Raw genomic sequence first — 143,285 nt, 5'->3', positions numbered from 1 at the left:
ATCTTATTCTCTCTCTCTCTCACACACACACACAGACACACACATGTATTTACATAAAATCCTGTAATGATTCTAAGAACTTAGAATAAGTTAGAATAAGAACCGTCAAATAATTGTGTGTAGGCATGTATTATTATTATTATTAATATTATTATTATTATTATTATTATTATTATTAATATTATTATTATTATTATTATTATTATTATTATTATTATTTCCCTGATGTTAGATTATGCCTGTAAAGTTTTCACTGTAGTGTTGAATGAGATTTATTATATTTTCCTTTAGGTAACAGATGCTGAGTCAGCACATTAGGGGGTCACTGGGGTTCTGAACAGAAACCAGATTAAACATTAAAAGTGCAACATTATAAAATCAGACTAAACATTAAAATGTAATCGCTCCCCTGAGCTTTTCAAAGAATTTCGACTTATCAGCTGAACCTCAGTCAGCGTCTGGACTTTGGATTTGTTGACCACTAAGAGCCTGTGGATCAAACTCTGAGTTACTGCAGTATAAACACACTGTAATAATCACATCACAGGTTTATTCATAATCAATGCGCTCGTTCTAATGCGTTATTGTTTCTATAGTAACTAATAAACAGCGTGTAATCCTTGTGAGGTTTTCTGTAAGGAGACGTTTATGTAACGTTTATGGAAGGAGTCTCCAGTGTCAGCGCTTTGTAACAGTCAGTGGGAAAGCTGTAACTTGAAGTTTTTCGACATCTTCAGGACAGAGGAGTTTTATTGAAAAGCTGCGTTTTGAAAAATGCGGACCATACGCGTGAAATTTTCTCAACATGACGAGCCAAAATATGGCTCCATTTTTTAAAAATCTTTCTTGTGTTGTAGCTCTGCCCTACGCCACCACCATTCCTGATCGTGTGACTGCTCGTCGAGGCGACTCTATGCGTGTGCAGTGCATCGCCCATGGCTCTCACCCAATCACCTACCGCTGGACACGTGTGGGCGGGGCTGCGATGTCTTCAGGGGCAAAGATCACCAAGGAAGGCGTGCTGACGATCGCTCAGCTCAAAGTGACTGACAGCGGGACGTACAAATGCATGGCCACCAATCACGTGGGCAACAGCGAGACGTTCGTCACCGTCACCGTCAGAGGTGAGGCAGGGGTACGTGCTGCGTTATTCAAGAACTGGGAATGCAAAAAAGTCCTCAAAATGTGTCTGAGATACATGTGGCGTTGATAAGAAAAAGGGAAAAAGGTGACAGGAACAGGTTTCTGGAACTTTCCTAGTGACTGTCACACTTTCTCCATGGCCACTTTCCACTCCTGTCTTTCAGTACACACCTGGAGCATAACTTTCTTTGTGAGCTGGTACGGCTTTATTTTCTAAACTACTGAAAAATGGAAGTTGAAGCTGTTTCTACAAAAAAAAACAAACCTAAAACTGTTTCCTTTAACATTTATTACTCGATCTTCTCCAATGTGAGTGTCGTCTAGGTAGCAAATTGGCTAGTTTTCAGGCTAATTAGTTGCTAACTGGTTAGCAAGCTGAGTTTTAATACTAGTTGTTGTAATAGTTGTCTGTAAGCCGCATCTTACTTGGAACACCACCCTCAGCTTCAGAGCAATAATACCTTTAAAGTTACAGGTTAGAAGGCCAGAAGCATGAACGATGGTAACAACCAGAGCCTCACTGTTTCTTCTCACCAAAATAGATGAAAATCCTGACTGCTTATAGCACTTACAGCTGTTAACTGCCCTGGTTCTAAAGAAACTGGATGTAAAAAAAAATACAAAGGAAATGGATTCATCAAGCATGTTCCTGTTGAGGGAAAAAAGTTTCCTGGTAAACACTTCCCAGCTCACGTGTTACACTCCCACGCCCTGAGGGAACATCCACGACATCGTGTTGCTTCTTGTTAGAATATTTTAATTAATTTGAACCATTTATAATAACCAAAACAATCATTTTTTTGGTTGGAAATTCGCCTACAGCCACTGTACGTGATGTTTGGGATCTTCTGTGAGACTTAACCCCTAAAGAAACACCACCGTTTCAGTTCCACTCCCTCCATCCAGCCCCTCACACATTAGGAAATGTAGCATGACTAAGCAGATTAAATGTGGTACATTATCACTGTGCAGCTGCTCAATTGGATTTAAAAAACTTTCAGCTTTCCCAAAACACCATGCTAATGCTAGCTCTGTCTCTGTCTCTGCTGAGGTCAGCGATTTGCTTCTAGCAGATTTAAAATCTGATGATCATTGGAAATGTACCATGTCGCTGGTGTAGTGAAGCTCAGGCTACGCTGAAGTGCAACAATGCTAAAGCAGTGAGGTTGTGTTGCTAGCATGCTAAAAACATTGCTAAGCGTTATATAGATGGCGCTGATCCGATTCTCAGGATCAGTATCGGGCCCGTTCCTGCAAAAACGGTGGATCAGACATGGGAGAAAATTATTTTCTCTGAAATTTGATCCAATCCAGTAACAAATATAACATTAACATGTTCTGTATTAGGATTATTTTATTATAGCTATATTTTATACTTTAATATTTTATATACTTTTAATATTTTATATTTATTTATATTTGTAATGTAAGTGATTTTTGTATGAAAGAGTTTAACTGAAGAAAACAACCTGCTGTTTTGTATGTAATGTTTTTAATCTACTTTTACTCTTGTATTTTTGTGATGTTGCAGTTAAAATATTATTTTAAAGTAGTTTTTAAAGAAAACTTGACTAAATATACTGTTCTGTGCAAAAGTCTTAGGCACATGTAAAGAAATGCTGTAGAGTAAAGACGCCTTCAAAAATAATGAAATTAAATGTTTCTACATTAAAAAATCCTATAAAGAGCAGTAAACAGTAATAAATGAATCTTGTATTAATATTATTATACAGTACTGTGCAAATGGCTTAGGCACATGCAAAGAAACAAAAGACTGAATATTGATAAAATAATGAAATTTCTACATAATAATGTATTTCTACATTTTAAAAAATCCTATAAAGAGCAGTAAACAGTAATAAATGAAACAAAGTCAGTGTTTAATGTGACGATCCTTCACTTTAAATAAATAAAGCAGTATCTGAGGTGCAGTGTGTGCAGTTTTATAAGGAAATGAGCTGGAAGTGTTACTGAGCATCTTGCAGAAGCAGCCACAGTTCTTCTGGAGACTTTGACTGTCGACTCGCTTCTTATTTCTGCAGCGAAACCCAGCAGCCTTCATTATGTTTTTATCTGAAAAGTGTCTCTTATGGAATCTGCTGCTTTCTTTACTGACATACAAACATTTTTCTGTAACATTGTTTGGAATCTAAAATGTTTTTTTACTGAATCAATAATGTAGAAGTCAGAAAATAAACATCAGTAACAAAGTTTGTACTAAAAAAAAAAAGGGGGGGGGGGGGGGGGGGGGGGGGGGGGGTGCCAAGACTTTTGCACAGTACTGTACATTGTTATCAAGTGTTTTAAGAGTTACAAGTTGTAATTACAGTAACAGTAATTCACTTTGTCTCTCTCTTTCTGTCCTAAAGCGTAAATGACTGATCTCCTCTGACGTCGATGACGTGAGCGCACGAGGACAGCAATAATCTCTGGATACAAATACAACAACACAGCGCACCAGCCTTTATAAATGACAGCATGTAATAACTTTTCTACTTTTACGATTTAATCCAAACAGCTTGTTCGTAACACGCATCAAACACGTCACAGAGTATTGGCTCGCTGTGTGTTTACGATCCGAGTTACACTTTAACATAGTAAACTGGCCAAACTGTAGAACATTCCGGCACTTTACACTCTTTAGTGTTTAATAAACACATAATAAATTTATCATATGGCCACATACTGACCTCACTGTGTGTTTATATTTCATTTTAAAACTCTCCTGGTTGTAACTTTAGCTGGTGTTTGCCATGCGCTGGAATGTAATCAACTCGAGTCTTATCTCACACCATTATAAACATTTCTGAACATTTCTGAACAATTTTCCAGCCAGTTCTTCATGAAGTAGCTACATGACCTAGCGCCTGAGTCTCTCCTTGTAGAAAGACGATGTTGAGTTATAATGAATCGGACCATTTCAGTATAAACTGCTGAGCTGTGATTTATGGTAGCTGCAGTTCAGATTGCTACCACTTGGGGGCGACAGGTGATCTTTCCCCCATAGTCTCTCAGTGAACATTACAGCATTAAACTCCTTAAAGTCTAACATGGTCAGTAATAATATAAACAATATCTAAAGTTACAATTTCACATTTCATTTTTGTCCAGAAATTTCTTTTAAATATATTATAAAGGATTTTGAATACTGTTATAATTGTATTTTATTAATTTATAGCTTCCAGTGTGTATTGACTCTGAGCTCTTTAGCGGGCTTTTATTTGACCTTAATGCGCATGTGTTAAAGGTGTGTAATGAACATCGCTGCTCTTTTTGAATACTTTAAACATTTCACTTTGAGTTTTGCAGGTTTTTAATGTGCAGTGAATCAAATTCATTACTGAATATCACTTATTTCACACTATAGAGTACTCATGATACTTCAGCCTAGTGTTCTTGCGTCAACACCACTAATAGGAAATCTTCACTGATAAAAGAGGAATAAAACACTTGGGGACGTGCAGTTATAGGAAAATAATCAATCCTGGGTGGTGTGATGAAGCAAAGTTACTGTTACCACCCCAGAGTTGATTAGTTTCCTATAACAGCACACTCCCAAGTATTTTATTCCTCTAATACCACAGCAATTTGCCAACAATTATTATTATTATTTTTTATTAAAGGACTACATGCCATATTTTTTTTATCTGTTTATAGTTACATTTAATGGAACATGTGGACCATCTGTGAAACAAGTTAGTTCCTGTTGTCACTTATGTTATAGCAGCTATAAACAGTCGATCCCTCACCAGTTCACAAAAAATCGCAGCTTGTCATGTTAGTGAGAAACCGCAAAGAAGCGTAAACTCTTCTGTCCTGAAGATGTCGGAAAACTTGAAGTTACAGCTTTACCTCTACCTCAAGACAGCGGTGTGTTATGGATTTACTACTACACACAGTATTTTGAGGAAAAAAAGACAACACTGGGTTCTGGTGAGATTTCAACAACTTTATACGAGAAAAGCACGTACACAGCGCTTTACAGTCTTGACTGTGACTTGAATGTTTTTGTTTCTACTCTAATGACAATTTCCTAATTATAAAATCCGTAACTTTGATGTATAAGCACAATCCAGGGTTTATAATCGGATTAGAAGGCCTCAGTGCGGTGAGGACTGTGGGAAATAGGACACATGTTCAGAGCAGCTTTATTGAAAGCACATTCAATAAATCCTCTCACATAAGTCCTCTCACACCCCCCTCTCCTTAACAACAGATCAGGTGAGGTATGAACTCGGGAAGATAAAGGCAAGGAAGGCTGTGCTGACCAGCTATGTGGGGTGGTCAGGTACATGTTTAATCTGTTTAATCTGAGCCTCAGCCTGGAGAAGGTCCCAATCCTGTGGAAAACTTCCTGTGTGGTTCCAGTACCAAAGACTACATACCCCAGGGAGCTGAACCACTTCAGACCTGTTGCCTTAACCTCCCACCTGATGAAGACCATGGAGAGGATCATCCTCTGTCACCTCCGTTCCTTAGTGAGCACATTGCTCGACCCACTGCAGTTTGCATATCGGCCTGGCATCGGTGTGGACCACGCAGTGATCTACCTGCTCCACCAGGCACTGACTCACCTGGAGACCACCGGGAGCACTGCGAGAGTCATATTATTTGACTTCTCCAGTGCTTTCAACACGATACAGCCAGCACTGCTGCGTGGGAAACTGGAGCGGTCGGGGGTGGATGATCACCTGGCTGCATGGACAATCGACTACCTCACCAACAGGCCACAGTATGTAACTGTGTGTCTGAGGTGGTAGTCTGCAACACCGGGGCTCCACAGGGCACAGTGCTGTCCCCGTTCCTTTTCACACTGTACACCTCGGACTTCAGTTATAACACCAACACCTGCCACCTCCAAAAGTTCTCAGATGATACAGCCATTGTTGGACGTGTATCTGATGGGAATGAACAGGAATACAGGGACGTCATCAAGGACTTTGTTGACTGGTGTGAGTGTACCCACTTGCACTTGAACAGCAGTAAGACGAAGGAGATGGTGATTGACTTCTAGAGAAGGAGAACACAGCACCACATACCAGTGACCATCCAGGGCTTGGACATTGAGTTGGTGGATAGGTTCAAGTACCTAGGTGTCCACCTAAACAATAGACTGGACTGGCTGGATAACACTGATGCTCTGTACAAGAAGGGCCAGAGTTGCCTCCACCTGCTGAGGAGACTAGGGTCCTTTGGAGTGTGCAGGACATTATTTAGGACATTTTACGACACTGTGGTGGCCTCCGCAATTCTGTATGCTGTAGTCTGCTGGGTGGGAGGCAGTGCAGAGCGGGACAGGAAGAGACTGAACAAGCTGGTTAGGAGAGCCAGCTCTGTCCTGGGCTGCCCACTGGACTCTGTGGAGGTGGTGGGTGAGAGGAGGATGTTAGCCAAGCTGACATCTGTTATGAACAACACCTCTCACCCCCTGTATGGGACTGTGGAGACCCTGTGTAGCTCTATCAGCAGCAGACTGCTACACTCCCAGCGCTACCGCAGGTCATTCATACCAGTGACTGTCAGACTTTACAACACCGCATTACAGTGATGTGCAAATGTGCAATATTTTATAAGTTTATATAATTTTATTTCTTTTATTATTCCTAAGGTGTATATAATTACAGTTTTTTTTCCTTTCTTCCTATCGTTAGTCTTTAATACCTGCACTTTAACTGTCTGTGAGCTGCTGTGATAAGTGAATTTCTCCACTGTGGGATCAAGGAAGTTTATTTTATCTTATTCCAGGAAACAGTCCAAAGGTCAGGGCTCGGCTAACAGGCAACTGGAGGAGAGGCTAAACTCAGCAAACTGTATAAACATGCAAAGGTCGATTCCAAGCATAAATATAATGTAATGCAATATTGCAAACAATAATCTTATATATTGCTAGCTAGCCACTAAAGGCAAATAAATCTGGGTTGCTGTGATATATATATATACATATTGATACACACACACACACACACACACATATATATATATATATATTAACTGCTATTAAAGATAAAATAAAACAAATAGATTTCAAGAGCATGCTATACATTACCCAGAAGGCATTGAGGCATGGAGATCTGATACAGGTTTATTTTAACTAATGAAAAATGGAGAGCTATACAAAATTCTTAAGTGTTGCTTTTTAAGTTGGGTCCCATCCATCTGTATATACAGCAGCCTAGCTATAAGAGAGCTAGTTAGTTAGCAAATCAATTAGTTATCAGCCTACTATCAGCTACTTAACAATACATTTAGGTGGTAGCTGTTTATTTGTACACTTTGTTCTGCAAAGTGCTGCGTTTCTGAGTGAAATGGCAGGAATTTGGTTTTATCCATCAGGATTCAACTGGCTTGTGAAAACACAAATGGAGATGCTAGCCTGAAGTCGATTGTGGAAGACTAGCAGTGGATGAAATCCTGGTAATGCAGGAAATGGAGACTTGAAAATGAAAGGAATTTGTCCCAGGAGTACAGACATATTTTTTAGCCAGCCAGTAATGGAGGTGCTGACTCCACGGCTAAGGCCAGCGTCCAGGACACTGGGGATGCTTGGAGGAAGAAGGTGGAGTACCAGTAAAAGTTTAACATCATTAAGAGAAAGTGATAAAGAAGGTTGTTCAGCAGTGAACCTGCTAATTGAACCTGCAACAGCTAAATAAATGGATTTTGTGTAAACATGATTGTTGTTTCTGTGACACAGTGAGCACATCTTTGGCTCCTGCTGTCCATCATGCCACAGGTACAAACAGAAAACTAGACTTTTACCCACTCCAAGTTATGAGGGAGCAGGAACACTGTTCCAGATCATTCCGGCTTACTTTAAGCCCTAATTATAAGAGGGTTAAACTAATTTTAAGAGCATGTAAAATGCCCCATGATTGGAAAATGTGCATGTGCACCTAAAAAATGACTATTGTTTCTTCAAACTGTATTGAGAACTGAACTGAAACACTTTGTATTTACTGTGTAAATGCACACCATCATTCCTCATATTGTGTTACAGTGCAGCGCTATTTAACAGTTTAAATATCCTGAGACCTTTAAACTCAGACTAACGGACTGTAGTTTAGGAGAAGTTTATTGCACTATGACTCCATACTTCCTTCTTGTGCCAAGACTCAGATAACAGCGTGAATTGACAGAGGTCCAAGACATTCCTTCTCACCCTTTTATTGTTTGATAGACACGACATTGTCCTACAATAACGCTTCATAATCTGTACAAACCGTCTGAGGCAGCAAGCTCGATTTTCAGAAGCTGAATGGAAAAAAAGCGAGTGTGAGTCATGTAGTTTGGAGCTGTGTTTACTCCCAAGGGGTCTTGGGAACTTCCTGAGAAGTTGAGCATGAGCGACACAAAGGAATCTCCTCTGAGCGATTTCCCCCAGGGGTCAAACTAAATTTGCTGCCATTTATCTCCATCTTCATGGAAAAGGGAGTTTGACCGATCAGGGAAGATTCCCTTCTGAGGAACGTGACCCGCGCCCACACACTGGAGCAAGCGGAAATGAAGTAGATGGCAACACAAAAGAATGTTTATCTGCTTTATTGGGTCGATACCACAGCTCTGCTGAATGCTTGATTCTGATTGGTCAGAAGGTGTTCATTAATTTTCTATAACAGCAGCTCTGACAGTAGTGTAGCTGCAAATCACAGGTTTATATTAATGCACTCGTTCTAATACGCTATGGTTTCTATAGTAACAGCTCATTCACAGGAACTTGAACAGCGAACGCTCCACATAAACAGGTTAAAAACCGTGTAATCGCTGATATGCTGAAGTTTTCTGTTTTTTGGAAGGAGTCTCCAGTGTCAGCACGTTGTAACAGTCAGAGATGAAGCTGTAGCTTTAAGTTTACACTGAGTTTACATTTCTTTGCACTTTCTCGTTAACTTGACAAGCTGCGTTTTTCTTGTCTTATTAAATTCAAGATAGAGAGTAGATAGGTCTTCTTTAATTAAAAAAAAAATGTTGGTAAATTGTGGTGTAAAAGTTATTAAACACTTGGGATGCGCTTTTATAGAAAAAAATAATACAGGCTGAAGTGAAGCAGAGCTGCGGTTATTGCTTATTAATAGACGTTTCAAATTTATCCATAATTTTGTCTCGTCTAGAGAGCAAAATGTCCGACTGGTGAACTGTGGTCCGGATAAACAGATCTGATAAAATAAATTGTTCTTGATCGGGTACTGTATATTCTCTCTCTCTCTCTCTCTCTCTCTCTTTCACACACACACACACACACACGTATGGTAGTGCAAAAGTGACTTATTTCATTGTTTAGTCTCAGATCGCAGTTCTCTTCAGTATGGTGGGAATATGTACTGTATGTGTGTGTGAGTGTATGTGTGTGTGTGTGTGTGCTGAGATCAATGTAAATAAAGCTGTTTAGATTGAGGGGGGCCTTCACCATCTCTCTCTCCCTTTCTTCCTGACCCACACCACCTGTGTTTGGACGTGTGTGTATGAGTGTGTTGTAAGCATTAGCAAATGTTAGCAAATGTTTATGTTCAGCAATATATGAATACTGGCAAATAAGGAGAGAGAGAGAGAATGAGGGAGAGAGAGAACGAGGGAGACAGAGAGTTTGCAACAGTCTAAAATTCGCAACAGTCAGTGGTTTCACATTTCAAAGACTTGTGATGTGAATAAAAATGAAACTTTGCCTCGAGTTTGACTTGATGTTGACTGATAACACAACTTCAGCTTCAGCTATAACGCAAAAGATTGCAGAATGTCAGAGCACTAATTTGAAAGTTTCCTCTTTCTCACTGTAATATCTTTAGCCTCACTAACTAACTGCACCAACATGAAGGACTTTTTTTTTTAATTTAAAATATATATGTTAAGTACAAATTTCTTCAGACTTTGGTTTTAGAGACTAGCAGTAGTGTGTGTTTCCTCTCCTGTATGTGTTTGTGTGTGTGTGTGTGTATGTGTTTGTGTGTGTGTGTTGTACAACACTCACTTCTTTTCTGTTATCTCTGTGGTAAGTCTTTTGTTCTCTCCGTGAGACAGAGGTCTGATAAATCAGTCTAAACACTTCAGCTAGCCTGCGTATGATCTTATCACATTACTCTACTAAATCAGGCTCGACTAAACACAGAGTGTGTCTCGCCAGGGGAATGTTGAAAGAGACAGTAAAGAGACAGGAAGTGGTCTTAATGTAAAAAACTCAGCTTTAATCATCACTCGACTAAATACACTCGACCTGAGCTAACAGAGATTCACCTTCTAGTGCAATAAATTTGCTATGTTTTCTTTGTCCTGTATGCTTCCAGTCAAATATTTTAGCATTTTTGTTTAATGACTTAATTTTAAATCTTATAAAACTTTCAAAAATGAACCATAAATTAGCTGTAAATGAAGGGAGAAATATTAGAAATGACTTTGATTGATTGAAACAGTCTAGATTTAATCTAATTGGAAAAGGCGAAACTATTCATCACTCTAATTCAGAGCTTTAGTCAGTAAATATTTATGATTTACAGTTAATACCAAGACCGTCTTTTATCCATAAGCTTCACGGCTTTACACTCTGAGTGTGCCTGACTTTTCTTAAATCACCATACAGGCATTAGGATTTGAGCGAGTAATAAGTTCAACACAGATTCAGCTGTCTTTCACAATTCTTTTAATAGTGATAAGAAACTCCTGCGGTGCAAAAACTTTTGACTATATAAATAGTGAATAGTTACTACACTTTACTGTGAAGCACTTAAAATGTTAGTACACTGTCCAGAATTTTCCACATACTGCAAAGACCAGTAGATTCTCTATGTCGTGGGTTACTTACACTATTCATTTTAGTTTTTTATTTATTTATTTATTTTTACATTACAGTGTTTTGAATTTTGGATTCTGATTAGTCAGAAGATGTTGATTAAATTTCTATAACAGTATTGTGTGTGTGTAAAAATGTTTGTATTTTTGGTTTTACTATCAATTTACTATTGATCAGCCATAACATTAAAACCACCTGCCTAATATTGTATAGGTCCCCAATGTGCCACCAAAACAGCTCTGACCCATTAAGGCATGGACTCCACACGGCCTCTGAAGGTGTGTGTGGTATCTGGCACCAAGACGTTAGCAGCAGATCCTTTAAGTCCTGTAAGTTGTGAGATGGAGCCTCCATGGATCAGACTTGTTTGTCCAGCACGTCCCACAGATGCTCGATCAGATTGAGATCTGGGAAATTTGGAGGCGACATCAACTCCTTGAACTCTTTGTCATGTTCCTCAAACCATTCCTGAACAATTTTTGCAGTGTGGCAGGGAGCATCATCCTGCTGAAAGAGGCCACTGCCATTAGGGAACACCGTTGCCATGAAGGGCTGTACTTGTTCTGCAACAATGTTTGAGTAGGTGGTACGTGTCAAAGTAACATCCACATGAAGGCCAGGACCCGAGGTTTCCCAGCAGAACATTGCCCAGAGCATCACACTGCCTCCACCAGCTCGCCTTCTTCCCATAGTGCATTCTGGTGCCATCTCTTCCCCAGGTAAGTAATGCACATGCGCCCGGCCATTCACATGATGTAAAAGAAAACGTGATTCATCAGACCAGGCCACCTTCTTCTATTGACTAGTGGTCCAGTTCTGATGCCCATTGTAGGAGCTTTCGGCAGTGGACAGGGTCAGCATGGGCTCTCTGACCGCTCTGCAGCTATGCAGCTCCATAAACAGCAAACTGCGCTACACTGTGTGTTCTGACTCCTTTCTATCAGAGCCAGCATTAACTTTATCAGCAGTTTGTGCTACAGTAGCTCTTCTGTGGGATCAGACAGGCCTTCAGTCCCCACGCGCATCAGTGAGCCTTGGGAGCCCATGACCCTGTCGCTGGTTCACCGGTTGTCCTTCCTTGGACCACTTTTGGTAGGTACTAACCACTGCATACCAGGAACACCCCACAAGACCTGCTGCTTTAGAGACGCTCTGACTCAGTCGTCTAGTCATCACAATTTGGCCCTTGTCAAAGTCGCTCAGATCCTTATGCTTGCCCATTTTTCCTGCTTCCAACACATCAACTTCGAGAACTGACTGTTCACTTGCTGCCTAATATATCCCACCCCTTGATAAGTGCCATTCTAATGAGATAATCAACGTTATTCACTTCACTTGTCAATGGAGTTTATGTTATGGCTGATCGGTGTATAATGTACATTGCATTGTTTCTAAATAAATAAAAACTTCTACATGTTGGCATATTGCTGTGAGGTATAAGAGGAATAAAGACTGTAGAATTTCAAAAACACAGTAAATATGTGCAGATTTTTATTCTGGTTGTCATCAGGTCTAAATAAATTCAACAATAAATCACATTTCTTAACCATAAAGTATAGATAAAATAGTTTTACAAGAAAAGAAGTAATGTATGAACACAGCAGAAAAAAACGAATTAAATAAAATGATTGAAACTAGAGTTAGTGTGAGTTAAAGTAAATGATTTTTAATAATGATAAGGATGTTATTTATGAATTTTAGTTTTAGTTGAAATAAATAGTAACATTTAAACAGTCATATCCCATCAACCCTTCAGGCCAGGAAATGGGAACCAATGGAAAGAAATGAAAGAGTTTCCTAAAGGAAGTAAAAGGCGGAGTTTATCCCACTAACTTCCACCTGGACAAACAGATAAGCCCGACATCAAAGAGGCCAAAGTGGGAAAAAAAAAGGCTTAACTACAGAAACCCATTCAGTCTGATTAATCTCCAGATGTTTATTGGATTATAAATTATATAATATTATATAAATACATATTTATATCTATTATTACTGTTATGTCTGGGAATTATTTTGCTTTTCATTGTTTGAATGTATACTGACTTTTTTCTTATTTATTACACTTCATGTTCTATATACAAGTATTCATAACTGGAATACTTTCTTTTATTGCCCAGTCTTCTGTTTAAAGTAGTTTTCGAGCTGCATTCCATGCATATTATTATTATTATTATGAATACAGATGCAAAGCGTTCCCAGGATGCGGGAGGTTTCATGGAGAAATGGCTTTGTTTTGTTCCCAGAAGACTGTTTTCCTCTTCGTGGCTCCAGGAAGACATAACAGCCGACGGGAAAGTGTGAGTCTAAATCAACACACCTTTTTTTGAGTACAGTAAGGCTGAATGCACTACTGAGTACTGACTTTACATTTAATCATGTGAGGATTATATATATATATATATATATATATATATATATATATATATATATATATATATGTTTTCACTTTCTTATCACTAGGATGGATTATTTTCACTATTATTTTAACTGCTTTTACTGTTTTTTTTTACTTGCTGGGTGGTGGGAATTGGCAAGTCACCAAATTGGGGAGAAAATGGGATTATTTATTTATTTATTTATTTAGACTTTATTTCCTTCTTTGCTCATTATGTTTATTTGTCATTTTCGGTTTGTATGATCACTTTTTATCTTTTTTTTTTTTAATCAGCTATCAAAAATAATGTAATATACTCAGTTTTTCTAACAGGATTCCATCGTTCTTCATTAATACACATCCCCGTGTGTTTCTGTTGAGTTGGTGGTGGTGGGACAGATAACACAAAACACATCACAGGCCCCTACATGCGCACACAGACATACCATCAGGTAAACATACACAAACAGACACAACAACGTAAATAAACGAAATAGTCAAAACAGTGGGGGGATTTCCTGTGATTTAATAAACACTACAAGCAAAAAAAAATGAGACACATAAGTGCGTCAACTCTGACAATGAGTTACTGAGGTTGAGGTTAGAGTTACTGAGGTTGAGGTTAGAGTTACTGATGTTCAGGTTAGAGTTAGTGAGGTTGAGGTTAGAGTTACTGATGTTCAGGTTAGAGTTACTGAGGTTGAGGTTAGAGTTACTGAGGTTGAGGTTAGAGTTACTGAGGTTGAGGTTAGGGTTACTGATGTTCAGGTTAGAGTTACTGAGGTTGAGGTTAGAGTTACTGAGGTTGAAGTTAGAGTTACTGATGTTGAGGTTAGGGTTACTGAGGTTGAGGTTAGAGTTACTGAGGTTGAGGTTAGAGTTACTGAGGTTGAGGTTAGGGTTACTGAGGTTGAGGTTAGAGTTACTGAGGTTGAGGTTAGAGTTACTGAGGTTGAGGTTAGAGTTACTGAAGTTCAGGTTAGAGTTACTGAGGTTGAGGTTAGAGTTACTGATGTTGAGGTTAGGGTTACTGATGTTCAGGTTAGAGTTACTGAGGTTGAGGTTAGAGTTACTGAAGTTCAGGTTAGAGTTACTGAGGTTGAGGTTAGAGTTACTGATGTTGAGGTTAGGGTTACTGAGGTTGAGGTTAGAGTTACTGAGGTTGAGGTTAGGGTTACTGAAGTTCAGGTTAGAGTTACTGAGGTTGAGGTTAGGGTTACTGAAGTTCAGGTTAGAGTTACTGAGGTTGAGGTTAGAGTTACTGAGGTTGAGGTTAGGGTTACTGAAGTTCAGGTTAGAGTTACTGAGGTTGAGGTTAGGGTTACTGAAGTTCAGGTTAGAGTTACTGAGGTTGAGGTTAGGGTTACTGAAGTTCAGGTTAGAGTTACTGAGGTTGAGGTTAGAGTTACTGAGGTTGAGGTTAGGGTTACTGAGGTTGAGGTTAGAGTTACTGAGGTTGAGGTTAGGGTTACTGAGGTTGAGGTTAGAGTTACTGAGGTTGAGGTTAGAGTTACTGAAGTTCAGGTTAGGGTTACTGAGGTTGAGGTTAGGGTTACTGAAGTTCAGGTTAGAGTTACTGAGGTTGAGGTTAGAGTTACTGAGGTTGAAGTTAGAGTTACTGAGGTTGAGGTTAGGGTTACTGAGGTTGAGGTTAGGGTTACTGAGGTTGAGGTTAGGGTTACTGAGGTTGAGGTTAGGGTTACTGAAGTTCAGGTTAGAGTTACTGAGGTTGAGGTTAGGGTTACTGAAGTTCAGGTTAGAGTTACTGAGGTTGAAGTTAGAGTTACTGAGGTTGAGGTTAGGGTTACTGAGGTTGAGGTTAGGGTTACTGAGGTTGAGGTTAGGGTTACTGAAGTTCAGGTTAGAGTTACTGAGGTTGAGGTTGGAGTTACTGAGGTTGAGGATAAGGTTACTGAGGTTGAAATAAGGGTTAAGATTGCTGAGATTGAGGGTTAGTGTTAGGCTTGATATTGAGATTGCATAATTAAGTTTTGGGTTACTAATTATATAGGGAAACTTTTGAAAGCTCAAAGTAATTTTCCCTAAACAAAGCATAGCCGTGTAATTAGATATGATGGGATTTATGTGATCCAGCTCTCTAATTCTTATTTGATGATGGATGCAGTGATCCATTCAGATAGATAGTGCATTACAGTAATCTAATCTAGAGATTATAAATGCATGAATTAATTTGAACTGGATTTCAGCAGGAGGAAAGTAACATTCATTCGGTCTTTTATTCTTTATTTCTGAATGTTATCATCTAAAGGGAGCAAAAAATGCAGTAAGGGAACCAAGACAGATCCCAGTTCTACTGCATATTTGACTTGTTTTAGTTTAAGACTCACAATTTACAATTACAGTAGAGTCAAGTAAGATCTAAACCAGGCATATGTTTCTCTGTATGATTATTATAGTCCATAGAGTAAAAAGCTGCACTAAAGAGGGAGATAAATCCACTGTCAGAAGACACGTACTGAAGTCATTCATTAGTCTTTGCTTTGGTTAAATTCCACACTGAAAATTTTCCTACTCATCATTTATCTACAAGAAGAAACACAGGTGGTCAGGCCTAGCTCTTTCTAGATTTTTCTAGAATTTAGAAATTAGTACAAGGTTTGAATTGGGATTATAGACGGCTGTACGCATCATGATGAGGTTTCTTGAACAGTGGCCTTGTAACTGCAGCTTTAAATGTTCTGGCTATGCTTTTGGTTTCGGGATGAATTAAGGGTTACAGTTAGCATCACTGATGTTTCACAAACTTTCATTACACACACACACACACACACACAGGCATCAACTGAGTCTGAAACCACAAAAGATAAGCTGGTGCTGACTAAACTATGCGAGATGTCACATGCATGCATGCACACACATACACACACACTCACTCACTCACTCCCCAGACCCAAATTTATGCAGTATACTTATGCAATATCCTTTTTTCTCTTTATTTTTTTCTTGCGCACACACACACACACACACACACACACACTTCTCTCTGGATGGAAAACCCCTTTATAAGCGAAATATGATTCCAACAGCAACTGCATTTAGAAACCACAAATAACAAGGCATGCGTATGTGTGTGTGTGTGTGTGTGTGTGTGTGCGCGCCCATAAAGGAAAATTTTAAAGAAGGCTTTTAGTCCGGCTCCACTAATGTCTGGTAAACAAGGCCCAACAGAAGCGATGTTACTATAGACGTCTTTGCAGAAAGCACTTAAGTGATGAGAACAGCTCCACTGTGTGAGTCGCTGTAACGATCGGTGCTATAAATGGAAAAAGTACTTTGTTCATAATTGCAGCATTTTGTTTTTTTTTTCTTACATGTCTTTCACAATGTGGGCATTTCAGTAAGAGCATTTCCACTGACCTCTAACAGCTCCATACATACAGATAAAAAGTCTATAATGATGTCACTTCTTGCAGATTATTTTTAAATCACTCTTTTAAGTGAATCAGGTTTAAAGCACAGATTAGTTTTGATTATTTTTTATTAAATGTGTGAGCTGAAACTCATTTCCTGATGCTGTCTACATGTAAGCATTTGATCTTAATATTTTGTTTATCTAGCAGATGTTTCGGGTAAGTGAATCAAGTGAATTAGAACAAGTTTGACTCGGTTCCAAAGAACTGAATCACTAAAAGAAGTAATAATGCCTAGCAATCAATCATCCAAGAGTAGTACAGTCACGTTTCCCCAACAAAGATCTGACGTTCTTCACTTACACAAATAACACGGGAAATAATAATAATATTAGGTTAGTAATCATCATCATCATCATCATCATAATAATGTATTTTTGTTTGATAGGGTCAGTTTAGGTAAATGTTTGATGAAATAACTGATGAAATAAAAACAGGTCTTGTTAATGCTTTTGGACCTGGCTGTATTTTGAGTCCAGATCTCTGAGATCGTTATGTTTACAGAAGTTGTAGGTCCATATATGTGCTAAAAAAACACAACTTGGACACCTCCACCACCAATAAGCCTCGTCCTTCTTCTTACTAATTAAAATATACTTTAAAGAGGAAGGAAGCTATTGAAGCAAAACTATTTCAGACATTTTTAACTTGCTGTGACCTTGACTCTGTTTGGATCAATTCCAAAAGCTAATCAGTTCATCTGATCATTACGATGATAATTTCGTATAAATCCTACAAACCTTCTACCACTCGTTCTCAAGATATCAAACTAAAGTGAATCTCGGATGGACGCACACACAGACAACCCGAAAACCTAAAAAGCCTCCACCACCTAGTAACGGTGGCATAAAAACATCTCCGATATCAGTAAATCAGTTTACGGCCATCTTGTCTTTGATTCTATTATAATATCCAAATAATAGCTCCCAAAGGAAACAGCACGGGACCTAAGAGAGACCCTCGTAGTATCGGTTTTAGTTTCGAAAAGTTGGCAGTCTGACGAGTAAGATTTCAACCACACGCTTCTCTGCTAATGTGAGTTCTGAGCTGCACAAGGATCTAGCAGTAAACATGAAGTTAAAAATGTGTGTAATCATTGATATGGTGAAGTTTTCTGTAAGGAGAAATGTGTTTATGTAACATTTATGGAAGGAGTCTCCAGTGTCAGCGCTTTGTAACAGTCAGAGGTAAAGCTGTAACTAAGTTTACTGACATCTTCAGGACAGAGGAGTTTACGCTTCTTTGTGGTTTCTCAGTAACATGACAAGCTGGTGAGGGAACGACTGTTTATAGCTGCTATAATGTAAGTGACAACAGGGACTAACTTGTTTCACAGAACATTAAATGTAACTATAAATGGATAAAAAAGTATGACATCAGTCTTTAATTGTCAAATTAAATTTACTGTGAATAAAACACTTGTCAGGATGTTGAGGAGGCCTGGGAACCCCTTCGCTCTTCTGGGAAGCTTTCCACTAGATGTTGGAGCGTGGCTGTGGGGATTTGTGTTCATTCAGCTACAAGAGCATTAGTGAGGTCAGGCGCTGATGTTGGGATGTCGAGGAGGTCTGGGGTTCAGTCGGTGTTCCAGTTCATCCCAAAGGTGTTCAGTGGGGTTGAGGTCAGGGCTCTGTGCAGGACACTCGAGTTCTTCCACTCCAACCTTCACACACCATGTCTTCATGGAGCTCGCTTTGTGCACAGGGGCATTGTCATGCTGGAACAGGTTTGAGTCTCTTAGTTCCAGTGAAGGGAAACTGTAAAGCTACAGCACACAGATACGTTCTATACAACTGTGAGCTTCAGACTTTCCATCAACTGGTAACAGTTTTGGGGAAGAACCACATATAAGTGTGATAATCAGGGGTGCACATACTTTTGGCCTTATATTGCATATGGTAATATAGTATAGTATAGTATAGTGTAGTATGGTTTGATATAGTGTATATTAGGTATTATGGCCATGTAGTGTATGTTAGGTATTATTATTATTATTATTATTATTAATGTAATATTTATTACCAGTAAAACAATATTGCAATTTTTTTGCATTGTTGGAATTTCAAGTCAACAAAAAATGAACAACCCCAGTATTTCAGCGTTAAAGGTGTTACTTTCTCTTATTTTTGCCCCGAAATGGAAAATATTGAATTATGAAAACATGATACTGAGAGGTTGTCCACTACGTCAGCATGTCTTTTAATCGGCAGCAGCAATCTTATGCAATTCCTCTGTAATCTCTCAGTCTGTGAGTAAACAGTGACCTCAGTGTGCTGCGGTGTGCAGAGCTTTTCCCAGAAGAGAAATCCTGTGCATGGATGAAATATGAAAACGTCTGGCTTGCCTCATTAGTCGGAATTATTGCAGTAACACTGTCATTAATCAACACGCAGGAGTCGGTTTGGCGATGAAGGAGAACAAATCTATCAAAATGACGTAATGTTCACTTCAATCAAAATAGCATTTTCTCTTTTGCAGGAGAGACAAATGCCACGTGCAAACTGATGATTATCTTTGTCTTTTAACCATAAATGTATAAATGTACTCTGCGCTCAACTGAAGACTACATATCCCACAATTCCACAGCACAGGCAGGATGTCTGGAGAATCCATTAGCTTGGACAGGGGATGATGTGTGGTGTCTCAGCGACGTGCCGTCCAACGGGTCTGTTTTAAGTCCTGCTCACGTCACTTCCTGATCTTTTCCAGAGGAGGATGTGTTTCCCTTTTATGGCCCAGTGGTTTTTATTTTCCATCATTCATGCCCTTAATTAACACATTAAACTTGTTCAAGGTGTGGACTTGCTTATAAGTGTGAGGGTGTGACGTAGAAAAAAAAGCCTGAATAATAGCCTAAATAGCATTATAGATAAATCTATGCTACCCATAATGCACTGCTTTTCTGGAGAAAGGAAAGCACACTTGGCTCTGTGATGTTGCTGGTGATGATTTATGACTTTTTTTAATTTTTCAGCAAACATTAGGGACTGCTAAACCACCACAACCAGGCTTACTGCTGTTCACTGTGACTGACAGACACCGAGGCCACGCCCCCATCACTGAGATTTACACACACAGAGGCCACGCCCCCATCACTGAGATTTACTCACACAGAGGCCACGCCTCCTTCACTGAGATTTACACACACAGAGGCCACGCCCCCATCACTTAGATTTACACACACAGAGGCCACGCCCCATCACTGTGACTGACAGACACAGAGGCCACGCCTCCTTCACTGAGATTTACACACATGGAGAAGCCACGCCTCCTTCACTGAGATTTACACACACAGAGGCCACGCCTCCTTCACTGAGATTTACACACACAGAGGCCACGCCTCCTTCACTGAGATTTACACACACAGAGGCCACGCCCCATCACTGAGAGTTACATACACAGAGGCCACGTCTCCTTCACTGAGATTTACATACACAGAGGCCACGCCTCCTTCACTGAGATTTACATACACAGAGGCCACACCTCCTTCACTGAGATTTACACACACCGAGGCCACGCCCCATCACTGAGATTTACATACACAGAGGCCACGCCTCCTTCACTGAGATTTACACACACAGAGGCCACGCCCCCATCACTGAGATTTACACACACAGAGGCCACGCCCCATCACTGAGATTTACACACACAGAGGCCACGCCTCCTTCACTGAGATTTACACACACAGAGGCCACGCCTCCTTCACTGAGATTTACACACACCGAGGCCATGCCCCATCACTGAGATTTACATACACAGAAGCCACGCCTCCTTCACTGAGATTTACACACACCGAGGCCACGCCCCATCACTGAGATTTACACACACAGAGGCCACGCCTCCTTCACTGAGATTTACACACACCGAGGCCATGCCCCATCACTGAGATTTACATACACAGAAGCCACGCCTCCTTCACTGAGATTTACACACACCGAGGCCACGCCCCATCACTGAGATTTACACACACAGAGGCCACGCCCCCATCACTGAGATTTACATACACAGAGGCCACGCCCCATCACTGAGATTTACACACACAGAGGCCACGCCCCATCACTGAGATTTACACACACAGAGGCCACGCCCCATCACTGAGATTTACATACACAGAGGCCACGCCTCCTTCACTGAGATTGATAGACTGACATGTTAAATATTTATAACTAATTATTGTTTTATATTGTTTACTTTTACTTTTTAGAAAATATCCCAAATGTACTTTTTTCAAAAATATTTATATATATATATAATCACTTTTATTCCTAAAAACGTAAAATAGAAGAAATGCAACAGTTTCCACAGTGTAGTGTATATCTGGCTGCAGAGGAAGTGAAAATACCAGAATACACACACTCAAGCGTTTGCATGCAATGATGCACCTTCACCTGACACATTCAAGCAGAATGTCACACACACACACAGACACACACACACAGACACACACACAGACACACACACGATAATAAACTGCAATAATACTACTCAGAACTTTGAGACGCTTATTTAATACCTGCATATAAATCATGTTCACTTATACACAGTCTTTGTTCCTGAGTGACGGAAAATCACACTGCAGGTGCTAAATCGTTGTATTTGCATTGACTCCGCCCAGTATGTTTCACGTTTAGGTAGAAACAGCACAGATCCATTTGCTAAGTGAAAGACAGGCTTCTGTAGACGGTGTTAGTAAATGAGCATGCACAGCTCTGATCACGTTTGCATGTGTATTTAGTAAATTAGCATCCAGTCACTTGGTAATCCTATAATATAATGTTACCTCTGGTAGTCATTACATAACACAGACTGTTTCCTGGGATGAGTGTAAATTAACAGGGTTAAGTCGCCTCCTGGATAGATATCCTCCCTGTTTATGTAAAAAAAAGATGGTGGAAAATATTCAGCAAAACCAAACAGATGTGGTCAGAAAGTGAGCTTGTGGGATTAAATGATTAGTGAGTGGAGATTGAGTCTATAAATAGAACGGTATATAGTGTATCATGATATCCACCCACAGGGCAGTCATAAATTTAACCAACATTCTTAAATAAGATCCACTTCAGTCACCTCTTATTATTATTTATTACCCATAATCTACATAAGCTGGTCCCTATGAAGAGAGACTGGTTTCTGCTCCCTCCTGCAAAATCTTCCAGAAGCTTCCTTTGGAAGTTCGGAAAAGCATTGGGAAAACTCATGCGTTTAACAGAAACGTGCCTCCCAAACATGTAGAAATTGTCCAGTAGAATCGATTCTGTTAATCAGGATAGATAAACGAGTTTGAATGATGGTTCTCGACTGGCTTCAAGGTGAGTACAACGTTGGTAATAAGCCAAAATCAGCTGTGTACTGTTACAGCTACACTCCCAGAAATAAAGCTACTACACGCTACTTTCTTTTATCCTGTTATATACGACCTCTCTTTAAATGTGTATCGAGACAAAAATAAAGCTTAGAAGGAAGTAGCAGAGATCGTTGGTGAGTGTATGTAGCTAGTACACTTAGCACGTTTTGCTAATCTAACCCGAGAACAAAGCTAGCACAAAGCCGTGCATGTAACGTGTGTTGTGAAATGTGCCCTGTAGCTTTAAGAGGAGATATTATGGGATGTATATTGGTGGGTGTTACTTGTTTTTTCTCTTTGGATGTGACTTGTGTTGATGCTGGGGCAGGAGTTATGTCAAGTTAGTCATGACTCATGAGTTACTGTATGCTAGCTAACGAGAGAAGACGGTATTGTGTACACTGTGATGACGATGATGACTGCAATTTTCATATAAAGCATGTTACTTCGTTCTGACCAACACTGTGTGTGTCCTGACTCATATCTGTTATTATCAAGGAACTTTGTAAAAGCTGTTCTCAAGCCTAGTGAGCCAGATTCCCTCACTCACCAATTACAGTCAGGATCAAGAGAGGGAAGGTCACACATAGTGTCTAAGACGTCATTATAGAGTCCAAGGTGAAAATTTAGTTAGTGTTTAACTACTTAGAAATGTTGCTACTTCCTTTTTATTAACCCCACCCCTCCTTGTTTAATGGACATCCTCAAAAAAGCCAAGACGTTCCAATAAAAGTTCCAATGAGTATGAATCAGCATTTATGCTTACGGTCACAATCTCATCATCATGATCATGCCGTCATCATCACACAGGCGTCACATGATCCCAGAAGCAGAAATCATACCACATACAACATTTCACATGTTGAGTAAACGGTAGTGCAGCTGCAGCAGTGACCTCAGGCGTCATATGATGATTGCGGGTTGAGAACTGGAACTGCACTGTTTTGTGGAGAGGAGACATTGTTTACACCTGAAACCCACAAAACCCACAGCTTTTTTTATTTCTGTGTCACCCTTTTTCTCTTTATACACCACAGAGAACCTATAGCACACAATCGCTTAACAGTAACTATAGCAACAGCAACAGCTTTTGAATGGAAAAAAGAGAATATACATGTATTTTACAATTTATCTAAAAACGTTCAAAAAAAAGGTGGGTGTATCTTGCAGGATAATAAAAAGAAAATACATATGTATATAATCTACTATTATTATTGTTATTATTATTATTAGTACTAGTAGTAGTATTTAAAGTCTGTAAATATTAGAGAATATATTATATATGTCACATAGAGAAAGGGCAGTACTAATTTTTAAATTTTAAACTAATCTTTAAGCTTTTGTGTTTTTCTTCCAGTATTAATATCTATAACACACACCATTTGATCGTAACATGCTAAACAATTTGAAGTTACTTTTTAAACTAGTATTACTTACATTACAATTACACTACGTATTACATACACGTACACATCCTCTATATATTTATACCATAGCTGTGGAAAATACTCGTCTCTGATTGGCTCAGAGGCGTCAATTTTTTCCTATGTATATATATATATATATATATCGCTACATATAAGCTACATGATTTCAGAAAAAGGTTAAACTGACACACTGTAGTGACAGACAGTTTCCGTGGTAGCATGGATAGGCAACACACACACACACACACACACATATACACACACATATGCCCAGAATGTGTAATGGTGTCATTATAGAGTCCAAGGTCTAAATGGCCCAAAAGGTCCAAATCGGTTGCATACTGATAAAGAAGTTAATGACTGAAAAACTGAGTCAGAGTGAAAGAGAAAGAAATGTGGAAAACGTGTGTGTGTGTTTGTGTGTGTGTGTGTGTGTGTGTGTGTGTGTGTGGGTGTGGGTGTGTGTGTGTGGGGGGGTAACAGCCCTTAAAACAAACAATGTCACTATCAGACAAAAGCCAGATGTGATGTCATCATCTCTCCTGTACACATATGGTGTATACACACACACACACACACACACACACACATTAAAGATATATTATCTGACAGTCTCAGGTAGGATTTACACATGTTTGCCTTTTAGCAATGGTTTAATGGACAGTTTTATGGCCAGGGCTTGGTCCTAATGCTGGAGGAAGTCGTGTGTGTTCTCAGTGTATTTCCAAATGAACGTTATTGGAACCAGATCACAGTCACAGAGTTTTTTTTTTCTGTATTTTGTGACATTAAGGCTTCAGTTTGTGCGCTGTTGAATTCTAGATTGTGATTGGTCAGAAGGTGTTGATTAGTTCTCTATAACAGCAGCTCTGACAGTAGCGCAGGTTTATATTAATGCACTCGTTCTAATACATTATCGTTTCTATAGTAACAGCTCATTCACAGGGACGTGTACAGCAGACGCTCCACATAAACGGAATAAAAGTCACTGATATGGTGAAGTTTTCTGTAAGGAAGCATTTGTTTAACATTTAGGGAAGGAGTCTCCAGTATCAGCACTTTGTGACACTGTAGTTCTTGTATCAAAAAGTGAGTTAATGTCCATTATCCTCTTCTAATAAAGTTTCTAATTTAGCACATTGTGGCTATTAGTGGTGTTCTGTTCTCACACTGTACATAAAACATATTCAAGTAATTCAATTAATTTTAAACATGCCAAATGAAAAACTGCGTTTTGAGAAAGTCAATAAGAAGTAGCTTTTCTTCTTTCTCTGGTTGTTGAACCTTATTTCTGTCGAGCAACTGTGGAAAAAAAAAAAAGCCCTGAATATCCTGGCCATGAAATCCATTCCTTTATAAAGCTGGTAAAGGTTCCTGGTTGAGGCCCAACAAGAACATCATAAAAGATGAAAGCACACTTAAGCTGAAGTCAGGTTACTCCGTCTCGGCGTTCGACGTCTCTCAGTGACGTTCTCAGTAACTCTATCACAGACTTCTTTATTATGTAGAAATTCACAGAACTTTCACCACGGTGTTGTTTTACTCTTTATGAGCAGTGATAGTGCACACACAGTAAACACAGGTTCCTTATGGGCCTGATATTGACAATTACACAGGCCACGCCTCCTTCTCTGGACCTGTGGTGGTGGTTCCTCAGTGGTTAAGACGGTGGGCTGCCATGTAGAAGGTTGTGAGTTCAAATCCCAGCACCATCAAGCTTCCACTGCTGGACCTTCACCAAGTCCCTTAAACTTCACCTGCTCGGTTATAAATGAGAAATGGAAAAGGGTTTCAGCCAAATAATGTAGATTAACAGGTTCAGAGGCCACGCCTCCTTCACCTAGACTGATGGGCAGGAAAGGATATGGGAAGGTGAAAAGGTAACTTTTCTAGTAGTGGTTAATTTTCACTTCGTATCAAGAAATTCTAGATAAAGTCTCACGCTACAAAATTTATGAAGCTCGAAAATGTGAGCCAATGGAAAAAGACAGCAGAGATGTGTATATCTCTTTTATAAAAATGCCTCCTTGTTATTAGATCATGTCACTCACAGTTGCAAAAAAATCTAGCTAGCTGACGTTATTTCAGCATTTTTCTGCCAGAATCACCTTGGAAAAGAAAATAGTAAGCGATATGATAATTGTATGATAAATACTTTTCTGTCTCTTATGAAATGTTGGAAAGGGAAATGTCTGATTTTGTCCACACACCTGACTGAACGTGTCGTTAATTTAAAACTTCATGAGAAATTATTTGAGTTAGTATTTGTATGTACACTATCCTCCTGGCGACAGAGTTGCCGAAGCAGCGAGATCTGGAAAAAATGCAACTTCATGCTAATAGGACATTTAGGGAAGACTGTTAAAGCTTTTGTACACTATATTACATACTATATCATATTATACAATATTACATATTATATCAGAGCATCTGTTTATCTTGAGGTTGTTACTGATGACACAAGTTTCAAACTTCTTCACTCTGCACTCGTTCTTTTTTCTCAGTGCTTTTCAGAAAAGTTGTGTTTTATTTTTCAGTGTGTCAAACAATTTTCCACCAGAAATCATAGAGGAAATGAAAAGTGTGTGTGTGTGTGTGTGTGTGTGTGTGTGAAGTATTATTGGTATCAAAAGTAGTTGAGACCAATTTTCTCACTGGCTGAGCAGTGTGAACAGCAGCTGTTACCACCCTCCCTCCCTTTCTCTCTCTCTCTCTCTCTCTCTCTCCCCCTCCCTCTCTGAACCCTGGCCCTGTAGCATTCAGACACACAGACACATCACACACACATGCTGTGGCTTGGAGGGAAAAACTCAAGGGAATGACTGACACAGACAGACGAGTGGAAATTCTCATGGCTGGAAGATAAAGAGAAACCAAGGAGAACTTTTGTGGACAAAAACATAAAGACCTTCTAAAAGAAATAGAAAAGAAGAGGACTTTATGAAAAGGACAGCAGGAGGGAGGTGTAGCGTGGAACTGAGGAACCCTGTGAAAAGACAAGCTAAAAAAAGAGAGAGAGAAAGAGAAGTGGAGGGGGGAGAAAAGTAAGCACATTGAAAGCACTGAAGGCTTTTGGACGCACTGAGACAGAAAGTGAAAAAGAGGGGGATTTTCACACTCTGCGTTCTGGAAATAAGGACTTCAGATAAACGAAAGAGCGAAGGATCTTTAACACTCGTTTGATATGGAACTTAAATGTGCTTTCCTGCTTCTGGGTGAGTGAAGAACAGTAAAGTCCTAAATGAATTAAACGCGTGTGTGTGTGTGTGTGTGTGTGTGTGTGTGTGTGTGTGAGAGAGAGAGAGAGAGAGAGACTGAGGCAGTTTGTATTTATTGGTTTACGGGGACCTTGTTCTTTTCACAAGCCAGCATTGTGGGGACTAAAGACATCGTTCTGGGTTTCTAAAGACATTAACAAACACGTTAAACATATAGTGGAGATTAATATGTGACAGAGCTCTAATTCTTTCAAAGGTGCCAATAATTAGTGGTTTATTTATAGAGTCCTTAATAATAATATCCTAAAAATGTAAAATGTAAAAAATGTAATTTTTTTATATTTCTATTTCTGTCTTAGAAAAAAATCTGAAAGCGGTTCATCAGTTAAAAAAAATAAAAAGTTACGTCTATCAGCAAGGGTTTCAAACTAGGAATTTAACTACCCAAGAAACTCCGAAGAAAAAAGTGTAGGAGTTTATCCACCAGCACTGAACTTTCTGGAAGAGTATAATCATGAACTCTTTAAATCATTTATTCTACAGTGTTATCAAGATGACTAGCGAGGATGCAGCGCTGACTTTTGCGAGCAGGTTGTTGATAAATGAGCAGCCATCATAACGACACGACGCGCAGTTATAAAACGTGATAAAACGTGGAACAGACCTACTCTAGCGAGACAAGTTTGTTTGTGTTAGCAAATACAGTAGTGATAGAATGCTTTGGAATGATTACAGATAAAGTTAAAGTGAAGGATAAATCACAGCAGCACAAATTGAGGCTATTTCTGTAGGAAGACTGAAAAGGCGCTCGCACGACTGTCAGCAGGATGAGAGATAGCAGAGATATCATAGTGCTGAAGATTTAGCAGCAAAAAAGTCATGCTAGAAAGGGCAGGGCAGGGCAGGGCAGGGTGGGATGCGTTAGAGCAGAATGGAGTCTAGTTGTCGCCTGTTGATGTGATTTATCCGAGTGTCCTAGTGAACACCTGAATGAAGTTCAAAATCATTACAGTAAAAATTATTTACATTTCATTCTTCAAAATTAATGTACCAAAGCTCAATTCCAATCACTGTTCACATAAACCAAAGGGTCTGGAGTTCCATCTCTCACTGTAAGAGGAGAACAAGAGGACATTTGTTCCTACGTCTCTCTGTTTATGAGGACATCTGGTACTATATCTCTGTGTTTATGAGGACATTTGGTCCTACGTTGCTGTGTTTATGAGGACATTTGGTCCTACGTTGCTGTGTTTATGAGGACATTTGGTCCTACATTGCTGTGTTTATGAGGACATTTGGTCCTACGTTGCTGTGTTTATGAGGACATTTGGTCCTACGTTGCTGTGTTTATGAGGACATTTGGTCCTACGTTGCTGTGTTTATGAGGACATTTGGTACTATATCTCTGTGTTTATGAGGACATTTGGTCCTACGTTGCTGTGTTTATGAGGACATTTGGTACTATGTTACTGTGTTTATGAGGACATTTGGTACTATATCTCTGTGTTTATGAGGACATTTGGTACTATATCTCTGTGTTTATGAGGACATTTGGTACTATATCTCTGTGTTTCTGAGGACATTTGGTCCTACATTGCTGTGTTTCTGAGGACATTTGGTACTATGTTGCTGTGTTTATGAGGACATTTGGTACTATATCTCTGTGTTTCTGAGGACATTTGGTACTATATCTCTGTGTTTATGAGGACATTTGGTACTATATCTCTGTGTTTATGAGAACATTTGGTACTATATCTCTGTGTTTCTGAGGACATTTGGTCCTACATTGCTGTGTTTATGAGGACATTCGGTACCATGTTGCTGTGTTTATGAGGACATTCGGTACCATGTTGCTGTGTTTATGAGGACATTTGGTACTATATCTCTGTGTTTCTGAGGACATTTGGTCCTACATTGCTGTGTTTATGAGGACATTCGGGACCATGTTGCTGTGTTTATGAGGACATTCGGTACCATGTTGCTGTGTTTATGAGGACATTTGGTACTATGTTGCTGTATTTATGTGGATATTTGGTTCTACGTCACTGTGTTTATCAGGACATTTGGTTCTATGTCAGTGTGTTTATGGGGACAGTTAATCCTTGTTTCTGCTTCTGACTGACCTACAGATACAGCAGTTTAATCGTGTCTGTATGTAACAAGGACTCCATTGTTCATACTAACAAATACTGTCTAGGATTCCTCCGGGACATGTGTGTGTTTATAATCATCTCATTATGGGGACTGGTTTCTGTTCCAGCCTCATGGGGAGTAAAGACATTTTGGGGACAAAAATTAAAGGCACTAAAGTGTACAGGAAGATGGTAATTAGGCTTGTTACACACATGCACTGTAGCTTTGGTCCATGAGTAAAAGTCCTCAGAAATCACTATGTCATGAAACTGTGTTTACGAGGACACAGTACAAGTGTGTGTTTGAGTCTGTTTTTCTTTTTTTTCTTTTCTTTTCTTTTTTTTTTTCACAGTCACCTACCATATATGGACTGTTCATGTAGTGAGTAGACAGTGAGACCTCTGTGTGTGTGTGTGTGTGTGTGTGTGTGTGTGTGTGTGTGTGTAAAATAAAGACTTCAGTGGTGTTCATAGACTCCAAAAAGAAAGGCGTTGGACATCCGCTGTTCTCCATATCCCACTCACATATTCATACACACACACACACTCACACACACACCTCTCTTACTTCCTGTGAGGTGTTGCTGCCGATGAGTTCCTGCATGTTGAGGCCTGAGAGATAAGCTTTATAAACAAAGGAACATTTAAGCTTGTGTGTATGTGTATGTGTGTGTGTGTGTGTGTGTATGTGTGTGTGTGACAGTATGAATATAAAGAGTTTTGAACTTGTGGGGATATTTGTATGGTATATATACACACGTATGCTTGTTTGTTTATTAATGCACTTGTTATCTGAAAACTTGTTATCTGCTTCTGATATCTTTTTTTTTTCGCCACTTGGTTTCCGCCAGTGGAGAGAAAGCGCAGCAGAGTTTCTAGTGAAAGCTAGAAGTGGGGCTGAGGCAGATTAAGGTTCCTGTGGTTAAGACTAAGGTTAAGGTTTGGGTTAGGTGTCGGTGTTGATTTAGAGCGGATGTGTGCCAGGCAGATCTGTCTTTAATATAAATCTTATAGTAATATTATTATACAGTACTGTGCAAATGGCTTAGGCACATGCAAAGAAACAAAAGACTGAATATTGATAAAATAATGAAATTTCTACATAATAATGTATTTCTACATTTTAAAAAATCCTATAAAGAGCAGTAAACAGTAATAAATGAAACAAAGTCAGTATTTAATGTGATGATCCTTCACTTTAAATAAAATAAAGCAGTATCTGAGGTGCAGTGTGTGCAGTTTTATAAGGAAATGAGCTGGAAGTGTTACTGAGCATCTTGCAGAAGCAGCCACAGTTCTTCTGGAGACTTTGACTGTCGACTCGCTTCTTATTTCTGCAGCGAAACCCAGCAGCCTTCATTATGTTTTTATCTGAAAAGTGTCTCTTATGGAATCTGCTGCTTTCTTTACTGACATACAAACATTTTTCTGTAACGTTTCATTTTGTGCTGGAAAACTAATGTTTGGAATCTAAAATGTTTTTGTACTGAATCAATAATGTAGAAGTCAGAAAATAAGATTTTTATTTGTCACATACACAATTATATACAGTATATAAATTGCAGTGAAATGGAAACCTGGCCTTCTCCTCTCTAGACTGTGAGGACATTTGGTCCTGTGTTACTGTACAAAATAAGCAGTTTATTATGTGTAGTAATCACACTAAGTGCAAAGTGCAGTGTGCGGAGTGTCAGTGGAGTGCGGAGTGACTGTAGAGTCCTTGTGGAGTCTTAAAGGATCGGTATGGTGGACATGTCTGTGTTGAGGAGTCTGATGGCCTGAGGGAAGAAGCTGCTCCTGAGCCTCTCAGTTTTAGGAAGCGCCTGATTGCAGCAGGCTGAGCAGAGAATTACTGGGGCGGAGCTTCTGATGAGTTTAGCAGCTCTTGTACCGCATCGCCTGGTGTAGATGACGTGCAGAGAGGGGAGAGCAGACCCGAAGATGCGATCCGCTAGGCGCACCGCTCTCTGCAGGGCTTTGTGGTCCTGGGTTGAGCAGTTAATGTACCACGCTTTTGCTCTTTTGCCTAAATAAAAATCTATAGCAAAGTTTGTACTAAAAAAAAAAAACAGTGCCTAAGACTTTTGCACAGTGCTGTATATCTTCTATAACGTCTACAATGCAAACACATGATATCAGTGTTACGTTCATTTTAAACACTGGAGATTTTACTGTATGGCCTTGTTAATATCAAATTTTGCGTTATTCATATGTTTCTCAACTCACTTGGTCCAAAGAGACAGAAATTTACATTCCATTATTTATTCAGTCACATCATAAAGATCAACTATCCTTCTTTCAGTTTCTAATATTTCACTTCTAAATTCGATATCTTCTCTTGTGTTCAGTAAAATATCAGTTAGTCAACCATTAACTTTTCTTCACTTAAATCTCAATCTTATTAATGATGTTTACAAGGCAAACGTTTGGTGTTTTAAAGGAACAGTACATTTATTACAAAACTAAACATAACAACACACAGACATAACCAACTTATAAACCAACTTCTAAACGCAAACACGGACTGCAGCGTATTTCGATTATTACATGAAAGTGAAATGTACATCATTTAATTCGGATACAGATGTATAAATTATTAATGCAATGTTGATTAATGTTTCATTACAGAAATGATGATTAATGTTTATTCAACCTGAAAATGTATTTTATAAGTCAGGACTTTTTTCAGCAAGAAGTCAAACAGATAAAAACAATAAAAAAACTGACAAAGACAGAAATAAACATAAGAGCTTTGAGACCCTGTTATGAGTGACTGAGCATTACCTTTTTTTAACAGGTTTTTCAGGAAGAAAAGCTTTTTAACCCTCACACACTCACATGATTCGTAATGGATTTTTGACGTCTGTCACATGTTGACACCAGCTTAGCCTCAGCACTTAGCTTCTGTTGTTAAATATAATGATTATATTATTAAAAGGTTTAACATTCACTGAGAGGCTGTAAATATAAACTACACATCTATTCTGACCGGATTAAAGAGACAGCACAGGTACACGCAGATCGACAGAGAAATAGCTGCGTATGAATGGCGTAAAATTTCAAAGAAAAATAAAAATAAGAAGCAGCCTGAATAGAGTTTTGTTATTAGTATTTTTAAAGAACTGCAAAAAAATTATTTGCGATCTCCACAAGTCTGCTTTCTTCCTTTATCTTATGAAGAGGACTGTATACACACACACACACACACACACACACTCTCTCTCTCTATCTCTCTGTCTCTATCACACAAGGCAATGGAAATTGCAACGTGTGTGTGTGTGTGTGTGTGAGTGAGTGAGTGAGTGTGTGTGTGTGTGTGTGTGTGTGTGAGAGAGAGAGAGAGCAAGAGAGTGTGTTAGTGTTGGTGTGTGTGCGTGTGAGAGAGAAAATAAATAAATAAAATAAAATAAAATAAATAGAAAGTAAATTTGTGCGCACGTGTGTGTGTGTGTGTGTGTGTGTGTGTGTGTGTGTGTGCATGTGCGTGTGTGTGTGTGTGTGTTTACTGGCTAACACCACATCAGAATGTTTGCTTGCTTTGTGTTTTTTTCTGTTTCTGAAACTCAGAGAGGCCTTCAAACCTTCTCAAATGCTATTTTTATCTTACAAAGAGCTGTCTTTGTGTGTGTGTGTGTGTGTGTGTGTGTGTGAGAGAGAGAGATTTCATTTTTTGTTTCTTATAAATAAACTGATTTAAAAAAAACTGCAAGAGAATTGAATGATGTCTTGCTAACACTGATGCTAGCTACAACACTAGCTAGGTTTGAGCTAAATGATTAGCTGAAATGAATAAAATCCCACTTTACAAGGTTCCTGCCCTTTTTATCTTTCCTTTTTTTTATTATTTATAATGTTGTATAAATATTTTTGAAAGGTTACAGCCTAACCTTGTCACAACCTCCTGTCTATTTACATTCTGTTAACATTCTCTGTGATCTGAAGGCTTTAAAGGCTTCCATGTGGCAGGATTATCGTTTTCCGCAGTCTGGCACTGATCTGAGATCAGTTTCTACAGGCTACAGAAAGATAAACAGTCTTTACACACGTCTAAATCCGGTAATGAATCAGCTCGAAAGACCACAGAGGCAGAAACGAGTGCACTTCGCCATCGCTAAGCGACAAACCGTTCTTCAAATTAATTACGTTATGACGGTTGAACGCGGTCCAGAGACTCGTACGACGTCACTCGAATTTGTGTCTGTCAGTGACATCATCAGAATGCTCTCGTTTCCCCTATAAGGAACTGGAGAGGAAAAGGAAGTTGGGCTTCCCCGGACCTCAGGCACTCCCGATCTTTCTCCACACAAGACTTGTACAGAAAATAAGATATACAGCTGGATCTGTAGAGATTTCACAACATAGTAGTGATTCTTAACTTCCTCACTTATCTAAATATACTTAGCTAACAGTAGGTAATAAATACTCTGTGTGTGTGTGTGTGTGTGTGTGTGTGTGTTAGTTATAGTACACACTGAGTGATGAGATGGTGTGATGAAGCAGAGTTACATCACCCTGCCTGAAGTTGATTATTTTCCTCTAACAGCACGTCCCCAAGTGTTTTATTCCTCTTACACCACAGCAATTTATCAACGATTACAATTTTTTAGTTTATTAATTGGCTTTTTAGCTAATTAAAGTTACATTTAATGTCGTGGAACATCAAACGAACGAGGTAGTTCCTGTTGTCACTTACGTTATAGCAGCTATAAACAGTCTTTCCCTCACCAGTCTCTCTTTATTCTCTCTCTTGAAGTAAAGAAGACAAAAAAATGCAGCTTGTCTTCTTTTGTTACCGTGAAACTGCAAAGAAGCGTAAACTCCTCTGTCCTGAAGATGTCGGAAAACTTTACAGCTTCACCTCTGACTGTTACAAAGTGCTGACACTGGAGACTCCTTCCATAAATGTTACATAAACAGATAGAAACCTTCAGCGAATCAACAATTATAAATTTTTTGTTAAACAATATATATTTATATATATATTTAGATTTTTTATATGTTGCATCTGCCATCCAAGTCCCTGTGAATCAGCTGTTGCTATGGAAACCCTAACAGATAAGAACAAGCACATTAATACAAACATGTCATTTAGGTTACAGCCAGAACCGTGTGGTTATATAAAATTAATTCACACCTTCAGACCAATTAGTAGCAAAAGTAGCAACTTGGTCAACATTAGATATGTAAGGAATAAACTGTTATTGTAAAACATACACTATTTAGCAACATGTTAAATCTAAGACACATTTTAATTGTGTGAAGATGAATTTCTTTCTCTTTCACCTTTTTGTCTTAAGGGTGTGTGAACTTTTGCACTCGGCTCTGTATGCACACACGGAGCTGCTTAGGTGACTGTGGTGTTGAAATAAGGCTTTTAGTGTTCACTGTTTCTCACAACTCTTCTTTATCTGATTATATTTATGCACTAAATGAAACCAGATTAAAAGTGATTTAAAAAAAAAACTTTCAGTATGTCTGGAGTAATGAAACACTGGTGTGTTTAGCAGATCCACATAAAAGATATCACGTGTTTACATGAACCGATTATTCACTTACACCACAGTGCTGCTGAGTTCTGGACTGTGATTGGTCAGAAGGTGTTGATTAGTTTTCCGACATCTTCAGGACAGAGGAGTGTTTGTGTCTTTGTGTCTTTGCGGTTTCTCAGTAACATGACAAGCTGCTTTTTTTGTCTTCTTAACTTAAAGAGAGAGAGAATAAAGAGAGGCTGGTGAGGGAATGACTCTTTATAGCTGCTGTAACGTAAGCGACAACAGGAACTAACTCGTTTAAATGTAACTATAAATGGATAAAAAAAGTATGATGTTCTTTGATAAATAAAAAGTTGTATTTGTTGGAAAATTGTATATGTGTGTAGTAGAGAGATTAGGAGCAGGAGTAAGAAAAACTGATGAAACACACACACTCTCTAACACACACACACACACACACACACACACACTGCTCTAACATGCCCGTTTTAAACCTAACCCTATCATACAGTTATTCTGGGTGTGTGAGAGTCAGAGACGCAGTAAACAGAGCAGCAGTTTTGTTGCTACATCGGGGCATTTCACAAGACCAAGGCAGCTACCACACACACATTCACACACACACACACACTCACTCACACACACACATCACACCCATGCGCGCCCCAGAATATTTCACTTTTCATACTGTACTTTTTTTTTCTATTACAAACATATTTAAGTACTCGCCTTATAAACGTGACATTTATATGATTAAAATTGGAATTTTGGAGTGTGTGTGTGTGTTTCATGAGCAGGAAAATACACGACATCACAGTTTGTCTAGGTCACATGACCTGATACACACACTGTCTCACTGACCCTAAACACTAGCTGCTATAATGCTGGATTTTCCTTGATGAATTTTATAATGGATTGGGGTAAGGGGTTAAAGGTTAAAGGTCAATTTGGGATTATGGTACAATTAGGAATAATAGCCTTGTCCTGTAATCCATCATTTTATTAATGAAGGAAATGCATGATGGGAGTTTGGCTGCATCTCACCAGTGTGTACGTGTGTGTGTGTGTGTGTGTGTGTGTGTGAACAGCAGTCATGACCAGGTTAAAAAAACACACGTGGGAAGATGTCCAGCTACACCTGCAGAGGGAAATGAAAAGAATAGAAAGAGAAGAGAGGGGACAGAATGAGACATTTCCGTAAGAGGACGTTTAGACACCAGAACTGAAATCGGGAAGTGAATCAGCACAGTGGACACCAGCTATGAATCACAGTCTGCCTGAGGGTTTATAATAATCATAATCATAATCATAATAATAATAATAATAATAATAATAAAAAACCCTCAAGCAGACTGTGACTCATAGCTGGTGTCCACTGTGCTGATTCACTTCCTGATAATAATAATAATATCTATAAAACCCTGAAGGTCGCACCTACTTACTGATTCTAATTACCACAAGGTTGTGAGTTTAAATTCCAGCTAAAATAATTTCACTGTGTATAGATACATAAATGACCAGCACACGATGGCAGCTATAACCCTTCCATAAAAAAAGACAGAAAAACTACTTCAGTAAAAGAATGCAGCTACTCACATACTGTATTAACCACCTTATTCAAATGATTACTGCCACGTTTCCTGTTTATATTAGCACGAAAAAAAAAGCATCCGAAGATCAGAAGTTCGAATCCCGACGCTGCCACAGCTGTCTGAGTCTGGGAGAACAAACCAGGCTGTGTGTTCGGTTTGGGAGGGGTGTGAATCCTTCACTTTAAATAAATAAAGCAGTATCTGAGGTGCAGTGTGTGCAGTTTTATAAGGAAATGAGCTGTAAGTGTTACTGAGCATCTTGCAGAAGCAGCCACAGTTCTTCTGGAGACTTTGTAAAATCATAAGGCAACTTTTTAGCATCATACAGCTAGCAAATCTAAACTATCATGAGACCTAATACACATCACTGCTACGTACACTTTGTATTCATCACGACAGCTAGCTATTAGCATTCAGCTAGTGTGTATTGTGCTACCTAACATTTGATAGATTAGCTAAAGTTCTGTCATGTTCCTCAGCTCCTTGGTGAAAGAATAACAAATTTGTCATCAGGAACTAAAATCAGTGTGTGTTTTGCAATCGAGGCAGAAATCTTTTTTTTTTGTGAAACTTTCCTGCACTTTCACTTTCATACCTTCAAGTAAAATGAAGTTAAGAGTGTGGGTACTTTTAACACCCACATCAGTGACATGCATTGAAATTTCGTTTTCTGGAACATTCTGACCTGATGTTCACATCACGGAGTGTGAGTGTGTAACCGGCTCTATGCGACATTTAGGTCTCTTCCTCTCTCTGCTGCTTTGTTGTGAGGTGACATGCACACACACTGTTTGTATGTGTGTGTGAATGTATGTGTGTGTGAGTGTTGCCAGAGAGTTTGCAGAATATGTGTGAGTGCTAAATGAGAAGTGAGATGTGTGTGGAAAGTTCAGAAGAGAAGTGCTATGTGGTTTCAATCTGTTCTTAGAATTGCTGACATGGTATTAAGAACAGTGTGTGCATGTGTGTGTCTCACCTCGATGCAAAGACCACAAACACACAGCAACAGTCAACTGATCTTATGGTGATTAGCTTGACTGACTCCTCGGACAAGTCCTGTGGTGCATGTGGTCCGAAGTTTCTTCAGTTCCCTGCTCACAACTTTAGTTCCTACCTGCAGTTGGTTCCCATTTACTGTCTGATGCTCAAAAAAATGGAAGAAAAACTTATAACTGTGGTTTCATCTTCTCCTGTCATATATGACTTCTCATTAAATGTGTATAGAGGCAGTACAAAGAAAAATAAAGCTCAGAAGAAAGCAATGGAGATCATGTACGTAACTTGTACAGTTAGCTTGTTTTGCTAATCTAATCTGAGCATGCAGCTAGTACAAAACCAGCTCTCACGATCAACAGGACCCCGATGGAGAGTGTGAGTAGCTTCAGGTACCTCGGTATACTGAGGACCTGTCATGGATTCTTCACATTTCAGCTTCAATGCAGATGGTGAGACAGTACCTTGGAAGAAAGTTCAACTCAGCTATCCTAGAAGACCTCTTATTCTGCCACTAGACAGAGCATCCTCACTGCGAACATCACCACCTGGTACGGGAACTACAGTGCAGAGGCCCACAGAAGTCCTGCAGAGGGTGGCAAGGTCTGCTGAAGAGATCTCCAGATCAGCACTGCCCAGCCTGCAGGACATCTACACCAGGCGGTGCAGGATCAGAGCAGGACAGATCTTCAAGAATCCCACACACACACACACACACACACACACACAACATGGACTGTTCCGATGGCTGCAGTCAGGAAAGCACTTCTACAACCACATGGCCAGGACTGAGAGGCTAAAGAGGAGCTTTTTATACCCTAAGCCATTGGAACCCAAAACTCCTAATCACCACTCTAGCTCGACACACTGATTCACACACACACACACACAACCAGGACATAGCTCATACAAGTCGAATATGGCATATTTGCACACGCACTGGACACTTTAGTGCATATACATATGTACTTACTTACATACATACTTTTTCATATGTATATTTTTTGTATGCTCTTGTGTGTGTCATCGTGCACAACCCCTTACCTTATACACATCTCATTTTTCTGTACCTTTTGCCCAGCTATGAATGTACATGTGACAAATAAAGCTTTGAATCTTGAATCTTGAACCACATCCACAAGGGACAAACTACAAGAGACGAGAGAGACGTGTCCTTCTCTAGAGTTAACAGTGTGTGATCATGTTGTTCTCTCTTTTTTAAGGCCTCCTGCTGGTGGTGTTTCCTGAATCTGGAGCTGGATCGTGTGGTTATGGTTATCTGGAGTCACAGGGACAGTGTGTAGGTGAGACAGCTTAAATCAATGCTCTGATATATAAACTATAAACAAAAATGGACACTAGCGGTGTGTGTGTGTGGGACTGAGTTTTATTTTTCAGTCCCGCTCCTGTCCACTCCCGTAGTTATTATTTCTGTTTGCTCTCCAGCCATGTAGGAAGATGTTTAAATGTAAAAGTGTAAGATAATTGTTTTTATTTTATAGTATGTGTGTATGTAATGTATCAGCTATATGGATAACCTTAATGTTTGAGATATAGGGGGCACTGCACCCACATTAGCCCCTCCCTTCCTGTGACATTTCCTAATGAACTTATTCCACATTCCACGAAGTAGGAGGGAAACATGGACGCCTCCATGATTTGTTAGAACCAAATAGTTATCTAACAAATTACCATGAGTTTATGATGTATTTCCTTTCTCAAAACTGTAAACTGCAGGTCAGTGTTATAGATTTAAGCAGCTAACGTGTCTGTGTTGGTTGATCTAAAGTAATTACGGCTATAAACTCATTTAACGTGATGTTTTATCTACTGTTAACGGTGTGAGCGGCCGTGTTGGTATGACATCATGTGCTGAACTCGGGATTGAGGATGACTTTCTGACTTTCCAAGTAGGAATTCCAATCTGAGGGGGGAATTTTCTTTGACTTCTTCTAGTCAGAAGTTGGAAATATTGAGTTACAAGCTTTAGCTTTTACAAATTAGTACCACAAGGTAGGAGCCCATGAGTGTGAGATGGAACAAGCTTAGTGTGAGAAAGTAAGGCTGTTTCAGTCCCACACACACCCCTAGTGTCCAAACCTGAAAAATGGTAATGTAAGTAACACAGGTGACATTACATTGTCCCCAAGCTTCATATACCTCACCTCATTGTCAGTGCTCCTATTAGGCACCACCTTTCTAATGTCCACAAAGAAACAAAAAAACAATTCTTATCTTTCCATTCAGCTGACTGTTTCACTGTTCCTGCTGGTTATTTTCCTTCTTTCTTTCTTTCCTTTTCCCAGATGAGGACGAGTGTGAAGATAACCCATGTGGTGAGTACTCTGTCTGTTTTAACACAGTCGGGAGTTATTACTGCCAATGTGAGAACGGGTTCACATCCAGAACCACAAACTTCACCGCCACCACAGGACAATGTGAAGGTGAGACATTTCACCGTTCCTCCTACACTGATGTTTTATATCGGAAAACCATTTTCTTGCTGAATCACTTTTAATATTTACACCGTAGTGCCATTGAGTTCTGGATTGTGATTGGTCAGAAGGTGTAGATTAATTTTCTATAACAGCAGCTCTGACAGTAGTGCAGCTGCAAATCACAGCTTTATATTAGTTTATATTCTAGTACGTTATGTTTCTATAGTAACAGCTCATTCACAGGGACGTGTACAGCAGACGCACCACATAAAAAAAAAAGTTGATATGGTGAAGTTTTCTCCATGGTAAGGAGATGTTTACATTTATGGAAGGAGTCTCCAGTGTCAGTGCTTTGTAACAGTCAGAGGTAAAGCTGTAAGTTTAAGTTTTCTGTCGTCTTCAGGACAGAGGAGTCTACGCTTCTGCAGTTTGGTAAATCACTGTTGTATAAGAGGAATAAAACACTTGGTGTTAGAGGAAAATAATCAATGGTGGTAACAGTAACTCCGCCTCATCACACCACCCCGTCACTCAGTATTTTACTAGAACAGCACACACATTTGATCCAAAATATCAGAATGTTAAACCCTTACACTCCTCACCTTCATAACTACAAACCTTATATATATATCACTTTAGTTACAGAATAATATATAATAATATATAAGAATAATATATAATAATAATAAGTCATCATTGTGATGAGTTAGATTGTTACTGCACTGGAGTCTAAACTGTTTTTTCTCTCTTCTTTTATTCCTCAGATATAAACGAGTGCACAGTGAAAAATGTGAGCCCTTGTCCTGAGAATGCAGTGTGTAACAACACAATAGGTTCTTATCGTTGTGTGTGTTTACCTGGGTTTCAAGATAAAAAAGTAGGATCTACATACACCTGTGCAGGTGAGAAGCTGTTTTTTAAAACTTTCATGATTTTTAATAGCATGTTGGACCTGAGTGAATGTTAAAAATTATGTACTGTATATATATAAAAAAATCAAACATTCTTTAGCTTTTCTACTTTGTTGGCATTGACTTTACATGCTCATCGTTTGGGCTAACACAAACCACTGGTGCTTTTTTTGGGATGAGAGATGAAAAAAATGATAGAAACCTTAAACATCTGTAAAAGACCATAAAAGCCAATACTACAGTAAATGATGAAATATGTCATGATAGAATTGATTTATATCAAGATTTTTATGTTTATATTTTATGTATGCATGAATAAACATACAAATATAGACTCCAACAATACCTGACCTTTTCGCTCACAACAGCTTTTTGCCTTCAGTTGTAACATACAACTCTAACACAATAACCCAATAATCAACTAATAAACACCTACTGTATGTGTGTGTGTGTGTATGTGTGTGTGTGTGTGTGTCTGTGTTCACATGTGAGTTTTTTGGTTTGTGTGTGCATGTTCATGAACGTGTGTGAGTGTGCACAAGTGTGTGTTTATGCAGAGTGTCCATGTTTGTCTGTTGTGTGTTTTGTGTGTGTGTGTGTGTGCGTGTGTGTATTTGTATATTTCTGTGCGTGATTGTGTGCATATGCTTATGCTTCGTGTGTACATGCTCATGCTTATGTGTGTGTGTGTGTATGTCTCCACTGCAGACATTGATGAGTGTGTGTCAGTGCACACTGTGTGTGGACCGCATGGTGTGTGCAGAAACACACTCGGCTTATTCACCTGCTCGTGTCCTGCAGGGTTCCGTAACCAAGGCAACAGCCACACACCTTGTGAAGGTGAGGCCATTAGGATCACTCACTGTCAGACGGTGCTAAATTTGCTTTCATAATTAGCTATGCTAACCACTACACACTAACTGGCATCCTCCATCAGAGTCTTGGCCAGATCACTCAAAACCCTAGGCCACATGAAGGCTCTGAGCACTGAGATCCAGACCCAGAACAAGACCCTGAGTACTGGGACCCAAACAAAGACTGAGGACCAAGACCCAGACTAAAATCTAAGCACCAAGCTCCACACTCATGTGAGGAAACTTGGCAATTGAAACACCATCCTGGATCATGCTCTGAACACTGAGACCCATACCTAAACTCTGAACACCAAAACCCAGAACCAGACAAGAACCCATGAAATTAAAACCTAGATCAAGACCAAGACTTGGAGTACTGAGCCCCAGACCAAGCACTGAGATCCACCAAGCTCCACACTCCTTTCCTGAACCAAGGCTGTGTAGACCAAGACCCACACCAAGAAGTTAAGCATTGATATCCAGACCCAGATCAAGACATACTTTGAGTCCTGAGATCCGGAACAAGACTCTGAGTCCCAAGACACAGACCATTAACAACACATTTTAAAAGACTCTAAGCTCTGACATTCAGACCCAGAGGACTGAGTCCCAGATCAAGACCCAGATTTAAGCACTGAGATGAAGACCCTGAACACTGAAACTAATAAATGCAGGCAAAGATCAAAGACCAAGATCCAGACTCTAAGCACTCATATCCAGAAACCATCCCAGACAGACTTGGAACACCAGATCTAGTTCAAGACCTTGAGCACTAAGATCCAGAGCAATTATCTGAGTACTGAGATCCAGAAATAATAAATGCAACCTAGACCCAGGCTGTGAACACTGAAGGCAAGACCAAGATGGAGACAAGAAATAATGAGCCCCAGGCCAAGACACTAAATAATGAGCCCCAGGCCAAGACTACTGAGACCCAGATCAAGAGCCATACTCTGAGAATGAAACCCACACCAAGATCCTTAGCAATCAGCATGAAGACCAAGACCAAGCCACGCAGAACTGCCTGCAAAAAACACCATGCTGACCAATGAGATCCATAGAGTCACAAAGATCCACACTCTGAACACTAAACCCGCTACAAGAACAAGACTCTAAGCCCCAAGACCTAGACCAAGACTCCACAGACTGAGACCTAGACCACAAGTATTTGTTGTCTCCAGATTTCACACAAACCTTGGGCTCTTTTTATTGCACACATTCACCATGCAGAAATGCAGCAGCATGATCTCACATAGATTGTTTTGTGTCTTAGACATTGATGAATGCGATGGGGAAGAACATGTGTGTGGTGAAGTTGGCATTTGTTCCAACAGTGAAGGGAGTTACTCTTGCCAGTGTAAGCCTGGTTACAGTAACTACGGAAACAATCAGACTAAATGCACAGGTGAGAGAACGTGTAACTCATGACGAACCATTCACAGCTGTACCTCACTCTTATTTCATGAAGTAAAATCATCTAATACTGTGTTATTATGTGTGTGTGTGTGTGTGTGTAGAGTTGAAATGTAACAGACTCAACACCATGTCTGAAAAGGTAAACATATAAACCTGTCTACTAATTTCATATTAATCAATAAATAATAATAAGAAAATGTTAAAATTCATTGTAATTTGTCGTCTGTTTTCCGTGTGCAGGCTGTAGCGGCGATGGGCGATTTGTTGGATCTGTTCAAGACGAGTTGTGAGTCATTAAATGGTTCATTGAGGGAACAGCGCACAGGAGAAACATTACTGGAGGTATATATGCGCACACATGTATACAAACACCAGTTATGTTTATTTTATCCTAGTAATCCACTATTTTATTTATTATGATTCAAACATTAGATGTGTGTATGATTTCAGCAGAGGACCCATCCTTAGTGTGACATTTTAGAAGGTCATCATCACATCACATCTTCACAGAGTCCAATCTGCATATGAGAGTATTAGAGGGTCCAAACCTATCTGTATATAAGGTCATCTGTCAGTAGAGTGTTCGTTCTATGTGTGTTGTCACACTGTTAGTGTGACATCATTAGATGGTCCAAACTCTTGCAGGCAATTGTTAGAAAGCCCAAACCCAGCTGTAGTGTCACTAGAGGTCCTAAACTCACAAGTCACATTACCTCGTGGCCCAACCTCATTTGTGACATCATTAGAAGGTTCAAACCAACATGTGATATCAGTATCTGGTCTATCCATTGTGTTACATTTTAGAGGGTCCAAAGTCACACATGACAACATTAGAAGGTCCAGATGCTTGTGTGACATCATTAGAAGGTACAAACCCAGCTGTGATATCAACCAAGGGTTCACCCTTTTTTTGACATCATTAGAGGTCCTAATCCTGAAAGTCAGACTATCTGGTGGTCCAACCTCATTAGCAAAACATCATTAGAAGGTCCAAACTCACCTGTGATATGGCATCATCAGAGGGTCCAAACTTGCAGATGATGTCATTAGATGTCATTCCAAACTTACGTGATGTCATCAGATACCCAAAACTCATATGTGACATTAATAAATGGTCCAAACTAACAAGTTTTATTTGTATGTAATTTTTGTGTTACAATAGACTACATTCCCATCATGTGTACACACACACACACACACACACACACACACAGTTACACACATATGAACCAAACATCACCAGCAGTGTAATCCTGGTCCACGTGTGTTTCCTCAGAACCTGCTGAATGTGACAGGTGGTGTGTTATCAGGTGGGAACCTGAACTCCAGCTCCACTTTGAGTGTGTTTTTCGGAGCAGTGGAGAACACGATGAGGCTCATCGCACCTCAGCTCAACAAAGCCACAACCAGGATGGACAATGACGACACTGGTACACACACACACACACACACACACACACACACAACCCCACAATATAAATATGATGTTCTCAGACTCTAGCTTCTACTTGAACTCACTAACTTCACCAGCCAGAAAGTGTCAAACATGTGCTGCTGATGATTTTCAGAGGCGAGGCTTACAGTCAGGAAGGATCTAACTCCGCCCACTGGTCCTGTCACACTGGACATAGGCAATGTGCAACTTAATATGAGCTGGGAAACAGCAGTGGGAGCTAATTACCCAGGTACATACACACACACACACACACACACACACACATCATAAGCAACTCTTTTGCAATAATTATCTGGCATTGTTTTATTCAGGTTATGCCTTTGTGGCATTGGTCAGTTATAAAACTCTAAACTCCACCAGTGTGTCGTCTCCGGTGAACACGGACATTGAAACATCACACAAAAACACCACCTACCTACTCAACTCTCAAGTGGTGACGGCGCTCGTCAGTAACACGGACACACACTCTCTGCCCGAGCCTGTCACTCTCACCTTCAAACACAAGAATGTAAAGGAAAACACACCTTTACACAATACACTCCTTTAAAGGAATAATTTGTGAGATAGAATGTTAATTACTTTCCTCACAAATTAACAAATTTTCTCCACTCATACCCCTTTGCTTTAGGAGACAGAAGTGTCCAAAGGCCTGAACTACAGCTGTGTGTATTGGGATGAGGCCCAGGGTGGAGGGGCGTGGTCAGGGCATGGATGTGTGAAGGCCGTGTTTAACTCCACCCATGCCGTGTGCACCTGGAGTCACCTGAGCAGCTTCGCTGTTCTAATGGCCCTCTATCCCATTGAGGTAGGGACAGCTTTTACTGGATTGGGATCCAGAACTTATCATTCTGTGATAATGACACTAATTAATCTCTCTCTCTCTCTCTCTTTCTCTCTCTAGGATACATTTGAGTTGGTGTGGATCACGCGGGTTGGTCTCACCATCTCCATCATCTGTTTATTCATTTGTATCCTGACGTTCTGGTTCTGTCACTCCATTAAGGGAACTCGCACAACAATACACCTCCACCTGTGTATCTGCCTCTTCATCGCCAACATCATCTTTCTCTTTTTCATATCTAGCACACAGAACAAGGTTTGTGTATGTGTGTGAGGAAAATAGTATATAGCTAAACCTTCCAAGAAGGTTTTAAAGATTGTTTCTGTTTCTCTTTCTCTTGTGAAGGCTGGTTGTGCTTCAGTCGCAGCACTCCTCCACTTCTTCTACCTCTCTGCGTTCTCCTTCATGCTGCTGGAGGGAGTGCAGCTCTACCGCATGGTGGTTCTGGTTTTCCACACCACGCTCCGCCCACTCTACCTGTACGCTGTGGGATATGGAATTCCTCTCGCCATTGTCATCATCTCTGCCATTGCCTTCCCGTCTGGCTACGGCACCGAACGCCAGTAAGTGTGTGTGTGACAAAGAAAGAACATTTATGCCAGTGACTGGGGCACATGGTACAACTGTGTTTATGACAGCTGCAGTCAGATGGATATAAATATGAAGATTACAATATGAGAAGGAAAACAAACAAAAAAGTTTGTTTTGATTTCTCTAATTGTGTGTGTGTGTGTGTGTGCAGCTGCTGGCTTTCTCTTGACAAAGACTTCATCTGGAGTTTCTTTGCCCCAGTCTGCATCATAATCTTCCTCAACAGTTTCTTCTTTGTCATAACCGTCTGGAAACTGGTCGAAAAATTCTCCAGTCTCAATCCAGACCTCTCCAAACTAAAAAGACTCAGGTGTGTGTATGTGTGTGTTTACCAAATCAAAGAGGTTATATAGTAGATGATTCTTTCTCTCACTCCCCTCTCTGTTTTTTCTTCATAGGGTGTTCGTCCTGACGGCTGTAGCTCAGCTGTGTGTGTTGGGTGGGATGTGGATATTTGGTTGTTTCCTCTTTCAGGAGGAGGGGACGCTAGTGATGGCATACCTCTTCACTCTGTTTAACAGCCTGCAAGGGGCACTCATCTTCATCATGCACTGCCTCATGAGCAAACCGGTGAGGCACAACATTTACAGTGACTTGCATATTACTATTTTACTGTTTTACTGTTTTCGTATATTACTGTGTAATTTAATGTAGCTATATAATATGCCTACACCAACTTTAAATTTAACGTTAGTAATCTCAACCTCAGTAACCTCAACCTCAGTAACACTACTGTAATCTCAACCTCAGTATCCCTAAACTCAACCTCAGTAACGTCAACCTCAGTAACTTCAACCTCAACCTCAGTAACCCTAACCTCAGTAACCTCAACCTCAGTAACACTAACTGTAACCTCACAAACTGTAATCTCAAACTCAGTAACCCTAAACACAACTTCAGTAACTCTAACCTTAGGAATCTTAATCTCAGTAACCCATATCTCAACCTCAGTAACTTTACCTTCAGTAAATTTAATGTCAGTAACCAATTACCTCATCTTCAATAACTCTAACCTCCACCTTAGTACCCTAGTCTCAGTAACCCTAACCTCAACCTCAGTAACCTTAACTTCAGTAACCCTCACCAGAACCCTAACGTCCACCTTGGTAACCCTAATTGTAACCTTAGTTACTCTAACCTCAACCATAGTAACGCTAACCTCAACCTCAGTAACCCATATGTCAAACTTAGTAACCCATATCTCAACGTCAGTAACCTCAACCTTGGTAACCCTAACCTCAACCTCAGTAACACTAACTGTAACTTCACAAACTGTAACCTCCAACTCAGTAACCCTAACCTCAACTTTAGCAACTCTAACCTCAACCTCAGTAGCCCTCACCTGAACCTCAGTAACTCTAACCTCAACTTCAGTAACTCTAACCTCAGGAACCTTAATCTCAGTAACCCACATCTCAACCTCGGTAACTTTAACTTCAGATTTAATGTCAATAACCACTTACCTCATTCTCAGTAACTTTAACCTCCACCTTAGTAACACTAATTGTAATCTCAGGAACTCCACCCTCAGCCTCAATAACCCTAACCTCAACCTCAGTAAACTCAACATCACTAACTGTAACATCAACCTCAGTAACCTCAACCTCAATGGCTCTGACCTCAGTGACTCTCACCTCGTCCTCAGTAACTTCAACCTCAGTGACTCTCACCTCAACCTCAGTAACTTCAACCTCAGTAACTCTAACCTCATCCTCAGTAACCCAAACTTTAACCACAACCTCAGTAACCAGTTCTCTGTTGTTCCTGTCAGGTGAGAGAGGAATATAAGAAACTTTTTGGCAGAGTTTGCACATCACAGAAGAAGAGATATTCAGAATTCAGCACCAATCAGTCCAGCAGCCAGGTATGGCCTGCTGTGTGTGTGAAATATTTAGTGAACTTTTCAGTGTCAGTAATAGTGGCATTTTCCAAACAACTTTGCATTAAACTCAATATTGCAGCAATTTTCTACATGGCCACATTAATAATATTTGAACTTTGACCTTTTTCAGCGGCCTCTCAGGAGTGCTCCAAGCACAGGAGAATCACAGATATGAATCCAGAAACCATTTCAAGTTGCATTTGACTTTTCTACAACAGGAGGACTTACTGACATTAGAAAGATTCATAAGAGCCACGCACCTTTTCAGTCAGGCTAATGGGCACAGACACAGAACAACCCTCCTCGTCTATTCAGCCAGTGGGAACTGATCTACAAATGCTTATTTCTTCCATCTAGCCAATAGGAACTGACTGCAGAAATACTCAAATCTCTATCCAGCTAGTTGGAATAAAGCTAATTCTTACGCTAATTCTTCCATTCAAATGAAATGAAATGAAAGCCTTTATTGTCATTGTATATCTCTGTATACAATGAAATTAGGAGCACTGCTCAATACTTAGACAATAAATAAGACCATAAAGTGAGTACACCGTATGGTATAAAAGTATGTGTGTATGTACAGCAAGTATTCAGCGAATTGCAATGGCCACTAGCTTTACATGCAAGTGATAAAATGAGAGACTCTTTAGGGTTCTATTTTGGCCAATTGAGAAAAAAAAGAAATGCAAACCATGCTCATCGTGTCCATAGCTATAGCTAATAAGACAGACTTAAGCTGTGTAAGGATGGCCACTTCTGAGCCATTCAGAATGGAGGGAATGAACTATTTATATAAAATAATTCCTAACAAGTCTATCATATGATGATATATTCCTACCTGACACTTTATCTGTGATTAAAAAAACAAAAGGTACTTTAGAGTGACAAACAAAAATCCAACAGAGTCAAGCTTTTAAGTGCTTCAATAAATGTATATATTTATATATTATTTTAAAAAATCAAGTAAAAAAGTATTTCCAAGTTTTCAAATGTTGAAACCTTGTTTTGCTAGCTAGCTAAGCTCCAAAAGCACAATGAGGACTCGAGCCTGTGCTTTTCTACTCCATACACTGTTTGGGAAGTTTATATGTAACGTTATTATAAAACCTGCATCTTCCAATTTTTAAAATTGTTTTGCTTAAAAATTTGAAATATAAGTTCAAATTTTCCTGATTAGCACAACCTAGCCTCCGTTCCTGATTAGCACAACCTAGCCTTCGTTCCTGATTAGCACAATCCAGTTAAGATCTTCTTAAATGGTTCATTTTTCATAAACAGTATCTTTAACCAGTATCAAAGGTGCAGTAGGGTCCAACTGGAGTCAGCATCATGGGTTAGTTGTTGAGACGGCAGCAAACAACACTGTGCATTAGTAATGTCATATGCTGGAATTGAATATGGTGTTAAAACTCTTTGAATAAATGAACCAAACACCATGTGGGCAGGATATTGAATTTTTGCTCTTTTTAAATATTAAGCTAAATCAAATTTATTACTTTTTGATTCAATTCAATTAAATTAAATTTTATTTGTATAGCGCTTTTAGCAATGGACAAAGCAGCTTTACAGAAATAAATGGATTCAAAGTATATTGTAAATATGTGAATTTATCCCTAATTTGATAACGATTAAAATAAAAATGGTTCTTTATCGTGGACTCTTGACTTTTGGACCCTGCTTTATGCACAAAGAAACTGATTTGTATCAGTGAGCACTTTTATTCTTATGTCTTGAGCTTTTATTTTCACATCTTATGAATGTGTAATTTACTTTACATTTTTTAATTTTAAAAACTTTTGTATCTTTTGAAGGGATTTTTTTTATTTTCAGGTATTTTTGTACTTGTTTTCCTGCTTCGTTGCACCATTGTGTTAAAAGGTCTTTAGAGGTTGCACTCTTAAATAAGCTCAGGGTGAGACAAGCCCCTGATTTGGTACTGATGCTTTCTCCAGCCTTAATAAAACACACTTGAATGCACTTTGCATCGTTTCATTTTTGTTTTTCTCGTTAGGGTTGATGCATGTTGGTTAAAGTCGTACCACTTGTGAAAATGAAATGGTTGTTTTTGGGTGTGTTTGTGTATTTCAACCGCTTGAGGAGGATAAATTGGGTGAGTCAGTGCAGTAAAACATGGGAAACTGGATGGGAAACACACATAAACATTTATTAATCATATTACTCAAGAATATTTAGTTTAAAGTACTGAATGACTGCATCTTTTGTTTTTATTTCTGTTTCTAGTTACTGTTACCACCCTGAAGATGATTATTTTCTATAACAGCACACCTCCAAGTGTTTTATTCCTCTTATACCATCCAACAATTACAATTTTTTATTATTAGAGAATATCACATATCAACACATATCACAACAAGCTAATAACTATCAACTCAAACATAATTCAAACATTTATATTTGAGAGCCACTGCCTTGGCGTATGTATTCTTAGCTTTAAACTACAATATTTTTTGTTTAATTACCATTCAAATGTAGAACTTTTGTATGATTATAATCGTCTTTATCATCACCTGCAACTTCCTCTTCTTGAATGATCACTGAAACCCTGTTTTGTAACAGAATCATTGGCTTCTCGGAGCAGATGCTCTCAAAGTACGGCAGCAGTGGCTTGCTGAATGTTTGTGAGAAAGTGTATAGGTGTGTGTCACAGTCTGAGTCTGTAAAACACACACTACCGCTCTCCCAATCCACACACATGCCAATCCGTCGAGGTCTGAGCTCACCAAGGTCTAGACGCTCACATGGTGATGTCATGGCGTAATACTGGTCATCCCTTAAGCTGATGGTCCAAAGCCCCGCCTCTGGGCATGCCTCATAGGTCTCTTTTCGCTTGATTGACACCTCAGCCACGCCCAAAGTCCAGTTAGTGCTGTCAGTCACATCAACGATCCAAGAGCGTCGACCTGAGAGGATGAGCTCTGACCCCAAGACGCTGGAGTAGGGGTGAAAACGTTCAGGAACATTAGGGAGAGAAGGACACTGCATTGGTGAGTACAGGACCCGATTGAGACCAGGTGAGACAGTGAGGGAGGCAGAGGCAGTGTTACTGTCCAGCGTTACCGAGCCTAGACAGAATCATGGAGACAGTAAGAGGGAGAGATGGAGAGCTAGAGTGTATCTGTGACTAATCCCACAGATTAATCTACACAATCAATTTATCTTACTATACTTGTGATTATTAATTAATAATTAATTATTAATGCAGCTAATGAATGCTATGCTACACCTAAATGCTATTGACCCATAACCCTAACTTTGAACTTTTTAATAAAAGCTGCAGTTTGTGTAAACTCTCAGATATTCATATTTCTACCTTTAGTCCCCACCAAGTTATAAAAACCTGCCCACACACATTCACTCACTGTGTGATGCTTCCTCCAGCATCTTCTCCCACACTTTAAACCTCAGGTTCCCCACATGTTCAGGTAGATCGATCAGAGATCCTAAGAACTTCTCTGGCTTTGTTTGGCACTTCCATATTCTGAAAATAACAGCAAATATGAAGAATATGAAACAAAAGAAAAACAGACTAAAAGACCGGAGAGGAATGAAGAAAACTAAAATTAGGGGTTAGGGATGTCATACACATCCTATTCAACACATTAAACACACACACACTCTTTAAAATATACTTAGTACTTTGTTTGCTTTCCACTAGGAGACTCATTTCGTGGATGATCTACAACATTAAATGGAGCTATAACAAACACAAGTCATACTACGAGTGAATTACGTATAGAAACCTACAGACCAACACATGAAATAAGTTTAATCTACAAAACACAATAAATACCTTTTGACTGTGTCTTGATACATCTAAAGGAAAAAATGAAATTTCAAATTTAATTTCTCAAACAAACATGTTCTCCTTAAAAAAAAAAAAAAAAAAAAACGCTATAAAGACTCCACACCTCCTGAAAGTCCACATCATCCAGCTCTAGTCCTCTCTCTATCTGTGTCATGGTGTCTGAAATAAACTCCATCATTTCCTCCACTTCTCTACACTTCTCCTTCATCCTCTCTCTTTTCTCCTCCTCTTCCTCCCTCAGTGCAGCTCTCCTGGCCTCCTCCTCCTCTCTGAGGAACAGATGAAGCTTCTCAAACTCCTCCTTTATCTGCTTTTCTGTCTGCTCAGCCTGACCCTGGAAGAAAAAAGAAAACATTTTATGGTTATGGTTAACTATTCATACATACCTTGTGTTGATAAGGTACGTATGAACAGTTACATGTGTTAATAAGGCAGTTCTAAAAACTTCAGCAATAGTGTCCAAATGTCAGAATATTTTATTAACAATAACCAGTGCTTGAAGTGGGCCGGTAATCACCGGTACTGCAGCACCAACACTTTGACATTTTACTCTTTGGCATACCGTGACTTTTTCTTGTGTACCAGCACTTCTCAAAGCTGCCTCTTTTCTTCCATCTCCATATCACAGCGATTTATAATAACCCTACATAAACTATATCACCTAGGGACAAGACGCTCACCTGTTCCCGTTCTCTCAACAAGTCCCAAGATAAATAACATTAATGCTAGTCTAAGTAATGTAATGTTAATGCTAAGTAACATTAATGCTTTAGTGAGGTCAGGCGCTGATGTTGGGATGTCGAGGAGGTCTGGGGTGCAGTCACTGTTCCAGTTCATCCCAAAGGTGTTCAGTGGGGTTGAGATCAGGGCTCTGTGCAGGACACTCGAGTTCTTCCACTCCAACCTTCACACACCATGTCTTCATGGAGCTCGCTTTGTGCACAGGGGCATTGTCATGCTGGAACAGGTTTGGGGTCTTAGTTCCAGTGAAGGGAAATTGTAATGCTACAGCACACAGAGACATTCTGTACAACTGTGTGCTTCAGACTTTGTGGTAACAGTTTGGGGAAGAACCACTTATGGGTGTGATGATCAGGTGTCCACAAACATTTGGCCATATACTGCATATGGTAGTATAGTATAGTGTAGTGTATAGTGTATGGTATGGTATAGTATAGTTGTATAATATAGTATATTATGGTATGGTATAGTATAGTACAGTACAGGTGTATAGTATGGTACGGTATAGTATAGTATGGTATGGTATGGTATAGTACAGTTGTATAGTATAGTACAGTTGTATAGTATGGTATAGTACAGTTGTATAGTATAGTATGGTACGATATGGTATAGTATGGTATGGTATGGTATAGTACAGTTGTATAGTATGGTACAGTTGTATAGTATGGTATGGTATAGTATGGTATAGTACAGGTGTATAGTATAGTATGGTACGATATGGTATAGTATGGTATGGTATGGTATAGTACAGTTGTATACTATAGTACAGTTGTATAGTATGGTATAGTATGGTATAGTATAGTACAGTTGTATAGTATGGTGTATAGTATAGTATGGTACGATATGGTATAGTATGGTACGGTATAGTATAGTATAGTATGGTATAGTACAGTTGTATAGTATAGTATAGTATGGTATAGTACAGTATAGTATAGTATAGTACAGTTGTATAGTATAGTATAGTATAGTATAGTACAGTACAGTTGTATAGTATAGTATAGTATAGTACAGTTGTATAGTATAGTATGGTATAGTACAGTTGTATAGTATGGTATAGTATAGTATGGTATAGTATAGGCTAGTATAGTACAGTTGTATAGTATGGTATAGTATAGTACAGGTGTATAGTATAGTATAGTATGGTATAGTATAGTACAGGTGTATAGTATAGTATGGTATGGTATAGTATAGTACAGGTGTATAGTATAGTATAGTATGGTATGGTATAGTACAGGTGTATAGTATAGTATGGTATGGTATAGTATAGTACAGGTGTATAGTATAGTATGGTATGGTATAGTATAGTATAGTATGGTATAGTATAGTACAGGTGTATAGTATAGTATGGTATAGTATAGTACAGGTGTATAGTATAGTATGGTATGGTATAGTATAGTACAGGTGTATAGTATAGTATGGTATGGTATAGTATAGTACAGGTGTATAGTATGGTATGGTATAGTATAGTACAGGTGTATAGTATAGTATGGTATGGTATAGTATAGTATAGTATGGTATAGTATGGTATAGTATAGTACAGGTGTATAGTATAGTATAGTATGGTATAGTATAGTACAGGTGTATAGTATAGTATAGTATGGTATAGTATAGTACAGGTGTATAGTATAGTATAGTATGGTATAGTATAGTACAGGTGTATAGTATAGTATGGTATAGTATAGTACAGGTGTATAGTATAGTATAGTATGGTATAGTATAGTACAGGTGTATAGTATAGTATGGTATGGTATAGTATAGTACAGGTGTATAGTATAGTATAGTATGGTATAGTATAGTACAGGTGTATAGTATGGTATGGTATAGTATAGTACAGGTGTATAGTATAGTATGGTATGGTATAGTATAGTATAGTATGGTATAGTATAGTACAGGTGTATAGTATAGTATAGTATGGTATAGTATAGTATGGTATAGTATAGTACAGGTGTATAGTATAGTATAGTATGGTATAGTATAGTACAGGTGTATAGTATAGTATAGTATGGTATAGTATAGTACAGGTGTATAGTATAGTATGGTATGGTATAGTATAGTACAGGTGTATAGTATAGTATAGTATGGTATAGTATAGTACAGGTGTATAGTATAGTATAGTATGGTATAGTATAGTATAGTACAGGTGTATAGTATAGTATGGTATGGTATAGTATAGTACAGGTGTATAGTATAGTATAGTATGGTATAGTATAGTACAGTTGTATAGTATAGTATAGTATGGTATGGTATAGTATAGTACAGTTGTATAGTATAGTATAGTATGGTATGGTATAGTATAGTACAGTTGTATAGTATGGTATGGTATAGTATAGTACAGGTGTATAGTATAGTATGGTATGGTATAGTATAGTACAGGTGTATAGTATGGTATAGTATAGTACAGTTGTATAGTATAGAATGGTATGGTATAGTATAGTACAGTTGTATAGTATAGTATAGTATGGTATGGTATAGTATAGTACAGTTGTATAGTATGGTATGGTATAGTATAGTACAGGTGTATAGTATAGTATGGTATGGTATAGTATAGTACAGGTGTATAGTATGGTATAGTATAGTACAGTTGTATAGTATAGAATGGTACAGTATAGACAGATATTTATTCAGGCACTGGACTACATAAAAATTCATACTGAGTTTCACAGAATATTATTATCTGTAACAATATTACAGAATATTGTTCACACCTAACTGTTCATTCACTTATCTAATAGAAATTGTATTAATTAATTTTAGATATTGATTACTTGTTCAAAGCAAAAAAGGTTGAAGAATAACAGAAATGTGGTTTTCTTCCTGGAAAAAATGCAACAAGTAAACAGACAAAAACAGACGAGGTAGAGAAAGGAAATGAGGTCATAAACGAATGCTTAAATCATTAAAGATAATTTATTACAGTGGATCACTCTAAGCCTTCAAGTACTTCAGAGCAATGTTTTGTTTTTCTCTCCTCCCCTTTTTTGCTGTCCTTTTAGATAATAGACTGCCTAGTTTTAAGCGTCTTAAACATATTTTAATGAAACATTTATTGCGTCATTATTTATATCAGTATCACCACATGAATAATATAACTATCAGTTTATACCATGACGTTTCTGGCTTATTTCTAAGAGTAACAAGGTCAAATAAACTGGTTAAATAACTGAAATAAATCTAGCACATAAAGGAGAGTTTATAATGTTACAGTACCTGGATGTGATGGAAGACGGACTCACTCGTGTGTTTAATCACAGCACATTTCAGAACTCCCTGCTGTAGTAAGCTGATTAAAGTCTCCAGCTCCCCCTGCAGGACACACAGAGCAGCTGAACTGAGACTCATGAATACACACACATGTAATGTACATATGTATGTTAACAGCTGCATGGTGTGTAGTGTCTGTATGTGCAGTGTTTATAGCTGCCTGTCTGAGGAGCATCATGTCCAGAGAAACCTAAAACCTGTTAAATTATTTTGTCACCCAAAACCACAGCAGGACAGACAGACAGACAGACGGACAGACGGACAGACAGCAGGACAGACAGACAGACAGCAGGACAGACAGACAGACAGACATGTGTTGTAGATGTATGATGTAGAGCACTGAGGAGCAAAGATAAAATGATCAAAGATAATATAAATATAAAAGTCTAAATATGCTATATGAGATATAGACATATATATAGATATATAGACAGTATAGTAATGTGATCCTCATTAACAAAATATTTATACTGTTGTTAAAATAACTACATTTTATTATTTGGCTTACTTTTACTGGCATGTTTTTTTTCTATACTTTAATATTTAATAATTATCCTGCACAGCTTTTATTAGATATTTTTATATCTTGTTATTTTCTTTTTTGTTCTTTTTGACTAATTGTGTTTTTAGTTCTGCTTTTATTTGAGTATTTAAAGCATGTTCAGCTGTAGGTAAATTATTATTATTATTATTATTATTATTATTATTACTTTTGGACTGCTGCCATGGATTGATCTGTTCTTTTTATGTATTTTTTTAACCAAAGAGTAAGTGTAATATATATGTGGAATATGTGGAAATGAATGAACAGGTAAAAATGGTGCTTGTGTAAATGTATAAATTATATTGCACATCATTGAACTCACTGATACTCATTTTATAGCTAATCTATTTATTTCTCGTTAACATGACAATCTGCAGGTTTTTTGTCTGATTAACTTCCAGAGGTAGAAAGAACAGAGGCTGGTGAGGGAACAACTGTTCATAGCTGCTAAATGAGAACAAGAATTAACCTGATTTATTGACTTTAAGTGGAAAAAAGTGTGACCTGTCTTTTTCTAATAAATAAAAATTGTAATTGTTGGTAAAATGCTGTTGTATAAGAGGAATAAAACAATTGGGGACGTGCTGTTAGAGGAAAATAATCAACTACAGGGTTATAATAGTAACTCTGCTTCGTCACACCACCTCATCACTCAGTATTTTACTATAATAATAACACACTTACATACTAACATTTGACATTAACACACTAAACAATAACACACTTACATATTAACATTTGATAACTGACTAAATAAGTGTGTGTGTGTGTGTGTGTGTTACCCTGCAGTCTTTTACTGCCTCCTCCACAGGGTACACTCGGTGTCCATCGTGTGTGTGTACGGGCACACACTCGCAGCACACGGGCAACAGATCATCCAGACAGAAGAGCGAGAGTCTCTGGCCATGATGGTCACACACTGCATCGTCTCCTGGGTAGGACGTCTCACACACACCTCTCACTGACCACATCCTCCAGCAGGACCACCATGGAGTGGCAGAAGAAAAAAACTTCTAGAAGAAACAGGCAGTGGTAGCTCAGTGGTTAAGACGTTGGCCTACTGATCAGAAGGTCATGAGTTCAATCCCTAGCACCACCAAGCTGCCACTGCTGGGCCCTTGAGCAAGGCCCTTAACCCTCAACTGCTCAGTTGTATAAAAAAATGAGATAAATGTAAGTCGCTCTGGATAAGGGCATCTACCAAATGCCATAAATATAAATGTAAGAAAAGAGGAAGGAAAACAAGTGAACACTGAAGAGTCAGAAAAAAGACACTAGAAGGCATAAAAGAAGAAGTAGATACATCTGTTTGATACCCAGGGAAGAGGGAAGTGCTTATATACTATCACTTCAGCCAGTGTGTGTGTGTGTGTCAGCAGTTTGTCTGTAACTGAATACTAAGTCACTGCATGTACTGAATGTGTATGTACACACGTGTCTTATGTTATGTAACCAGGACAGGATAAACATAGACTCCAAAGACTGTTTGCAGTTTTTTTTTTATTGTACAGAACATGCAACGGAATGATTATTTACAAAAAAAATTATAAAAGTTATAAAATATGAACTTTCTGAAGCAAAAATGTAGTAGTTTCGACTTGAAATTACTGTACATATTTTTATGAGGTAAAGCGTTGCACTTGGTGGTACGCAGAAGGGAAAAAAGGCTGCTGGAAAATCATTTTTCAACAACAAATAGCAATTTGCAGAACATAACTTCATTCGCCTCCTAAAACAGACTCCATGTGGAACTTCCTGGAGAGCTTTCTATCATCTATCTTCTATTTAAAGGGACTGAGTAGGCAAGCTAACTGCTTCAAACCAGTGATATCCTTCCCAAATCAGCTGACAGCAACAGCCATCCAATAATATTTTATCTGATTTACTTTAGTTTTTGGGTTTGTTACATTCCAGAAAGATGAGAAACTTCGTCTGGACATTATATCAGAATCTACTACACAGCTGGATGCACTTACAATGCTGCCGCTGGTCAAAATGGGGCCCTTTAAGCAGCATTTCATTATATATACTGGTATGATTTTCCCAATAATAATAGAGAGTGATTAGTTAAGAACAATGAAAAACATGCACAATGAATGTAAAAGTTTTACAATATTTTAAAAATGAATTAATTGTGCACACCATGTGATCTGCATAGGCTATATGGAGCAATGGGTCAATATATAAAAGTGTCTTTCTTTTGTATATATAAAAAAGGACATAATATGTTCTTCTTATTATTATTATGAGCTTGATATTTGTCCCGTGAGCAGGTTGCCAGGTTCTGTGTGTAAGGCCAGAGTAATGGAGCTACTGCAAATCAGAAATTTGCAACACTGTTAACTAGTTTCACCAGAAGACTGAGAAAAAGAAGAAAAGGGCAAAACCTAATCTGGAGCTTTTTGACAAGCTTTCTAATAAAATGAATACTCAGCAAAATGTATGTCAGCAATTTCAATCAGGTGATAACAATCAGGTTTCACTGTTAGCACCTAAAAAGAAATCTTCTAGTCTCACTCACTTTTCATTGTCCAACTATGCTCAGTGTCATATTAATGAGAAATCCAGAAGAGTTTCGAAGCTTCGGAAGCTGATCTGTTTGAGCAGTGTGTACAGATGAGGAGGTGAGAGAGCTGGACTAAAGCACTAAAGCGCCGTTGCATCGTTCTTTTTAGGTAGAAGCTAGGATTAAATCACACTGCACCGCTATCGGAGGTAATCAAACGCCATTGTGTAGGAATGTAGTGTAATGTAGGAAACTGTTAACCAAAGTATAAAAAAATAGACTTAGAATTTCATTATAAAATAAATCATGGACACTGTTAAAGATCATATGTTAATTATAAAGATTGATATGCAATCTACAGAGTTCCCTGGTGGTGTAGCAGATAAGGATCCTGCGCCAAACCCAGCCACTGGGAATGTACTCTCAGTACCGGTCCCAAGCCTGGATAAAAGCGGGAGGGTTGTGTCAGGAAGTGCAAATCAAACATGCGGACCAATGATCCGCTGTGGCGCCCCCTAAAGGGAGCAGCCAAAAGAAGAACGACAATTAAGCATATTGCATATTAAGTAAATAAAGATTATAAGGCTGCCAGAAATGCACTGTATGCTAATGCTTTCTCTAATGATAAACAGATAGGATGTGTCATAAACTAAGAATGTTCTGATTCTACAACCGAAGCCTAATCATAATCTGAATAAAAACAAAACAAGAAAGTATAATATAAGCAATATAGTGCAAAGACTATGGAAGTAACAGCTTGACCGTGTCACAGCATGACAACCTTTACATGGATGGTAAGATCTTGAGTGGGATTTGGCTGAGTGGAAAAAAGCAGGGGTACATTTTCTCAGTAGATATGTATGTGTATGATAACACTGTGACATTAGTGTCAGGATCACTGAAAACCACCTGGTTTTTCACCATGTCCAGAAAAACACACAGTTTCTTAATCTTGGGTGCTACTGGGGTCCAAGAACATTTACCATTAATATAAGATATGAGGAAAGAACAGTTGGATAGATTTTGCAGTCTTTTAGCAGATTCAGTAACAACTCCCAGAGCCCAGTGTTCACAGGCTTCCAAATCCACCTGCCAGGTGTGCACTCCTGAGCTGAACCCTTCTGAACCCAGGATGTAGCAGGAGCGTTTTTCTGGAGAGTTCAGTAAAGACGTGCCTGAACATGCAACGCTTGTCAAATCTGGAGATACCTCAAGGTTAGATGTTTTGGTATTTGGGTCCAGAATTACTGGATCTAAAAAAGACAAAAAAAAAGGAGCTTGTTATATAATTTTGACAGTAAACATGACTCTATTTTGGGGTGAAACCCAACACCCTGAAAATGCCATCCCCATGGGAAGCATGGTGGTGGTGGTGAAGATGGAGAGTGAAGTGCTGGTGGTGGTGGTTTTGGTGGTTGTGGTGGTAGTGAAGTGGTGGTGAAGCATATATTCCATTGTTGGGATTTTCAGGCACTGGGAAACTGGTCAGGTTTGACATATTAGGCATAGAAATCGCAATTATAAATCCATTTCAATTCTAGGTTGTAGCACAAAAATGTGTAAATGGATCAATACTAAAAAAATACACACACACACACACACACACACACACATATATATATATATATATATATATATATATATATATATATATATATATATATGTGTGTGTGTGTGTGTGTGCTCATTCACTTACAGTAAGGACAGAGGTGCTTCATCTTCTCCCACACTCTGTATCTCAGATTCCCCATGTGTTTAGCCACATCGATCAGAGACCCTGAATCAAGCTTTGGATCTGGTAGTGCAAACTTAACTCTGAAACACACACACACACACACACACAGGTAGATAGATAGATAGATAGATAGATAGACATATTATATAAGACATGCACCTTAGCAACATTGTTCAGCCTTAACTACATCTGCTTTTTCAACTAGTTATACTGCATTAGGAAATTATAGAGCTAGAGCTAAAATAACCCAAACACTATTTAGAAGTGACATACTGTATGGACAATAATGCCCAAGGTGAATAGTATTCAATGTTATAAAAATGTAATTTTACCTCTCCTCTGTATCTCTGAAGTTCTGGGAACAAAAGAAAAAAAAACAGACTTTATGAATAGCCTTCCTTTATTATGAGCAGAATACATCTGAAAACAACAAATAAAATGCGTACTTGTAAGAAAAGACTCTCATCATGCTCTAGATCATCCTTAATATTTTTTATGCGTTCAGATAAAGAAGTATGCAATCCTTCAACTTCTGCAATCTTCTCCATAATCTTCTCTCTCTTACTCTTCTGTTCGTCTCTCAGTGCAGATATTCGAGCCACCTCCTCCTCTCTGAGGAACTGATAAAGCTTCTTAAACTCCTCCTTTATCTGCATCTCTGTCTGTTGGCCCTGAATCTGGGAAAGAGGACAATTCCCTGTGTTTTTCCAAACTAAGTGCTGTATTGTATAATACTATTTCATAACACAAATATTAAATACCTGGAGTTTTCTAGGTATGGTGGCAAACCTGGACTTTTCAGAAATCAAGGTTTGCAGCTTGCTCTCAAGTTCGTGCAAAGGTTTTTGAAGTTTATTCTGAAAAGAAAGATGTAATTTTACATGTAGAAATAAAATGCTTTTATTGTACAATTTAAAGAAGACATGGCACCTGTACATACACTATATGGCCAAAAGTATGTGGACACCTGAGCATCACATCCATATGTGCTTGTTAAACATCCCATTCTAAAACCATCGCCATTAATATTGAGTTGAACCCCCTTCACTCTTCAGGGAAGGCTTTCTACTAGATTTTGGAGTGTGGCCGTGGGGATTTGTGTTCATTCAGATACATGGGCATTAACAAGGTCAGACGCTCCACCCATAGTTTATTAATGCTGTACAAAGACATACAATGAGAGCATACAAAGACAATCACAATTGTGTGCTTCAGACTTAGTGTCATGAGTTTGGGGAAGGGCCACATATGGATGTGATGCTCAGATGTCCACATACAAATAGAAAAAAAAAAATCAGGAAGGGGGCGAATACCTTTTCATGGAACTTCAGTAAATATGATAAGATTATTACTTATCAGGAAAAATTTCATACTAAAATGTTTAAGAAATCTAGGGTTATACTTTACCCTGTGTTCCTCAGCTGCTTTGTTGATGGAGCAAAAGTTGTGTTCTTTATGTTCCTGAGACACACATATCAAACACACCAGCTTCTGGTCATCTGTGCAAAAGAGCTCATACTTCGAACCATGGACACCACAGAGCACATCTTGACTTTGTGCTGAAATCCTGCGTCTCTTCTCCTCCATGAAAGACTCACACACACCTTTAAGAGCCAGATTTTTAAGTGGTGATCGTTTTGCTACGTGTCTGCAGAGTGGACATTCCTTCACCTGCTTCTGACACCAGCTGCTCTCGAGACACATCTTGCAGAAACTGTGACTACAGGACAGAACCACTGGATCCTTAAAGATTTCGAAACAAATAGAGCATCTGAGGTTTTCTTCCATGTCAGTGTGAGATGATGCCATGACTGCTTCTTCTGGTTCTTGGTTATAGAATATACGTCGGAGTGTTTCCTCTGTTACAGGCTTCACTTTCAGAGAAATGAAACTGAAACTTTCATTGTATTTGGTATGCAAATGATTGACAGAACCTAAAAGAAGAACTGTGTCATGTGAAGGCTACTGAGATCAAACACCAAGCTGTTACAAGTACTAAACAATGCAACACCCAAACGAGACACGCCCAGGGAGTTACCTCAAACTGCACTGCTTCTTTCACTCCTCATCCTGCAGTCTTTAGCCTGTAACCAGAAAATCAACCGCTCCACTTTTATAGAGGAAGCATCAGGTGTTTAACTTGTCTCCAATTTGCAATGACCTTTGACATTTAACTTAAATTATACTTAAACAATGTTATTTAAATAATGAATATCAAACTCAGTAATCAAAAAGAGACCAATAAACACACAGGGTGCTTGAGGACCCAAACTTTGTGGGATTAGGTTAGCTAATCGTAATCAGTTTGTTGGGAACGGACAAATTCCTGCTTTCTGTGCAATGACTGGCTATCAGTTTTTGCTTACAGGTACTACACTACTTGAAAATGTTTGGTTTGAGGATTGATAGGTATTGCACTGACAGAACAGAAATATAAATACACAAAATGAAATAAAACTGCAAATTCTATGTATATATTATACATTTTTCTGTGTATACAATTATGCTATACAGTTCACCTGAAGGTGTCACCATTTGACCTGAATCATTTTTCAAAGAGACTGGTTTCAATTAAATTTTTATATTGGATTAAAACTTCAGAAAGACTTCTTCAGAAAGGTTCTTCCATCACTGATTTATGTTATTGAACAGTCCATACCAACAGTGAAGTGTCACTTAAAATGCTACTCGAAATATTAATAAAATAATAAAATAATAATAATATTAAAAAATAATAATAATTTGTGTAACATGCCATGGTTTTGTCCACTGGCTCTGGACATCTCACTTATGGGGAATTACAATGTAAAAGTTTTAATAACACAGTTATTTTGGCTCAATTTAACACAGGCTGAATCCTGTAGCAGGTTATTATCTTAATGGCATTAAGATTTTAATTTCTTTTGCTCATTACCATAAGATCACAATATCTTATAATTTTATACATATTTTTACACACAAGTTAATTTGTTTTCTAATTTATTACTGCACTCTACAGGAACTCTGCATTAGTATACTAAAATAATTGACTGTTTGTTTTGTTAATGAATTTCATAATCCTGACAAAAATATTTTCATCATCTGTGATAAAAGTTATTTTTTCCAGGATTGGGTAAAAAATGTGAAATCGACAAGTGAAACAGTCAATTATGTAGTTTTGTAAACTTCAAGCCTTTAAATACTCCTCCTAGTGGCTTCATCAGATTCAATCCCAGTTTGCATGATGTTAAGATATCCATGATATCTATAAATTGCAAAGGAAATGTTGCTATCTTGAACGGGTTGCCATGGTGACTCAATAAATTAATATGTAATTACACTCACACAGGAAGTGTAGCATAATTCCACTGTTGATCATACATTACAACCTGCCGCTCAAAGAGAATGAAAAGTTTTCAGTCAAGAAATTGTTGCCAACAGCATTAATTAACTCATACACCTTCTGGAAGTCAGGTTCCACTGTACATCTTATGATGTGGCTCAAAGATCACATGCATTCAGTGATGCGGCATAATAACATTTTATAAAAAGAAATAGACTTTGCTGATCCCTTGGTGCTTGGGCCCACAAATTGCTTCAAGGACTATGCAGGAGCCAACAAATTAGTAGAGGGAGTCCATTTATTCCTCCATTTCCTGGTCAGTGTTGCTGTGGTTTAAATGACGAGTCTATTATAAAATATCATGAGTGAGTGCAAACAAAAATAATAATTGCACAAGTGGTTCATCAGTATGAGCATGTGTATCACCTCACTAACAGTTCATTCTGGAAAAATGCTCACAGGCAGGAATTTGATACTATCCTATACTATACTATACTATATTATACTATACTGTACATAATACTGTACTACTATTTGTAGCTATTTTCCACTGACTCAAAAAGAGGAAGTGGGCATTTCATCACTTCTTGCTCAAGATGTAAATGAAGATAGCCCAGTGACAGAGGCAGTTGTGCACAGTGATGACTTATAAAATAACAGCTCCTTTAATATATTTATAAATTCATTATGAAGATCCTCCACATCTTCATCCTCTGCCTGATCACAGGTAAGGAATTCATCTAATAATATTTATCCTCACTATCAGCAGTAGTGTCTTTGTCTTGTTTGTCTGGCTGGTTGTTTTTTTTTTTTATTAGGGAACAAAATTTTTAATTATTTAAATTATTTTTATAAAAAGAAATGATAAAATACAATGCTAATAATTTTATTACTACTTTAAATTAGAAGATAGAGCAAGACTTCATGGAATAATTTGTGCTGGGGTGGTGGTGCAGTAGATAGCATTGGCAACTCACAGCTCCAGGGTCCCAAGGTCTCTTCTGAGCTCAGGGTACTGTCTGTGTGGAGTTTCCAATGTTCTCCATCTGTCTGTGTGGGGTTCCACAAGGTTCTCCAGTTTCCTCCAACCTCCCAAAAAAAATGCTGGTAGGTCGACTGGCTAAGATAAATTGCCCCTATGTATGAATGATGGGCTCTGGGTCCACCACCACCCTGACCATGATCAAAATAAATGAATCAGTGAATTTCAGACATATTCAGCTAAAATAAAACAAGCACTGGTAAAAATATTGCTAACTTTGCTCGGTTTAGAAGCTAAAAATTCTACTCTTATTACTAGTACAAACTCCCACCAAAGTGCAAAATAATACTAGTCATTTATGTTGATGTGCATTTTGTTTATGTTTTGAACTTGTTCTTAGTGAGGACTTTGGCCAATAGAACAGTGACTGCCTACACAGGGGGAGGAATCAACATCGAGTGCAGCTATGAAGATGTACACAAAAACAAAATAAAATCCTTCTGTAAGATAGGAACACAGCAGAGGTGTTTGGATCAAATAAACACAGAAGCACACACGGAATGGACCCATAAGGGCAAGTTCTCGATTCAAGACCGCAGAAGTGAGGGAATCTTCAGAGTGTTGATCAGAGAGCTGACCGTGGAGGACACTGGAATATACAGATGTGCTGTTGCTGGCTCTGATCCAATGTCCACCTCCATAGTAGTGAACCTGAAAGTCACAGAAGGTGAGAAGATGTTAATCTTCCGTTTAGCAGAAGAACTATGCTGTAAACTTCCTGATAGATCAACCTCTAAGGAAAACCCCACCCTGCATATTAATCTTTATAATTAACATGATCTTCAGTGGCATCCAAGATTTATATTGTAATGAAATTCTTAGTTTACATTTTGACATATATTTACTTTGGTTAACGGTTTCCTACTTTACCCAGAATGCCGTTTGAATACTTGCTGATAGTGGTGCAGTGGGATTTAGCCCTAACTTCATCTCTACCTAAAGAGAGATCTTTAGTCCTTTAGTCTGTCCAGCTCTCTCACCTCCTCACCTGTACAATCAATCAAACAGATCAGCTTCCAAAGCTTCAGCTTTCATGCTAATACTGCCATTAATACTGCCATCATGCTCATCCCTTCAAGTATTTGCCGAAACTCGTCGTATAGCTCCATTGCATTCTGGGACTTTAAGTCCAGCTTTTGCACCAATGTCTGCACTACTTCGCCACTGGATTTCTCATTAATATAATGTTCAGTGTTGCTGGTAAATAGTGAGCAAGAGTAAGTTAAGCAGAACCTAACTGTTATCCCTTATTTTACATTTGAGATACTTCTCAGGAAATAACGAAAATACATCACCACCTAACAAACTAACACTGGAATCACGAATATTTCATCACAGATATTTCAATGTAAAACACATTTAATGTGTTTCAGGGTGGAAGTTCCCTCAGCTTAAGCATTATTAACCATAATTAATGTTGAAGCTAAATGTTACATTCATAAGGCAATTTAGATTTCGTGTTAGCTTGTTGCTTCATCAGTTTAATAAGCTCTTAAACAGTGTATTGATTGGTTTATTACACATTTCCCTCAGAATAGCATATTGTTACAATATGACAGAACTACATTAGTGTATATAAGCTGTTCTGATTGTTCTGTTTTGATCCACAGATCTCTCCTATGAGAAGGCCATCAGTAAGACTGGCCGTGTAGGAGGAGATATAAACATCAACTGTAGATACCCAAACTCCTACAGGCGTGAGCCCAAGTTTTTCTGCAAGATGTTGCACAATGGTGTTTGTACTTATAAAAAAGATGGTAGAGAAGCTGTGAAAGAACAGAAAATCTCTCAGCACGATGATCAAGCAAAGCAAGTGTTCACTGTCAGCATGAAGCGTGTGAGCGAGCAGAACTCGGGTGAATACTGGTGTGGAGTAGAAGCAACCGGGGAATCTGAACATGGATACAAGGTCTACATCACACGCATCAACATAGCGATTACCGGTGAGTGTGTGCGAGCAAAACTGAAGAAATAAATGCTTACAAACATGGCTGCAAAAGTGAATCACCTTACCACAGATTTACATAACTGATATTTAGTATAGAGCATTATCTGGTGGTGTATATCAGTTTATGGCCAAGATCAACCCATTTCCCTGTTCTGCACATGGTTCAGTACGCTCCCCAGTCCATGTGACTTATCAGATCTATCAATAGCTTTTAAATGAGGAACTGAAAGGAATCTGAATAACCTTATTTTCTTTATGGTGAGTGGTTTAGCTATCTCTGTGTGTGAATTTTTAAATGATCAGCTCCTCTGAAATGCAATTTTGTTTTTAAAAAAGAAACCACATAATACATACTCTAGCAAGCTGTTTATCAAACAGTTAACAGTTTTGTTTTCTGAGATACTGTGGTATTGCAATATTTTTTTAAGCATTTTTAAAGTATGGAATAAAACCAGTGTGCTGTTATAAGAAAATAATCAACACTAAAGTAGTGTGATGCAGCCCAACATGAAGAGTTACTGTTATCACCCTGAAGTGGATTATTTTTCTACACCAGCATATCTAAAACAGTTTTAACAAACTTTTTATTCATTTATAGTTACATTTAATGTTGTAGAATGTTCAGCGAAGCAAGTTATTTCCTGTTCTCACTTACGTTATAGCAGCTTTAAACAGTTGTTCCCTCACCAGCCTCTCATTTTTCTCTCTTTTGGAGTTAATAAGACAAAACAAAACAAACAAACAAACCAAAAACCAAAAAAAAAAAAAAGACTCATCAAGTTTACCGAGCAACTACAAAGTGTAAACAGGACAATAGTATAAATGTTTTTGAATAAATCATTAAAATTGTAAAATATTAAAATCTAATTACACAAGTTCCCCTTTTCAGTGTTAAATGATTTATTTTAATTAAATAAAAGTATCATAAAAGCTTTTTTTGCTACAGTTTGTTAACAATAATGCATACATGTATTGTACAAATGTCTTCAAGTATCGTGATATAATATTTTTGTCATATCGGTCATTTTTCTCAATAATATGCTTTTCTATATTAGATCCAAGTGTTCCAGTTTCAAAGCGACCTTCATCCTTGTCATCATCATCATCATCATCAACATCATCAACAAGCACATATCTACTTCTCCCAACATCTCATCCTACGCCATCTTCTCTTCTGACTGGTGAACGTTTAAACCTGCATCACGCGTCACACAGATCGGAGTATTCAGTATGTAAACGTGACTGACTCAATGATTGTTTCAATGACTCGATGCTGTGTTTCTCTTCCAGGAACTCCAGGTTTCATCATCATGTCTGTAATTCTGCCAGTGCTTCTGGTTCTTCTGATCTCATTTCTCACCGTGACTTTCTGCAGGAGTAATAAATCTCAAAAATCTCACACTCCACACACCATGAACAAGTTTCTAACAATGTTCAATTATCTAGGACTGATTTAGGACCAGTTCTCTATCCACATATATATCACACATATGTCCTTAGTTAATATATATCTTTTTTTACACACTCTAATCAAAAGCTGCTTAAAATCGAGAAAGGATACAAATATGTCTAGAATCAAGTAGTTGATGATTCAGCTTCTTCTCCACCCTCTATATGAAATTAGAATCCATGATCCAGATTAAATTCATCTTATGGACCATAATTGAATTTAAAGATTTGAAAACATAGTTCTGTTATTCCACTAGGAGGCAACATAGAGCGATAAACTCAAAGCTGTAAATTCAGCTACTGACAAAATGTGCTAAAGATATTAAATTCTTCATAAGCACACTAACAATCTGACAGTAATCCCAATTCCAAATCCATTTCACTTCCAGGATGTAAGGCTACAAAATGCTAAAAAGTTCAAGGGGGGTGACTACTTATGCAAGACACTGAAAAACCTTAATCTGATCAAATAATTTGGGAATGTTTATGTCTTTTGTGGGTGATATATATTCAATCTGTTTGCACGTTCAGACAAATGTTGATAAATGAACACATTTAAACTGATTTTTTTGGGTCCAACCCACTCGACATTGGATAAGTGTAATATGTGACACCCTCGGTCTAAAGTCACCAAATCAAGTGACAGTGCTGCTAAATCGGCAACATCGTGTGGGAATGGGATGAAGAAAAAAAACAAAAAAAAAAACAGTTTTGCGCAAACCTTTACCACATACAATAATTCATGTCAAAAAAGTTGTAATTGTTTTCAAAGATGCCATGTGTACATGTGTTCATGGAACTGGAAACACGATATGCAGGGATTTGTCTGTATTGCTTGTAATTAATTACTAATAATTCCATAGTAACATCTCTTTTTTAAACAGGAATGGTCCCAATTCCAAGAACCATCCATGAGGTGAGTTATGATTGTGTTTTAAATGAGTTCACTACAAGAATAGACAATGCTCAATACCTTAATATCTGTGCTCTCAGGTTCCCTCTGCTGGCACCAGACGCCTTCCTAACACACTTTCCTCCACTGTTCAATTACCCACAATCCCTGCTGATTCTTCACATCCTGATTATGTCAACACTCGACTACCCACAATTCCCTCAGATTTTTCACATACTGTTTATGCTACAGCACAACTACCATCACTTGCTCCTGATCAGTATGTCTGCTCCACGGCTTAGTTACGCAAAATTCTCTCTGACGCCTCAGTCAGTGCTGCTCTGCTGCTGGGTGTGAAATCTGGTGAAAGTCCAACATACGCAGCAGTGAGTTTTGATACCAGTTCTAATGATGCAGCTCTAACAGTGATCTACAAGGACGAGTGTGACAATGCTACTGTTAACGTCACTGGGTATAGATAGTTCTTCATTCCTTCTTCATTCTTTGTTTTTAATCTATTTGAGATGTTATTAAATGTAGAGTACTAGCTGTGTCTGCCTTTGAGATTGCTAGATTGTTGCATTGTTAGACTTTTAATAAACTAATCTTGTATGAGCTACTGATAAAAAAAAAAAAAAAACTGTCTTCATTCCTAAAGGAAAAATTATCATATAGTTTTCACATGTGATTACATGAGTAATATGTGACCACATGTGCAAAAGATGTGAAGGTGCATTTCACCAGGTCATGCCCTGAAATTGCGTGTGTGACAATGTAGATCATATATGAAAAAATGTTTTGAAAAAATATTTTGATTTGTTTCATTGAAATTAAAATTGGTATGGAAAGGTTTCAAAATTATTCTACAACCAGCCACTAGAGGGAAACAGATATTTTGGCTTTTTTCACCTTCTATTGCTCACCACCTTCAACAGAAATCACACTGGAGTTATGTTTTACTGGGTCATAGCGCCACTCTGTGGCTGAAGAAAAAAGATGTTCCTGTTAAATATAACATTAATTTTTATCCGACATCAACATCCTAACATCCTGTATAAAAAAGAAAAAAGAAAGAAAAAAAAAAAATTAAGTGAAATCATGAAGCAATTTATATGTTCCTACCAAATTATTAATAGCTTATTTAGCAGTTATTTTTGTGAGAACCTCTCTCACAGCTTCTTCAGTATATAAGTATGAATTTATACAAATAACCACCATATAGCCTTTCGCAGTCTGTTTTCTTCTGCAAAGCTATGCATACATGTTATTTTTTCATTTCTCTTTTTATCACAAGAGTTCAGCTTGTTGGTTTTTGGTGTAAATTTTGATATCTGTGATCATGTGACAGCATACTCACAAGAAAGTGTTATCAGTTCGAAGTATAAAAAGCTCCTGCCTGAAAACCAAGAAAAGTGTACACCAATTAACCTCCACTACCTGCAGTGATGTAGAGTATTACTGGTTATAACTTTTATGAATATAAATAAAAGAGTTGTTAGAGATAGTTGCTAAAAAGGTGTACATACATAAAAAGTGCTATAAACATTTTGGACATGGCCAATTATTTTTCTCAAGCTGCTGTGAACAGTTTGGTTTAAACTGCAGTTTACGTGACCTGTCAGTAAATTAACATGTCACAGTAAAATGGTTTCAGGCAGAGCATGCTATCTTTGGAATATATATATATATATATATATATATATATATATATATATATATATATATATAATTTTTATTCAAAATCTGGAATGTAAGCACTGATTGTAGTGCAAAAGTGGTTTATCATTATCACAAATCTTATTTGACCAAATAAATAAATAAATAAACAAAATGTGCTACCAGTAAATCTGGCACCAATGGCAGTATATTATCGGATATTGTAGTCATATTTCCAGACGTATTTAACTCACAATGTACTTTTATTTTGATTCTGTAGGTATTTGGCCATTGGTGCTGATGGCAGACCTTTCAGATAGAGCATCTTTGATACAAATAATAATAATAATTTAAAAAAAACTTGCATCCACATATGTGGAAAAGAGGAACTGACCAAACAGAAGATTGTGTGAATAACATACCCGTGAAAAACCACAGAACTGTCAGATTTGCACAACCAAATCAAAGAAAAAGAGAGAGAGAGAGAGAGAGAGAGAGAGAGAGAGAGAGAGAGTGAGTGAGAGAGAGAGACAGACAGACAGAGAGAGAGAGAGACAGAGAGAGAGAGAGAGAGAGAGAGAGAGAGAGTGTGTTTTCCAGGGTTTTAAGTGATATTGTTTGATTATTTTTCTCTTAATTGATCAGCTGAGAGCAGACGGTGTTTCATCATTTTCAGTAGGAGGGATTGTGAGGTTGAGCAACTTGGAAACATACCACAGAAAGAGGAAATGACCAAACCCAAGAGAACTGGAGGGAGAGACACATAGCGTAGAATATATATTACAGAGGATTACAAAGATTCATATTTACTCCTTTTTTTTTTTTAAACAAGTCTCTTAATAGTGGATTGGAGTTTTTGTGAACATCAATGAAGCTTTAGTTGAGTTCAGAATGAAGATCCTCCTCATCATCCTCACCTTCCACCTGATCTCAGGTCAGTTATTCTATTTTAAATAACAAACTACAGAGTAGAGTAGGAGGAACCGTTACGATTTTATGCTGCAGTTAGTTTAAAGCTGAACTGTAGTAGTGAGAGAATTTGGAAATGTTTATCATCAGAAAGATGACTGAAATCTTTTCATTTTGATTTGCAGGTCCAGTGCACTGCTCTGATGTGATTGGTTACCCTGGAGGTTATATCATAATTGATTTCAAACACCCAATTAATATCAAGTCTACTGTATATTTTTGCAAATTTAAAACACAAACAGTGCGCGAACCTCTGATAACAGCTCAGGGCAGTCAGCTGCTCACAGGGGTTCATAAGGACAGATTTACTCTGTTTGGCTCCAGTGGATTATTCACACTGATATTCAGAAACCTGAGTTTACAGGATACTGGAATATATCAGATTGGAGAGTTTGGACTGGCAGGGAATCATAACATTAACCTGAAAGTGAACAGTGGTGAGAAATTTTAGCATCTTTGACATTTGCTACTTTAGCCATAATTTTTTTAAAAATGTAATCCAGTATAAAACCAGCAGGTTCAGCTGATCTAAAATAATCTTTGATGTAGAGATTTTGCCTGGAAAAATATAAACAGAAATATAAAATCGGGTGATGTGTAATAAATTTCAAATGCAACCCTGTTCATTTTGCTTCTAGTATATAATCACAGTGATGTTTACCTTTTCTTTGTGCACATAAAGCACATAAACTATAATCTACATTTAGTTAAAAGCTGAACTCATGATAGCTGTGAGATAAATAATTCTACACTAATTCAGTGTGTGTGATTGACAGATCCATGTTGTAGCGGGACAAGAACAGTAACAGGTTATTTGGGACAGACTGTGACGATCAGCTGTTCCTATCCAAGGGAGTTTATAACAAACACTAAGTCCTTCTTTAAACTGGACGGTCTCAGTGTAAATGAAGTGATCCTCACTAGTGGAAGAGAACCGGATGGCAGATTCTCCATTTCTGATGATGGGAGGAATAAAGTTTTCAGTGTGAACATCAATGATGTGAGAGAAGATGATGGAGGAGTTTATTTCTGTGCAGTTGATAATGAAGGGACTGCCGTTAATTATCACTCGCTCTTCACAGCAATTCAGCTCCAAGTCATTGGTAAGAATTTTTTGACTATCATTGATACTATTGCAGCTATTGAGATGATTGAAACAGCAACTCAGTAAATAAGAATGTTTGAAGGAATAGGTGTGGGAACTGGGGCACTACAAGGGTTACAGTCACCCTTCATTATGACTTATTTGTATTTTCATTTCTATATGAACATGGGTAAACGTTATGATGCACGTAAACAGAAGTACCACAAGACACAACAGAGAATCCAGATGGCACATCAGACACAACTCAGCCTGGTAAGACTACCATGCTGCAGTGAATTATTAAAATCAACAAAGTAATTCATCATCTGTTATGGGTCTGGATGAGGACAGGCTTTATGTCAGGGATTTTTCTTTCACCAGTTTAAAGTTCAGAGGAAACCACAGTCAATATTATTACTTATTTGTGTTTTTCTTTGTTCCATTAATATGTGAACATGATTTTACATTATGGTGCACGTAAACAGAAGTAACAAGTGACACAACAGAGAATCCAGATACGTCAGATGCACTTCAGCCTGGTAAGACTTCACAATACACACATTAGCAATGTATATGCTTAGAAATTAGAAACATTTTAAATGGTAAACAATGGAATTTGATTAAGTAACAGATGTACTTCACACTATACTAAATGTGAATTTTATCTCTATAGAAATGTGGATTTCTGTAGCTCAGACATCTTAAGTGTGCAACTGGAAAAAAAAAAAATACAACACTATGCAGAAATCACATGTGCAGATTTTTGGGCGAGAGCAGGTTGAAATATTGATTAAATTAGCTTTCACAACTATTAATCTGTTTGCCAAACCTGAATGAAGGTTAAATGAATGTGTCACCCAGATGAGGATGGGTTCCTCTCAAGGTTTCTTCCTCATATCGTGACAATGTCCATTGTTAAAAGAACTTTAAATAGCAGCAAAACATAATAAAAGTTAGAAAATGTGTGACTTTTAATAGAGAACATCCTTTAGGTACTCTCTCAACAGCAACACAATGCCTTCACTAGCAAACTGCTTTTGTATTTGTAGGCAAGATCAAGTTGCTCTATGACAGGTTATATTGTGGTTTAGCTCATCTGTGTAAAAATACATGAAGTATCTGAAATATTATTAATGCATCGGTCTTGTAACACATCTCTGTAATAATGTGATGATTTCATTGCTTTAAGATGAATGTTGTACACAAATGTCATCAGCAGGTTCCTCACTCATCATCACCATGTGTGTCTGTGTGACTGTGCTGCTGCTGGGAGTATTTGTACTCATCTACAAGTTGAAAAGCAACAAGTCACAAGGTACTGTTTCTTTAAGAACAAAACACTAGCCTGATAACACACACACACACACACACACACACACACACACACACACACACACACACACACACACACACTTCTCTGTCTAAAATCTCCCTGTACGGCTGATATTTTCCTTCTTTTTGCAGATTCTGCCTCTATAAGCCAGCAAACAAATAACATGGTGAGTGTCGATCTGCTGTACTAAAATAAGGATAAAGGGCAAAATGTCACACAACCATTCGTTAGTCATTAACATTAACTGTTTCCGTTTGGCTTGTGCAATATTGATTTTTTTTCCCTGCTCATGATTTGCCATTTTAAAAAAATAGTAATGAAGGTGTTCTGCTGCTAAAAGTGTTTGAAAATGATTGCACACTGACCGATGAAGGAAAAAGAAAAACAGCATATTTAATCACTTTCTAATGTTCATGACCATCAAAATTATTTGCAGTTTGATTAGACACTTCTGCTGTAAGCTTTAGTCTTTTTTAGATCAAGTTTTTTTTTCTTTTTCTTTTTTTAGATTTTTTCATCAACTTTTTTCTATTTTGGACAAAAACTAAAAGTGATTTTTTCAACCAGTCTTAGCTGAAATATTTCAGTGGCGTTCATAATAAATATAGTTAACTAATCTTACCTACATTTTTGTCTAATGTTACCTAAGTCAAAACACATGAATAGACTTTATTTCATATTATTGGACTCAAGAAATTCTTCACTTCCCTTGACAGAAAGCAAGGGCACATTAGATGGGGGAAGGAAGTGGGGCTTCCAGGCGGTATCAGTTAACATCGTTGAGTTCAAAACAGTGGTGACAGTCCTCCAGTTCCATTGCTCTGAAAAGTCTGAAGTTTTCCCCCACTCCAAACACACCTGATCCAACCTATGAAGGAACCGAGTGGGGACTCATGACTAGAGTTGTGTAGTAGAGAGCAGCACAGAAACTAAATGTGTAGCAACAATCTTTGCAATCCCTCTCACTGATTCATCTTCTGTTGTTAAAATACAAATTTCAATAATTGTATGGGCCCTATTTTCGTACTGGCGTGAAGTTGTTGGTTTGATTTTGCGGGCAGAAATGATGTGGGTGGTGCTGCACAACAGGGGCTGTGGCAGTTAAAATCCAGTGTCGCAGTGATTTTAGTAAATGCCTAAAAGTATGTGGATACTCCTAACTAGTTGGTTTGGATACAACCATTGCTATTAGGTACAAAGAATCAGATATACAGCAATTCAATCTCCATAGACAAACTCTAGCAGTAGCCCTGGAGCCAATTAAATGCGGTGTCTCTCCATTTGTGACAGTACCACTAAAATATCAATAATAATGTGAGAAGAGAGACAAGATGCCCTCCAGTTTGTATCTACCACTCAACTCAGTGTTGAACCTGAAAGCAAAATCTAACGTGCATGTGTCTTTACAAAAATGCACATGCACAGTTCTTATTTAGAATCCACACCTCCTGATAATGTATTCACGCAAACTCAATGTCACGTTCACCAGTGGGCACCCTGGTTACACAATTGCACGCTTTGACCATATAGTACACAGTTACAGAAGGGAATTATTTATAATTGCACTATCCGTTATCACCCAGATGAGGATGGTTCCCTTTTGAGTCTGGTTCCTCTCAAGGTTTCTTCCTCATATCGTCTCAGGGAGTTTTTCCTCACCACCGTCACCTCTGCCTTGCTCATTAGGGATAAATTAATACATTTTCAATTTATATCCTGAATGTATTTATTGCTGTAAAGCTGCTTTGTGACAATGTCCATTGTTAAAAGCACAATACAAATAAAACTGAATTGAATTGGGGGTGCTAAGGCAGGAGTTGGCCACGCAGGTCCTTCTTCTCAAACAGCACCAGCAGCAGCTTGAAAAACTGACCAGCAATTGCAGTATTACCACTGCAATGGTATCCCTGAAAAAATGGTGAGGAGAGGCAGCACAAGCCCAGATCGGGGCTCTTGTTGTCTCTCTTCCTCCCCACTCAACTGGAGAGGTCACTCCGCCCCCCTGCTCGGCCGGGGACATCACTCTGATCCCCCATAAATTATAAATTCACTGAGAATTTTATGCCTTATTTTGTGCTTGTCCCATGATCACAAACAATGTCGTTTATCCATTATTAGATGCAGGTCTAATGGTTTTACTTCAAAATACCATTGTCTGCTTTAATTTTGATGGAATGAGTTTTCTATGATCTCTTCATCTCTTTATTTCAGACGGCTGATTATGAAAATAATCCATCACAGATTCAGAACATCATAATGCGTCCAGTCTACCAAAACCTAAATCCCAACACCAACCAATCAGATTCAGTCTACCAGAGTCTAGACCCCAACACCAACCAACCAGAGTCAGTCTACCAGAGTCTAGACCCCAACACCAACCAACCAGAGTCAGTCTACCAGACCCTAAAACAACTGGACTCGGTTTACTGCAACTTCCAGTTCAGTTCCAGTTCATCAGATTTAGTCCACTGTAACGCTAACCATGTTTCACCATAGCTTCATATTCTTTTAATAATCTGAATGAGAGCTCAGAGTAAAAATCAGTCACATATTCACAAATGAAGTTTTATTCCAACAAAATGGTGATTAATCTTTTGGTATTAGGTAGAAAAATGGCAGCCATGTAAACCTTTGTATCCTGTTATAATCAAAATCTGCACATACGTTCTGTACTTGTCCAGGCAGTGGGATGTAAATTCAACTCAGCTGGCTCATAATTTGATATTTGCCAGACATTCAGCCCAAATACTAGTTGTCAAAAAAATAACAGTAAATGTTTAGTTTAACAAAAAAAAAAAAAAAAAAAAAAAAGTAAACTGGTCTAAACTGGGTAAATTTATACTGAGACATCAGAAGACAGAAGATGAGTAAAGGCAATACGTCTTTATGTTTAAGAAAAATTCTTGAAGTGGATTATTATATTCAATTATTAGTTTCCTTAATCAATCACAGATCACTTGTGATTTTCAGGCTCAACACCGAGGCAGTTTCATAGAACACACACCACAAAAAAAAAAAAAAAAAAAAAAAACAGATTGCAGATTTTCTCCCACTGGTAGCTAGCTCTTCCTCATCACACAACAGCTACCAACCCTGAACGGTGAAGGCTACCATGTGCTTCCTCCAAGACATGTGAAGCCACTGCACCTTTTCCAGCTGCTGCTCATGGCAGCTGAACAACTCTTGCACATACATGAGCTCAAAGATACATGCGATTGGTCAGTGCCACTCTGACTGTCAGGGGAGGAAGTAACACCATCCCTCACACTCTGCGAGCACAGCAGGTTCTGTTCTCTTGAACGTCTGGCCACCGATGGCTGTGGTATCATCGAGATTTGAACTTGAGATCTCCCACCGATAACTGCAACAAATTTTCTGCTGAGCAATATTGTACATTTTAATAGCTAAACATGTTTATATATAAAGCCCTAAGACTACTTAGATTTGTAGTTTCTGTATTAGAATTTTTTTGCTTTGTTTAACATGCGTACTAAAATGTTTCTGCTCCTCTTTAAAAATAAATAAATAAATAAAATAATTATGTGCATATTACAACCAAGTAGAAATGTTTGTTCTTTCTGCAGATTTCTTTTCACCATCTTTCAAAATTCAACTGCAGTCTACTGTTTTTAAAGGATTTAGCTTTTTTTTTTTCCAACTAATTAATAAAAACTGTATCCACTTAAAATTATTCAAAGAATATTCTCTTTTTTTTTGGCATTAACTCTTACACATGATTGTTAAATCCAATTAACAATTTCCTGTATGTTTAAAACACAGCAGCATCGTCTCCGTGTGGAGAGAGAAGTGTGGAAGTTTTATGGAATTGAAGATAAAATTCACATTGCAGTGTTTAACACTTCATTTTCTGTATTTAATCTGTCAAAACACACATTTCCTCAAATCGTTTGGCTAAACAACCAACCATGGAGTTGCTAAATCTAAAAAAAGATAACTGTTGTATTTTTTTTTGTACTTTTTACATATTTTTAATCAAGTAATAAAATGAAAAATGTGTCCTAAAAGTACAATTACATGCAAGTAATTAATTTTCAACAGCCACTGACTAGAGTGATGCTGTTTCTGGCTCAATCATACATAAATTAAAAAATTCTACATCATTACATTATAGGCTTCGTAGTGAGCATATGCTAACTTTTACTAAACAATAAGCTATGACAAAATAAAGCAAATGTATACAGGTAGTTTTTTTTTTTGTGTGTGTGTTTGGCTAAGGACAAAATGCAGGGAACTGTTTTAAACAAAAAGAAATCAGCTGCTGCTGCTGGTGGAGTCACTGCTGATGTTATGTGTAAAGGACGTACCCACAAAATTAAAAAGTTGAGAACAAGCTTTAACCTTAAAGTTGATTGATGGCTTGGAGTTGTGTTTCGTGGTTGGTATAATATTCTGATTTTGGTATAATATACAAATTTGTTGTGCTGTTTCAAATTTGTCGTCTTCTTCTTGCTAAGTGCATAATCCTGCTATTTTTTATGACTTTATGGCAGTAATTGGAATAAGTCTGATGACAACTGCACCATCGGCAACACAAATAAAAAAAAAAAAAAAAAAAAAAAAACCCTTACCTTTTTTCACACCAGCCCAATTCATAATTCATACCTGAATGTGTCCTTTGTCCATCTGTGCATTGCTGGATTTCTTCATCACTCACGTTCTTTGGTGTAATGCACTGCGTCGAGTGTTAAGTTAAGTGATTAATTACTAATTACATCGTCAACATTGTATTTAAATTATTAACTAATTACTCTGTTTGAAAAGTAACTGCATTACTCATTACTTCTTAAAATCTGTATCACCCTTGACCTTTTAATCCTTTAAACTTTACGTAAACGTGGAATAGATTAGCCTATTGCACATAGCTTTATTAAACTGTTTTTAATACAAAAATGTAAACAAATGATATAAACTGGCTTAACAATAAGAGCTACTAAAAACAAAAGCAGCTCCTGACTCAGTAAGCCACAATAAAGCTGGAGTTACGGTATTTCAACACAACTGCCTGAGAGCACGTGTAATCATCTGACAGAATTAACCCTCTTTAGTTAACAAAGAGAATCACTCCGCATCTCTTCCGCTACGTACCTGCAGTCGGGTTTATAAGCTCACCTTCAGACACGTTCTGTACCGCCGACACAAAACCAACACTGAAAAAAGTGATTCGTTGGCTCAACAACCATTACGTATAAATATAAATAGATTAAACTCAAAAACGTACATTTTTCTAATATTTTTAGCTTTACTTAACATACATTAGTGTGTGCAACACAAACATATCAATTACAAAGTGAACTTAAGAGTATGCATAAAGTCAACGAAAAAACGTGAGTCACATCAACTATCATCATAGTTAGGTTAAGGTTACGTAAACCTAACATAAAATATACGTAAGTACATGTACATGAGTTTTTTTTTTTTTCCCAGAGTAGTGTTGCAATCCCTGTCAAAAAACAAAAGCTTCAGTTTTTTACTGATTGTCTGAAAACTTTTTGTAAACCTTTGTTGAATTAAGTGATTTTTTTTTTCTTATCAAGCTGTAGTCAATTTATTATGTTTTTTTCAATCATTGCATTGCAAGCTCTGTCCAAAACTAAAGTAAAAATGCTTTATTTTGTGCTAATTGTCCGTGTTGTTTATTTTAAGATATTGAATGTTCGGGAGCAGTGCAGTAAGCAGACCAGTTTTATTCAATACCTAGGTTCAACTCAATTAATTACCTTATGTTAATGTAAATGAGCTACATAAAAAGTTTAAATGTTTATCTGAATCAACTTGCGATTAATAGGTAGATTCTATTGGTGTTAGATTTTAAGTTAAAAATGTTGACTCAACTCATATATTTATGTGTACATAAAGGTTTTCTTGTTAATGTTACTTAAAATTACTTCAAGTTGAATTTACTTAAAAAGTGTGATGCAAAAAATGGTGTATATATATTTTAAGTAAATTCAACACATCATTTTTTTCAGTGAAGTTTCGGCTGATTAACAGAACAGTGTGTGCCGCAGCTTCATCTGTCGCTCTACACGGATCACTCACTAGTGTCAGGTGCTTCAGCAGGTTCTTCAGAGAGACGCCGATCGTGTTTTTTCCCCGCTCAAGAACATAACTGACATTTTACCGTGATGTTCTCGTCTACACGTGTCAAAAAACATGAAGTAATGGGAACATTTCCATTTAGCAAAACAGCCACTCGTTTCTGCTCACCTCCTTGAACTTGAGCGACTTCACAGCCACCTGGCGCAAACTCACGCGCTAACCTTTCTAATTAAATTAGAAAACAAATTTTATCTTTAGATGATGAATTTAGATTTAAAAATCAATACTGTTAAAAGTCTGTATAGTATGTAATGCTAATACATCATAAGTAACTGTAATTAAATTACTTAAAAACTAAGAATAATCCTTTATTTTAACTTTTTCATGGGAAAAGTAGTTTAATTACAGTAACGCGTTATTTAGCAACACGCTACACCCAACACTGACTGCTACATGATTAGCCTTAACGTAACTTACCTGAGGCCACAATCAAAATATCCATTTTCATACAGCTGCAGGCCACAAAGTTCACAAATAAATAAGATAAAGGTGGTTCATGTTAACAATAATAATAATAATAATAATAAATAACTAGAATGTACATTTTCTGAAGAAAATGTGAGTGGAGCTTGCCGGGCCGAAATTCGCCACCGGAGCCGTCCGTCATGTGTCTTCAAGTTGCTAGGGCGGTTGCTAGGGCACTTGGGGTCATGATTGGCTGTTTGCTGCCCCAAGTCAAAACAATGCCTATGTTATGTCTGTGGGGCAGTTTATGCAAAGGTAACTATGGTAACCAGGATTTGTTTCGCCTTGGAAAACAGCCTCTCAGACATTTTTGCTTCATTACTGATTGAGGATTGACTGGGATCATGACACGAGGTGAGCTGTCGTCTTGAACATCACATAGTTGTCAGCTTATGGTCAGTATATTAATAGTTTTTCAGAGAGAGTAGTGTTGATTGTTGGCCACAGCTTTGTGAAGTGGGCCGAGAGAAGAGCGGACGGCGCCTGGGAGCCAAACCTGGGTCTCCAGGGCACCAGAGTGCACTGGCATGGGAAAGGGGGATGAGGTGGAGCCAGCTTCTGCCTGCCGTCCTCTCCACAGGATGAAACCAGACGTCCTGGTGATTCATGCTGGGGGAAATGACCTAGGCCTTCTGAGGAGTCTGGATCTTCTGCGCTCCATGAAGGAGGACATTAGTGCACTGCAGAAAATGACCAATGCCACAGTGATATTCTCTGGCATCACTGAGAGGTGTGTGTGGCGGTGGGGAGCAGGCCACAAGATGAACAAAGCCAGGAGGTTCATTAACAGTGCCATGGCACAATTCATGGCTGACATTGGTGGACTGTTCATTAATAACACCAAAATTACACAGAAGAGAACTGAACTGTTCAGGTGGGATGGAGTTCATTTACCTCACAAGGGAAAACCTTGTAACTGCTATTAGTTAATAAATAAATAAATAAATAAAAACCTATACATGTACAAGACGTGTTTGTCACGTATGTTGCTAAGATGATTATCATAGTGGAAAACATATTAGCATCTTGTTAAAAATATGTTAGCATCATGCTAACAACATGCTAATAATGTTAACATATTCTTAACATCATATAAATCATGTTAGCGTCTTGTTAAAAAAAAATGTTAGCATCATGCTAGCAACATGCAAATCATGCCCACCATAGGCTAATCATGTTAGCATCTTGTTACAAACATATCAGCATCATGCTAGCAACATGCTAATAATGTTAGCATATTCTTAACATCATATAAATCACATTAACAGCTTGTTTCAAACATGCTAGTATCCTGCTATTTCTTGCTAACAACATGCTAATCGTGCTAATTTCATGTTAACATGATAATTGTGTTAGCATCACGCTAGCAACATTTTAACACAATTAACATGTTGTTAGCATGAAATTAGCATGATTAGCATGTGGCTAGCATGTCGCTAGCATGTTTCCAACAGGCCGTTAATGTGATTGGCATGAAGTTAGCATGATTAGCATGATGCTAGCATGATGCTAACATGTTTGTAACAAGATGCTAACATGATTTATATGATGTTAACAATGAGAAAAGATGATTGGCGGCATGTTAGCATAATTAGCATGTTAGCATGTTGCTAGCATGTCGCTAGCACGAAGCTAACATGTCTTTAGCACCTCCAGAGTGGCGGGCCGAGTAAAACGAGCCCTCACCCATGTCTCTATGACACTGTGATGCAGAGTCATGTGCAATTCAAAATCCCTGTTATCTCTATGGGGCAACTGTGGGGCCCTGTTGCCCCAGGGGTATGACATGTACCCCGCTGCGGGGCAGGTTTTCAGCTAATTATAACTTGATTATTTTTACTCTTCAGTTCAGTTTAATTATCAAATAAAACCGCTTGCTAATACGCTTAGCTTGCTAATATATAAAGCTGACAGCATTGTAGATTAAGAAATATAACAAAATCTGCAGAATCACACATTTAGGTGTCAAATCCCAAAACAATACAAGTTTAAACACAAAAGCTAGCATGATCATTTTGCTAAGCTAGCTGGACATCTGAACAGCAAATAGCTCAACTAATTAGCATTAGCATTAGCATTAAGCTGACTAAGCTAACGGTTATTGAAGATTCGAGTACGCAGACGATTAAAGTCTGCTTCAAATAATTTACAGCATTTTTTAATATATATATATATATATATATATATTTACACAGAGACACGTTTTCATCGTCGAAGCACTTCAGCGTTTTTAACCCAGAATGATTATATTTGGAAACAGTTAGCTAAACTTACCTTTAGCTAACACATTTAGCCAATTTACCTCAGAGACTCGCGCGCGCGCCTCCGACGCGAGACAGAGAGAACATTCCAGCACCGAGCGGAAGATGTAGCCAGAGCGCATGCGCGGAAACGGCAGCTCGCTCTTTCGGTTTCAATAGTAAACACACCTGTAGAGGAGTTTCTTCAAGTCCCAATGATGGATTTAAAAAAAAATTAGTTTCGGAAAGTAAATTCTATCCATTTTTCGCACAGAATACAGCTGTCCCTCGGTCATTTCCACCTCAAACATCAATATCGCCATAAAATAAAGCTTCTTCAAATATTTGTTTTTCTGGTTACCATGGAAACGCCAGTCTCAGCGATGAATAACATGCCATTCGTCAGATATTAGACACGTGTGATGAGTAGAAATTACCACAAGTAAATACCACAAAATATTTTATTGCGTGTCCAGTAATGCTGCAGTTGCATGGAATTGCAAGTAAGAAAAAAAAAGTGAAAATATTATTTAACTGTGTGCTGTTAGGATACATAATATGGTGGGTATAAAACTATTTTAGCATGATAAAGGAGATCTTTTTTAATACCAAAACCTGTTAACATATCATTTCCACCCCTGAATTAACGGCAGTGGAAATGACAGAATGTGATGGAAATGACAGAAATATCTTTTAGACTTTATTTTAAGAAATATTTTAACCCCCATATTTATTAGATTTTTTTCTTTCAAGAGACAGGACCAAAAGTGTCCAGAGTTGCAGAATTATCCATAACTACCTACAAGTTCAACTGAAAGAAAAATGTAATTAATATCTTTTAACATGTTACTTTTTCTCCTCATTTGTCATCTACACTTGGCTATTTATGTACATTTATCTATTTATGTACAAAGTCTATTTATGTACATTTATATAAATCATTTAAAGGTACATATACAAGGTACAAGTTCATATGTCCAGGTGAGACATACAACTTAAACATACCTTTAGTTACCAGATGAGCAAGAAGTTAAGGGACAGTTCATAAAGTAATCATTTAGGGAGGATCATTTAAGATGGTGTTTGACTACATTATCCAATGAACCCTTAAAGAACCCTTAAAGAACGCTTTTTTCCCCCTAAAAGTGTATATATAGTGTACAATAGAGACTGAAGCAAGACTATATGTATATGGAATGGAACGGACAGCATGACACCATTCACTCCCATTGTCCAGGTTGAAATGAGAGTCGCCATCTTGCAAAAATCAAAGCCAGAGTCCGCGCAGTAAAAACAGACAGTCAGGCAGTGGGACGGCCTCTCACCTGCCCATACTGGTGATGGATACTGTAGGTAAACGCAGATGCTGTGAGACACCTGAGGTGCAACTTAAGATGGTGCATCAGTTAACTTACTGTGGCAAGTACAGCATTATTAATGAATATGGAAAATGGTAATTTGTAGTCTTGTCTATTTTTCAGGTATATTTATTTTGTCAGAAAAAGATTTTAGAGCTCTGAGACATGACTGAGCTACCATTTTCCAGCTAGCTGACATTATCCATCATTTTAATTAAAATAATATAAGTACAGGTAGCTAATGTAAGGAACAAACTGAAAGTATAAACAGCTGTCAACATTTACACTCAACACAACATTTTTTTGAAGAAAAAAATCGCCTCTCTCCATGAGTTTTATCTAGCTCTGATACCTGCAGTTAAGATACACGTCTGAATTAAGAAGTTCTCTTTTATGCTCTGCTTATTCTGTTGGTTGAGTTTGTTTATAAAGGAGAGACTGGCTAACTTTTCCAAGCTACTTTGACTGTTATCTAGGGTCGTACAGTCAGTCCTAAATCTAGCTAGTGTTGGCTGCCTTGGTTTATGCCATAACTTCATTCACTCACCTTGGTTTGCTAGTTATAATATCAGTACAAGGAGCTAGCTTAGACATCAAAATAAGCAAACATACTGGAAAAACTGAAAAGGAATACGTGCTGAGGGTCTGTTAGAACAGTTTACTGCAGAATAAGACATGGCTGTGCTAAGGAAGTGACAAGAGCTTCAGGTCTGTCTTGGCGTATGTGCTTGTTCATGAGACTCGACTGTCATGTCCAAAACTGTCAATCATCTCAACAACTTCACCCTTTTATTTATCACCAAATAACTTATATAAAAAGCATTTATCATAAGGAAAAATATTAGGAAAGATATCAGTGGCAATGTGCTTGTAAAAATGACAGTAAAATAATAATTTTGAACCCTCTGACAAGGAAAGGTAGTTTATTTAGTACATTTTATTTTCTGAGAGTGAAGCAATTGAAAAAATTCTATACAATATTCTATATAATTAATCTATTAAACATTTAGTAAGGATCATTTAAGATGGTGTTTTGACTACATGTTCAGTATTGTGTGAGAGACCATTCAATACTTATTGTTCATTATTTAGTGGCAAACACTAATGATGGGAAAATGTATAGTATATTAATTCCATTTTAATACCCATATTAATATTACAAAAAAAACATTCACAGATTTCATACTGTTAAAGACCTTGACTTATGAATAATATCCGTAATGAACAATAGTGACAGGAAAATGTATTTAACAGAAAATCATACAGGTATTTCTATTCACTTTCCCCTCAAACTGTGATTTACCAGATAGCAAAATTAGAAGTATGCCTATATCATGTCCTAACAATATTTTAAATCTTTGTGTCAGTGAACAGGGGTATCGGATTTCCAGAGTATTTTCCATTCAGTTTACCATCCTTGTATAATCAGTGTGGCTTCTCAATTTTTCCTTAAGATCTTTTAAATTAATTAGCCAAAGGAATATTATGAAACTATGCAAACTCTGCTGTTTTGTGTCAGGGACATAAGCAAACGTAAAAATGTTTGCTATTTCTCTGGGTGTGTGACCTGCTGACAAAGACTGCACATCCCTTCACCTTCAAGTTTCAGCCCATATCACAGTAGTGTTTTCACAACTTTTTGTTCAGTTTGTTCAGTTTTTGTTCATTCATTTATTTACCAGACACTGAAGCCCTGCAGTAAAAAACAAACCCATAAGTGAAATCCAGATGCAATTTACGTTTTCCAAAAAAATATATATATATATCAATACTTTAACTAACAGTTATGTTTGTCAGAAGCTGACCCATGGCTTGTGTAGTGGCTATGTGTGATTTTTCTTTACAACAGTTATAGCCTTTATTAATCTGTGCTTTTCATCTTTAAATTTGTGCTTGGATATATTTTTTTATTTAGCTTTTTATCACATGAGGACTGGAGCTGTTTTTTTTGTTTTTACTTGTGATCATTTGACAGGAGTGAGTGGTGATAAGTTAGGGGTTAGTTAAGTGTTCATGGAAGAGGTGGATCTTTAGGCATTTTTTGAAGATATTGATGCTTTCTGCTGTCTGGATTGAGGTCAGAAGTTCATTCCACCACTGAGGGACAGTCAATTTGAAGATTCTGGAAAGGGACCTCATGTCTCGCTGTGTAGGCGCTACCAGGCATTAGTTGTTGACTGATCGCAGGCTGCGAGAGGGAACATAAACCTCAAGGACAGTGTTGAGGTAGGAGGTGCGGTTCCAGACAAGGGCTTGTAAGTGAACATCAAGGCCTTGAATTTGATGCGGGCGGCTACAGGAAGTCCATGGAGAGAGACAAAGAGGGGTGTGACGGGGTCCTTTTGGGCTGGTTGAAAACAAGGGGTGCTGCTGCATTCTGAATCATCTGAATGGGTTTGATGGCACTGGCTGGGAGGCCCCAGGAGTAGTGTGTTGCAGTAGTCCAATTTTTAGATAATAAGAGACTGGACTACTAGCTGTGTGGCATGATCAGTGAGAAAGGGTCTGATGTTCTTGATGTTATACTGAATGAACCTACAGGACCGTGCATTTGTTGAAATGTGGTCTATAAAGTTCAAGTGGTCATCGAAAGTCACCCCAAGGTTTCTGGCTGTCCTGGTTGGCTTGAATGTGGTTGAGGCTAGCTGTATGGTGAGGTTGTGGTTGATTGAGTGGCAGGCAGGGATGATGAGAAGTTACGGTTTTGCCAAGTTGAGCTTAAGGTGGCGTTCCTTCATCCAGTCCAAGATGCCAGACAGGCAGGCAGAGATGTGTGCTGAGATCAGTGGAGGTTGGAAGGACAAATAGAGCTGAGTGTCATCAGCATAGCAGTGATATGTGAACCCATGAGACTCAATCACAGGCCCCAGAAATGCAGTATAAATAGAAAAGAGCAGTGGACCCAGAACTGACCCCTGGGGAACCCCAATTGTGAGTTGCTGAGATTCAGACACCCCTCCCCTCCATGGTACCTTGAAGGATCTGCCTGAGAGATTCCACCCAGTACAGAGCCGTTCTGGTGATGCCTGGACCAGAGAGAGTTGACAGGAGGATCTGATGATTCACATTGTCAAAAGCAGCAGAGAAGTAAAGTAAGATGTGGAGAGATGATCTTGAGGTTGATCTTGCTAGTCATAAGGCTTCAGTGATGGAAAGCAGAGCAGTCTCTGTGGAGTGGCTGCTTTTGAATCCAGACTGCTTGATGTCCAGGAGGTTGTTTTGTGTAGGAAAAGTGGAGAGTGGATTGAAAACAGCTCTTTCAAGGGGTTTGGACAGGAAAGACAGGAGGGAGACAGGTCTATAGTTGTCAACAGCAGCAGGGTTAAGTGTTGGTTTTGTAAGCAGCGGTGTAACCCAGGCCTGCTTAAATGAGGTAGGGAAGGTGCCGGTGGAGAGGGATGGGTTAAAGATGTGTGTGAGTACAGGTAGTAGTGTGGGAGAGATGGCCTGAAGAAGGTTAGAAGGGGTAGGGTTTAGAGGACACGTTGTAGGACAGGCAGAGAGGAGGAGTTTGGAGAGATCAGTCTTTGAGAGAGGGGAGAAGGAGGACAGTTGAAAGTTGCATGTAGGAGGAGTCTGTCTATGGGTGTCTGGGGTTTAGAATTGGTGCAACTTTGTTGGAAACAAAAGTGGCAAAGTCATCTGCAGGTAGGGGAAGTGGGAGTAGGGGGACAGAGAAGAGAGCTGAACATTTTTTTATTTTTATATTCTGTAGATATTTGGTCATTGGTGATTATGGGAAGAACTTAGACACAAATACATCTTAGACTCTAATACCAAACTCACATTCGTCATGCATGAAAGAGGAAATGACCAAACAGCAGATAGTGTGTATTTCCTCATCAAAGACCACAGAACCACAGGTTTTGAGCAGGTTTTGTTTTGAAACAACCACAAAAGAGAGAGATACATAGAGAGAAAGAGAGAGACAGAGAGAGAGATAACCGGGAGTTGGCAGGGGGGTGAGTTTGGGATTTTTTTCAGGGCTTTAGTTGATATTGTTTGATTATTTTTCTCTTAATCGATCAGCTGAGAGCTAATAGTGTTTCAGCATTGTCAGTGGGAGGGACTGTGAAGTTGAGTAATATACCACAGAAAGAGGAAATGACTAAACCCATCAGAACTGGAGGCAGAGACATTTAGCAATTACAACGATATGCATTTTTAATACTTTCAATTCCACAAAAGTGTCTTAATAGTGGATTGGAGTTTTTGTGAACATCAATGAAGCTTTAGTTGAGTTCAGAATGAAGATCCTCCTCATCATCCTCACCTTCCACCTGATCTCAGGTCAGTTATTCTACTTTAAATAACAAACTACAGAGTAGAGTAGGAGGAACCGTTACGATTTTATGCTGCAGTTAGTTTAAAGCTGAACTGTAGCAGTGAGAGAATTTGGAGGTGTTTATCATCAGAAAGATGACTGAAATCTTTTCATTTTGATTTGCAGGTCCAGTGCACTGCTCTGATGTGATTGGTTACCCTGGAGGTTATATCATAATTGATTTCAAACACCCAATTAATATCAAGTCTACTGTATATTTTTGCAAATTTAAAACACAAACAGTGTGTGAACCTCTGATAACAGCTCAGGGCAGTCAGCTGCTCACAGGGGTTCATAAGGACAGATTTACTCTGTTTGGCTCCAGTGGATTATTCACACTGATATTCAGAAACCTGAGTTTACAGGATACTGGAATATATCAAATTGGAGTGATTGGACTGGCAGGGAATCATAACATTAACCTGAAAGTGAACAGTGGTGAGAAATTTTAGCATCTTTGACATTTGCTACTTTAGCCTTTAATTTTTTTATGTAATCCAGTATAAAACCAGCAGGTTCAGCTGATCTAAAATAACTAGAAAATAATTTCATCTTGATTTATCTTTGATGTAGAGATTTTGCCTGGAAAAATATAAACAGAAATATAAAATCGGGTGATGTGTAATAAATTTCAAATGCAACCCTGTTCATTTTGCTTCTAGTATATAATCACAGTGATGTTGTTTACCTTTTCTTTGTGCACATAAAGCACATAAACTATAATCTACATTTAGTTAAAAGCTGAACTCATGATAGCTGTGAGATAAATAATTCTACACTAATTCAGTGTGTGTGATTGACAGATCCATGTTGTAGTGGGACAAGAACAGTAACAGGTTATTTGGGACAGACTGTGACGATCAGCTGTTCCTATCCAAGGGAGTTTATAACAAACACTAAGTCCTTCTTTAAACTGGACGGTCTCAGTGTAACTGAAGTGATCCTCACTAGTGGAAGAGAACCGCATCAGGATGGCAGATTCTCCATTTCTGATGATGGGAGGAATAAAGTTTTCAGTGTGAACATCAATGATGTGAGAGAAGATGATGGAGGAGTTTATTTCTGTGCAGTTGATAATGAAGGGACTGCCATTAATTATCACTCGCTCTTCACAGCAATTCAGCTCCAAGTCATTGGTAAGAATTTTTTGACTATCACTGATACTATTGCAGCTATTGAGATGATTGAAACAGCAACTCAGTAAATAAGAATGTTTGAAGGAATAGGTGTGGGAACTGGGGCACTACAAGGGTTACAGTCCCCTTCATTATGACTTATTTGTATTTTCATTTCTATATGAACATGGGTAAACGTTATGATGCACGTAAACAGAAGTACCACAAGACACAACAGAGAATCCAGATGGCACATCAGACACAACTCAGCCTGGTAAGACTACCATGCTGCAGTGAATTATTGAAACAATAACTCAGTTAAAAAAAATAGTTACTCTAACTGGCATAGTGATTGTTACTGTTGCTTGTTATTTGTTATTTACTCACAAGTTTTAGTAGGACATACTATATAAAATCAACATTAACAAAGTAATTCATCATCTGTGACTGTGTCTGGATGAGGACAGGCTTTATGTCAGGGATTTTTCTTTCACCAGTTTAAAGTTCAGAAGAAACCACAGTCAATATTATTACTTATTTGTGTTTTTCTTTGTTCCATTAATATATGAAAATGGTATTACATTATGGTGCATGTAAACAGAAGTAACAAGTGACACAACAGAGAATCCAGGTACGTCAGACGCACTTCAGCTTGGTAAGACTTTACAATACACACATCTGTGGTCTGTTCTCTTTGTGGAAAAGGAATTCAGGTCTAGTCATGGAGACACCTGCACAACTTGTTGGTTCCTTATTGCTAAGGAGTTCAAGGCTTGGGTTTGAGACAGATGATTTGATTTTTTTTTTAGCATGTTTAATCCATTTAACCTTGTAAATGGATTAAACATGCTAAAAAAAAATCAAATTACATTACAGTGTTTTGCTGTCACTGATTTTGAAATGTTGAAAAGTTTAAATACACTGAAACATGTTTAAAGGGTACAGTGTTAAAACATGTTCAAAGATGAAAGCATTAGAACATTAAAATATTGCTATGATATTCCAGTTGTTTGCTAGGGTGTTGCTAGGTGGTTGCTATGGTATTCCAGGTGGTTGCTATGCCAACCCAGTTGATTACTAGGATGTTGCTAGGTGGTTGCTATGGTTGCTGTAGCTCCTGTGGTTTGGTCTGCATGGCCTTCCAACCAAAACAAAAAAAGTATCCCTAAGTCTTCCCTGTGGACAAATGACCAACTTTGCAGTGTGGCTACTGGCAACCATAACCATGGCAACCATAACTACAATCTTTCCAAAAGCTCAAGCACCCCACAAAAATGTAAAGAATGTTAAGTTTATGATAATCTTTGATTATCTTCATCATCCACATCAGTCTTTGTCTCATCACCTGAGATAAAATTCACTTGCATAATTTGGCCAGAGCCTCATCATCATCTCTTCACTCTTCTGATCTTGTCTCCAGATTCCTCTATCATCATCTCTGTGGTTGTCTGTGTGATTCTGCTGCTGGGTTTTGGATTAGCACGGATCTTCTACAAGCAGAGATGGAACAAGTCACAAGGTATGTCAAATTGAAAACACAAGAGAACACAGAACATTTTATCTATACCAAATCGCAAAATGTTTAGATTTAAAATATTACAAATAAGAACATTATTCGCTTTTCCCTTATAAATTAAATCAGAAAACTACAGTCTGGGATTGTAAAACATGTTGATATATGCTGGTTATATAAGACAAAAAATCATTCATGTTATGTTATGTTACGTTCCCAATCAGGTGTATTGATAAGTGATTTTTTTTAATTGCCAAAGACATATGACTTCCTCTTTCACAGGTTCCTTGCACAGAAATGAGATGAAAGGACTTTTAGAAGTGAGTATTTGAGTATTAAACAGGACTTTCCTGTTTAATATTAAGTTGTATCTCAGTTCTAAAAGCCACTGTAGATTGAGGCAGTCTGTCTTTTGGAACTTCTTGTAAATGAAAGCATGGTTTATTTCTTATTCGTCAGTGGTTGCTTTTGAAAGAGTGGTGTGGTAGTGATAGGTTATTCACTTAAAAAAAACTTTTAAGGCTGTGTATGAGCTTCATTGTGAAATGGTATATCTTCATGATTCACAGTCAGAATTGCAAGTGAGCTATATCTGCCAATTGTTTCAAACACTACATAGACTCACGGTTCCTTTCAATTTTACTTGAATTGATTCCCCAAATATCAAGTAAATTACTAGTTTCCCCATTATTCCACTGAATACAGTCACTGCTGTTTCTGTACTCCCCTTCTTGTTTTGCTGAACTGCTGACACTGGATGATGACGATGACAGTGATGTGTGCATGCACATTAAAGTGTGTTGCGAAAAAGCCACGTATATTCCAATCAGACTGTTCTTACTCATGTCACATACCACTCATGCCACTTATCGGATATGAATACAATCTAGAATCAGTTGCAAAAGAGGCTCAGGTCTGATTTAAAATGATCATTTTTTTTAGTTTTTTAGTCCACACAGTCCTGTCTCTGGTTTCCCCCTCACACCTCAACTATATTTATGTCATCATAGTCTCCTCTGGCGGGTAGATGTCATGCACATGTGAGCATATACATGAATTGAACCTGTTTTTTAGAGATAGTTCAAGATAAATACCATACCACATGAACATCCAGTGAAGCAAAAACAGAGAAAGAATTTACCTCAAAACACCTTGTTGTTCTGAACACCTTTCAAAAGCTCCATATGCATAACCCCAGAGCTCTATATTTCCACATGACAAGTTTGGAACAGTGCCAAAGTCAATAAACACTGTTATGTTTCATGACAGGTAATGAAGTACCCCTTCATCATAGTGTAGCTGAATAGAAGAGAGTAATGGGAATGTGCAGATGTTTATTTATCTCTGGATTTCTAAGACACTTTCCTTCCTTTTTTTTTTAGATTCCCCACTATGAGGAGGTTAAAGACCACAGACCCTATTCAGATACTGAAGCAACTGCATATTACTCCACTATTCCTCTGTCCACAATCCCCTCTGACCCGCCGAACACTGTGTACGCCACTGCACAGTTACCCACAATCCCCTCTGATCCCCCAAACACTGTTTACGCCACTGCACAGTTACCCACAATCCCCTCTGACCCGCCGAACACTGTGTACGCCACTGCACAGTTACCCACAATCCCCTCTGATCCCCGAAACACTGTGTACGCCACTGCACAGTTACCCACAATCCCCTCTGATCCCCGAAACACTGTGTACGCCACTGCACAGTTACCCACAATCCCCTCTGATCCCCCAAACACTGTGTACGCCACTGCACAGTTACCCACAATCCCCTCTGATCCCCCAAACACTGTGTACGCCACTGCACAGTTACCCACAATCCCCTCTGATCCCCCAAACACTGTGTACGCCACTGCACAGTTACCCACAATCCCCTCTGATCCCCCAAACTCTGTGTACACCACTGCAGAGTTACCCACAATCCCCTCTGATCCCCCAAACACTGTTTACGCCACTGCACAGTTACCCACAATCCCCTCTGATCCCCCAAACACTGTGTACGCCACAATCCCCTCTGATCCCCCAAACACTGTGTACGCCACTGCACAGTTACCCACAATCCCCTCTGATCCCCCAAACACTGTTTACGCCACTGCACAGTTACCCACAATCCCCTCTGATCCCCCAAACACTGTGTAAACCACTGCACAGCTACCCACAATCCCCTCTGATCCCCCAAACTCTGTGTACACCACTGCAGAGTTACCCACAATCCCCTCTGATCCCCCAAACTCTGTGTACACCACTGCAGAGTTACCCACAATCCCCTCTGATCCCCCAAACACTGTTTACGCCACTGCACAGTTACCCACAATCCCCTCTGATCCCCCAAACACTGTTTACGCCACTGCACAGTTACCCACAATCCCCTCTGATCCCCCAAACACTGTGTAAACCACTGCACAGCTACCCACAATCCCCTCTGATCCCCCAAACTCTGTGTACACCACTGCAGAGTTACCCACAATCCCCTCTGATCCCCCAAACTCTGTGTACGCCACTGCACAGTTACCCACAATCCCCTCTGATCCCCCAAACACTGTTTACGCCACTGCACAGTTACCCACAATCCCCTCTGATCCCCCAAACACTGTTTACGCCACTGCACAGTTACCCACAATCCCCTCTGATCCCCCAAACACTGTTTACGCCACTGCACAGTTACCCACAATCCCCTCTGATCCCCCAAACACTGTGTACGCCACTGCACAGTTACCCACAATCCCCTCTGATCCCCCAAACACTGTTTACGCCACTGCACAGTTACCCACAATCCCCTCTGATCCCCCAAACACTGTGTAAACCACTGCAGAATTACCCACAATCCCCTCTGATCCCCCAAACTCTGTGTACACCACTGCAGAGTTACCCACAATCCCCTCTGATCCCCCAAACTCTGTGTACACCACTGCACAGCTACCCACAATCCCCTCTGATCCCCCAAACTCTGTGTACACCACTGCAGAGTTACCCACAATCCCCTCTGATCCCCCAAACTCTGTGTACACCACTGCACAGTTACCCACAATCCCCTCTGATCCCCCAAACACTGTTTACGCCACTGCAGAGTTACCCACAATCCCCTCTGATCCCCCAAACACTGTTTACGCCACTGCACAGTTACCCACAATCCCCTCTGATCCCCCAAACACTGTGTACGCCACTGCACAGTTACCCACAATCCCCTCTGATCCCCCAAACACTGCTTACGCCACTGCACAGTTACCCACAATCCCCTCTGATCCCCCAAACACTGTGTAAACCACTGCAGAGTTACCCACAATCCCCTCTGATCCCCCAAACTCTGTGTACACCACTGCAGAGTTACCCACAATCCCCTCTGATCCCCCAAACACTGTTTACGCCACTGCACAGTTACCCACAATCCCCTCTGATCCCCCAAACACTGTTTACGCCACTGCAGAGTTACCCACAATCCCCTCTGATCCCCCAAACACTGTGTACGCCACTGCACAGTTACCCACAATCCCCTCTGATCCCCCAAACTCTGTGTACACCACTGCAGAGTTACCCACAATCCCCTCTGATCCCCCAAACTCTGTGTACACCACTGCACAGTTACCCACAATCCCCTCTGATCCCCCAAACACTGTTTACGCCACTGCAGAGTTACCCACAATCCCCTCTGATCCCCCAAACACTGTTTACGCCACTGCACAGTTACCCACAATCCCCTCTGATCCCCCAAACACTGTGTACGCCACTGCACAGTTACCCACAATCCCCTCTGATCCCCCAAACACTGTTTACGCCACTGCACAGTTACCCACAATCCCCTCTGATCCCCCAAACACTGTGTAAACCACTGCAGAGTTACCCACAATCCCCTCTGATCCCCCAAACACTGTGTACGCCACTGCACAGTTACCCACAATCCCCTCTGATCCCCCAAACTCTGTGTACACCACTGCAGAGTTACCCACAATCCCCTCTGATCCCCCAAACACTGTTTACGCCACTGCACAGTTACCCACAATCCCCTCTGATCCCCCAAACACTGTTTACGCCACTGCACAGTTACCCACAATCCCCTCTGATCCCCCAAACACTGTTTACGCCACTGCACAGTTACCCACAATCCCCTCTGATCCCCCAAACACTGTGTACGCCACTGCACAGTTACCCACAATCCCCTCTGATCCCCCAAACACTGTTTACGCCACTGCACAGTTACCCACAATCCCCTCTGATCCCCCAAACACTGTGTAAACCACTGCAGAGTTACCCACAATCCCCTCTGATCCCCCAAACTCTGTGTACACCACTGCAGAGTTACCCACAATCCCCTCTGATCCCCCAAACACTGTTTACGCCACTGCACAGTTACCCACAATCCCCTCTGATCCCCCAAACACTGTTTACGCCACTGCACAGTTACCCACAATCCCCTCTGATCCCCCAAACACTGTTTACGCCACTGCACAGTTACCCACAATCCCCTCTGATCCCCCAAACACTGTGTACGCCACAATCCCCTCTGATCCCCCAAACACTGTTTACGCCACTGCACAGTTACCCACAATCCCCTCTGATCCCTCAAACACTGTGTACGCCACTGCACAGTTACCCACAATCCCCTCTGATCCCTCAAACACTGTTTACGCCACTGCACAGTTACCCACAATCCCCTCTGATCCCTCAAACACTGTGTACGCCACTGCAGAGTTACCCACAATCCCCTCGGGATTTTGGATCCCCTTCCTGATATTTCGGGATCGGGATGTTTACCTGAGAGCACAGAAGACAATAAATTTCACCTTTGATTTAAATTTTATGATTAGCTCTTTAATAAAATGTTTCTAAAAAGAACATGGATGAAATTCCTTAGACTTAAATAAACTGTAAATTCTATTTATTTGCACAGTTTGTTTTACATTCAATAAATACATATAAAATTTTTTATATTGTATTCTATCAGGGGCCCCAAAATTAATATTTGATGATCTTTGTGACGTGACATGTAATGACCCATATTCCTTTTTTGATTTAATTAATTTAATAATGGAACAATAATGTGTGATCACCACCAGAGTGCACTCTTTCTGCTGTCTTTATAAAATACATTTTTACTCAGTTACTTGAACCTTAGTAACTTTTCTCATTGTACATAATATCTAGCAAATATGCTACAGAAACTTCATATCCTTTCTAAATATGCTATAATAAATCTATTATACTTGTGTAATTCTCTACTTTCCAAAGCAACCGTTCATCTGAGAAAGATGTTTTGTAAATGTAATAATTTAATGCTCTCTTTGTTTCTTTGTTTACCATCCATCTGATTTTGGCGTTTGAATAAGATGTAGTTAATTAATTTTTTTTTTTATTCTGCAATCTGTCTGGCTGAATCTTGGGTCTTTCTTTTTTAATGTATGGACAGTTAAATTGTATATATGGGCATAAAAGCCTAATTTAAATTTGCATGACTTAAAGAAAATAAAAAGAATAAGCACACTGTATAATGGCTTGCACAAATGTTCACTCAAAAGCAAACTGAGAAAATAGTAGTTCTGCGCTGCTCTGTACTTAACCCAACTAGCTGGTTAGTTTCTTTCATTTAACTTAAAACATAACAATTCAGTACTGGAAGTTATTCACCTATATAATGGGCAATGTTGTTGGGTAATTTAGCGTACCTGGCACAAAATCAACTAATTCAGGTGAGTTTTTATAAAAATAAATGAAGAAATCAACTTTCTCACTCTGAGACTGAGTCCTTGCCATTTTCCACCTGCAGAGATGCAACAACCTGCGCACTGTGAAGTCAAATTTCCATCACTACTGCATACTCAAATGGTCAGTTAGTAATAATAGCTACAAATAGATATTTTTAGGCTATACTGAAAACGCTTATGGAGCTAGCAGACAGTGCCTGAATTATCTGAAGGTCCAAATTGCCTGGATGCCTGTAGTTTGCTATTCCTATTAAATTACTTGAATAAAAGTAAAAGTGACATGTCATTGTAGTACTCTAATGTTTAGCAAAAAGTATAATGATACCTTAAATTGTATGTATTGATTGATTGATTTAGGTTTGTTTATGTACAATTCACTCAACATCAAACATAATACTAAAATATCCAGCTTTTGCATTAGAGGTGGCTTTTAACAACATGCTTAGGAATGAGAGTTAGTTTATAGCAAAGTTTCACAATGTTGCAGGTCTTTTTTTTAATCCCCACTCACTTGTTTACTCACTCACTCATTTACTCACTCACTCAGTCATTTACTCACTCATTTATTCACTCACTCACTCACTCATTTACTCACCCATTCATTTATTCACTTACTCACTCACTCACTTACCTGCTCACTTGCTCACTCATTTGCTCACTCATTTGCTCACTCACTCACCTCACTCACTCCCTCCAAACAATAACATAAAAATGATCAAACCCACTAGGGACAAATATATTAGGTAAACAGGCATCTGACTTTTTTCTCTCTCTACAAATGTGCGCTGTATGACCAGGGCTGGATTAGCAGGAGCAATGCGCAGATAAGAAAAACGCTCTTCTGGGATCAGGAATGGAAACAACAGCACCCCATTGGGAATTCCAGTATAACATGCAATCACAGATCCATCGCTGACATCCACAAATCTCACCATCCGACTTATGTTCAGGTTGCCTATGGTATACCACCATCCCAGTTGCACCTGCACTGTTCTTGGCTTCTTGCGTATCCTGAACGAGTATTTGCAGGATGTCAGAAGCATGTAGGATTCCCTGTTTCTGCTGAGACCCCAGAAGCCCCTTTCAGCTGTCAAAGGTTCTACCAAATTCATGCCGGCCGAGCGTTGACACACGCCGAGAGTCCAGTGCTTACTGTCTCCCACCTCAACGTTCCAGCAGTGGAAGCCATCACTGTATCCCTCAGATCCCAGCACCAAGCGGTTCCCATGAAATGGAATAGGGTTCGGCCGGATGTAGGATGACTTTCCTACACTTGCCAGGTCATCTGATATGAAAAAGTCCTCAGGAGCGCTGTTTAGATCTAGGAGGACCGGGTCTGGACAGAGAGAAAAAGCAGTCAAGCGGGATTACTGCTACCAGGTGATTTAACTGACTTCACGTTATCATACCTTTTGAGTAAAACCAATCCTTAAATTTTTACTCACAGTAAAGGAAGATGTCCGTCATCTTCTCCCACACTCGGTATCCCAGATTCCCCACATGTTCAGCCATGTTGATGAGATTTTCTGAATGTAACTCTGAATCCAACATTGTGCATTGAGCTCTGAAACAACAGACACAAACAGGAAATTTATCAACCATTGTGTATGTTATCACATGAGAGCCAAAAATGACAGGATGTAAACTTTAATAATCTTTTTTTTTACTGAATGTTTTCCAGAAAGTATATAGCATTCACTCATATACCAGCCATCATGGGAGGATTTATAATCTATGGTCAAAACACAATCTAATTAGTTAAAAAAATTAAACCAGAAAAAACAAAGTACAAGAAAAAAAGGAAACAAAGAACTAAGAAGGACGTAACTAGAGAACACAGCTTAGAATTGCAGCTTTAACACATGCAAGACTTACAAGTGATACCATAAATACTGTCTGTTGAAATAACAGAACAAGACATGAAATAGATAAAACAGGCAAACAAATATAACTGACAGTTTTAAAGGCCAACTCTGAGCTGCACCTGAGGAAAACAGGAAGAGGAAACAGGAACAGGAAAGTACTGAGCTGTATATAAAAAAACATACCTCTGCAGTACAAAGTTATAATTCTGAAAGACAAGAAAACCAATAATGCATGTTACACACTACAATAAACCCCCACAAAAAACATATATTTGAAAAGATTTCCTTATTTCCTCTATACTTCAAGTGTCCAGTGAATAGTGTTGAACTTACTCTTATCATATTTATTGTGGACATACACTCACCATTCACTTTAACAGGAACACTTCTACCCCTGCTCATTCATAAATTTATTCAACCAATCAGTCATGTGGCAGCAGGACAATGCATAAAATCATGCAGATACAGGTCGAGATAATGGTCACATCAGAATGGGGGAAAAATGTGATCATGTGACTGTGGCATGGTTGTTGGTGCCAGATGGGCTGGTTTGAGCATTTCAGAAATTGCTGATCTCCTGGGATTTTCACACACAACAGTCTTTTCCACAGAATCATGCAAAAAAGAAAGAAAAAAACAACCAGTGAGCTGCACCAGTGTGTGGAAATGCCTTTTTGATGAAAGAGGTCAGAGGAGATGATGATGAAATGATCAGACTGGTTCCACTTGACACAATGGCTTCAGTAACTCAAATATCCAGGTGATGTTTTTTTTTTTTTTTTTTAAATTTACTAAACTATCTCATTTCTGTGATACTGTAGCCTCAGATTCCTGTTCTTGGCTGACATGAGTGGAACCCGATGTGGTCTTTAGCTGGTGTAGCTCATCCACTTCATGGTTCAGTGTGTTCTGAGATGCTTTTCTGCTTTCCCCAGTTGTAAAGAGTGGTTGTTTGAGTTGATTGGAAAATGGCATGAAAAATTGCATTGCAAAAAAAAAGCCAAAAACCCCAAAAGCTAGACCGGGAACATTAGCAGAAATTTAGAAATGAACAAAATCGATAGACATTACATCATTTATGAATGACGTCCTTGCTCTTTGGGAGGGCCCAGATTTTTGCGTTACGCAGAATGTTAACTGAATGCCTTTTGGAAAAGTATTCTCTTCTGCTGTGAATAACGGAGTGTAACACTGTGTAAAAACAATGGTTAATTTAATCCTAACAGATATCAGCAACTTTACCTGCATAAATGTGGCATCTTCAGTCTCCATTTCTTCTTCCACCTCCCTCACTCTGTCAGAAAGAAGCAATATCTCTCTTTCTATCCTTTCCTCCACCTTCCCTCTCTTTCTTGCCACTTCTTTCTTCAGTGCTGTCATTCTGGCCTCCTCCTCTTTCCTGAGGAAATGGTGAAACTTCTCAAATTCTGTTTTTATCTGCTTCTCTGCCTGCTGGGCCTGAGACTGAGAGAGAAATTGAGATTAGAGAGAAAAATAGACACAGATGGCAAGGAAGAGATGCGTCAGAAAACATTAGGTTTTCTGACATCTTCGGGTCAGAGGTGCTTTGTTTCTTATGACGAGCTGCATTTTTTTTTTTGTCCTAACCCTAACCCTAACTTCAAAAGAGACAATAGGTTAACACAAAGTACGTTTTACTTACATAACAAAACCTACAAGCCAGAACCAGGCATTCACAAACCTGAAACAGGGCTGTTTCTTTTATGAAATATAAGCAGGTGATGTTTTCACCGAATTACCTGAATGTACTTGGCAATTTGAGCTTTTTGACTGGTGCCATTCTTTAGAGACTGCAGAGCTTTTTCAGCTGGACGGAGTGCAGCTTTAATTCGGTCCTGATAAAAGATGAAATCAGGGACATGAGAACAAAAGCAAATAAAGTGTTACTACATTTTCTGTTGCATTAAAGCTTGAACTGTATGTAAGAACAAAATCTTTGTTACTCAGAAATATGTTGCGTTACAAAAGAAAAATGTCTTTCAACCTCAATGGCCCAGATTAACTTTCAACTGTAAAACACTTATTAAAGCCAAACGAATATATAAGAAATATAGTTTCAAGTTCCTGAAAATTTTGTGATTGTTTCTGAAAATTGTCAAAAAACTCATTAAAGGAAAAAAAATCACCAGGAATGATTCACATATTAATCTTTATAATTAACACGTGATCTTCAACACCATCCAAGATTTATTTAAAAAAAAAAAAATTCTGAGGTTTTTTTTAGTTCTTCTAAACTTCTTTCATCAACATGCTGCTCTATTTTTACTTTAGTTAATGGTTTCCTACATTACCCACAATGCCATTGGACTACCTGCTGATAGTGGTGCAGTGGGATTTAAGCCCTCACTTCATCTCTACCTAAAGAGAACAATGTGGCGGCACTTTAATCATTTAGTTTGTCCAGCTCTCTCACCTCCTCTTCTGTACACTCTGCTCAAACAGTTCGCTTCCAAAGCTTCAACTTTCATGCTAATACCAATCAATGACATCATGCTCATCATCTCTAACTAGCCAAGCTGAGTCACTGCCATAACTCATTAAATAATTTTACCTCTGTACACTACAGTGCATTTGAAATGAAGCAATGAAGATGTGATTGATGTGTAGACCTTTATTTCAAGGGGTTTAACAATTTGGTACATTCTTAAAAAGAAGGAATGCACTGGCGAGCTCAGCAACACCAAAAGGCCTGGAAGACAACTGAAGACAAGTAAAGGGGATGACTGAAGAATTCTTTCCTTGTTGAAGAAAAACCCCTTCACAACATCTAGCGGAGTCAATAACACTCTGGAGGAGGTAGGCCTATCACTTTCAAAGTCTACAATCAAGACACACTTTCATGAATGTAAACACTCAAGAACAGAATGGTCAGATTAGACCTTGCCAAAAAACCTCTAAAAAAGCCTAAGCAGTTCTGATGCAAGATTAACTTGTACCAGAATGACGGGAAGAGAAGAGTATGGAGAAGGAAAGGAAGGTCTCATGATCCAAAGCATACCACATCATCCGTCAAACATGTGGAGGAAGTGTTATGGCATGGGCATGTATGACTGCTAATGGAACTGAGTCACTGGTGTTTATTGATGATGTGACTGCTGATAGAAGCAGCAGGATGAATTCTGCAGAGTATAGAGCTACTTTCTGCTCAGATTCAGTCAAAGGCTGCAAAACCAATAGGACAGCGCTTCACAGTACAGATGACATACCACAACATACCACGAAAGCAGCCCAAGAGCTTCTCAAGGCAAAGAAATGGAATGTTCTTAAATGGCCGAGTCAGTCACCTGACCTTACTGAAGACAAAACTGAAAGCAGAAAGACCCACAAACAAGCAGCAACTGAAGGCGGCTGCAATAAAGTCCTGGCAAAGCCTCAAGGGAGGAAACTCAGCATTTGGCGATGTCCATGGGCTCCAGACTTCAGGCAGTCATTGACTGCAAAGGATTTGCATCCAAGTATTAAAAATAATCCTAATATGATTATGATTAGTTGATTATGTTATGATTATGTTAGTTTGTCCAATTACTTTTGAAACAAGTAAAACACCTTGAATTAAAGCTGAAAGTCTACACTTCAATTACATCTTGATTGCTTCACTTCAACTCCATTGTGTTGGTGTACAGACGCAAAATTACCAAAATTCTGTCACTGTCCGAATACTTGTGGAACTGTCTGTAGCTGCATTGCATTCTGGGATTTTGAGTCCAGCATTTATTCCAAAGTCTCCGCTAGTTCTGCTCTGGATTTCTCATTAATATGATGGTGAACACCATTGTAACTGCACCAGCAATAACAATGCCCCCCTGTGAAACCAGCACAACACACAAACATTAACTTATCAAAGGAATAATGCACCAACCTACAAACTAGCACCAGAATCACCAAACACACCATAAATACTTCAATATAAAGAGGTTTAACGTGTGTCAGGGTGGAGTTTTCCTTTATAGCACAAGGTTTATTAGGCAGCTTTTTTTTTTTTTTTAAGAATATGGATAGATAATCATTTTTCATTTTAAGAATATGGATAGATAATACAGTACAGCAGGCAAAGTTTAGTGGAAAATAAGAAAGACAACTGTTGCACTTGAATTATGCTATTAAGACTGCTAAAAGGCTGAATAAGGTAAGATCTTATCAAACAAAGCTTCCTTCCCTGCCCTTGCTTTTTGCACAACCGCACCCTTTCCTGTCTGTCTGTCTGTCTCTCCCTATCTGTCTCTCTTACCTTGCGTTGTCGTGCAGCATGTGTGAGAAGCTGAACTCTGTGCAATCTGTGACTTTCTTTCCTGCACTTCGAACATATGACCTCATCATCAGTTTTACAGAAGAACTGGACTTTCTCTCCATGTTGAGCACATTTGACTTCACCGTCACTCTCTCTCTCCTTCCTCTCCCTTTCTTTCTCCCTCCGATAGGACTCGCAGGTGTTCCTCAGAGCCAGGTTGGCCACGGGTTCCTGCAGAGACACCGTGCGACACACGGGACATGTCCGACTGGTGTTTACATTCCAGTGTTTTCTGAGACATTGGCGGCAGAAAGTGTGTCCACAGCAGAGGAGCAGAGGATCCTGATAAAGCTCACAACACACTGGGCACGAGAGATCATCTTCTAGAGAGGATGCCATGAAGGAGACACTGAAATCCAAGGCAGATGGAGAGATCTTAAGTTATGAGCATATCAGAAGAGCTCTTGTGAAAGTGAAAACTCTGAAGACTTCCTGATAGAGACCGCCTCCTGGGTGGGGAAGTGAATGTAATTGGTGTATAAAAAAACAGAGGGATGGGCAGAAAGTGAAGAGGCAGGATTACTCCACAGTGCTGCAGCTGTGTATCGTTGCTTGAGTGTCGTTTTATGCAATGACTTCCTTCTGAAAAAGATATGTTTACTGTAACGTTTCCAAAGCATGGAAAAACAATGCAACTGCTCTGATTGTTACCACATGCAGAATTGCTTCAAACTCCTCATTTGAGTCTTGTTTGTTAATTTTTTTTTGTGTTTGCATTTATTTATGTATTTTTTTTGTAATTTGTCACCATTGACAATGACACAGAGTTCCAAAGCGTTCCCCAAAATCACTAGAATGTACAGTACAGTGCAAAAGTCTTAGCACCCTATTTTTTTTTTTTAAGATTTGTATTTTCTGACTTCTACATTATTGATTCAGTACAAAAACATTTTAAATTCCAAACATGTCAGTAAAGAAAGCAGCAGATTCCATAAGAGACACTTTTCAGATAAAAACATAATGAAGGCTGCTGGGTTTCGCTGCAGAAATAAGAAGCGAGTCGACAGTCAAAGTCTCCAGAAGAACTGTAGCTGCTTCTGCAAGATGCTCAGTAACACTTCCAGCTCATTTCCTTATAAAACTGCACACACTGCACCTCAGATACTGCTTTATTTATTTAAAGCGAAGGATCGTCACATTAAATACTGACTTTGTTTCATTTATTACTGTTTACTGCTCTTTATAGTATTTTTTAATGTAGAAACATTTAATTTCATTATTTTTGAAGGCATCTTTGCTCTACAGCATTCAAGCTGTTAACCAGGTATGACGCTCTATGTAGTGCACAAGGGATTCGAGTGTATGAGGTGAGAAGAAGAAAGGGCTGTATGATGGCAGGATTTACTGTAAATACTGTTTCACACATCACTTCAGCATGCGTGCACATGCACACAAGAAGGTATCCAAGTGATTGTTACCACAACTGCTGGTTAAACGACACAGTGCAGCACGTTTCCTGCATTCTTGTGTTGAACAGAAAGTGAACGTCAGTTATTTAATGTGCACCTCACCTCTGTGTTAATAAATGTTGTATTTGAAATGTAGTTAGTTTGTTCTGTTACAGTTTGATAAACATGTACATTTTCATCAAAGTAAATCGAAAACGGTTGCTCAGAATGGTCAGAGATGCTTCTGATGGCAGGTGTGTGTGTGTGTGTGTGTGTGTGTGTAGATGAGAGTGCAAACAAAGAATTTTGGGAGAGATTTGACATTTCACAAACAACACTTTCATGTTTCATATTTTAAAATCAACAGTTTTATTACACCACATTATTTCATTATTTCCAGCATGATTTTTCAGAAAACAGAATTCGGTTATGAAATTTAAGTGCTTTACTCTCATGCAATTTCCTGTGATCGGCACCATTATACAAAATTACTCTCTCATCATTACCCACATTCTCTGGTTCTGTTATGCTTACTTATAACTAAACTGTGGCTGATCCGTCTTACACTTGTTGAACTTTCTGCACTTTTATCTATCTGTACTAAGCTCCTGCTTTTTATCGTATGGATCTAGAAGCATGCTATTCTTGTTAACTTGATTATTTCAATATATTCTTATAAGGTGCTTCTTGAAATGCAACCCAAACAACTCTCTGATTTTCACTTTCTCAATGTATTTTTACCAATATCATCACCAAACACACCAAAAGCACCATGAGGAATCCAATTACATATAAAGGTATCATGTCCATGTGCCTCTCTAAGAAGCTGAATTTCTTCTCCATGGTCATGTTTACATTTACAGGAACAATGCGCAGAGGAGCATTTCTCTCCTCTGGGATCAAAAAGGGAATGAAATCCCTCCCAAATGCTATATCACGAATACAGGCGATCACAGATTCATTGCTAGCATCTAAAAATCTCAGCATCCAGTAAAGTTTCCAGTTGTTGAGATCGAAACGTTGTATCAGCTTCACCCGCACCGTTTTCGGAGGCCTCCTTAACCGAAACGGAGCCTCTGTGGACCACAAGACATCATAGAAATCTCCATTTCTGCTGAGACCCCAAAACCTATTTTGAGAGATCAAAGGTTGTGTGAGGTTTCTCTCGGCCGCCGAGCGTCGACACACACCCAGGGTCCAGTGCTTGCTGTCTCCCACCTCCACATCCCAGCAGTTGAAGCTGGCATTTTGGGCCTCCGAACCAAGAACCAAATGGTTAGCATTCTTCTGTAGGGGGTTGGGGGAGTAAAATCTGCGAACGGAGTGTCTCACACACACCAGATCACCAGACACAGACATGTGGGAGGAGTTCGGGTTGAGGACTACCGGGTCTGAATGGAAAGAGAGAAAGACTTTGTTGTGTCATGAACTTATGTTATCCCATTTCCACGGACCATCTGTTTGTCTTTTTATAGCTATACAACTTTACCCAATACACTGTAATATTACCATCCTGATTATTAGCATTCTACCTGTATGACCAAAATAGTGTCACTGAGTTATCTGTATGATTTATTTTGGAAATGTTTAATTCAAACGATTAATCTTGTTTAATAAAGATTAATCTCACTAATTAAAAATCAGGCCTTGTTACACAACACACTTCACCACTGTAATCAATTATCAATCCATTTTCAGCTATCCTTCTCAGAGATTAACAGTTTAAGGAGTTTGGGGGATAACAGTACAACCCCAAGTGCTTTATTTCTCTTATACTACAGCAATTTGAATTTTAACTGTTGCAATTTAAAAAAAAAAAAAATCTGTTAAAGAATGATGCATAAAACTTTATATCAACAAATAACTTATAATCATATCAATGATTATACACATTTATTTATCCGTTTATGTGAATGAACTGTTACTATAGAAACGATGACGCATTAGCACTAGCACATTAGTATAAACCTGCGGAAAACTGTCAGTCAAGATATATATACACAGCACAGATAAAAAAAAAACTTTTTCTTGCCATTGGCTTTTTCTTGCTAGTCTTAATTATTGACGTAGACCAAAATGGCATTTAGCTCAAATGATAAAAAAAAAAAATAGGGGAGAAGAAGAGTTTTTGAAAAGAAAAAAAAAAGCCAAAAGACTAGATGCAAACTTTCCTTTGTAAAAATTAAAAAAATAGATATTTTTACTCACTTGTGCTATTCAATGTTAGGGTTTGGTTACTCACAGTAAGGACAAAGATCTTTCATCTTCTCCCACACTCTGAATCTCAGATTTCCCACGTGTTTGGCCACATCGATCAGAGATCCTGAGTTCAGCTGTGGATCTGACCGTCTGTACCGAGCCCTAAAACACAGATCCACTGGATGTAGATGTTTCTATTCACACAATGCTTTTGATCTAATAAGGTAAAGAATCTAATACTGTGAGAGTAAATTGCTTAAAAAACATACCGTGTCATAATATGGTCAAAGTTCTGAAATAAAAAAACAAAAAGGAACAGATTAACGCTTTACAAAAAAAAGACTTTATATGCAGATTCAGCCTTGAACTGAATATTTTCTGAAAAAATACCTCTAATTGATTTATTCATTAATTACCGACAGGAATGTGACATCATCATTCTCCAGCTCTTCTTCCACCTCCATCAATCTATCCGAGAGGGACTGTAACTCTTGTTCAATCCATCTTTCCAGTTTTTCTTTCTTCTCCTCCTCTTCCTCCCTCAGTGCAGCTCTCCTGACCTCTTCCTCCTCTCTGAGGAACTGATGAAGCTTCTCAAACTCCTCCTTTATCTGCTTCTCCGTCTGCTCAGCCTGAGACTTAAAGAGAGAAAGAAATGAAGAAAAAGGGTTAAAAAATCAAGAATAAGCACCACATTCTATCATCTGTCCACATCCAGTTAAGTAGCAAGTCCACACTTGGGTCAACAAGGAGCTCAGAGACAAGGAACAGAGCAAAGGACAACTCATACTCACACTCAGACTGATCCATACTCACACTCAGACCCATACTCACACTCATACTGATCCATACTCACACTCATGATCCATACTCACACTAAAACCCACACTCATACTCATACTGATCCATACTCACACTCATACTGATCCATACTCACACTCAGACCCATACTCATACTCATACTGATCCATACTCACACTCAGACCCATACTCATACTCCTACCGATCCATACTCACACTCATGATCCATACTCACACTCATACTGATCCATACTCACACTAAAACCCACACTCATGATCCATACTCATACTCATACTGATCCATACTCACACTAAAACCCACACTCATGATCCATACTCATACTCATACTGATCCATACTCACACTCAGACCCATACTCATACTCATACTGATCCATACTCACACTCAGACCCATACTCATACTCATACTGATCCATACTCACACTAAAACCCACACTCATGATCCATACTCATACTCATACTGATCCATACTCACACTAAAACCCACACTCATGATCCATACTCATACTCATACTGATCCATACTCACACTCATGATCCATACTCATACTCATACTGATCCATACTCACACTCAGACCCATACTCACACTCATACTGATCCATACTCACACTAAAACCCACACTCATGATCCATACTCATACTCATACTGATCCATACTCACACTCAGACCCATACTCATACTCATACTGATCCATACTCATACTCAGACCCATACTCATACTCATACTGATCCATACTCATACTCATACTGATCCATACTCATACTCATACTGATCCATACTCACACTAAAACCCACACTCATGATCCATACTCATACTCATACTGATCCATACTCATACTCATACTGATCCATACTCATACTCATACTGATCCATACTCACACTCAGACCCATACTCATACTCATACTGATCCATACTCATACTCATACTGATCCATACTCACACTCATGATCCATACTCATACTCATACTGATCCATACTCATACTCATACTGATCCATACTCACACTCAGACCCATACTCATACTCATACTGATCCATACTCACACTAAAACCCACACTCATGATCCATACTCATACTCATACTGATCCATACTCATACTCAGACTGATCCATACTCACACTCAGACTGATCCATACTCATACTGATCCATACTCACACTCATGATCCATACTCACACTAAAACCCACGCTCATACTCATACTATATATATATATCACATAAGGAATTTTTTTTTTTCAGTTTTTCAGATGTCTTTTAGTTACGAGCTTCAATCACTGGTTCTGCAGTGCCAGTGAAAAATAAGTTTTTTAAAATTATAAATAAAATATTTCACTTGTTATGACTACTGATTGTTTTGGTTGCTTTATTATTCACCCTGAGACACCTGTTTATTCACAACCTAAAAATACAGCAGCACAAGACACCGGTGCAAACAATGATCAGGAGATGTGGCAAAGGTGGAGCCTGAGCAGAAAACAGGAGGCTTTCATGACAGGATTACTAAAGCTATGTGTAATAGTATAGTATAGAAGGAATGCTGTGTATCTGAAAAACAAATACTGAACAATAAGAGAGTAAGAGGAAGAAGAATAGTTCTCTGAAAGCTATAATTTAGCAAAGGGAACAGGAATAACCAGCTGAACAACAAACGCCTTCTATACCCTGACAATCAGAAGCATGTTCTACACCTTACCTCAATGTATTTGGTGATTTTACGCTCCAGTGCTGTGCCGTTCCTTAAAGACTCCAGAACTTTCTCGGCTGGACGGACAGCTGCTTTGATTTGGTCCTGCAGAGATGAGATGTATTCATATAGCTCTGTCTCATAATTGCTTCGGAGGAACTTTTTTTGTGGAAAAATGCAGACTTTTGACAAACCTTTTGATAAAGTTGCAATCTGATCATTTTAAACACTGTAATCATTTTAAACACTGTTTATTCAGTGCACTAGACAGGTGTTATACACACACACATTCATCAAACACAGAACATTTCCTTAATGTTAGCATTTTGCAAACAATTCACAGTGTTCTGGGAAAATTCATTTTCGGTTCAACAAGACAGAATCATTCAACTTTAAAACGTAATGTTCTCTTACGGTACTAGGACAACTGACAAGAAATGCTCACCAAACAGTAACGTTCCTGGTACAAGGATGGACCTTGCACTAACCCTGGATGATCTGGAGAACATCTCCATAACATTAAGGGTAGCACAAGGTTCCAGAGAGGTCAGATAATTTAAAGGTTATGGAAGCACTGTTTGACATTATATTTCCATAAAGATAACTTTACTTGAAAACCAAAGGGAACTTAAAAGATCTCAGAACCAGTAATTGTTAGCAGGATACACACCTTTCGCTCGTATACAGTGTGTGTAAAAGGCTGAACTCTGTGTGATATGTGACTCTGTTTTCTGCACTGAGAACATATGGCCTCTTCATCGTTCTTGCAGAAAAACAGGATTTTCTCTCTGTGCAATGGACATCGAATGACACCGTCTTCCTCCCTGTCTTCTCTCTCCATCTCCTTCTCCCTCTGATAGGACTCACGGGTGTTCCTCAGAGCCAGGCTGGTCAGGGATTCCTGGTGACACACAGGACATGTTGGAGAGCAAAACGAGCAGAAAACAGCGTGGTGATATCCAACAACTCCACAGTGTCCACAGAAGAGGAGCTGAGGATCCTGATGAAGCTCTAAACTCACTGGACGGGAGAGATCTTCTTCTAGAGAGAACGCCATGGAGAGTGTGTGTGTGTGTGTGTGTGTGTGTGTGTGTGTGTGTGTGATTCAAAATAATAATAATAATAATAATAATGGCAGTGAGGCAGAACTACACTTACTCTCAGAGGAACTTCAAGATGTGAGAGTTAAACAAAGTAAAGCTGGAAAAGGAAATAAAAAGTGTTGAGTTTTCTTTCCCTAAAAACGAAAGTAGCTGTGTGTAAACATTGGATTGAGGAAGAGAGTGTACAGCTGGTTAAATATAGATCAGGCAGCAGGGTTGCCAGATCCTGGATCAGTTGGGGTTATTAATGCATATTTTGTACATCCATTTTTTTTCACAGTACAATATTTCTTATTATTTCTGTTTTTTAAATTGATTTTTGGTTTTTAATTGAAATGCACAGGGAAAGAGGAGAAGGCCAGGTTTTCATTTCACTGCAAGTTAGCTATATACTGTATATAACTGTGTATGTGACTTAAAATCTTGAATCTTGAATCTAATGAAAACAAATCACTTTGTACTGATAGAAAGTTAGTTTCTGTGTAATTTGGACACAACTATGAAATATGGTTTGTAGTTAATTTGGAAACAATCAGTTCTGGACTTGGGAGGTCAGTTGGACAGGATGTGTGTCAATTTTAATAATTAATTCTGACTGAATATGTAGAATTATATACATGTTCATGTCCATGTGAACTGAACCAAATGTATACCCAAAACCAAAAGTCCAGGGGGTGGAGTCGGACCTGATCCAGCTCCTCCCTTATGGGCGGGGCATAGCACAGGCAGCTGTATTGTGTGCAGTCTAGAGGGAGGGGTTTTAATTTGAGCAATGTGGTGGATAGGAGAGAGTTGCACTGAGCTCCTTCATCAGTGTGTGTTTCTCTTGTTCCCTGCACAGTCCACTTGGACCTGGAGCAGATGTGTCAGATGTGTCATCCATGACTACTGCAACTCACTCCTGGCAGGTCAGCCTCTGAGCGCCATCCATCCTCTGCAACTGATCCAGAATGCAGCTGCACGATTAGTTTTCAACCTTCCTAAATTTTCCCACACCACCCCATTGCTGCGCTCCCTCCACTGGCTTCCTGTAGCTGCCCGCATCAGATTTAAAACACTGATGCTTGCCTACAAAGCCAAAAACGGACCAGCGCCCACTTATCTCAAAGCACTTATCACACCTCGAGTGCCACCACGCTCCCTCCGATCCTCTAGCAATGCTCGACTGATCCCACCATCTCTCAGGGTACAAGGAAGACCTGCATCGAGACTCTTCTCTGTTCTGGCACCAAGGTGGTGGAATGAACTTCCCCTAGATGTCCAAACAGCTGAGTCACTGGCAGTCTTCAAACAACGTCTAAAGACTTACCTCTTCATAAAATACTTAAATTAGCACTTTCACAAAAAAAAAAAAAAAAAAAAAAAAAAAAAAAAAAAAAAAAAGCACCTCCCCAACAGAGTTTTGGACTGATGGTATTCCTAGTTTGTGACCTAGTGAGCGAGTATCAGAATGTATTTTTGATAGACTTCAAAGCACTATTGTAAGTTGCTCTGGATAAGGGCGTCTGCCAAATGCCATAAATGTAAATGTAAATGTAAATGTAAATGTAAATGTGTGTGATCACAGTACTGCTGTCCCTGCTTCTGAATTCATGCAGCTGATAATCTGGAGCTTTGTGAAAAACACGAAAAACACACTTACCCAGCACTTCATTGTTAAATCTAAAGGAAGTAGATGTATTGTACTGCAGTCCACTACACTGTATAGAAACTTTCAGGTGCATTTTGCTATGTTTGTATATTATATTGTGAAAAGTACAAATTCTGTCACAGTTTGTTCTTCAAAGGGATAAAACTTAAACAGAGGATAGAAACTAAAATGCTCTAATGGGAGTATTTTGGTGCCCCCTAGTGTCCAATATTGAACATTTCAGAAAAAAAAACATTAAAAACAAATACTGTTTGCTTCATTACTGCAGAACTACAATCAGAAACCTGGTGGAGACTTAAAAATGATTTGAATTAATCACTAATCAGTGTCACTTGTCTATATATGCTCCATAAAAATATGGATGTATGTTAAAATATTGTATTATTTACGGCCAGAGACAAATGACTTTCTCCTGTATAGAAAAGAGATGGAAAGATTCTCAGGATTCTCAGTAGCTGAACTTTATCTTTAAAATGAAAACCAAATGTTTATCTCTAATGACTGAGTGACTCTTTACTCTGGAAACAGTGGCTGATTTTGATCAACTGTTTTTTCTAAATTGAATCACCTAAAGCAAAAGTTTTTTTTTTCATCCTTATAATAAAACAAGCCCAAAGAGAACAGATACAAACTGTTTACAAGATGATTTCATTGTGTTATTTACCCTGTGCTTCTAAAATCATAGCTCACTTTGGCCACCAGTCTGTTCTTCACATCTTAATCACAGCTTGTAACTCCTGAGTAACTGATGGCTAGTTTGTGAAAGTAACTGTTATTGTGCTGTTCAAAAACAATAGTTTATCATGGAAGGCAATTACATTTCAAATGTAGAATTTTTAGGATTTATTGTTTATTTACATAACACAACAAAGGTTTTTTTTTTCTTAAATAAAAGTTAACATTAAGAGAAATCATGTCCTCCCATCCTGGAGCTCCACATCTGTCTGCCTGCAGAGGTGCGTTTAGATACTACTACACCCCGCCTTTTGCATTAGCCACGCCCCTTAAACATTCTGGCACATTCTAATTGGACGGAGCTGGATGTTCTTGAAGGGGCGGGGACATCTCCGACATGATATCATCCTGTAGTGTGTAACTATCTGCTTTATTGTAGTGATACGTGTTGTTGTGCAGCGTGATGTAGATATAAGTGTAGCATTTTGGTGATGAATGAAAATGTTGAATAAACGTTTCCCCTTTACATGTCTGTCTTCGCTTCTGACTGTGCGCATGCGCAGAGAAACGGCACAGTGATCAGGGTGTTGCTTTAATATCGCTTGGCGGTATATCGGGGTAAAGATAGTGGGAGGACCCCGGTGTCGGTGCTGGTGTCGGTGCGTTCTGCAGTGTGGAGGCTCGCCATGCACCGGGGCGCGCTGCTGCTCTCCGCCGCCTCGGCGCTGCTCGTGCTCGGCCCGGGTTTGGGGTATTTCCCGGAGGAGCGCTGGAGCCCCGAGTCTCCTCTGCTGGCTCCGCGCGTGCTGCTCGCGCTGGTGTGCCGCAACTCCGCGCACTCTCTCCCGCATGTCCTGGGCGCCATCGACCGCCTCCACTACCCCAAGGAGCGCATCGCTGTGTGGTGAGTGCGGACCAGCTTTATTTCCTTCATTTCTGTTCATTTCCTCAGCAGAGGAGGAAGTGCAGCCTCTAACGCGTGCCTTAATGATTTAAACAGACCATCTACTCTTAATTCTCTGGATCTCTGGAGCAGCATGTTGGTGTTACTGTACGTTTCTAGAAGTTCTGTGCATGTCTGCAAATCATAAATCATCCTCATTATTGCATTAAAAACAAGTCACGTGACAGGAATAAAGTCTGAAGGAAGGGTTTAAATTTGGGGGTTTTGGGGGGAAGTGAGCGAGTTGAGACGTGTCCAAATGTTCTACAATCAGCTTGTTCATAGCTGCAGGTCTCTCTCTCTCTCTCTCTCTCTCTCTCTCTGTCTGTCTGTATGGGGGCATTCGGCTCCACATCTGGCGCTGTTCGGCACTATTCGGCACTTCTCGGCTGCATTCGGCTCCACTCGGCTTTTTGGAGCGAAAGAGCCGCATGGTGAAATCAGCCTGAGAACAAAACCTCACATTCAGGTGAAAAAGACACAGGTCTCTCATCCTGAAGAGTCTGCCACACTGTTTTTTACCTAGAGGAGTGGTCTTCGACATGTTTTTTTTTTTTTTTTTTTTTTGGTAGACATTCATCTTCATACATCTAGTACATGCTCCATCCCATCATCATCACCTTACCATCTCCTTATCATCATCAACTCACCTTAAAGAAACAGAAGGTTAAAAAAAAATCCATGCAAAATATATTTTCAGTACAAATCGCACACAAGAGCATAACATTTTTTAAATTATTAATTTGTTTTATTTAGTTTTACAATTAAATTTTTCAACACAAGGCAGAAAGGTGAGAATACATTTACTTTTGTAAATGAAAAAAAAAATGTAGATCATTTTCCAAACTGTTCTTTTTACAGGTCCAAACAGCCGTGAGCTGATGTTATAATACTCATTACTGGTGTATTGTAGTGTGTGGGTGTGGGCGTGTGTGTGTGTGGGCGTGTGTGTGTGTGTGTGTGTGGGTGTGTGTGTGTGGAATGAGAAGGAATGTGGTGAGCTGATGAAAACATCCCCTGCAGGGCCACACTGGGATCAGTGCAGTGAATGAGTTTAGCACATGCCTGAGTGAGGGTGATGTTCTCCTCGCTTCACTGTAGACACACTTTAATACCCAATCTGCTGTTAGAAATGTGGAGTAAAAAACCTTTAAACCATCAAACACGGACAAAATAGTGTCATGTACTGACACTCAGTAGTACAATAAAACAATTTACACCACAGCGCTGTTGCATTCTGGATTCTGATTGGTCAGAAGGTGTTGATTAACTTTCTATAACAGTAGCTCTGACAGTAGTGCAGGTTTATTTATAATTAATGCGCTCGTTCTGAAACGTTATCGTTTCTATAGTAACAGCGCCACATAAACGTATGTCTAAAAGTGTGTAATCGTTGATATGGTGATGTTTTCCGTAAGGAGACGTTTGTGGAAAGACATGGAGCAACACACTCGTATGTTATTAGTGTATTAGTGTAACTTGGCTATAAAGTAGAATTACAATCATTTGCATTTGTTTTTTTGGTTTTGAACGTTTTGTTTCTGAAAGATCTCGCTGCTCTGATAATCTCATTTCAAAAAGCTTCACTTTTACGTATTTACTTTTGAAACAAAAGCAGCTGCCACTTTATTACCTGCGAATTCAATTCAATTCAGTTTTTATTTGTATAGTGCTTTTACATTGTCACAAAGCAGCTTTACAGAAATAAATTCGGCGTGTTTTATCTCTTAACCTGGTATGTTTGAGTAACACGGATGTCACACACTCGATAAATAAAACATGTTGAGCTGTAAACTCATTCTCACACATGTAATAAACTATATAGATATGCAAACACCACTCACTGCGTGTATCTCTATTATTTTATTCTCTACCTGTTCTAGTAGCGGAATTTGACACGTTGCACCTCGTACGCGTCGGACTCTGTGAATAAATGGGTGTGAAGCCGTTGCAGGTCTGCGCACGTCTGATGTTTCTCAGTTTCAGGTCAGTGTGTGTGAGTCGCACTGCGTTTATTTCAGTATGCCTCTTTGCTCTGTCCGTCCTGAGGCCGGATTTGTGTAAATATTTCTTTAAATTCAGAGTGTTTATACACCGAGCCGAGCGGTGAGGTGGCACACACTGCGTCTCCTTCACTACATCACGCTTTCTCACACACACACACACACACACACACACTGTGTTTAACGCAGACGGAGATCGAGGCCAGGTCAGGTCAGCGCTGGAATTTAGGGCTTTATTTTAAAGAGCTGTATGTCGTATACAGGATATAAACTTTCTGTCGTGTTCACAGTGAGTGTCTTATTGAGCCACAGCATTTCTTTTGACAGATATTTACAGATCATATGATGCAATCCAGTATAAATTTATGGCAAAAATCACAACAAGAATTATTTGGTTGTGAGCTGAGATTGTGGTCTAAGAACACATAACGTGACGGATTTTGAGTCACTGTGACCAAAGACAGTTGATGACAAAGTTAATGTGAGAAATTTCTGATTAAAATCCACCAATAGGAGGACAGCAAACTCACAGGACAGCTACAAATACGGTAACAGTGACAGAGAAACGTAAACGAAACGTAGTAATGTGCATAAAGAACATCTCATTAGCTCTCTCTCACTGTGAAGGATGTTTTGTTTAGGCGAAGCTGTTTTCCGCACCAGCTGATTTATTTCCAGATCGCCCTGATTAATGATGTAAACCCAACATCATTGTCTTTAATCGTAGGTCTATCGTTAGAGGATCTTCATCATTTAATCTGACACAGAGACTCTCGCCATCAAACAGACTGTTACAGATTTCAGTACAGAGTTTATTGTACAGGATCTCCTACAGTGTGACGAGGAATCATCTTAAAAGTGCACTGAAATCACAGAGTAAATATTCACTCATATGAAATGTAGCATTACTAAACACACACAGATGGATAGAGAGACACAGAGAAACAGAGGGACAAAGACAAAGAGATCAATAGTCACACAGAGATATGGATAGAGAGATACAGAGAATCAGATGGACAGAGAGAGAGTAAGACAAAGAGAGAGAGAGACAGAGACAGGTGGACAGAGAGACAGACAGAGAGAATGACAGGGACAGAGCAAGACAGATGGACAGAGAGCGATAGTCATAGAGAGAGAGAGACGGATGGACAGAGAGAGAGACAGGTCTTTCAGTGGAAGCGTATGGTACCCGGGTGCCTTCTGAAAAAGAGAGCAAAAGAATGTGCTTCAGGAATGTGTGTGTGTGTGTGTGTGTGTGAGAGAGAGAGAGAGAATAAGATGAAACAGATAAGGTGTGTGTGTGTCTGTGTGTGTATATATATATATGTGTGTGTGTGTGTGTGTGTGTGCGTGTGTGAGAGAGAGAGAGAATAAGATGAAACAGATAAGGTGTGTGTGTGTGTGTGTATATATATATATATATGTGTGTGTGTGAGAGAGAGAGAGAGAGAGAATAAGATGAAACAGATAAGGTGTGTGCGTGTGTGTGTGTGTGTGTGTGAGAGAGAGAGAGAGAGAGAGAGAATAAGATGAAACAGATAAGGTGTGTGTGTGTGTGTGTGTGTATATATATATATACATATATGTGTGTGTGTGTGTGTGTGTGTGTGTGTGTGAGAGAGAGAGAGAGAGAGAGAGAGAGAGAGAGAGAATAAGATGAAACAGATAAGGTGTGTGTGCGTGTGCGTGTGTGTGTGTGTGTGTGAGAGAGAGAGAGAGAGAGAGAGAGAATAAGATGAAACAGATAAGGTGTGTGTGTGTGTGTGTGTGTGTATATATATATATACATATATGTGTGTGTGTGTGTGTGTGTGTGTGAGAGAGAGAGAGAGAGAGAGAGAGAGAGAGAGAGAATAAGATGAAACAGATAAGGTGTGTGTGCGTGTGCGTGTGTGTGTGTGTGTGTGAGAGAGAGAGAGAGAGAGAGAGAGAATAAGATGAAACAGATAAGGTGTGTGTGTGTGTGTGTGTGTGTGTGTGTATATATGTGTGTGTGTGTGTGTTCTTTTCCTCAGCCTCAGCTGGAGTCAGTGATTTGTGTCGTCTAGAATTTTCTGGAAGTACATTTACATGAATATTGCAGAATGCACCTGTAAAATAACATCCTGTGTGTGTGTGTGTACAAGATCTACTTGTGAAATTCACGCCAGAGTGTGGCAGCACTCTGGCTATAAATCTCTCTCTCTCTCTCTCTCTCTCTCTCTCTCTCTCTCTCTCACACCCACCCACCCACACACCCACACACACACACACACACACACACACACACGCAGAGTCATGACAGATAGAACTTTAATCCTAACACACACATTTTAGCGCAGACTTTACTGAGTCTCTGTAATCTTGATGATAGATGACAAACACTAAACAATGGCTTTTCTTTCCAGCCTTCAATCGCACACACACACACACACACACACACACACACACACACACACACGCAGTAAACCTGCTTTTTTAATGTAAAAACAACCGAACATTCCACACACCAGAGAAATCAGATGCTGCTGCTTTTTTCTTTAACGAGCTAATCAGTCTTTATCTTCTCTCTCTGTGTGTGTGTGTGTGTGTGTGTGCGTTTATATGTGAGAAGTTGATTATTTTCCTATAACAGTACATCCCCAACTATTTTATTCCTCTTATAACACAGCGATTTGCCAACAATTACATTTTTTTTATCCATTTATAGTTTCACTTAATGTTGTAGAACATCCGTGAAACAAGTTCATTCCTGTTGTGTGACACAATACAATACAATTTAGTTTTGCTGAGGCTTTGCAACAAAACACTAGAGCCAGTTTTCAAAACATGACAAGTTAAATATTTCAGTTTGTTTAACATTTTACAAAACGTGTTACGATGAACAAATGGGAAAATATTCTGCTGCTCACTCAACTGTTACATCATGCTGTAATTTAGCACCATATCAGGATATATCATCATTTTACTCACCGTTATTTCATCATAATCTTCTGTTAGCTCACTTTTTTCAGCCACTTGGAGGTCATGTTAGCTGTTCAGTGCCAAAAGTATGTGCACCCCTGATCATCACACCCAGATGTGGTTCTTCCCAAAACTGTTACCACAAAGTTTAAAGCACACAATTGTATAGAACGTCTCTGTATGCTGTAGCATTACAGTTTCCCTTCACTGGAACTAAGAGACCTAAACCTGTTCCAGCATGACAATGCCCCTGTGCACAAAGCGAGCTCCATGAAGACATGGTGTGTGAAGGTTGGAGAGGAAGAACTCGAGTGTCCTGCACAGAGCCCTGACCTCAACCCCACTGAACACCTTTGGGATGAACTGGAACACCGACTGAACCCCAGACCTCCTCACCAACATCAGCGCCTGATCTCACTAATGCTCTTGTAGCTGAATGAACACAAATCCCCACAGCCTCGCTCCAACATCTAGTGGAAAGACTTCGCAGAAAAGTGGAGTTTATTACAACAGCAAAGGGGAATAAATCTGAAATGGGATGTTCAAAAAGCACATATGAGTGTGATGGTCGGGGGCGCACATACTTTTGGCCATATAGTGTATTTGCCAGTCATGTGTAACGCTCTCCACTAAAAGATGTGTGGTATGAAAGCACAGGGAACTTTGCTGTTATCTGGAATAAATTAAAGAAAGAGGGGAAAGATTACCAAACCAGTGGTTCTACTGAAAAGTTGAAAGAAATAAAACCAGAGCTGCAGTCTGTCTCTAATAACTCTCATATTTGGGTTTAGTTCCATCTGTTTTTTTTTTTTTTTTTTTTTTTTTATGCTGAGAAAATATTTCCCATCATGCAGTGAGACTCTGTGGCATTCTAACAGGACAGATGCAGACATCTGACTCATAAGTTCCTTTCTCTGTGTGTGTGTGAGAGATAAAGTATGATGGAAATCAGTTTGCTGCCATTACTGTGATGTGAGTCGTGATGTGATGTGAGAGTGAGACACACTGACTCGTCTCTAAATCTCAGATTACCAAAACAAAGATGTCCATAGTGCAGATAAATTCCAAACCCGTGTGTTGTGTCTATCGTAACACAAAGAAAGATGAGCTTGAGAATGAAAAAACAGACGATTAAAATAGCTGGTTTGTCTGGAGGGTTGAATAAGTTCTGGGTTTAAAGGTGTTTTAGGTAAGATTTGTCAAAATTGGTCAGTATTAGGTCACTAATGGTTAAGTTCAAGAATATTTAAATATTTTCTTTTTTACTCCTTGAGTCCGCCCACTCCCACCCATATACACTAAACCCCACCTCCAGAACCTCATAGAATTCAACTAGAGGTATCATGATGACTAGAATTAGCATCAGCAAGGATAGTCATGACATCACTTTCAAGCATACTTGGACATTCTTTTGTTTAAAAGCAGCGTTGTAGCTCCATAAAGACGCTAAATTGGACTTCTGCTGATTCGTGAGGATGTTCACAAGTGCAGTCGCTGTCCTTTTTACTTTATATATATACAAATGAAATAGATACGTTGTATATATATATATATATATATATATATATATATATATATATATATATATATATATATATATATATATATAAAAAAAAAAACTTATCTATTTAATTTGTTATGGAAAGTAGGCCATTCAAACAGTTCAGAGCTTTACATTGATACTTCCATCACTAGTAATAAATTACTGCCAGTGTTTATTCTGCACTTTTACAGTGTTACTTGTTTTTTTTTTTAAGCACAGAGTGGTATTTTGCTCACAAGAGAATTATCTGGCTGCGCTGGGCTTTTACTGATTTCAGCCATGTTTTTTAAAGGGGCGTTGGGGAGTGTCTATAAAATGACTGACAGGAGGCCCATTTCAAACACAAACAAGCACTCCGGACTTTTCCAAACAGGTTTTCTCAGCCTGTAAAAAATAAATAAATAAATAAATAAATAAATAATCTAGTATTATGGAAAAAAGTCATAATCTATTATTATTATTATTATTATTATTATTATTATTGTGAGTGGGGTGTACTGTAAAATACTTACTGTCCAGTTTTTTTGTGCAAAATACTGCTGTTTTAATTACGTTATCACTTTTCTTAACTGTTCAAAAGGATATTTAAATATTTCGTTGTGTTTGTTCTCATATCTGACTGGTTCTTCGTTCTGTTTGTGGCAGGGTGGCGACGGACCACAATGTGGACAACACGACGGCCATCCTGCGCGAGTGGCTCATTAAAGTGCAGAGTCTGTATCACTATGTGGAGTGGAGACCACAGCAGGAGCCCAGGTGAGACAGATGGTGATAAAGTATGACTGTAAAGCCTGTGGAAACTTGCATCTGTTGTAATTAGACACGCATGTCTTATCCAGTGAAGATTGATGCGAGCTCCTCATGCTCTTGTGTTGTCTAAATTTCCTTTTGCACTCCTGTTTGTGTGTTAGCGGGTATGAAGATGAGGACAGCCCGAAGCACTGGTCCGACCTACGCTATGAGCATGTGATGAAGCTACGACAAGCAGCGCTGGACACTGCGAGGCAGATGTGGGCCGACTACTTTCTGGTACGTCACTTAAAATGTTCCCTGATGAGCTCAAATCTAAGAGAAATCCCAAACTGAATCCATCGCCATCTATAGAAAGAGCAGAAAGGACGGATAAATCCCTTTCTCCATGTTAATATAGTGAAGAACAGCAAATATAGCAGTAGTAGTAGCATTTTCTGATATTGGCCCTGTTGCTATGGCGGTACAGGAGACACCCGAAAGCTACGACTTCCTGCTTTTTCAGAAAATTCCGCTGGCGAGAAAGCTGATTCACTGAAGGGAAAAGACGAGCGTTTGCTTCTGGCAGCCGTTACTTTTGCTTTTGCGGTGAACTTTGACCTGTGAATTAGCAAACCTTGTTTTTGTGAGCCAATCAGAAATGAGTGGGCGGGACTGTGCTGTCTTTATGAGTGCATGGTACAATGTGCTGTTTATCATTTCAGCTGTTAGCATGGAGCCATCTTTTCCACTGACATATGCTAGGGGCTTTTAGCTCTCTGCCTGCTAGCATTGTCCTGCTAGCAACGTTGTGACATTAACACACAGGCTCCATGAAGACATTTCCTAACCATTCAAGGATAATGCTAACTACTCATTCATGTCTGATTGTTAATAAAGCCTGATGCTAGTTACTGAGATGTGTCATTCCTCAACTACATGTAGACAAAAGCTGGAGTAAGACTCAAGTTAAGGCATCAAAGTGGTATAGAAATAGCTAAAAATGTCAACTTCAGATGCTAGGCTTCCGGACTGTAGCTGGCCTCAGCTTACTATGAACACAAACACATTCATTCAGTCACATAAAAATATCCATTTTGCATGAAACCCAGCCGTGTACATCGGGTCAAATGTCATGTCACGTCCTCTATAGATAGCTGTTTCAGTTTTATAGTACTTCCAGAATCTCTACTCTCTGATTATCATCTTTTTTCCTTAGCGCTCTGTGCACAGGGTTATAATCTGTCCCATGTGTGACATTTAGTTTGCTGTATGATGTTCGCCGTGTGCCGATTGCCTGTTATTATGACTGTGTGTGTTTGTAAGCCGCTTCCAGACCACTACAGGGCGAGTGTGTATAAGCATGCACAGGGCCGCGGGTCAGCTGTCTACACTGTTCCCTGCTGCATGTGGTGTGTTATTTCGCTCTTTCTCTCTCTCTCTCTCTCTCTCTCTCTCTCTCTCTCTCTCTCTGTCTGTCTCTTTCTGTCTCTCTCTCTCTGTCTCTCGCTCTGTTTCTCTCTTTCTCACTCTCTCACTCTCTCTCTGTTTGTCTCTCTCTCTCACTCTCTTTCTCGCTCTCTTGCTCTTTCTCTCTCTCTCTCTCTCTCTCTCTCTCTCTCTGTCTCTCTGTCTGTCTGTCTCTCTCTCTCTCTCTGTCTCTCTGTCTGTCTCTCTCTCTCTGTCTCTCGCTCTCTCTGTAGTTGCTGGACTGTGATAATCTTCTCTTTAACCCTGATGTCCTGTGGAAGCTGATGAAGGAAAATAAAACCATTGTGGCACCAATGATGGAGTCCAGAGCTGCGTACTCCAACTTCTGGTGCGGAATGACCTCTCAGGTAGTGTGTGTGTGTGTGTGTGTGTGTGTGTGTGTAATGAAAATGTCTTTTGGGATTTTATGTTTATGTTGAATGAAGTCACATCAATAATTATAGTGTGCAAGTGTACATATGTACCTGTATGTATGTATGTGCCTGTACATGCATGCTTGTATTAAATGTATATTTAATATATGTGTGTGTGTGTTTGTGTGTGTGTGTGTGTGTGTCTCCGCATGCACAGGGCTACTACAGGCGCACACCGGACTACATGCGCATAAGGCGTCAGGAGAGGCGAGGCTGCTTCCCCGTCCCCATGGTTCACTCCACCTTCCTGCTGGATTTGAGGAAACAAGCTTCCAGCGAGCTGGCCTTCTACCCTCCACACCCCGACTACACCTGGGCCTTCGACGACGTCATCGTGTTCGCCTTCTCCGCCCGCATGGCAGGTGTGTGTGTGTGTGTGTGTGATTGTGAGCTTGCAAGGAATTGTTAATGTAACATTTATGGAAGGAGTCTCCAGTGTCAGCGCTTTGTAGCGGTCAGAGGTAAAGCTGTAACTTTAAGTTTTCCAACATCTTCAGGACAGAGGAGTTTACGCTTCTTGGCGGTTTCTTAGTAACATCACAAGCTGCGTTTTTTGTCTTATTAACTTCAAGAGAGAGAAAAAGAGAGGCTTGTGATTGTTTATAGCTGCTATAACATAAGTGACAACAGGAACTTGTTTCTTGGATGTTCCACAAAACATGTGATGTAAGAGGAATAAAACGCTTGTGGATGTGCTGTTATAACAGCTTCATGTCAGGCCGTGTGACACCACCCTGGCATTGATTATTTTCCTATAACAAGTGTTTTATTCCTTACAGAAATTCTGTAATGTAAGCATTAGCTACAGTACATTATTTAAAAGGTACATTTCAGCATTAAACTGACATTTACTGCAGTGTTTCCCAGAATTACTGAATTTATTTATTCATTCATCTTTTTTAGCTGCAGTACTGCGTCTCTCAGTATCTCTGTTTTGACAGAATTTACGACTTCACTCGAAGCCATTTTGCCTTCCCACAGTCTGGAAAACTTTAGGAACAGTTTCAGAGGAATATATTTTAAAAAAAAGTCTCTTTCTTTCTCCAGATGTTCAAATGTACTTGTGTAACCGAGAGACTTACGGCCACTTCCCTGTCCCACTGCATACCCATAATTCCTTGCGAGATGAGGCTGACAACTTCCTGCACACTCTGCTCGAGGTCATGGGTGAGTTCATGTTAAAGATTGTCTGATGGATTTACAGGAATAACACTACTGTATACTTTTTACTCTATATATTATGATTAAATGTGGTTGTTTTTATGTAACTATGGACTGTGCATACATCATCTCTCAGTGCATGGTTCTCCGGTGGAACCCTCAGTCCATCTCTCTGTCCCTCCTAAACGGCCTGATAAACTGGGCTTTGATGAGGTGAGATTGGATTTCTGATTCAATTCTGATTGGTCAGAAGGTGTTCATTAGTTTTCTATAACAGCAGTTAAATTAATGAGCTCGTTCTGATACATTATCGTTTCTAATAGCAACAACTTATTCACAGGGACGTGTACAGCAGACGTTCCATAAACTAAAAAAAACGTGTAATCATTGATACGGTGCCTTTTTTTGTAAGGAATCATTTATTTAACATTTATGGAAGGAGTCTCCAGTGTCAGCAGGAGTTTACGCTTTTGTGGTTTCTCAGAAACATGAAAAGCTGTGTGTGTGTGTGTGTGTGTGTGTGTGTGGCAGGGTGTAAGAGGGGAAGGGGGTTATTTTGAAGATATTTACATGAATCGTGTTGTAGGTGTTCATGATTAACCTGCTGAGGCGTCTGGATCGTAGAGAGCGAATGTTGAGGACTCTGTGGGAGCAGGAGATCACCTGCAAGATCGTAAACGCAGTGGATGGCAAGTACGTCTCTCTCTCTTTCTCTTTCTCACACACACACACAGACACACACAGACACACACACACAGACACACACACACAGACACACACACACAGACACACACACACGCAAACAGCTGATCACTAAATCTCCTCTCTCACTCATGTGCGAGTCTGTCACACACCTTATAAGTATCTGTGAGAATGTTTCACATGTTCATATCATGTCCCTCTCCCTCTCCATTTCTGTTTCTCTCACTATCTCTCTCTCCTCATATCTGTCTTTCTCACTGTCTCTCTCCATATCTCTCTTTCTCTCTCTCTCTCTCTCTCTCTCTTTCCTCATCTCTGTCTCTCTGTCTCTCTCCATTTCTGTTTCTCTCCCTCTCTCTCTCCTCATCTCTCCCTCTCTCTCTCCATTTCTGTTTCTCTCACTATCTCTCTCTCTCCTCATCTCTGTCTTTCTCACTGTCTTTCTCCATATCTCTGTTTCTCTCTCTCTGCCTCCCTCTCTCTCTCTCTCTCTCTCTCTCTTTCTCCTCATTTCTGTCTCTCTCTCTCTCTCTCTCTCTCCATTTCTGTTTCTCTCCCTCTCTCTCTCCTCATCTCTGTCTCTCTCTCCCTCTCTCTTTCTCCATTTCTGTTTCTCTCTCTCTCTCCCTCTCTCTCTCTCTCTCTCTCTCTCTCAGGGCGCTGAATGAGAGTCAGATCCGTGCGTTAGGGATCAGCATGTTGCCGGGTTACAGTGATCCATATCATGGCAGGCCGCTCACTAAAGGAGAACTTGGCTGCTTCCTGTCCCATTACAACATCTGGACTGAGGTGTGTGTGTGTGTGTTTATACTGATAGGGAGGAGGTTTTGATGGTTTTTATGGTGTGTATATGTGAGGACGAAAGACATGTATGAATATAGTCCCGGTCCCATAATTATGGAAAAATGAATTCTGTTTTAACTTAAGTCTGCTGAACAGGATTATGGGATTGTTTACACCAAGAAGGGAACATACAGTGCTGCCATCAAATATGGCCTATTTTCCTATATCAACTCCAGCACTAGAGTAAAGTGTGTGTATGTGTGTGTGTGTGTGTGGGTGTGTGGCAGATCGTAGAGCGAGGACTGCAGAGGTCTCTGGTTATAGAAGACGATTTACGCTTTGAGCTCTTCTTTAAAAGGAGACTTCAGAAACTGATGCAGGAAGTGGAGGCAGAAGGACTCGACTGGGATTTAATGTGAGTATATGTATACATATATACACACACACACACACACACACACACACACTACTGTACTGCCGGAGTCCAGTTTGGAACTGATGACAGATCAGTGTGTGATTGAATTTAATTACACAGTGCTGAATAATTAGAGGGATGAAAGTAGAGAGATGATGAGCAAAAAGTGTCTTCTTTTGTGTTCTAATTAGATGAACAGTAAACTCCAGCACACACACTCACCTCCACGTCACTAAATTATTCTGGCACAATGTAATTTTTTTCCACACACAGCCACATCAGCTCAAAGGAAGAAAAAAAAATCAGAAAATAAAATGTGCACAGTCTTTTACAGAACTTACGTTAAGATTGTTTCACGCTGTTAGCTTGGTGTTAGCTAGTGAACTAAAGAGACTGAACCCACAATGCATCACTGCGTCGTAACTGATCTGCATACAAAGGAGAAAATCTCAGTGTAACGTTTGTCCTAAGAAAAAAACGGACACTTTGTCGCTTGCTAGCTTGAGTTAACCTAGCTTATTTTGTTCTTTTGTTTACATACGCAGTTACATCGGGAGGAAGAGGATGCAAATGGACGATCCCGAGAAACCGGTTCCCAACATCCGCAACCTGGTCGAAGCTGACTATTCCTACTGGACACTGGGCTACATGATCTCATTACAAGGAGCCAATAAGCTGCTGAGGGCGGAGCCTCTGAGCAAAATGCTTCCTGTAGACGAGTTTCTGCCGGTCATGTACAACAAGCACCCAGTGTAAGCGTTTAACACGATCATGTTTGTGTCTTGGTAAAAGAGGTGATTTTTTAGCTTATGATGTTGCTAAAGATTTTTAAGTTTTAATGAAAAAGGTGAATAAATCTTTAATTACATACTAACAGATGCAACGGAGGTGACAAACACCATGGTGTAATGTATAGTCTTTTCTTTTTTCCCTCAAAATATGAATAGGACACTATTATTGGATCGTTGCTATAGTTACGTCTCAGACAGCATTACTTTACTCTGTTATCACTTTTAATAAGATCTTAAAATTATAACAATAATCTTGTCTCTGTAGGGAGGAGTACATGTCCCACTATGAGGTGAGGGATCTACGGGCGTTCTCCGCCGAGCCGCTACTCATCTACCCCACGCACTACACGGGCGATCCGGGCTACATCAGCGACACCGAGACATCCACCGTGTGGAACAACGAGACCGTACGCACTGACTGGGACCGAGAGCGTTCGGAAAAGAACCGCGCCATGCACTCACACGCTACCTCTCACCTCTGACCTCTCACGCAAAGGACAACTTTTTTCGCACCACTAGATGGTGCTAGTGAGCAAAACGCACAAGGAGAGGAGTGTGTAATGAGGAACGCACTCCACCTCAACAGCAAAATCAGTGTAGCACAAACAATGGAACTGAAGCGATTTTGCTCTGAACATCACATACTCTTTACTTCAAACGGAATCTCATCGGGTAGCTAGCTGGGTTGCTCACTAGCCATTTTATTAACAGTTCTGCTAAAGGTGAGGCGAGACAGTTTTAACATGTTGAGATGTTTGAATTAAAATGAAAAGTCTCATTTCTGTGGTTTAGATGTGGTGATGTGGAGGATCCAAACTTTCAGGCCAAAACAGAAGTTGTTGTTGATTATTTCAAAGCAATAGTTGGGCAAAAAAAAAAATATATATACACAATGTTTGATGTCTGAAGTTTTCACATTTTCACCTTCAAACGTAATGTTTGGCTCAAGTAAAGAAGCGAGCTTCAGACAGTAAACGTGTTCTGGCTGATCGACTGTGTTTGGGGCAGAGACACTGTGTACGTTTAAGGTGACTCAGTAATGTGGTAAATATGGAGACTATAAGTATTGAAATGGGCTGTTGGGACAGTTTTGCAGTGTGTAATGGGATAATTTATTTTAAATATATAAAGATACAATATTATTTCTGTAGAAGAGATCAGTCAGAACTGAGAGTATGACAATTTCTGCGCTATGTATCATTACATAAGTAGTCATGAAATATGTTTTGAGATTTGATCCATAATGTATGAAGACTGTTTGCTTCTTTGGGTTCTGTTATTGTTCCAGTGTGCTGCTGGTCGAAAACCAAAGGTCTGCTGGTTTTCAGGACTATATTAATATTCATGGTAACGTTAAAGGGGTAGTCAGGTGGATTGTGTTGAAATCTAACACTCCGGTTTGTGCAAAAAAAGAAAAAAAAGCTATTATTACAAGTTATCAATCTTAACTTGTTTCTGATTGAGGACTGAACTGAAATACTTGACTTACAGCTTAGACGTGATTCACTCGTATACTGAAGCGCTTTTCAGAACCGTGACTGTTATTTGAGTTCTTCCTGAGAGAACTGATGTATTTTACTGGTAAGAATTTGGTCCTCTGTGTCTTCATATGCTAATGTTGTTTCTTTTTCCTTTATAAAACTAGACATAAAAAAATGCAGTTATGAGAAGAGAGTAAGAATGATGGGCTATAAACAGATTAAATCTGTCATTTGAGTCTCAAAAAAACCCAACTTTAAAAGCATTACTATTTTTTAGATGGTTTAGATTCATTGTGGGAGAGCTAGGCTTTTTTTTACTAACCAAAAGTCATCTACTGGTGAATTTGATATACAATAATGTTAAAGTTTTTTTTGTTTAATCTCATAACAAATATATTGAGGCAACAAAGTTTTTTTTTTTTAACTTCTGCATGACTGATGATTGTTAATGTAAGTAAAAGTAACTTTGTATTTATCTTTTTTGCTGTTTTTTAAACCTATCGTTTAAAGTTTATTATCTAATTCCATATTTGTAGTTAATTATGTTTGAGACATCGTCATTTCAGAGAGGAAATGCCGTAATGTGGTTTTTATTTGCATAACCTGGAAGTGTCAAATTTCTTTTTCTAAACTTAGCTGATGTATTTGTTATTTTTTAACCCATTATTGTTCAGATTTATTGTTTTCATCTGTTACTTTCAGGTTTATTTTATCATCATTTCAAAGAAGTGCCTTAAAACATGGATGTTTGCGAGTCGTATGAAACTGTCTGACTAACACTTTGTTACACGGTGACGATCTAAGAAACAATTGCGGCTGAAGGTGACGTTTTCAGCTGATCTGAAGTCAGTTTTATAGGTTTTTATGGTTAAATTAAACACGATGCAGGCTGCTTGTCATTTGTAACACATCATAATATAATCACTTACCTCTTCTCATGGTTTATTGTGATATAAAACTGATTATATTATATTTCTCAGGACCAGGGTATATGAGGAGTAACTGATGATCAGTAAATGAAAGACAGATCAGTTGAGATCAGCAGCTTCAGCTGTATGTGTATGTGTAAAATTCTTTCTGCTTGCAGATTAACTTATTGCTCATTTCCACTAACGGTGTGATCACACAGAGTGTTACAGTGTTTAATTACAGCCAAAAATGTGAAAGAACACAGAGGAGAAACATTTTATTCTTTCTTTCTCAACCTCATGCTTTGATTGTATTGGAGAGCCGAGGAATTAATGGTGGGAAGCTTTATTTAAAAAAAAAAATGTAAAAAGACTCTGAGACTGAAAAAAGCTCGTTACAGATGTGTCTATAAAACACGTACTCTGTCCTTCACTTTATCGAGCCGTATTTATCATGGTGTGTCTTTTGATTGAGCAATACAGAGAAAAATTGTTTCTTCTGTGGTTGTGTGTTTTTTCAATAACTTGGCATTAGCCTTAGACGTGTTGTATGCAGTTCATGTATTTTTACCAACTTACACCACACAGTGTTGAAGGACTACACACTGGAATCAAAGTTACATTTTATATATGCATACATTTTTTTTTTAAAACAAAAGCAAATGCCTGGATCAGCATCTCATAAATCCATCCCTACCATCTACTCTCATCAGTGTGCATCTGACACCATTTTGGGGCCACCATTTATATATATGTAATTTTTAATTTATCTAAAAATTTAGAGTTTATGTTTGGAATTTATATATTTCTGTAAAGCTTCTTTGTGACATGACGATATCCATTGTTAAGAGTGCTATACAAATAAAATTGAATTGTTGTTGTTGTTCTGTCACCACAGCGGATCACGTATTTGATTTGGCATAGTTTTTACGCCGGATGACCTTCCTGATGCAGCCTTCCCCAATTATATCTGGGCTTGTGACCGGCACTGAGAGAGCACTGTCTTGTGTAACCTCAGTGTCTGGGAATCAGGCTGTGGTGGTGAGAGCGCCAATGCCTAAGCACTAGTAAAGTCATAATAACTGATATTAAGAGAAGAAAGTCACAATAATATTGAGTGAGTTTTGTCTCATAATATTGTTGACTTATTATGCCTTTGTTCTTGAAATACTGTATTTTTATTTCTTAAACGTTGCCCCTAAAACGCCATCATAGTGTGCATAAAATTTCCTTCCTAACGCACCAGTTGGCTTCCTTGAAAGTGGTAGTCTTCACTTTTATGTTGATATTTTAGGCTATTTTTGGATCTTAAATTTGGTGGAATAATTCTTTAAAGCTTCATTGCATAATTAAGAGATCTTAGCTTCCAGAAAAAAAGGGTTCTGCCTGGATTGACAGATGAACACTGAAGAAACATGGAAGAGTGCTATATTTGCTGCTGATGGCTCCTTGTAAATTCCCTCACCGGATAACTGAATACTTGCACTGCTGCACTGTTATATGGCATTTAAGGTCATTGTGTTGAAAAGATGTAAGCAGATGCAGGAGTGAGCTGAAATTCACAATGTTGGATTATTATAGCGTTACAGCAATAATCATTCCAGTCGATTAATGGCTAACGTCAGTCTGAGACATGAAGACATGCCTCAGAATTCCTTCCTGTACCGCCACCCTGGTGGTGGAAATAAATTTCCCTGTGTGTCTTCAAACACTGAGTAAAGACCCACTGCAGGAAGAGAAGCTTTAGGTCTTACCCACTGGTGTGTGAGCACTGACTGATGCTGCGAGTGGTTTAGATTGTTGGTATCTTTGGGCTCGGCTTTCTCTGCATATCAGCGTAAACTACAGAGCTTCTGTAAGTCAGTCTGAATAAAAACTTGTGCTAAATGTGTAAATGTGTCAGCTTTAGATACCTTCCACTTCCAGCTGCAGATCTGACCTGTGTTCATTCATCTTATGTGTGTGTGTGTGTGGGTGTGTGTGTGTTATATGTTTTTTAGAATAACGCTTTTATGCTATGCATGTAATCACGAGCAATCGTCTCTCATTACACACAACCACAGTGATCATTAACAAACTAAAATTACACATAAACCACCAGGCTGTCTGCAGACTTAACCACACACACACACACACACACACACACACACACACATACACACATATGAACGCTATATGGCTGAAAGTGTGTGTATACCTAAACATCTACAGTGTATGTGCTTGCTATGTGCATTACTTTGTGTGAAGTCTTTTATCAGTGTACAGTACAGAACAGTTACTGCTCTTAAATATAATGTACATAAAGAATAAAACTGTGTGTGTGGTGCTGTTACAGTAAAATAATCAGTGATGTGGATGTTACAGTTACCACCCCGACGTTGCTTATTTTCCTATAGCACATGCTCCAAGTGTTTTAATGCTTTTATACCACATACATTTGCCAAAGATTACAATTTTTTATTTAAGAACATACAACAAACTTTTTACCCATTTATAGGTACATTTAATTTACTGTCATCACTTACGTTATAGCAGCTATAAACAGTCATTCTCTCACCAGCCTCTCTTTATTCTCTCTCTTGAGCGCTGACACTGGAGACTCCTTCCATAAATGATAAATAAACATCTCTTTACAGAAAACGTCACCATATTAACAATTTTTAATCTGTTTACGCTGCGCTTCTGCTGTACAAGTCGCAGTGAATGAGCTGTTGCTATAGAAACAATAAGGTATTAGAACAAGTGCATTAATATCAAACTGCACTACAGTAAGAGAAAATTAATCAACACCTTCTGACCAATCAGGATGTTCCTTTTATTATTACTGTGTGTCTGTGTTTAAGGTGTATTTTGTCCTTTATTAATTCTCTCTCTCTCTCTCTCTCTCTCTCTCTCTGTTGGATTAAAGCTGTGTTTATTTTCAGCCAAGGCAGCTTACAGGGACAGCTTATCACTGAGAGAGATCACACACACACACAGTCTGGGTGATGCTGAACTCTGTCCTCTGCCTTGATTGAACCAACTTCTTGTTGATCATCAAGCTGGACAGCACTGTTGTGTGTGTGTTGGTGTGTTTCTGTGAGTGTTTAAACCTCAAAACAGGAAAGAGCACATTTGTCATCAAAGCATTGAGGAACGCTGGTGTCCACATCTTCACTGATCAACATATATAAAAGGTGAGAGAGAGAGAGAGAGAGAGAGAGAGAAAGATATGAGAGTGTTCTCATCTACAGGTTGCTGAAATGTCCTGGCTGTTATTTGTGTTCTCATTAGGAGCTGTAGCTGGTTCAAAGCTGCTTGTTGTGAAACAGATTAGTGTTAAGCGTGTGTTCAGCTGAGAGGAATCGTGTCTAACACACCACCTGGTTTACTGCAGGTGTGTACATCATGTAGATGTGTTAAATGAACATGAAGTCACATCAGCAGTAGGGGTGTATGATACACCAGTACAGCCAGAATAAACGCAATTACTGTGTATGATGCTCTTATAAATGCTCTTATTATTCCTCTTATAAACTTATTCTCGATGTGTGTTACCACTAAAGGAGTGTCGATGTATCTGACGGTGTACTCTGATAAGAAATAATTATACTGTTAACATTACGCTGTATCAGTGTAGATAATAACACAATATCACACTAAATGTTATTTTATGTTTAAGCCATTTATAAAGAGATATCAATGAGAAAAGTGTCGTTTTAATAAAATAAGTTTCTGAGTGATTCTTCTCAACTGCACTTTAAACAAAATTGTACCAGTGTTTGTTACCACATAATTTAATACATCATAGACAGTGCATGCTTATTTTGTCAAGCTACAAGCAAATTCTATGATACATCAAACCCCATGATACTGGCTGGATGATTATAATAGTATGAAAATGAATCGTATTGTTGCAGCTCTGATCAGTAACATAACGCTAGAAGGAAGTACCATATAGAGGTGTGCGTTGGAACTTGAGAAAAAAGTATCGGGGTGCATGGTTTTTACTTTCATGTGGTTGGATATGAAGCTCAGGGACAAAGAAAGGTAACGTTCCTTAACATTAAAGTTTATTAGGTGTTAATGTGGTTCTGTGTGGCACATTCACCCGATTTAATCATCTCCAGTAACAGCTTTATCCTGGTCAGAGTCACTGTTTGCATCAAGTCAATTAAACTCCTGGGATATTGATCTGGTCAGTTAAGTAGCAGAGCGGGTTGTTAATCAGTTTCACGTGCATTGGTGTTAATGAAATTAACAACACGTGCACTAGATGGGCAACAATGAGACGACTCCCAAAACAGGAATGGTTTTACAGGTGGAGGCCACTGACATTTTTTCCCTACTCATCTTTTCTGACTGTTTTTTACTAGTTTTGCATTTGGCTAGGGTCAGTGTCACTGCTGGTAGCATGAGGTGATACCTGGACCCTCCAGAGGTTGCACAGGAAGTCCAACTCCTCCAGGATGGCACATAAATATGCACCACTGCCAGAACGTTTGCTGTGTCTCCCAGCACAGTCTCAAGAGCATGGAGGAGATTCCAGGAGACCGGCAGTTACTCTAGGAGAGCTGGACAGGGCCATAGAAGGTCCCAAACCAACAGCAGGACCAGTATCTGCTCCTTTGTGCAAGGAGGAACAGGATGAGCCCTGCCAGAGCCCTACAAAATGACCTCCAGCAGGCCACTGGTGTAAATATCTCTAACCAAACAATCAGAAACAGACTTCATGAGGGTGGCCTGAGGGCCCGACATCTTCTAGTGGGCCCTGTGCTCACAGCCCGGCACCGTGGAGCTCGAGTGGCATTTGCCATTGAACACTAGAATTGGCAGGTCCGCCACTGGTGCCCAGTGCTTTTCACAGATGAGAGCAGGTTCACCCTGAGCACATGTGACAGACGTGAAAGGGTCTGGAGAAGCCCTGGAGAATGTTATGCTGCCTGTAACATCGTTCAGCATGACCGGTTTGTTGGTGGGTCAGTGATGGTCTGGGGAGGCATATCCATGGAGGGACGCACAGACCTCTACAGGCTAGGCAATGGCACCCTGACTGCCATTAAGTATCAGGATGAAATCCTTGGACCCATTGTCTGACCCTACGCTGGTGCAGTGGGTCCTGGGTTCCTCCTGGTGCACGACAATGCCCCGCCTCATGTGGCGAGAGTATTCAGGCAGTTCCTGGAGGATGAAGGAATTGATACCACTGAATGGCCCCTACGCTCACCTGACCTAAATCCAATAGAACACCTCTGGGACATTATGTTTCGGTCCATCTGACGCCGCCAGGTTGCACCTCAGACTGTCCAGGAGCTCAGTGATGCCCTGGTACAGATCTGGGAGGAAAAACCCCAGGACACCATCCGTCGTCTCATTAGGAGCATGCCCCGACGTTGTCAGGCATGCATACAAGCACGTGGGGGCCTTACGAACTACTGAGTACCATTTTGAGTTGCTGCAATGAAATTTGCAGGGAAATTTCAATGGACTAGCCTGCTGCATCATTTTTTCACTTTGATTTTCGGAGCGTCTTTGAATTCAGCCCTCTGTAGGTTGATCATTTTTATTTCCATCAAACAATGTGGCATCCTTTCCTTCCTAACACATTACCCAGTCAATATCAGTATAGATATCCAGCAAGATATTTTTCCTCATTGAGATCTGATGTGTTTTCAAAGTGTTCCTTTAATATTTTTGAACAGTGTATATTGGGAAACAAAATCAACTTGGTTCATCAGAAAATATCATGAACAGGTACAAACAAAAATAATAATTGTGGGATCAGGTGGGATTGGTCAGAATCTATGCGAGAGCGGGCATAAGTGGATAGAATTCCTGCAAGAGCAGGTGTGAGTGGTCAAAATACCTACAGGAGTGAACGAGAGTGGGCAGGAGTAGGAGCAGGAGAATTCTTGTGAGAGAGTGTGAGAGTGGACAGAATTCCTGTTGGAAGAGACGAGAGTGGTCTAAATTCCTGTGGGAGCGAGTGGGAGTGGTCAGAATTCTTGATAGAGTGAAATGGAATTGATGGAATTCCTGCAGGAGCGGGTGGGAGTGGCCAGAATTCCTGTGGAAGTGGGTGGGAATGGTAAGAATTCCTGCGGACGTGGGTGGAAATGGTCAGAATTCCTGCAGCAGTGGGTGTGAATGGTCAGAATTCCTGGGGAAGTGGTGGGAGTGGTTAGAATTCATGTGGCAGTGGGTGGGAATGGTAAGAATTCCTGCAGGAGTGGGTGGGAATGGTCAGAATTCCTGTGGCAGTGGGTGGGAATGGTCAGAATTCCTGAGGGATTGGGTGGGAATGGTCAGAATTCCTGTGGATGTGGGTGAAAATGGTCAGAATTTCTGTGGAAGTGGGTGGGAGTGGTTAGAATTCCTGTGAGAACAGGGGTAAGTAGTCAGACTTTATGCAAAAGCAGGAGGGAATTCTAAATGAAAAAAATTTGCTTTTTCCCATTCTCTCCTGGCAGGTACTATCATGGTGGATCTCTTCTGGGATAAAGTTCTGGTGAAAAACAATAAGGACCGTGATGAGCTGGACACAGAGCGTGAGATCATCCTGCGCCTGCAGAACCGGATCCTCATGCTGTTCTTCGGCTCGGGTGATTGTGAGAGGTGTCAGGAATTCGCTCCCATGCTCAAAGACTTCTTCAAGAAGCTGACAGATGAGTTCTACGTAGAGCGCTCGGCTCAGCTAGTCCTGCTCTACATCTCACTCGACACCTCAGAGGAGCAACAGGACAGGTTCCTGAAGGAACTTCCCAAACGCTGCCTCTTCCTGCCCTTTGAGGACCCTTACAAGAAGTACGGGTGCCTAGGGAGCCTGCTAGTGTGGAGCACATGGAGTTCTGTTTCTCTGAAAATTTCCTAAAGACATCCTAAAATTTCAAATCCTTTTAAGTGGTAGAGCGAGTGTTCAATGTTATGCTTGTTCTTCCATTTTACAATAATCTTTATCCTGTGATGCTTTTTAAAAATGAGTCCTACACATTTAAAAAATAAGTCACTAGGTGTACCAGTTGTTTGGATGTAGTCATGTGACATTTAAAAGTTCTGCAGATTCTGAAAAAAATAAAAAACTAAATCCAATCAAGTAACTTCACCCACAATTTAGCACAACTAAATCTCAACTATTACAAAAAACCCAACAACAATCGTGAAAAGTTTTTAAGCTAAAAGAATTTTTGTAAGAAGAAGATTTGTAAACCAAACTGTAAACCAAAAAGTGACAGTGGAGTGAATATTGTTTGTGTGTGTGTGGTCTTTGACAGAGACCTGGAGGTGATGTTCGAGGTGGAGGACGTTCCCACGGTGGTGGTTCTGCGTCCTGACTGCTCGGTTCTCTCTCCCAATGCCGTGATGGAGATCTCCTCTTTGGGAACACACTGCTTCCAGAACTGGCAGGAAGCAGCCGAGCTCATCGACCGCAACTTCCTGATGAACGAGGAATACGACGAGAGCAAGAGACGGAGCTTCACCGACCCCATCCGCCGCCAGAAATATAAAGTGGAGGACAAGAAGAAGAAGAAGAAAAAGGAGCAGGATGGAGAGGAGGATGATGATGATGGCGGAGGAGGAGGAGGACCTTGGGGTTAAGCATGATGGAATAAAAATCGCAGATTTTCTATTTTCTCTTAAAAACTTGGGATTAACAGCCTCAACTTGGACTCAGCTGCTGATTGGTTGTTGGACAGAGAAGTTTTCGTGCTACATTAGCATTAGTGTTCAGATATTAAGAGATAAAAATAAATAAATGAGATGAATATAATATACACTGTGTTAATGATATTGTACATTTGAAATGCTTGTAATATTGTTCAGGTGATTTACGACAAACACTTAAATAAGCAGCAAGAAGTAGAAAAAAAAAACAAAGTAACTAGATAGAGTAACACAAATACAGAAATTATTTTAAAGATAGAATAAAAACCACCCAAAAAAACCACCCACTGGTCTTTAACCTCCTTGTCTGTGTGAAAATGGTCCATTACCATTAATTAACATTAAGACAAATGTTTTATTTAGGGGTTTTAGGTGGTAATGCACTGTAATCTGTTTATTACAAAAGGATTTGATTAAATGATGTACGGTATATACAGTAACAGGAAATTACTCTCACCCAAGCTCAAGCACACACTTAAAGAAGCAATAGTTATTTTTTTAACTATTTCTTACTTGTAAAAATATTTAGAAATGATCAATTTTTTTATTCACTGTACAGACACTCCTCAGCGTCTGTTAACTCCTCCCACATCTCAGTCTCAAATCGGTAAGCTAACAGCGCAGCCGGGTAATTCTCCTGTGAGCAAACAAATCACTCTGTGCTTTGAGTCATCAGTGAAACCAGAATACACACTGGCAGTCCCTTTCCAGGACGGAGTCATCTATTAGCTCTATACAGGCAACTCTGAGCTGTTTGACTAGTGAGCTTTACATAACAAATCAAGTAGATACTCTTTTTTTTCTTTGCAAAAAACAAAAGCATGGTGACGGTACTCGTGAACATCCTCATAAATCATTAAGCCTCGAATTTTACATGTTTATAGAGTTATAACTTGAGTTTCAAGCAGCTGAATGGCCTAGTATTTAGCTAGTCATGCTAACATACTAATAAATCATTATTAGGATAATCATTAAAAGGATACTTTGTGTCTTTATAGTGTTATAGCTCGACGTTCAAGCAGATGCTAACATTAGTTAGCATGCTAACCACCATAGGTTCTTGGATGGAGTTTTGTGTTCATGTACAGGAACAGCTTAAAGGAGGAAGTAGCTAAGTAAAAGTGAAAGCTAGTTTAGGTATCAGATCTAATGTTTGTGGGTTTAAAGCCGGATATTTGTTATTATTGGTTTAAATAAACTGGATATTTGTTGGAGTTTTGAGGTAAGCAGTCTGCAGTGATGATGTTACTCACATGAACTTTTACAAAGTTTTTAGAGTAGTGTAGTTTTTAGAGAGATAAGTCTGAACTACTGAGTGTTCTCTATCAGAGAGATTTTCAGTTCAGGATCCTCTGATTTCCCCTGAGACCCTGATGAACTTTTCTTTCTTCTTACACTGTAATGTTCAGCTTGATATCATTCTAGCACTAGCAAGCAGTGAGACCTTTTTCTCTCTAACTTCCTCAGGTTTAAAAGGTATACATGTTATGGCATAATACTTGATTTGCAGCATTCCTATTTAGTGTGCTAGTGTCAGTTTACAGCTTAATGAGGAAGAAGCTAAATAAAAGTGAAAGCTAGGTTTGATATCAGTGTGTATGTGTGTGTGTGTGTGCAGGTTAGGTTATTATTGTGCTGATAATTTGACAACCATCATGTCTGTTTTTTTAAATAATTAAAATAAATATGTAACATGTAACTAATAAACACTAAGCGTGGTGCTGTTCTAGGAAAATAATCAACAGCGAGTGAGTGAAGCTGAGTTACCACCTGAAGTTGATTATTTTCCTAGAACAGCACATCCACAACTGTTTTATTCCTCTTACAGCACAGCAACTTGGACAATGATTGCCATTTTTAGTTATTAATGAATGACATCATATTTTTATCCATTTATAGTGACATTTAATGTTGTGGAATGTTCACAAAACAAGTTAGTTCCTGTTCTCACTTACGTCATAGCAGCTACAGTGGATACAGTCTGTGGAAATAAAGTGGAAAAAGTTTACACACCCCTGTTACAATTGCAAGTTTTGAAATGAAACCAAGTTAAATCATGTCAGATTCAAATGCAAAACAAACAGAAACGTTTTAGAGAATGTAATTTGCTGTAGTATAAGAGGGATAAACATTTTGGGACATGCTATTATAAGAAAATAATTAACCTAATAATCAACAACATGTCCTGTCATGTTTTATTCCTTACATATTCACTGACCTGCATGTCCTCTCCTCCTCCAAGTGAAGAGACATGTCCTCCATCCCCAGCCTGCACCAGGACGAGCTGGTCCAGGATGACCCTGAGATCCCTAATCAGATAGGACAGAAAAAACTCGCCAGTGACCTGGAAAAGAAACTGGAGGGTAAAGGGGCAGGAGGTAAAAGTATTTTTTTTTCCTATGAGCATGGCTGATTCAGCAAATAATGTCCAAAACACCTAATATTCTGCATAAGACCATCAGATCAACGCAACTCTGATTTACATTTCCTGGTTGAACTGCAGCTAATTATCATTTTAACAATAATGACATAATATTTTATTCATTGTTTCATGTTTGACATTTATTATATTTAACAAGTGTTTAAGGTCTCTAAATGATTCTTTATTAAAAGGCAGGTGGACTTGGAGTATAAACCCCTTCCTCCAGTGCACACTGAGAAAATCTTAAGACTTTATTTTATTTTATTTTTTTTACTTAAGCATGTGAAGTTTCTCTCAGAAAGAAATGACTCAATAAGAGTGCCTTGTACATTGAGCTCAGCTACACTCAGCTACAGCCGTTTTATTCTGCTTTGATGTTGGGCTTTTCTTTTTTAATCTTTCTGGTTGTTCTGACTAATAACAGTGAGACAGGATGACCAGATTTGTATTAATATACCAACAATACTTCTAATAATGCATTACTTTTTAAAGCACCTTTTATAACATTTTATGTAAAAAGCAGCTTAAAATTCTTTACAGTCTTTATCAGAAAAATTTAAGATCTTCCTAGCAACTAATTAGGCATAATGAACAAATTTGTTTCATATGAAGCACAAAATCCATATACGTAATCATGGCATCAACAAATCATATTTAAGTAACAGGACTTACAGTGTTGGCCTGAGTAACATTCTAAAACACATTTCTTAATAAATGATAAATTATAAATATGTGTTTACAAAACTTGGTAATAAAAACCCAACAGCCACTTTTAATTACTTCTAAATAATTCTAAGTGAATTTAGGTTTTACTTCTCTCTTATAAACCTTTCTGTTTCCTGCTCTCTTGTCCAGGCCCAGTCCAGGCAGCAGAAGTGCAGGGTGCGTCTTCCTCTTCCTCTTCCTCTTCCTCTCAGGCTGGTGAGGTCTCACAGAGTGTCTCAGCTGAAGGGACAAGCACCATTCAGGCTCCTGTTCTGTCTGGAGGAAATTATCACGGCCCAGTGACCATCAACTTCACCAGCGCTCCGAAGTGAAAGTCTTCGTCTTACACATCTGGAGTGTTTTTAATTCAGGGAAAAAAAAAACCAAACAGATAATTAAGTGTCAATGTGACCTGACCAAAGATGCAAGAGAAAGGGGCAATTTTTTTTGAGTAACATTCCTTACTATTTTAGATGCATGTAGATCTGTTTTTTTTGTGCTTACATATTGTTGCTGCCTTTTATATATATATATATATATATATATATATATATATATATATATATATATATATATATATTTTGATTAATGGTATGCATTAAATAAATTATAAATTATAAATTAAATAGGCTACCTGAACAACAGCACAGCAAGTAAACTGTTAATTCTGGTGCTATGAAGGTTATGAAATAAAATACTGTAACAAATGTTAAATAAAATGACAGCTTTTATACGCAATTTATATCATGTCTTAATAAACCAGAAAAAATATTGCACATGATATTCTGGTGTATTATTGAAGGTTAAAATAATAAAAAAAATTCTACATTCTTAAAGATATCAGTTATAGCCTGTTTGGTCTATGATTCAGTCCTTTGTTGTGTGTGTGTGTGTGTTTTATTTAATAAAAGACACAAGCCAAAACAAATGGAAGTGGGAAGAATTTAACAGAGAAAAAAAAATGGATTTCAAAAAAGGACAAGAACAATTCAGGAACACAGGCTAAGTGTCGCTCTTTTTGAGCCATTTTTATTTTCTTTGTTTCCTCGCCATCCATCCAGATATTCAGTACACGTCGTATTTCTGCAGCATGTCACTGTGCCTTCTGGGTCAGAGCCCAAAATGTAAAAAAAATAAATAAATAAAAGTAATTAAATAATACCCATAATGCACAGCATGCCTGCTTCACTTCATGTAGACTGTGGGCTGAACCCAAGTTAAACATCTGTCATGTGATAAAGTCCTGTTACATCCATATACAATATAATCAGAGATTTATGTAGTTATAAAAACATATTGTACAAGAAATTACATGATTTACCTCATTCATCACATCCACCTTCTTACAGATACACAAATACACAACACAATTAGAATGTTATATCATTAGCATACACTGTCAGGAAATACAAGGCGGATTCAAGTGCGAGTTAAATATTTATTAAAGAGCTGGAGAGAGAGCTACAGACAGAGTACTGTGGGTGGACAAATGTGGGTGCAGTGGTGGCAGGTTTCCTTAGTAGCACTCGGCTGCAACGGGGAATAAACAGTCCTATGATCCAGGCTAGCAGACAGTAATCCACCGGGGTGCAGGGTACCGGGAACAGAGCAACCGCGGAAGCTGCACAGAACACAGACACGAAATCAACTGTAACGAGGAGTCAACAGAATGGGGATCCATTAGCAGCATTTAATAAAAGGCAGACACAGTTGTACAGGCGTGGTCGAGCAACAGCAAACAGGGTAATCAGAGGCGAGACAAAGGCAGAGTAATCAGACAGGCAGATGATCAGGGCAGGCAGCAAAGAATCCAGAAACAAGAGAAAACAGTCCAAGGTCAAACACCGTAATCCAACAAAGAAGATACAAACGCTCAGAAATGTCAGCCAGGACAAAACAAGACTTCGCAAAGAGTGAGCGAGAGGCAGAGGCTTAAGTAGTCCCGGTAATAGGCTGCAGGTGAGCTCGTAATCAGTGCTGGGTGCGAGGTGATGGGAAATGTAGTTTAGATGGGAAAGTCAATACTCGGGTGATGGTGACCTCTGGTGACGATCAGGGGGAACCACAGAGGCCGGATTCGTTACAACAACGAACTGACAAAGACAGGACAAACACTGAGGCTTAAATAGAGCAGTAAATGAGTCGCAGCTGAAACTAATGTACTAAACAGCGGTAGTGCACAACACGGCCAGAAGAGGCCGGTGAACCCATGAACCGTGACATACACTTTAGCTGGGGTTTCTGAACACGGCCTCGACTTCCTGGTTGCATTCTTAACATTCGTCACATTGCTAAGCAATCATACTGTAATTATAAACACCCCACAACACCTTACACAGCTGTGCAAAATTAGTGAAAGTATTTTTTACAGATGGCCCGATACACAACATTGTCATTGTACAACTTAGAGAGTTAGCTGTGTGTCTTTACATTCTGTTTGTGTCTTTATTCTCTCTGTGAGTTGCATGGTGTCTGTGCAGTGTTGAGTATTTTGCAAAACTCTGCAGAGAAACGGCTTTTCCTTCGTGTGGATGCGCTGGTGGATTTTCAGGTTGTTCAGACTTGTGCACTTCTTTCCACACTCGCTGCACTGATCTGGATTTTCAACCGTGTACATGCTCTTGTGGAACATCAGAATGGACAGCCGTGAGAACGTTTTTTCTAGCACATGGCGCAGTGGAAAGGATTCACTCTGAGGTGGACCCTGCTGGGTTTCTTAAGCTGATGGATTGTAAGACTCACTGAACGCATGAAACGCCGATTGCACAGAGGACACTGATAACATTCCCCATCAGCATGTATTCTGTGTTTTTAATTCTCTGAGCTGTGCAAAAGTCTTGGCACACTGTTGGTAATGCTTTTCCCAACATCAAGAGACTGAGAAGTTCTGGAGAAATTTGATCTGGAAATTCTGCAGAGGGAAATTTGATCAAGATTTAAACTGTGAAGGTTTTAAGAAATGTTTGGCAATAAGTTTTGTGCTCATCTTACAGTTTTGGTGATCATCATCATGGTTTAAGATACCACATATTTATGATCAGGGCTCGCAAAATTTCAAAATCCCTGGTAGCCCTTCGGGCAGGCACTCTTCAGATTTTGGTAGGTCGAAATGAATTTAAGTAGCCCAAATAAAAAAAAGACATTTTTTTTAATGTAGAATATTGTAAAGGAGACGAAACATCAATCAAAAACATTTTCAAAACACAAATAACAACAATCGTATAAAATAACCAAATTACAATCATCAATACAAATCTTTGGTTCCAACTGAACTGAAATTTCTATGAACTTGTAAAAACAGTATAGAACAGAATTCAGGCTGTGTCAGATTCTGAATCTGAAATATCAACACATAACTATCAGCCATTTTTCTCCACTGCGCATGCGATCTCTATCACGTGATTAAGCCTGCTGCGGGAGATTTCACTTGTCACGTGAGGATAGTAATGACTGACAGGAAGTGCGTCACTGATACACAGTTCGCGCGATCGCGAAGTGAAAGTGAAAGTTGAAAGCGAGCGCGCATTCAAACGCGATTTCAATACCCCACATATTGATAGTGGCTCCCCGATGCCCGAAAATTACACACAACATAATTACCCGACCAAATTTGTCAGAGAATGCAAAAGCATTGCAATATATTTCTCCTCCCTATAAGATAGCAGGGCGGAAATACATTTTGGTAGCCCGACTGGATGACACAATAGCCCCAAGACGGCGGGCTAGCGATTCTGCGAGCCCTGCAGCTTAAAGGAGGAAGTAGCTAAGTAAAAGTGAAAGCTAGTTTAGGTATCAGATCTAATGTTTGTGGGTTTAAAGCCGGATATTTGTTATTATTGGTTTAAATAAACTGGATTTGTTGGAGTTTTGAGGTAAGCAGTCTGCAGTGATGATGTTACTCACATGAACTTTGTAAAAGACTCCTAAGTTTCTCTGAAGTTGTTTATATTATAGACAGCTGGGAGCTCTTTACTCACATCTGCACACTTTTCCTAAGATATTGTTAAGATTTTGTTAAGTAAATTTTTTTCTCCATCTGTTTAACATGTC

The 143,285-nt window shown here is 39.0% G+C and overlaps 11 protein-coding genes across 16 annotated transcripts in view; 7 read left to right on the top strand and 4 right to left on the bottom strand.

Moving 5' to 3' along the window:
- The window catches only part of LOC113526629 (basement membrane-specific heparan sulfate proteoglycan core protein), a 17,198-nt gene extending 13,372 nt beyond the window's left edge, over positions 1-3,826 (top strand). Inside the window, exons 8-9 of one of the 2 annotated variants that reach the window (XM_034300117.2) lie at positions 858-1,135; positions 3,513-3,826. In XM_034300117.2, the coding sequence (XP_034156008.2) occupies positions 858-1,135; positions 3,513-3,521 (287 nt within the window). In that variant the 3' untranslated portion in view covers positions 3,522-3,826. The remainder of the gene's footprint in view (positions 1-857; positions 1,136-3,512) is intronic. The other variant, XM_034300118.2, reaches the window with a different exon arrangement.
- Positions 3,827-26,244: 22,418 nt separating this feature from the next.
- LOC113526656 (putative adhesion G protein-coupled receptor E4P) lies at positions 26,245-49,290 on the top strand. Of its 2 annotated transcripts, XM_026913906.3 has the most exons (18): positions 26,245-26,712; positions 38,148-38,228; positions 39,231-39,368; positions 40,127-40,264; positions 40,982-41,113; positions 42,401-42,532; positions 42,645-42,682; positions 42,784-42,885; positions 43,820-43,973; positions 44,112-44,228; positions 44,311-44,507; positions 44,628-44,804; positions 44,901-45,095; positions 45,186-45,403; positions 45,583-45,741; positions 45,830-46,001; positions 47,203-47,295; positions 47,444-49,290. In XM_026913906.3, exons 1-18 carry the CDS (start codon positions 26,682-26,684, stop codon positions 47,486-47,488), a joined length of 2,319 nt encoding a protein of 772 aa, XP_026769707.3. In that variant the 5' UTR covers positions 26,245-26,681; the 3' UTR covers positions 47,489-49,290. The 2 variants fall into 2 exon arrangements, with proteins under 2 accessions (XP_026769707.3, XP_026769708.3); XM_026913907.3 differs by lacking the exon at positions 40,982-41,113.
- A 166-nt stretch (positions 49,291-49,456) lies between these two features.
- On the bottom strand, positions 49,457-57,008 carry LOC113526484 (E3 ubiquitin-protein ligase TRIM39). Its single transcript, XM_034300115.2, has 6 exons — positions 56,468-57,008; positions 55,088-55,183; positions 51,243-51,473; positions 51,125-51,147; positions 50,694-50,812; positions 49,457-50,396 (listed from the first exon to the last, which is right to left on the bottom strand). The coding sequence occupies exons 1-6, from the start codon at positions 56,654-56,656 to the stop codon at positions 49,786-49,788; spliced, it is 1,269 nt and encodes a 422-aa protein (XP_034156006.2). The 5' UTR covers positions 56,657-57,008; the 3' UTR covers positions 49,457-49,785.
- Positions 57,009-58,391: 1,383 nt separating this feature from the next.
- LOC113526630 (E3 ubiquitin-protein ligase TRIM35-like) lies at positions 58,392-61,840 on the bottom strand. The gene is made up of 7 exons (XM_053229905.1): positions 61,334-61,840; positions 60,688-60,783; positions 60,373-60,603; positions 60,259-60,281; positions 59,888-60,006; positions 59,265-59,444; positions 58,392-58,444 (listed from the first exon to the last, which is right to left on the bottom strand). The coding sequence occupies exons 1-7, from the start codon at positions 61,733-61,735 to the stop codon at positions 58,392-58,394; spliced, it is 1,104 nt and encodes a 367-aa protein (XP_053085880.1). The 5' UTR covers positions 61,736-61,840.
- Positions 61,841-63,860: 2,020 nt separating this feature from the next.
- On the top strand, positions 63,861-69,045 carry LOC113526483 (CMRF35-like molecule 8). Its single transcript, XM_026913552.3, has 7 exons — positions 63,861-63,975; positions 64,631-64,957; positions 65,901-66,233; positions 67,294-67,419; positions 67,529-67,615; positions 68,572-68,603; positions 68,681-69,045. Exons 1-7 carry the CDS (start codon positions 63,936-63,938, stop codon positions 68,879-68,881), a joined length of 1,146 nt encoding a protein of 381 aa, XP_026769353.3. The 5' UTR covers positions 63,861-63,935; the 3' UTR covers positions 68,882-69,045.
- A 1,778-nt stretch (positions 69,046-70,823) lies between these two features.
- LOC113526761 (polymeric immunoglobulin receptor-like) lies at positions 70,824-77,566 on the top strand. Of its 2 annotated transcripts, none has more exons than XM_026914087.3 (8): positions 70,824-71,169; positions 71,330-71,641; positions 71,981-72,307; positions 72,505-72,561; positions 72,774-72,827; positions 73,508-73,603; positions 73,753-73,787; positions 75,833-77,566. In XM_026914087.3, the coding sequence occupies exons 1-8, from the start codon at positions 71,127-71,129 to the stop codon at positions 76,115-76,117; spliced, it is 1,209 nt and encodes a 402-aa protein (XP_026769888.3). In that variant the 5' UTR covers positions 70,824-71,126; the 3' UTR covers positions 76,118-77,566. The 2 variants fall into 2 exon arrangements, with proteins under 2 accessions (XP_026769888.3, XP_026769887.3); XM_026914086.3 differs by having other exon boundaries at positions 73,505-73,603.
- Positions 77,567-87,641: 10,075 nt separating this feature from the next.
- LOC117596143 (polymeric immunoglobulin receptor-like) lies at positions 87,642-89,540 on the top strand. The gene is made up of 4 exons (XM_053229904.1): positions 87,642-88,094; positions 88,255-88,566; positions 88,932-89,264; positions 89,461-89,540. The coding sequence occupies exons 1-4, from the start codon at positions 88,052-88,054 to the stop codon at positions 89,538-89,540; spliced, it is 768 nt and encodes a 255-aa protein (XP_053085879.1). The 5' UTR covers positions 87,642-88,051.
- Positions 89,541-89,764: 224 nt separating this feature from the next.
- Positions 89,765-103,068, bottom strand: LOC113526760 (E3 ubiquitin-protein ligase TRIM35). Of its 2 annotated transcripts, XM_026914085.3 has the most exons (7): positions 102,575-103,068; positions 100,086-100,181; positions 99,568-99,789; positions 98,509-98,531; positions 97,906-98,024; positions 97,393-97,796; positions 89,765-90,733 (listed from the first exon to the last, which is right to left on the bottom strand). In XM_026914085.3, exons 1-7 carry the CDS (start codon positions 102,971-102,973, stop codon positions 90,632-90,634), a joined length of 1,365 nt encoding a protein of 454 aa, XP_026769886.3. In that variant the 5' UTR covers positions 102,974-103,068; the 3' UTR covers positions 89,765-90,631. The 2 variants fall into 2 exon arrangements, with proteins under 2 accessions (XP_026769886.3, XP_026769885.2); XM_026914084.3 differs by lacking the exon at positions 89,765-90,733 and having other exon boundaries at positions 95,578-97,796; positions 102,575-103,067.
- Positions 103,069-104,360: 1,292 nt separating this feature from the next.
- On the bottom strand, positions 104,361-110,027 carry LOC113526801 (E3 ubiquitin-protein ligase TRIM35). Of its 2 annotated transcripts, XM_026914153.3 has the most exons (7): positions 109,891-110,027; positions 109,403-109,633; positions 108,742-108,837; positions 106,638-106,859; positions 106,491-106,513; positions 106,265-106,383; positions 104,361-105,413 (listed from the first exon to the last, which is right to left on the bottom strand). In XM_026914153.3, exons 2-7 carry the CDS (start codon positions 109,571-109,573, stop codon positions 104,749-104,751), a joined length of 1,296 nt encoding a protein of 431 aa, XP_026769954.3. In that variant the 5' UTR covers positions 109,574-109,633; positions 109,891-110,027; the 3' UTR covers positions 104,361-104,748. The 2 variants fall into 2 exon arrangements, with proteins under 2 accessions (XP_026769954.3, XP_026769953.3); XM_026914152.3 differs by lacking the exon at positions 109,891-110,027 and having other exon boundaries at positions 109,403-109,839.
- Positions 110,028-112,577: 2,550 nt separating this feature from the next.
- On the top strand, positions 112,578-128,962 carry colgalt1b (collagen beta(1-O)galactosyltransferase 1b). The gene is made up of 12 exons (XM_026914469.3): positions 112,578-113,065; positions 120,239-120,349; positions 120,505-120,622; positions 122,026-122,160; positions 122,384-122,588; positions 123,274-123,393; positions 123,524-123,600; positions 123,974-124,080; positions 124,746-124,878; positions 125,160-125,287; positions 125,833-126,039; positions 126,344-128,962. The coding sequence occupies exons 1-12, from the start codon at positions 112,848-112,850 to the stop codon at positions 126,558-126,560; spliced, it is 1,776 nt and encodes a 591-aa protein (XP_026770270.1). The 5' UTR covers positions 112,578-112,847; the 3' UTR covers positions 126,561-128,962.
- Positions 128,963-131,429: 2,467 nt separating this feature from the next.
- On the top strand, positions 131,430-136,187 carry nxnl1 (nucleoredoxin like 1). The gene is made up of 3 exons (XM_026914396.3): positions 131,430-131,643; positions 134,917-135,250; positions 135,718-136,187. Exons 2-3 carry the CDS (start codon positions 134,925-134,927, stop codon positions 136,040-136,042), a joined length of 651 nt encoding a protein of 216 aa, XP_026770197.2. The 5' UTR covers positions 131,430-131,643; positions 134,917-134,924; the 3' UTR covers positions 136,043-136,187.
- The last annotated feature ends 7,098 nt before the right edge of the window (positions 136,188-143,285 follow it).

This window comes from Pangasianodon hypophthalmus, chromosome 26 (assembly GCF_027358585.1).
Source record: "Pangasianodon hypophthalmus isolate fPanHyp1 chromosome 26, fPanHyp1.pri, whole genome shotgun sequence".
Taxonomy (NCBI): Eukaryota; Metazoa; Chordata; class Actinopteri; order Siluriformes; family Pangasiidae; genus Pangasianodon; species Pangasianodon hypophthalmus.
Note: the sequence above shows the minus strand (reverse complement) of the source record. Positions and strands in the feature narration are given on the sequence as shown.

Excerpts from the sequence above, each read along its gene's own strand:
- LOC113526656 (XM_026913906.3), top strand. The coding sequence starts at position 26,682 with ATGGAACTTAAATGTGCTTTCCTGCTTCTGG. Across the intron at positions 42,533-42,644 it reads CAATCAGACTAAATGCACAG|AGTTGAAATGTAACAGACTC; the intron begins GTGAGAGAACGT and ends GTGTGTGTGTAG. Across the intron at positions 42,886-43,819 it reads CAGGAGAAACATTACTGGAG|AACCTGCTGAATGTGACAGG; the intron begins GTATATATGCGC and ends GTGTTTCCTCAG.
- LOC113526484 (XM_034300115.2), bottom strand. The coding sequence starts at position 56,656 with ATGTGGTCAGTGAGAGGTGTGTGTGAGACGTCCTACCCAGGAGACGAT. Across the intron at positions 51,474-55,087 it reads CCGTCTTCCATCACATCCAG|GGTCAGGCTGAGCAGACAGA; the intron begins GTACTGTAACAT and ends TTTTTCTTCCAG. Across the intron at positions 50,813-51,124 it reads TATCAAGACACAGTCAAAAG|AATATGGAAGTGCCAAACAA; the intron begins GTATTTATTGTG and ends TGTTATTTTCAG.
- LOC113526630 (XM_053229905.1), bottom strand. The coding sequence starts at position 61,735 with ATGGCATCATCTCACACTGACATGGAAGAAAACCTCAGATGCTCTATT. Across the intron at positions 60,604-60,687 it reads CCATACCTAGAAAACTCCAG|ATTCAGGGCCAACAGACAGA; the intron begins GTATTTAATATT and ends CCTCTTTCCCAG. Across the intron at positions 58,445-59,264 it reads GCAGGTGGATTTGGAAGCCT|TTTCCTACATTACACTACAT; the intron begins GTGAACACTGGG and ends TTTGGTTAACAG.
- LOC113526483 (XM_026913552.3), top strand. The coding sequence starts at position 63,936 with ATGAAGATCCTCCACATCTTCATCCTCTGCCTGATCACAG. Across the intron at positions 67,616-68,571 it reads CACCGTGACTTTCTGCAGGA|GAATGGTCCCAATTCCAAGA; the intron begins GTAATAAATCTC and ends TTTTTTAAACAG. Across the intron at positions 68,604-68,680 it reads TTCCAAGAACCATCCATGAG|GTTCCCTCTGCTGGCACCAG; the intron begins GTGAGTTATGAT and ends CTGTGCTCTCAG.
- LOC113526761 (XM_026914086.3), top strand. The coding sequence starts at position 71,127 with ATGAAGATCCTCCTCATCATCCTCACCTTCCACCTGATCTCAG. Across the intron at positions 72,828-73,504 it reads GTCAGATGCACTTCAGCCTG|CAGGTTCCTCACTCATCATC; the intron begins GTAAGACTTCAC and ends AAATGTCATCAG. Across the intron at positions 73,788-75,832 it reads GCCAGCAAACAAATAACATG|ACGGCTGATTATGAAAATAA; the intron begins GTGAGTGTCGAT and ends TCTTTATTTCAG.
- LOC117596143 (XM_053229904.1), top strand. The coding sequence starts at position 88,052 with ATGAAGATCCTCCTCATCATCCTCACCTTCCACCTGATCTCAG. Across the intron at positions 88,095-88,254 it reads CACCTTCCACCTGATCTCAG|GTCCAGTGCACTGCTCTGAT; the intron begins GTCAGTTATTCT and ends TTTGATTTGCAG. Across the intron at positions 88,567-88,931 it reads TAACCTGAAAGTGAACAGTG|ATCCATGTTGTAGTGGGACA; the intron begins GTGAGAAATTTT and ends TGTGATTGACAG.
- LOC113526760 (XM_026914084.3), bottom strand. The coding sequence starts at position 102,973 with ATGGCATCCTCTCTAGAAGATGATCTCTCGTGCCCAGTGTGTTGTGAG. Across the intron at positions 100,182-102,574 it reads ATGCTGCACGACAACGCAAG|GACCGAATTAAAGCTGCACT; the intron begins GTAAGAGAGACA and ends ATCTTTTATCAG. Across the intron at positions 98,025-98,508 it reads TATAACTTTGTACTGCAGAG|AGCTCAATGCACAATGTTGG; the intron begins GTATGTTTTTTT and ends CTGTTGTTTCAG.
- LOC113526801 (XM_026914152.3), bottom strand. The coding sequence starts at position 109,789 with ATGGCGTTCTCTCTAGAAGAAGATCTCTCCCGTCCAGTGAGTTTAGAG. Across the intron at positions 106,514-106,637 it reads ATGATGTCACATTCCTGTCG|AACTTTGACCATATTATGAC; the intron begins GTAATTAATGAA and ends TTTTTATTTCAG. Across the intron at positions 106,384-106,490 it reads TTTGACCATATTATGACACG|GGCTCGGTACAGACGGTCAG; the intron begins GTATGTTTTTTA and ends TCTGTGTTTTAG.
- colgalt1b (XM_026914469.3), top strand. The coding sequence starts at position 112,848 with ATGCACCGGGGCGCGCTGCTGCTCTCCGCCGCCTCGGCGCTGCTCGTG. Across the intron at positions 113,066-120,238 it reads AAGGAGCGCATCGCTGTGTG|GGTGGCGACGGACCACAATG; the intron begins GTGAGTGCGGAC and ends TGTTTGTGGCAG. Across the intron at positions 124,081-124,745 it reads GTAAACGCAGTGGATGGCAA|GGCGCTGAATGAGAGTCAGA; the intron begins GTACGTCTCTCT and ends TCTCTCTCTCAG.
- nxnl1 (XM_026914396.3), top strand. The coding sequence starts at position 134,925 with ATGGTGGATCTCTTCTGGGATAAAGTTCTGGTGAAAAACAATAAGGAC. Across the intron at positions 135,251-135,717 it reads TTTGAGGACCCTTACAAGAA|AGACCTGGAGGTGATGTTCG; the intron begins GTACGGGTGCCT and ends GGTCTTTGACAG.